This window comes from Typopeltis vanoorti, chromosome 24 (assembly GCF_054136105.1).
Source record: "Typopeltis vanoorti isolate ZY-2024b chromosome 24, IOZ_Tvanoo_1.0, whole genome shotgun sequence".
In the NCBI taxonomy this organism is placed as follows: domain Eukaryota; kingdom Metazoa; phylum Arthropoda; class Arachnida; order Uropygi; family Thelyphonidae; genus Typopeltis; species Typopeltis vanoorti.
Genome location: NC_143572.1, coordinates 24,518,566 through 24,662,744, shown reverse-complemented (window position 1 = coordinate 24,662,744; position 144,179 = coordinate 24,518,566). Strand labels below are relative to the sequence as shown.

The window sequence follows — 144,179 nt, the reverse complement described above, 5'->3', positions numbered from 1 at the left end:
AACGGTCCGCACCCCGTTAATCCCCCTCCCCTGCCCCAGTTTCCACATAAGTAAACCCTTCCCCTTCTCTCCTCCTCCTCCCCACAAAATGCACCCCTAAACACAATAATATATATATATATTTATACATATATTATTAATACATAACCCGGGTTTCCAAATTTATTTTCCCTGCATCAAAACATCCCCCATGCTCCCTTCCGTCCCCCCCCTCTTTATAAACAACCTTCAGCAGGATCATGAAATTGGAAGACATCCTGGAATCAAAACAAGGTATGTACGAAATTTTTCCACCTCTTTTATTCTGCTATAATTGCCTTCTATACTCACCCATAACGCCCTAATATAAATACCCCTTTTTTGAGTAATAATACCCAATGTATTTAAAATAAGGGACACTCCTAAACAAAAACAGACTATAATAGCCATAATTATAATAACAGTGTTTAAGAGGAGTAGCATGGGAATTTTCCCAGAAACTATACCTAACAGACTTTTTTTGGGTGGAGGGGGGCATTTATCCAGCAACATGTCTGTCGTATTAAACCTTAAAATAATTTACACTCCCTGCATTTGTAATGCACTCCTGCAATGCATTTCACTTGTCAACAGGTTTTAAGTCAAACACTAGGGAGAATTCCAGGGATAGTCTGTCGTTCTTACTGTCCACTCTTCTTATGAAATTCCTTCTGTATTAATCTGGTAAAATCCTTTAACCAACTTGGAGGTCTATCATACAATTTCTACATTCTACCAACTGCTTGTCATAACTAACTCCAAAGTCCTGATATCACTTTGGTCATTCATCTTTGGATTCTCCCTAGTGTTTCTAAATCACAATGAAAACTAGGTGACCAATGCCTTATACTATCAGCTCCTTATCTCCCACATGTCAGTATAATTATAGCAGCAATACAATGGGCAGTCTTCACAACACTTGTAGTGTGCCTTTTGAACTTTAGTCCATTGTCACTATCACCTCAAGATCTCTGATCTCATCCACTTCTTGAAACCCAGTAGCTTCACCAATATGGTACATAGTGTTATACCTCTGCATCCCAAAAGTGTAGCACTGTGCATTTATTAATATTAAAACTATTATTTTAATATTATACCAGCTCCACTCATCTGTCAAAGATAAAAGTCTATTCAAATCTTTCTGTAGAGAATTAACATCAGCAATACCTGATAATGCTACCTAACTTTGCATCACCAGCAGACATTTGAAGATGCTCAGTCAATAACATTAACAAATAAGTTAAACAGTAAGGCCCAAAAACAGAACCCTGAGGCATGGTTACTGGTCACTTTCCTTTTCTGAGATACTGCTTCTTTATACACAACTTGCTGGTATTGTTCGGAAAGCCAGTCTTCAGTTTCATCCCTTGCAGCTTATACACCAATCTGCCATGTAGTACTCTATCAAATGCCTTTGCAAAGTACAAGAATATCACTGTGTATAAATCTCAACCAATACATTTCTCACCTTATCATAAAATGTAAGCAGATTGCTAAAACAAGACCTGCCCTTCACAAACCAATGCTGATCATCATAGAGAATCCTGTGCCTGTCAACCTAATCCTTGTCCTGTTCCTAACCAGTTTTTCCAAAACTTTGACCACAACTGCAGGTTATAGAGGCTGATCTATAATTGGAAACATCTGTCTTAGAATAAGATATTAGTTTGCCTTCTTTCCACTTCCTATAAACTTTTCCCACTGCAAGACTTTCATTAAATAACCAGGTCACGGGCATAGCTAACTCTTTTGTACCTTCCTTAAAAATATATGGTAATATGGTAAAATACATTTCATTGTGTCATGGCCTGAGAGTGTGGTATCTGCATGGAGTCTGAATGTGTTCAAGGTATGGTATGATGAGCTGTGTGTGTGTGTGTGTGTGTGTGTGTGTGATAAAAGGACTTCCCAGATGAGTATTTGACTCCATGAGGTCTTGGGATAATAATAATGATAATAAATCTTTGGTGCCTTTACTATCCTGGCACCTGTGTGCATTGCACACATGGCCAGCGCACCCCTGCTGACTCCCCCAAATGCCATCTTTGCTTATTCTGTTATCAATTTCCATCTTTGGGATTGTTTAAGAATCAAAACTAGATATGCCTAATAAGAGACCTCCATGTAGCCTTTTAAGGAATATGGAGAATCAGGGCAATGCCAAATCCTCACCTTCTCATTATTATCATTCCGGGCAACTCCAAGGAGTCTACAGACTCATTGAGGAAGGCCCTAACATCATGTCAAGAACAACTATTCGACATTTACACAGTATCTATCATACCTCGCCTTGAACTCATTTACGGTCGTAGCACCCACAACAGACTCTGGCAGCTTATTCCACTCATTCACCACTCTCCAAGTAAAAAACCTAGCTCTAACACCCCTGCTAACCACATTCTTGCCCAGCTTCCATGTATGGCCCCTAGTCCTCCCACCACCAGTCCTATTCTCAAAAATATCTTCTGGATTAATCTTATAGAAACCCTTCAGTAATTTGAATGTCTCAATCATATCATCCGTTTTCCACCTATCAACCAATTTTTGCAACCTACAAATCTTCAACCTGTTCTCATAAGGTTCATTCCACAGACCTGCTATCATCTTGGTCACTCGTCTCTGGATCCTCTCCACCTCCTCCCCATCAAAACCCTGGCACCCATATCTGGGCGCAGTAGTCTAGATGGGGTCTTATCAAGGCTCGATACAGAGGAACAATAACTTGTTTGTCTCTGCTTGTTAAAGTATTTTTCAGAAGCCAAGTGATTTGATGAGCTGATTTAGCCACTTTTGCAATGTGCCCCCTAAACTTCAATTCCCTATCCACCAACACTCCCAAATCCCTGGCCTCATCATTCTCCTGGAGTACGGTTCCACCAATGTGATACACTGCTGCTATTCTTTTCACCCCAAAATGCATAACCTTACACTTTGCCACATTAAATTGACATCCATTTTCCCTAGCCCAGTCCTACAAACTATTCAAATCATCCTGTAAAATTTTGACATCCTGAGCATTCACTATTGCTCTACCTAACTTTGCATCATCAGCAAACAAGTGAACACTTCCTCTCAGATCCATTCCTATATCATTGATGAACAAATTGAAAAGTAGTGGTCCAAGAACAGAGCCCTGCAGCACACCACTAGTCACAAGCCATCTTTTGGACTCAACTCCTGAATAAACCATTCTCTGGTATCTCTCCATCAACCACCTCCTATCCATCTCACCAACCCTATATCCATACCCATCTGTTCCAGTTTACTGATTAGAGTTCCATGTGGTATCCTGTCAAAGGCCTTTGCAAGGTCCAGTAGAATCACTGTAAACCCATTACCCTTATCCAGTTCAGCCATCACTGTGTTATAAAACGTGAGCAAGTTACTGAGGCATGATCTACCCTTCACAAAACCATGTTGTCCACCATATACAATATCCCATTTTCATCTATCCAATCCTGTATTCTTTTCTTGACTAATTTCTCCAAGACCTTGACAATGATTCCTGATATGCTAATCAGTCGGTAATTTACAACAGCAGTCTTGGAACCTCCTTTATGCAGTGGAACTATTTTCCCCTCTTTCCACCCCCTTGGGACTAACTCAGACCCGAGACTCAAATTAAACAAAATGGTCAAGGGTACTGACAATTCTTTAGCCACTTCACGTACGACACAAGCTGGTATACCATCCAATCCCACAGATGTATTGACATTGAAGTTATGCAACAGACTACTCACCTCCATTTCATTCACCACAATTCCCATATAATCTATTGGTTCATTCACTTCTGCAATGTCACCACCTGGATGATATATTCTTGCAAAGTGCTCACTCAGTAACTCAACTATATCAACTGATTCAGTTACCACCCTGCCATCGGTATTCTTTAAAATCATTCTGCCATATACATTTTTTCTTTTACTTGCAACATATCGAAAAAACTGTTTAGGATTCTCTTTAGCCTGCATGGCCAATGTTCTTTCGTAATCCTTTTTTGCTTTCCTTACCACTCGTTACCCTTCTGGCCTGCGCTTTATACTGTTCATGTGTCTGCCGGTCACCTTTCTCCTTAAATTCTCCCCTGTTGTTGTTTTTTCTTTTGCAGCTAAAGCTTAATGGTGTTATTCATCCATTTAACCCCTACTTGATTTATTATTCGGACTCTAGGTATACAGTCAGCCATTGCTTCATGCAAACACTTCTTAACTGCCTCCCATGCACTATCAACTTCTAGCCCTTGCATGTACAACTGTACATGCCATGGCACTGAACTAACCAAACTCCTAAGCTTGTCATACTTAACAGCCCGATAACTCCACATGTACCCTGTCTTAATTGTAAATTCCACACCTTTAGCCACCTCCAAAGTCAAGACCCTTTGATCACTCTCGCCAATTGGTGGCAATGTGGTCATATTTGTTACAGCCAAATCCTCAGATGCAATTACTAGGTCAAGCACTCTCTGACCCCTAGTATTTTCCATTACATGCTGTCGCAGATAGTTATCCCTTAATAACCGCATAAAATCCAATTCCTTCCTCCCGTGTTTCCTCTCCTCACTCAACTTTATGTTGCAGAATGGGCCAACAATTTGGGATTTAGCTGATCAAATTTTATTTTAGTGGCTTAAATGAAAAGACAATGATGGTACAGTAGGATGAAATGTTATGTGCCAGGGCATTGCCTAGTTAAAGAAAGCCCAGCTATTTTGTCAGGGAATCAGAGCAAACATTGAAAAGTCAGCTACTGGAATAAACTACAACACAGCATCAGCAGAATTTGAGGTAGGTATCATCAATGAAAAAAAAAAGACACTGGCAGAAAAATTACAGAAGTACCACATCAAAGAGAAAAAGAATATTTTATATTCAGGAAATAATGATCAGGGAAAGAAAGGAAGAAGAAACTATAGTATTCAACATTAAACATGAGAATACTCTTCTTGAATGACAGGCAATATCAAATAGAGTGATGTAAACAAATAAGGATCTGGATTTGACAGAGACTTCTTTGTGCCTGTGGTTCCATATAAGTCTCTACAAAGGAAGAAGTGCAGAAATTTTTTTTTGTGATTAGAGAAAACAGCTGATATAAAGAAAAAGCCTGTCTTTGTTAGAGATCTAAAGAGCAGAGCAGGAATTGGGAAAATCTGAAGAAAACATCAAAACTAATAATGATGGTAATATTTGCTGGATATGAGTTCAGGATATGGAGTAGTCATTACTAATACCGTGTTCGAACATAAAGTTTGCACAAATTTACATGCAGAGAAAATGAAAGAAAAGTACTATATTATTCTTGATAGAAATATCTCATGATAGTTCAAGAACACAAGGTTATACAGAGAATTTGAAATAGGAAGTGATCACCATTTAGTTTTTAGTAGGATATAATTGAATACCATATTGAAAAGAAAAGTGCATAAGAAAGCTTTAAAGAGAATCAAAGTCAAGCAGTTTTCAGAAATAAATTATATACTTAAATGTAGAAATATTATTCAAGGATAAAATAAATGGAGTTTAAAAACAAGAAACAAACTTTGGGGACTCACTGGCAGACTATGAAGTAAACACTGATTGATTCATCCAGAGACACACATGTAGTGGTGTCTGCAAGAACAGAAAAAATTCCAAGGTGAATTCAGGGAGTTAAAGAGGAAGTCAGAGAAGAGAAGAAAGCATACTGCAAAATGTAAGAAAGAAGCAGTGTGTAAAACTAACTAAACAAAGATCATGGGAAGATTCTGGTAAGAATATAGGGATAAATATAGAAAGTGATAAAATCTTCTGCATTAATGAGACTTTCATTTTCAACCTTTATTGAAAAGGTTGAAACCGGTCTGGGTAGTGACCTTCTCTCATAATGTAGAACAATAATACAGCTCCTAGGAGCTAAGTTCACATTATGGGAAAAATACCAAGAATAGTGATCGGAGCTTGCTCCATCTTTACTATGAGTTGCCTCAGTGCTGAACTACCAAATGGGTCAGTTGCACTATCCAGGTATTTGCTTATGCTTGGAATCGCCGAACTTTATATAGTTTCTATATTCGGCATGAAACTCTTTGAGTTTCTTATTCAGCTAAGAAACAATATGGGATGTAATATCCCTTAACTGAAATAAGTTCATGTCGCCGAATAGAAGACTTTGGCTCTTCATATAATTAGTAATTTATTAGGACACCTTCTTGGCAATTCTCATAGTAGGGTATGTAAGTTCTGTTTGCTACAAACTTGGTATTAACTAGGTCTACCTACTCACTGATGAGACCTCAATAAAGGTTGAAACCAGTCTGGGTAGTGACCTTCTCTCATAATGTAGAACAGTAATACAACTCCTAGGAGATAAGTTCACATTATGGGAAAAATACCACGAATAGTGATCGGAACTTGCTCCACCCTTACTATGAGTTGCCTCAGTGCTGCACTACCAAATGGATCAGTTGCACTATCCAGGTATTTGCTTACGCTCAGAATTGCCAAACTTTATATAGTTTCTATATTTAGCATGAAAGTTAAGTTACATCCCATATTGTTTCTGAGCCGAATAAGAAACTTATAAATATCCCTTAACTGAAATAAGTTCATGTCACCGAATTGAAGCCATTGGCTCTTTATATAATTAGTAATTATCATCATCAAATTCCTGCCATGTACCCTCAAGGGGTGTACAGGATATGATAGTACTACATGAAAAAATTACATCATTACTAACTTCCTATCTGCATTCCTCCAAATCAGTCTGTTACTTGTCAAGACTCCATTATCATTTCTATCTCGTATTTCTATCGACTAAGGCACTTTGTACCATATCAATCCACCTATATCTTGGTCTTCCTCTGGGTCGTTTTCCTGCCAACCTGGCAGAGAACACTTGTTTTGCTAATCATTTCTCTCCCATTCTATTTAAGTGACCATATCACCTGATATTAGCTCTGCTAACGCATTCCTGGATGCTGACAATGTTAAGTTCTTTCTTAATATCCTCGTTTTTAATATGATATTGCCATTGATGCCATCTGTTCACGCCTCTAATCTTTCTCAGGACTCTCATATCTGCGGTCTCTAGTCTTTGGTCAAGTGTTTTACTTCTGACCCAGCTCTCAGATCCATAAGTTAAAACTGGTTTGAACACTGTCTTGTATACAGCTAATTTAGTGTTCCGACTAATTTCTCTCTTATTCCATATGAATTTATTCAACTGACTTCCCACCATACCAGATTTGCTGATTCTGTTGTCTATTTCTATATTGAATTTACCATTCACTAAAAATCGTGCCTAAGTAGCTGAAATGTTTTACTTGTTCCACAGGTTCTCATTCACAACACAGTTGACATTTTCAATGATTCTGCCTATTTTCATTGTCTTTGTCTTTTTATTGCTGACCTTCATACCATATCTATTACAACAGTTATTCGATTTTAATTACTAAATTAGTAATTAAAATAAAGATATTCTGGAGATGCTAGGAGTAATTTGAATGACTTAAACTAGAAGTGAAAGAACAGTTGCAAAAAATATTCAAAAGGAATACATTCAGAATATCAACATGAGCTAGAAAAGCTATCAAAAATTAGAACATGGTAATTTGAAAATATGGGTAGATTTCCAACCAGAAATGCTCAAAAATGGAAGTAAAAAAAAAAAAAAAAAAGTTTTACTGTGGCTGCACTGCATAATTCAGAAGTTCAAATTCTGGATTATTGGAAGACAGCTCTCAAATTAACAGTCTGTAAGAAATAAAATAAAAAGAAAATAAAATTGAAAAATGCTAAATGTGAGAATTTCAACTGAGAAATGACTAAGAAATATTGTGGAAGAGAAACCTAGAGAAGAACAAGCTAAGTCAGATTAAATATAGATTGTTAAGATTAAATTTTCTCTTTAAAGCAGATAGTTGAAAAAAAGATGGGAATATAATGAGGATCTAGATCTGGAAAAGGTAAATGACCAGGTGCCAAGAGAAAAGATGTTCAAAATGCTATAATTATATGGTGCAATTGGAACAATTTATCAAGCAGTGCATAGTTCATATTTGAGTTGTAAGTCAACAATTAGAAATGAAGAAGGAACAGGAAGATGATTTGATGAAGATCAGGTAACACAAGGGTGCACACTACTTCCACTGTTATTCATTACATATATCATTCATTATGAAGGATAGTGTTGAAAGTTTATTTTTCACTTGGTTAAACTATAATAAATTTAGTTTAATCCTTTATCCAAGTGTGAGCAAACACAGTTTGCGCTGAAAATATCTTCAGGACTGGGGTAAAGTAGTACAACACCGGGCAACTCGTAGCTAAGGTGGACCAAGCTAACATCACTCCTATCTCAGTATCTCCCATAATGCAAAACACACCTCCTTGCGGATATGTATAATGTTATGCATTAAGGGAAGGGCCATACCCAGACTAGTTTCGACCCTTTATTGAGGTCTCTTCAGTGGGAGCCAGGTCCAGAAGTGGAGATACCAGGCAGAAGCAATGGCGAGGTCATCTTTACCTATAGGAGTTGCCAAAAGGTGTGCCACCTTTTTATTAAATTACTCTGGATTTAGAGAAAGATGTTGAAAGTTTATTTTTCACTTGGTTAGACTATAATAAAGTTAGTTTAATCCTTTATCCAAGTGTGAGCAAACAACGTTTGCGCCTGAAAATATCTTCAGGACTGGGGTAAAGTAGTACAACACCGGGCAACTTGTACCTCAATAAAGGTTGAAACTAGTCTGTGTAGTGGCCCTTCCCTTAATGCATAACATTATACATATCCACAAGATGTGTTTTGCATTATGGGAGATACTGAGATAGGAGTGATGTTAGCTTAGTCCACCTTTGCTACGAATTGACCAGTGTTGTACTACCTTACCCCAGTCCTGAAGATATTTTCAGGTGCAAACTTTGTTTGCTCACACTTGGATAAAGGATTAAACTAAATTTATTATAGTCTAACCAAGTGAAAAATAAACTTTCAACATCTTTCTCTAAATCCAGAGTAATTTAATAAAAAGGTGGCACACCTTTTGGCAACTCCTATAGGTAAAGATGACCTCGCCATTGCTTCTGCCTGGTATCTCCACTTCTGGGCCTGGCTCCCACTGATGAGACCAAAGGTCGAAACCGGTGCAGCTCTGCTTGGGGATAGGTTTTTGCCTGTCTCTGAGTGTGGCAACCGGTGCAGCTCTGCTTGGGGATAGGTTTTTGCCTGTCTCTGAGTGTGGCAACCGCTGAGATTATGGCTCTACTTGGTGGTGGGGGCGAGCCTGCCACGGGGTAGAGCCTATGCTGGGAAGTTCTTCTCAGTGATGGGGTGAGCTTGTCACTGAGTGGAACAATGCTGAGTTGGACGATCTTCCGGGATCGTCTTATTTTTAGAGCTCGCTTCACCTATATAAAAGTCGAAACAAGTCTAGGTAGTGGCCCTTCCCTTAATGCATAACATTATACATATCTGCAAGGAGATGTGTTTTGCATTATGGGAGATGCTGAGATAGGAGTGATGTTAGCTTGGTCCACCTTTGCTACGAGTTGCCTGGTGTTGTACTACCTTACCCCAGTCCTGAAAATATTTTCAGGTGCAAACTTTGTTTGCTCACACTTGGATAAAGGATTAAACTAAATTTATTATAATGAAGGATAGTGACATTAAACCCAATATAAAAATCAGTGATATCCAACTCAGTTCTTTATGTAGATGATGCACTCTTAAATAACTCCATTATAAGTTTTCAGCTTCCCAAATTAAATTTAATCGGCTGCTGCAACAAATGTTTTTACAAAAATCATCAATAAAAAAAATACTAAGAAAATAGGCAGGGATATTGAAAACATTAGTTATATTCTGAATGTGAATCTTACTGAACACATAAAACATTTCAGTTATTTATTTTAGTGATGGCAGCAAATTAATTATGGAAACAGCAACAGAATAAGCAAAGTTGGTATGGATGGGAGTCTTATTTATCCTGGTGTGTCAGGCTCATCAGCTTGCCATGGTCAAGTAACTTTGCTTGTTTGAAAATAATTAATACTGTGTTAGGGCAGTTAATCCTATCTGCATGATCGCTTTTGATGTTGCTGATTGGAACTGTTCTTCTGACCAGTTTGACTATTTTGTGGGATGAAAAAACCTGGGTTTCTGTGAGAGAAAAGCCATCCATCTTTATATATGAGAGTAACTTATTCTCAGTTGAAAAGTATTGATAAAGATTCATGTCTTAAATGGAATTTGAACCCACTTTCCAGCCAAATTTTGTCAAAACTGATTGAACTACAGAGGCTCAGTCCTTTTGCATGGGGTCGAATGAATCAATTTATAGAGATAAAAGAGAAGCATTAATCCAAAACACTACAGTAGCTGCTATATAAGACTAGAAGACAGTGTTCAAACCAATTTTAATTTAAGGATTTGAGAGATGGGCTGGAAATAAACCAACTGATCAAAGATTGGAGAATCCAAATATAAGAGTTCTGAGAAAAATTAGGAGATTAGACATATCATATTAATGGCAGAACATATTAAAAATGAATGTATTAGGAAGGAACTTGACATTGCTAGCATGCAGGAATGTGTGAGCAGAACTAATCTCAGGTAGTATGATCATGTAAATAAACAGGAATGGAAAGGGTAGCAAAATAGTTATGTTTAATGACACAAAGGCAGGGGTGAAAAAGGCCGAGAGACAGACCAAGATGTAGGGTGAATGATGCAGATATAAGTACCCTAAAAGATCAAAATATAAGATCTCACAATATTGGAGTCTTTATAAATAACAAATGATTTGGAGAAAAATTGTCAATAGGAAGTTAATAATAATGTAAACTTTTTACCTAACACTACTACTATCACAGTATCCTGTGATACAACCTTTGAGGCAACATATCAGGAACTGGATGATGACTTGTATGATAATCGTTGGTTTAGTTACACCAAAGCCATAAGTTATGGTTAATTATGCATGTCAATTTTGTATGTTCTTTGGCCAGTTTATCAAATTTTCAGGATTAAAAACCTGCCTGTCCAAGAGAAAAGAACCTGCCTCCTCTATATCAGACTGACAGTGCACCTTCAATTTAAAAGCTGTTCTTTTATGGGAGCTTTCCAGCTAAAAAGTAGCTGTTCCTCCATGTTCTCTGTCTCTGTGTTACGGAGGCATTATTGAATCAGATGGAGTGCAATAATATCACTGTTAACTGAAGCCCATGCAAAATGACTTGCACAAAAAAAAATACCTGCAATTATGAATTGGGATAATGCTGACTCATCTGTTATTTGCATTAACACATTGGTTAATCTCTGACATTTATTCAAATGATTCAATGTAGGTGCAACTATCTTTTCCAGCTCCCTAATATTAGATTGAACGCGAGGTTTTCATCATAATTTTGGAAAAGAAATGCAGAACTTTTCTAGGCCTTTTATGCAGCAGGTTCCTGAGTTAACAGATAAACATGTGAGAATAATAAAAGAAATGTATAACAAAACTAAATACTAAGGCAAGCGATGTGAAGTCATACCACCTTTACCATGAGTTGGCCCAGTCCTGAAAATACTTCAGGTGCAAACTTTGTTTGCTTACACTTAGCTAAAGAATTAAACCAAGTGTATATATATATATATATATATATATAATTTCTTAGTGTCTTTAATTTATAGTATAACCAAGTGAAAAAACTTCCAACAACATTTCTCTAATCGAGAGTAATTTAATAATAAGGTGTGCCACCATTTTGACATCTGGTATAGAAAAATATGACTTCTGCATTACTTCTGACTTCTTTCTTCGACCGTAGCCAATGAAGTTTAACTGAGGCTCGGCTATTGCTGTTACCCTCCTTCCATGATCAGAGCTTTAATAGGCCAATAACATCTTATCCCTACACTGTCCTCTACAGATAACAGGGAAGATGAAAAGCATTCTTGCTTCACTCCTTTAAGCCAGTCCTTATAAGGACTTCTTCATATTACTTCTGCAGAGCACAGCATACAATACCATTCTGATATTGTTTGCTGTGCTCTGCTTGACATATAAGCATTTGTGTAAGACTATAAAAAAAATTACCATGAATAAAATTACCAGTTTATCTAACTGGTAATTAATTACTGTTTGAATTATGAAAAATGTTACAAGTGTAAGGAGCAGAATAAAATGAAATCTCACATCTCTATTGGATATACATCTAGATCTTCTATTGGAAGATCTAGATGTATATCTAGTGAGGATGAAAGATGAACAGTCCTTCAAATTTGGATTTCAAGAAAGAGAGCTAAAGATCCAGAGATAGACAGATGAGATCATATGAATAGTTAAAAAAAAAACAGCTGACTGAGGATAGCCTGCAAAAGAAATTTTGCCTGGCAGCGAGATACTGGTCTGATATCACCATATCATAGTTTTCATATTATCAAAACGCTGATGCATAAGATAAGAAAAATTAGAGCCTTAACTGACAAGGCGGATTTCAAGTAAATATGAATAAAAGAAAAGAACAATAAACTGAAAACAAGCTAGAAAGAAATAAAAATTAACAAACATATAGTAGAATACCTGGGAATTAATGTTGAAGATGGCACTGACAAGGATAGACAAACGCAAATACTGCATTTGGTATTTGATGTTCAAAAATATATGGAAATCATCCAAATATTATAACAAAATGAAAATAAAGATCTTTAATAGCAGGGTGAAAAAAGGTACTGTCATTATATTAATAAGACATGGCAACTGACCAAGAAACAGAAAGACAAATTACTGTAAACAGTTTTCAAACAAATGTAAAATATTTTGGCAACAGCACATAACAAATGATGAATTATATAAACAGAAAGAGCAAAAAAATTATTGCTAACAAAATAAAGTTGCAGAGAGCGAAGCAAACTGGCCATGTACTGAGAATGGACAGAGGAGAAATTCCAAAAATAGTTTGATGTGGATCTCAAGAAAGGAGGACACAAACTATCTTGGCAAAGAATGTCAGAAAATGAAAGATGGCTGGTTGAGAGGAGCTGGAAAGAGGCAGAATTAAGTTGCAAAAGATAAGAGTAATAGGAGAATATCTCTCGAGTTGTGCAAAAGGGCACAAGGACTGGTGAGTAGGTAGGTGGTATGTTTTCTAGAAATTTCTAACCAACAGAATGCAGTCACATCTGTCATAAATGTCAAAAACTATACTTTTTTTCCAGAGGTGGTCAGATTATTATTATTATCATCATCATCATCCTAAGACTCCATGAAGTCAAAGACTCATCTAGGAGGTTCCTTTCAAACACATTCAAATTCTCTGCAGACACCACTCTCTCAGACAGTGCATTCCAATCAATCACAACTCTCCATGCAAAAAACCTGCTTCTCACACCCTCCTTATACAGCTTCCATGGATGACCTCTTGTTCTTCCCTGATCTACCACCATTTTATAAAAACCTCTTCTACATTAATCCTATCCTATAGCAATCCATTACCAACTTGTACATCTCTACCATATCACCCTTCTTCCTCCTATCCACTAGACTCTGCAAATTGCATCTTCTTAACCTTTCTGTATATTTTAGAGATCAGAAACTATTTTGGTCAATTGCATATCCTTTTCAACATCTTCCCTTTGAAAATCAGGTGACCAAATCTGTGTGCAGTAGTCGTATGTGGCCTAATCAAGGCCTTATACAATGGAACTAGAATCTCCTAACTTCTACAAGTCAGCGTCCCCTGCATCATTCCCAGAATTTGTTGTGTTATCTTCACAATTTTGTCAATATGTCCTCTAATTTCAGATCCTCTTCCACTATCGCCCCAAGATCTCTTATTTCCTCCACCTCTACATCTCATGTATGTTTCCAAATTTTAAAACCTTACATTTTACAACATTGAACTGATATCTCCACTCCGATGCCCATTCTCTTAATCTATTCAAGTCTTCTTTTAAGGCCAGAACATCTGCTCTACTCCTCACAGTTCATGCCAACTTTGCACTATCTGCAAACAACTGAATCCCTATCCAAATCTTCCCCAATATCATTAACATATAGGTTGAACAGCAATGGTCCTAAAACAAGACCCTGAGGCACACACTAGTGACCTCCCTCTTCTGGGATATTGCTCCCCCATACACAACTTGCTGATACTTATCAGATAGCCAACTTCAATCCAACGCACCAGTCTAATATTCAACCCCACCTGCTCTAGTTTGACTATCAACTTATCATGGGGAAATCTATCAAAAGCCTTTGCAGAATCTAAGTATACTATTGTGTATTCATCTCCTTTGTCCAATGAAGTGGTCACCTTATTGTAATAAGTAAGTAGATTACTAAAACATGACCTCCCTCTAGCAAATCCATCAAAGATAATACCACTGTTATCAATCCAATTCTGGATACTGGTTCTCATCAGCTTCTCTAACACTTGAACCATAACATCTGACATACAGATAGGCCTATAATTTGATGCTTTAGTTCTGTCACCTCCCTTATGGAGATACAATCTTATCTTCCTTCCACTCCTTTGGAACTTGACCCAATGTAAGACTCATATTAAAAAAAATGTCAAGGGAGATGCCAACTTTCTGGCACATTTCTTCAAAATATATGTGGTAATATGGTCAAGTCCCACAGCCTCGTTAACATCAAGCTTGCTCACTTCCCCATATACTTCTTGCTCACTTACAGTCAGTTTCTCCTCCTCATCATCAACTGCTCTCAAACACTCTGTGATGTCACATTAAGAATGAAAGAACTTTATGAACTGCTCATTAAATATGTCATCTGTATTCTTTGCAGCAGTTGTTGTTCTATCGTTTTCTTCAATCAATGTCATCCTTCCATAATAATTTTTTTCTGGCTGGCTACATATCAAAAGAACTCTCTAAGATTTTTTTTTTGTCTTCATTAGCTAACTGCAGCACATATTTCACTTTCACCACCCTTAACAACTGAGTCACCCTCCTTGCCTGTTCATTATAATCCTCATGGAATTATTACCACTCATCTTATGTTGCATCCATAATGTCTTTCCTCTATATCAGATGCTTAATCTCTTTATTCATCCATTTCACACCTACCTGACTTAACCTTCTGGCCCTTGAAATACATTCAGACATTGTTTTTGCTAGATGGATTAAAAAAAAGTGCAACACATACTCCCTGAAATATAAGTTTTCTAATGATACCAATTTTTTTTTTTTTATATAAAAAGGAAATATAGGAAAATATTTTTGAGAAATGATATGTAGTATGTGTCAGAGAAACCCACTGATGTTTCTCAATGATGCAACACACTTGGCCTTGAAGAGCAGGGAAGCATCAGTTCATAAGGTTCCAGAAATACTTCATAGACATCTTATCCTTAGCAGACATGGTCTTGGAGTTCATTCAGATTAATTTAAAGTGAGTTCCTGTCATTTTTTATGTAGTGGTGGTGCTGGTGTAGGGTCATGTTATGGAATTGGTCCAGTGGATTTTTAACAATCACATCATAAGAGGTACAATGCCACATTCTGGATAATACTGCTTCCTGCACTTTATATCCATTCTTGAGAGAGAGAGAGAGAAACAGTGGCTTAGTTTAAGGATAACAATATCCTTCTAATTCCAATGGACAAGTCAGTTCAGAGCCTCAACTGAACACTTGCAGGTATGAAGTAGAAAATATAAATAATCATTAATGGAGGTCATTGTCACTAGCAGAACTCAAGACAATTCTGAAGAATGAAAATTAATTTTCCATGAAACTTTTAGAATTAAAGGCCATGATGCAGACCAAAGATGAGCCTAACTTTATTTAAAAAAGAAAAAAAGAAAAAAAAGAAGATAAACATTTGGATATATTTGTATTTCTTTTGGGTATTACAACATTTTAGGTATCATAATGTAAAGAGTGAATGTTAATTCCAGTTTTGCTGTAAATGTACATTCTACAGTATTAAAACAAAAAAGGTATAAAAAATAATTTATTTTCTTACAATTGACAATGTCTGAATGGGCTGTTCCTAAAAATGAAGGCCAGAATAATTTTTAAAGCAGTCCAAAGTAATATAGCAGTTTAAATTCAGCAAAAATTGAGACTTTTTTCATATATGGATTAACGTCAGTTTTCAGCAGTGAGTTATAAACAAGTAAAAATTAATGGCATTTCTTGAAATTGTATAAAAAAGTGTAAACTGATATACTAGCATTATTGTACAGAAACTTTTTTGTCTCATAAGAATAGAATTATTGAATCTTAAACCTACATACAGTACTTTGGAAAAATTATTAATGCTCTTGTTTATAGGAAAATATACAAGTCAGGTTATCAGTTTTGTATTACTTACAATTTCTTGAGTATTAGTAAACAGCTTCTGTTTCAAATACTCTACTCGGCTTTCAGAATTACTAAGAGCCATTGAATTCAACTCATAGTAGGGGATCAGTATAACTCTATATCCTAAAATTTCTAAATGCTTTAACTTAGTTCTTATCATTCCATAAATATGATGTATGTTAGTACAGTAGTGATTAGGCAAAAGAATAATTACTGCAATCTTGAAAATGTCACTTGATAGCTTTTGGTTACTAAATTCAACTGGCTGTCCATCTCTGGTAACCATACATTCTAAATCTATTGTATAAAAATATGGTGTAAGAGTTTTTTCTTTTACAAATCGTGATCCTCCTAATATATTTTCCAAATCCTTTTTAACTATAGATGTTTCTAAATTTTCATTTAAAGCATTTTGATTATGTATCACTTTTTTATATATATTTTCATGGAACCAAGGAATACCTAACTCAGGGTACTCCAAAGTAACACAGCGGTTTAAATTAAGCAAAATTCGGAACACTCTTTTTTTCATATATGGATTAACTTCACAGTTTTCATCAATAAGTTCTAAGAAATCAACAGAAAGCACAGTATTTATAATATCTTTTGGATACATTCCTAATTCAACCATACTGTTTGTAAAGGATATTATTTCAGTAGTAAATGTAGGAGATTTAATATCATCAAATGTTAGTTTTCCAACTGTAACTTTACAAAGCTCTTCTAAACCCACAAAATTCTTAGGCACAAAATTTATAGCTGTGCATATTTCTAAGAGACAGGAAAGAGTTTTTAGATCAATTTTTTCTGATTCTGAAATGAAACGGTCTACAAATATTTGCAATACATTGGGTACAAAAAGTCTCAACTGATTCATGAAAATTAATGCTGTTCTGAAAGATTTACTGCAGAATGCTTCTCTTGTCACTGTTCTCTCATACACATTTGCTAGTTCAGTTAAGGTCTCATCTGGTTGTTCCATTCGCTGAATAAACAGTGATCTGACAAGAATATTTAAAGTTTTTAAATTAGGAATTTCTTTATACCTGAGAAACACTGCTGTTTTCAGTGCCATTATTAAATGACTAGTATGTTCTTGCCTATGTGTCTTTGAAACAGAGTGCAAATGAAGATAGTTAGCAATATCAGAAATAGTTCTGAAGGAAAATTGATGTACTAAACGTAAGATTGTATCCCTTATTAGGTACTGATAAGAATGTTTCAGACCAACTCTTGACAAAACATAGCAACAAATAAGGGCAACTTCTTGTGGTTTATATGTAACTTGAGTAACATTAATTTCTGACAGCAGAATTCTGATAAATTCAGCATGAAAAGCAAAATTTTGATAATTACAGTTCTTAAGCATCTTTAAAACACATTTCAAACAAGAAAGAGTAGCAATAACATCTAATATCCTTTCTAATATGTTATCACAAAATTTGCCTATTATGTCACTTTTACAGCTGTTCACAAATTGCGATGTGCAGCTATGCTTGAGTAACATAACATCAAACACTGGTACATGAATTTCTAGCAAGGCTTCAAATTCTTTTTTTAGCTTGTAATCCCATCCAGCTATATCAAAAATACATATTAAATTAACAACATCTGCTGTTCGAAGAACTTTTGTCTGAAAATGATGAACTGCTCTAGTTTTTATAACTTCTTTCATACAGTTGTGACTTGCAGAATCCATCTTTCTGGAATAATCAAGTAATCGTCTTAGGTCTGTAAGGCTGAATTCAGAGACTCGATCTGTAACGAACTGCATAAGCAATTCATTATTTACATCACATGAATTTAAATGCTGAGTGTTTAAAACATACAATACAACTGATAGGTCAAAATCATTATACTCTTTAATGGCATCAATTACTTTTATTCTAAACCTCTCATTAAAATTTTCTGAACAAAAATACTGTATATTAGCCAAAGTGTTAACAACATCTGTAAGATTTTCAGGTGACAGCTGAAGAGATGTGAATTTATCTTGGAATACTTCCACAATTTTTGATTTTACAGCAAAGCCATTTCTGTATAGTAAGCCACTTAGCTCTGCCAACTTAGATATATCAGACAGGCTCAAAAGTGTACACCTTTGCAATATTACTTCTAAAACTTTCATTACGACTTCTTGGTTTAGGGAGACGCCTAGTACTGTTGTACTGCAAAGAACTGATATAAGATGACTATCTGTCAGTTCAGGAATGTTTTCAACAATCGATCTGCACAAGTTTTTATATTCTGGTTGGTTTAGTAATGACGTAAAATACTTTTCAGCTTCCGAATTAACCTGAGACTGAACTATAAGATTCTTATCATCATCATGGTAGGCCCACGTATAAGCACATACATGATTTATGGCTTGTCTTGATATTGCATGTAAACAAACAGTCAGTTCATCACATGAAAGTTTTTGCTTACTATTAGAAAGAGTAGTAAATATTTCTTCTACAGACTCCAAATTCAAAATTTTCTGTGCAAACGTTGAATTACATGCTATATTCTCAGTTTTCACCAAACAGTGTGTCTGAATGCTCCGACAATAGGTAAAACACCTATTAACAGACGGAATTGTGAAACATAAATACTTGTGAAACTTACATTTATTACATATGAACAGCGTTCTGGCTATCATTCTCCAGTACAGTGAAGTACATTTCACTGTCTTCGTCCTAAATATGAACATCTTCACTTCAAATGAATTTGTATTACATCATTCACATAAACCTCAGAAATATACTAATCCAAAATATTAAGGCGAGTGGATTTTCAAAAACAACTGATACATTTTCCTTGATAAACAATTATCTCTATTTCTCCTGAAAGTGTCTCAACCCCCCCTCCACCCTTTATTTTTTATTTTGAAAATTTGAATACAGTAATACACAAAATAAATGCATATTTTTCAAAATCCCGAAACATGAAAATGACATAGCCGCCACCTACTGAAAGAATTTATGCACGTAAAAGAAAAGAAAAGGATGTAACGATTTTACGAATACACCTTCCTCGGACACTAGAAGGAATAAATTTTTAGCGATATAAAGCAGTTAAACGAAATTTTGAAGTTTTGATTAATACGCAAACAAAATAAAAGCATATTTTCGAAGGAAATGAGAAATCCTGAAACACAAAAACGACGTAGCGCCACCTACTGAAAGAAATTAATCACGTAAAAAATGTATGTAACGATTTTGAAGAAACATACCCTAGAACAGGGTTTCTCAAATTTCTAACGGAACACTTCACAAATCCTGAAATTTTCACGGAACACCCTGGTTATTTTGTAATGTATTAATTAATAACTAATTGATAATTTAGCTGATTTTTATTATTAATTAATATTTGATAATTAATAATTAATTAAACATCTATTAAAGTTTAATTTGATTGGTGTTTTAATTGATTCAATTAAAGCGTCAATAAACCATCATTAAATTAATTTATGCTGATTTTCATTGACATATTTACAGACAAAAATTACTAGTTGTGGTGGTGTTGGAAGTGGGCGGTAGATGGCGTTGATGGAGATGATTCGTAGTAGAGGTTAGGTGTAGAGAGAATTGTAGATGTCCTCCCACGATGAGTCTTCGGACTCCTTGGAGGTATCAGGAATAATAATAATAATAATAATAATATCCTATTCTGATCACCAAATATATTTATAATATTATTATAAGTACTTACGAGTGAATGCAGACTTTTTCTCCGGTGTGATGATATTGGATTAGTTTTCTCCTCCTTTTGTACATCCTGGAGATCGCTTTGTAGGCTGGAGGTGGATGACTCACTATCTGTTCCGTCACAAACACCTTCAATAAGAGATTTCTTAATACCAAAATTAAACAAAGTGCCTTGTCTCATATTCATATTAGAAATTAAATCTGTATTCCTATTACTTTAAAAAAAAAATCAGGGCACTCCGGTTTCAGAAAAGCACTTAGACACTGCAATAAGACTTGCGAAAAAAGTATTCGGTATTACTAGATCTGAGAACCAGATACAGACTAACTTGATCTTCAATTTCAGTGGAAAAATTTTCTTTATGCATCCTTACTGATTGGTCATTGACATTTGCAACGCAGATGTTATTTCGTTCAGTTTTGAGAACACGCCGCCCATTGTTGTAATCGGCATGCAGGCAATTTTTATGATGTCATAAACAGCGGTATTCTCTTTCCCGATTGTTGAAATATTTCGATGTGTGTAAATTAACGATACACAAATGTTATTAGGCGTTCTAGGTCTGAGCTTTTCGACATATTCACGAATATTATTCTCCTCAGAATATTTCTACTATAAAATATTTATAGTAGATTTTTTTCCCGCCCTTCTAAGCATGAAAAATGCCTAGAAAACTAAAACGACAAATTCCAGAAGTTCTCGCGGAACATCTGTTCACCTTCCTCGGACACTAGTCTTCCGCTGAACACAGTTTGAGAAACTCTGCCCTAGAAAGAATAAATTTTTGGCGATGTAAAGCAATTAAAAGAAAATATATTAAATATACATTATTCCTTCGTTGCGAAATATTGTGAAACATGTTTAAACCATATGAGGATATAATCTTTGACATCAGAGTTATCTTGGTATCGAAACAACTTGAAACGCTTGAACTTGAGCTCGAACTACTAAATGGTATAATTCCCATAGAACGAGAATCCACTTATGTAAAATACAACCTTCTGAAATGGATAACTATCGTATTGAAAATAAAGTTTTTCCCTTCTAAAGTTTCTGCATAGTCTCTAATGAGAGATAATTGCTTGAAAACTATCAAGCTAGTGAATCCTTAATCAAATACGGTTATATGCCTCCTGAGCAGAGTTCCTGTAAGAAATGAAATACCCAGCTACTTCGATGCCAAAAACATGTATTATCATAATTTCCTTATCAATGTCATAACTTCTCAACAAGCAAGCAAACGAAGAAAACGATAACGTCTTTTATTCCACAAAGGAAGCAAACGAGGCGTTTTGTTCCTTATTTATTTATTTTATTTTATTTTATTTTATTTTTTTTTTTGAGGCAGGGGTAGTCAATCTCCGTTCATAGTCAGTCACAAATAACTGGCACAAACAAGGAGTTTAAATGGTATTCGGTGAAGAGAGGATGGCAGACAACTGCCACCACCTCGTTGTACCTAACGCAATGTATTATTGTATGAGTGCGGATTCTCCGATAAATTTTCATGAGTTGCTGAATTAAAATTCAGTGTTTTCAGGAGAAAAAAAAGTGCGAGCTGTGCCAGAGATCAACTAATTCGAGCGACTAGAATCGAACTTAAAACGCCGGTGCAAATCCTAACCCGCTGTTTGGACTATGGTGCCTTTTAAATTTCAAAATATTTGGCATGATAGAGTAGGTAAGGAGATTCATTTTCTATTACAGTGTACTTGACATTGCATTTAATAAAACAGAATATTTATTAATACTTTTGATTAAGAGTTTGCTCTCGCAGAGACCAGTGAAATCCATTCAGTACTAACTAAAGACGTATTTTTTCATAAGTTGAAAAATAAAGTACCTGCAACTCATGTTGAAGATTATATATCGGTAAGCTTTGATAACCGTTGACGCATTTAAATTTCAATAATAAGCACTGCTTTGGCGCTTCGATATAAAATACATTTACACCATATTGACAAAAGTAACTGAACACCTAGTTGTGGTCAAAAAAAGTGTTTGAATTACATTTTTAGTGCCGAGTGGACCACTTTCTACCAGAATGACAGCAACTAACTTTCGGGAAATGCTTTCAACAAATTTCTAATATATCGCAACAAGAATATCCTTCCATTCCATGCTCAAAGAAGTACCATTGCTGATGCTGATGACGGCCACTTTGGTCTGGAGCGAATTCGGCATTCTAATTCGTCCCAAAGATGTTCGATAGGGTAAAGGTCTGGACCCTGAGTAGGCCAGTCCAACACCTCAACGTTGTTTTATAGAAACCAGTCTCGGATACGCAGTACATAATTGCATGGTGCATTGTCGTTTCATGGACCTGAAACATTCAAAGGTCACTGGCAAACTACTTCCACACCATCAAAGGAATGAAGTTATCTAGGATGTCCACGTAGCTATCAGAGGTCATGGTTTGGAGCATTTCCATCCCCATCAAACTGAAACACTCTCATACCATTACCAAGCCTCCATCAAACTTGACAGTTGGTCCTACCAGAACTGTACCCTGGGAAATGTCCAGATCCAAAAACGACCATCAGAGTGAAACAATTAAAAACGTGATTCGGCGCTCCACAGAAACCTTTTTCATCATCTGTGGTCCAGGAATGGAGGACTGCAGATGACCTCAGCCCAAATGTTGTTTGGCATTGAGGAAGTTGATGTGTGGCTTGATCGCAGTAGTTCTACCATGGTAATCTAAGACAGCTCTGGTGCTAACAGATGTTCCTGCAACATTTTCCAGGTTGAAATGTAAGATCTGCCTCTGATGATTTGCGAGATTCTCGAACATTCCGAGAGAGATCTTAGTCAGTGAGTATCGGTGGCCTTCCAGGGCATTTTCCTGCTGTAGTAGCAATGTCACAGGCAGAAAGACCACTGATGTAACACCCAACTACCACCCACATTGGAAGTCCGTCAATTCAGCTGAACCTGACATCTTGATATGACATACAGCACATCCATTTTCAATACCAGATATATGCAGATATTCCCTGAATATGTGCATATGGTAGGATCTGAAATTTGCATGGTACGTACGGTGTCCTAATACTTTTTTTTTCAACATAATGTATTTCAATAGATTCAGAAGACTTTACCTTGGTAATGTCAAGGTAAATACTTCTTCCTTCTTACATATATCATTTGATATGATATATGCATACTAACCGACGTATCCCTAATGAAAAATTCAAATCTAAAACATGACGTCCGGAGAGCCCGTGTAGCTCAGTGGAAGTGGTGTTTACACTCCTCAGCACTAAACAGCCCGAAGGAAGAGCATCATGAGTTCAATTCTAGTCGCCGACTAGAGGAACTTTTTCTAAGCTTTTTTCGATCGGTTCCCGAGTTAGTCGATATCTGGCACGGGCAAGCAGGTTTTTTCTAATTCGGGTTTTTCGTTCCTTAAACTCAAGAAAATCGACCGTGGAATCCACACTATTTTCAGAGATTAAAATTCAAATTTAGGGAGTATCTGTATAAATATGGTAGAGAAATGGATGTGCTGCATCATATAAATGTACGACGATATGGCGGCACTTGTTAGCCATCTCTTCACTGCCTACCGCTTATTTAGTAATAGCCTTGGGCCAGCTATCTCTGATTGACTGCCAGTGAAGATTGAACTGCCCACTAAGTCTCCAAAAGTTAGATAGGACTAGAACGGCCTCACCTACTCCATATACGGGAATAAAAGGAGTTAGCTGATTTTTATTTTTTTAGCATGAGATCCTTGTATGGAGCATCGAAAATGTGAGTTAATACAAAAGTTGAAGGTTTTAACTTACTTAGAGTCATAACTCACTGACCTAATAGCTGCTGAGCAGTAATTATAAACATTCACATCACTCTTTCATAGATGTCCTATGAAAGAGCCTAGTCAAAGGCATTGACAGTTTCCTTGCGTATTTTCGCACACCCTAGCTAACAACCCATTTAATCCCACAACTGCATTTACATTGCAATATCCAAATAACTTCCAATTCATCCACCTCTGTTCTCACATTGTTGTCTATTATCGCAATAACTTCGTTAAATAGGTTAAAGCAATAACTTCACTAGGATAACATACCCATGCAAAGTAGTGACTCAACTTTATTATCCACTTCTCTCTTCTGCTGGCCATATCACTCATTAAGGTTAATCTTCCATAGTAATTCTTCCTCTTACTTGCCACAAAACGAAAGAACTCTTTGGGATTTACTTTGGCCTGCTCGGCTCGATTCTTCTCTTAATCTGATTTTGGCTTTCTTGCCATGCTGGTTACTTTTCTTGCCTGAGCCTGGTACTGTTCATGAGTTCGTTGACCACCTTTCTCTTTATATATACCCTCCACAGCATTTTATTCTTCTGCAGCTCGTGCTTAATGATATTCCTCATTCATCTAACTCCTACCCGATTAAACTCCAATTAGCCTATGTATGCAATTTAATAGTGTTTCTTGTAGATGACGTTAACTACATTCCAGGCATTACTAATATTCTTACCCTGTGCTGTTTTCTGCCATGGTACAGATTTTAGCTTCTTCTTCCTAAGCATGTTTTCCTTCAGCATGTTTCCTTCAGCAACCATGCAGTGAAGACTGCATGGTTGCTGAAGGCGACCATGCAGTCTTCAGTTGATAGAATACTCCTCATGTTTTACAATTCTCAAGTGAAGACTGCATGGTCGCCTTCAGCAACTGGAGGCAATGTGGTCACCTTGGTTATGGGTAGCACTTCTGATCCTATGATTGGGTCCAATACCCTCCTACCCCTAGTCCCCCTCCATTTATGCTGCCTTGAGTAATTTTCTCTTAGCAGGTGTATATATTCTGTTCCTTCCTGCCATGTGATCTATCTTCCTTTCAGTCTATTTCTCCATAGCGGAATTCCCCCATAATAATCACTCGTCCTGTACGCATTATACTAATTTGAATACGCCTTCCAGATCACTTGTGTAGCTCCTAGGCCTATAGCAACAACTAACTAACGAGGAAGCATCACCAATGCATTTACTAAGTTGTATGAATATTTCTAAATGTGAACTTTATAACAACCCAGAAAAGGTGCTGTATAAAATACATGAATTTGACCTCTATGATTTGGTGTAATAAATAAATAAATAAATAAATATATATATATATATATATATATATATATATATATATTCTGGAGCCTGTGTAGCTCAGTGGATGTGGCGTTTGCACACCACCGCGCTAGGCCGCACGAAGGAAGTCTTGGTTTCGAGTCTAGTCGGCGACTAGAGGAAATTTTTCTAAGCCTTTTTTCGACCGGTTCCCGAGTTAGTCGATCTCTGGCACGGGCAAGCAGGTTTTTCCTCCCGGAAACTCGGGTTTTTCGTCCTGTAAATTCAAGAAAATCGACCGTAGAACCCACATTATTTCAGACATTAAATATATTGTGTTAGGGTTAGAGACCACGAGATGGCGGCACATTTGAGCCGCCTCTCTTCACTGCGTACCGCTTAATTAGTGATAGCCTTGGGCCATCTGTCTCTGATTGGGTACCAGTGGAGATTGAACTGCCCACTCAGTCTCCAAAAGTTAGATAGGGCTAAATGGCCTCGCCTACTCCCGTATATACGGGAATTAAAAAAAAAAAAAAAAAAAAAAAAAAAAAAAAAAAAAGGCGTTAGCTGATTAGCTGATATATATACATGTATATATATAAACACCACAATAACGGTGTTTCTTTCATTTCGTCAAACATAAACTGGCATTGTTAGTGGAGTGGAAACCGACCAACTGCCTGCAGATTTCGGACATTTCTATAACTTTTTAATGAATAGATTCCTAGAATACCCATCCAGTTATTATGAATATGCAGACCGACAATTCGGTTTAAGAAATTTTGCACACTTGAGTCACAAAATACGATTAACTCTGGAATTCTGTCACGCCTTTTTTTTCCCTATAATTTATTGCTAACCTGCAACTGTGATCTTATTATTATTATATTATTATTATTATTTTAGCGGTGTCTCCAAGGAGTCAAAAGACTCGTCGCGGGAGACCCGACATTGACACACTGACCATTATTCACACAATACCTGTCATACCTCTCCTTAAATTCATTCACAACCACCTCTGGCAAAGCATTCCACCCATTCACAACCCTCCAAGTAAAAAATCTTGTCCTAACTTGTTAACCACACTCTTACACAATCTCCAGGGATGGCCCCTCGTTCTCTCACATCCTGCACGGGTCTTAAGAATATCATCAGTATCAATCCTGTAAAATCCCTTTAACAATTTAAATACCTCTATCATATCTGCTCTCCTACGTCTATCAGGTAGTTTTTGGAGCCCACAGATCATCAATCTATCCTCATAGGGAACATCCCACAGACCTGCAACAATCTTTGTAACCCGCCTCTGAATCCTCTCCACCATTTCCGCATCACCAAGAAATCCTGGCGACCAGATCTGTGCATAATAGTCCAAATGCGGCCTTATTAATGCCTTATTATGAGCATGGTGTTTTTAGATTGCCTATCCCAGTGTTATAAAAATTAAAAATTCTCCCTTATTTATTACAGAAAATGAAAAAAAAATCAACAAAGAATAATTAAAACTAATAAAAAAAAATCTTTTCAATCTGTGGTACAGAAAAATTCTTTTAACTAAATTCCGTTCCACGTTTTCCGTTTTTGTTCACTACTGGGGCAAGATTTTCATTAAAGTATGTAATTGAAGTATTAATGGTTTCGTGTTGTGGTATTCTAAAATATAGAAGTATATTTTTGCACTGTAGCTGACTTCATATAGCCTCGGGGAAACAACTGTTATGGACTGTTTCGTTATTAATGGAAAAGTCAATTTGGGGTGTTTGCGGCATGCTTAATTTCCGTGTTTAAATTAAGCCTGGTCCATATACAGTCTGCTTATCATGCTTATGAAACATTTGTGATGTGAAGTAATTTTCTTATACGCACGAAAATAGTATGCTTATAGAAACATGTCAGCAGAAAGTATCGTGCGTTATTCTCTTGTAGTCATCAAAAATTGAATTTTCAGAAAGAGAGAGAAAGAAAGAACTGCAGTGATTTTGACATTACGTTTGCGTTTGTGATTAATGAGACTAAACATTGTATAGTTATGAAATTCAGTAAAAGGTTTAGTGAAGGACGATACACACGTATATTTGCTTAAGGCAAAAGCGTCTTTTTTTAATTATTATTTTTAAATTTTGAACTAAAATTTCACCATGGCCGCCACTTTTGATCCATATGATAGAAACAGGTTTGTATTTTGAAATATGACTTAATAAATCTTTGATACAAGTTGAACCAGTAAACTTCATGTCGATTTGCAAACTAAATAAAAATAAAAATTAAAACGATAATAAAACATTGGACTTTTTTTTTTTTTAACAAAAGCAGTGCGCATAATTTCAAGGATAAATTGGAAATTTTTGAAAGACCTGTACTAAAATAAATTTTATTATTAGTGTAATCCAATAAAATTTATTATTAGATGTCATACCGGCAGATCAGCTAATTAAATCGATATATGTATATTTAGCTTAAGTTTTCCTTTAGTTTTAATGGAGACTAGGATAATAGGAAGGTGAATTAAAAAAATCCATTGGGACATTTCATAATTACCTTTCATTCCATTTTTTGTTTCTGAATCCTAATATCATCAAATTCCTGATATGTATCCTTTGAGGGCGGGATTACAGGATCAGGATAATTATGATAGTGCTATATGAAAAAGTTACAAATTTCTAGTCAGCAATTTTCCTCCAGATTAATCTGTTATCTGTCGAGTTAGTTAGTTATTCAAATGTGATGTCATTTGGATGCCATATGGTCATTCCCATACCCAATTGATTTTGGGAGTCAAGCCTTCTGCTAGAAGTGGTAGGGTTGCAGAAGCCCTTTGCCCACTGAGTTATCACAAACATCCATGTGCCAGGTGGGATTTGAACCCACAGCTGTTTGGCTGGAGAGTGGATATGCTAACCACTCAGCCAACTAGGCTGACGTTATCTGTCAAGATTCCAATATTATCAGATCTTATGTTTCTGTCATTTAAGGCATTTTTTACTGTATCAATTCATTTTGTTTTAAAACTTTCTTACAAACTCTTATTTTCAGTATTATGAAATTGGTTTTATCCTGCTCAAAACTAAATAGCAATCATTTCCTATTTCAAGTCCTCTGTTTATTGTTGTGTCTTGAACCAGTAGGATATCAACTATAATATAGTCATTGTGACTTTTCTTATTTCTTGCATTTCTCTCCATGTGAATTTGTGCACATTTTTATATTAGAACATGGTGTTAGTAATAACTAATCCATGTCTTGAACAGAAATCCAGCAGGCATTTGCTAGTTTTATTAGCTTTGCACTTTACTCCAAATTTTCCCCAAATCATTTCTATATGTCTGGTAATCATTTTCTATGCTTCTGCATAAATCTCCAACAAGGAAAAACTTTTCCTTTTTCATTGTGCTAGCTGCCTTAAGAATACACTTTGGTCAATTATATCCCAAATTGCTAGCCATCCTCATTCATTCGGTATCCTGGTAGATACCTAAGAGGGTACACCACGAAAAGGTGAGTTATATTTAGATATTTTTGATTTTTTATGGCGCAAAGACATCAATGGTCATATTGTACCATGGCACAGGTTATTATAGCAGTACATATGGTAAATAGTTAGTAGGACAATCACAAACATCCATGTCCCTTGCGGGATATGAACCCTCTGTATGATAGGTTGGCTGAGTGGTAAGCGTATCTGCTCTCCAGCCAAGAGGCTGGAGAGCAGATACGCTTACCACTCAGCCAACCAGGCCAGCATAAGAAGGTGAGGATTGGGCATTAGGTCAGAAACCCCAGTAGATTTTCTGCATTCCTTAAGTCTACATGGAAGTCTCCTCCCAGTTATATTGCTTTGACCCTTATGCACTCCTAATATGCAACCATTAAATAATAATAATTATTATTATTAACATCTGGCCTCCATGGAGTCAGATACTCATCGTGGGAAGTGCACATTATCGCATACCAAGCTCATCCAACTGTGCTTTAAACTTCGGTGTGTCTGCATTCACAACATACTCCAGCAATGCATTCCAGTAACCAACCACTCTACATGTAAAGAGCCTGCTCCTCACTCCTCTACTCATGTCCTCCTAGAGTTTCTGGGGATGGCCTCTTGTTCTTCTCCCATTCTATGAAACATCTCTTCCATGTCAACTTGATAAAAATCCCTGACTAGCTTATATGTCTCAATCATATCCCCCCCCCCTCCCGTTCACGAGTCTTCGCAATTTACATTCTCTCAATCTGTCCTCGTACTCTACATTCCAAACCACTGACCACCTTTCTGAATCTTCTCTGGACCCTTTCTAACATAACATATCATGAAAACCAAGTGACCAAATCTGTGCACAATAATCCATATGAGACCTGATCAAGGCCTTGTGTGGCATCATGACCTTTTTATTTCTGCATGTCAGAGTCTTCCACATCATTGCCATTATCCATTGTGATGTCTTTACAACTTGTTCAATGTGGTCCCTGACTTTCAGGTCCTTATCCACCATTGCTCCCAGATCTCTCATCTTCTCTACCTCCTTTAAAGTTTCACCACCAAGGGAAACTTTAAAGGAAGTAGAGAAGCAACAATGGGATGTACTTTGCATCTCATTGTTGCTTACAAAATTTCAAAACGTTATACTTTGCAACATTGAATTGCCCATTCCTCTTACTTGCCCATTCATGCAATCTATTCAAGTCCTCCTGTAAGGCCCTGCATTGCTCTCCCCAGTTTTGCATCATCTGCAACAGCTGCATATCACCAGTTAAACCCATCTTCATATCAATCATTGATATACAAACTGAATAACAATAGTCCCAAAACTGATCCCTGCAGCACACTACTAATGATCTTCCTCTTTTGGGATACTGCTCCCACACACACACACACAACTTTCTGATACCTATCTGACAGCCAGTCACTGATCCAAACTCAGAAGTCTGTTATCTAGTGTGGCAGTCTATCAAAAGCTTTTGCAAAATCTGAATATACCATTGTATATGCATCTTCCCCATCTAGGTTATTTGTCGCCTTGTTATAGTACTTAAGTAAGTTAGTGAAACATGATCTCTCTTTAACAAACCAATGCTGATAACCACAGAGAATACTGTTGTTATCAACCCATTTCTGAATCCTACTTCTCACCAATCTCTCTAGTACCTTCACAACTCCAGATATACAGATTGGCCTGTAATTTGTAACCACGGTCTTATCACCACCTTTATGCAGTGGAACAATTTTACCTTCTTTCCATTCCCTTGGAACCTGTGCTGTTGTAAGCTCATTAAACAAGCAGGCCAGTGCTACTGCCAATTCCGTGGAACATTCCCTTAAGAGATGGTGAGTGATGTGTCATCAAATCTTATTGACATCAAGGTTATTTATTTCCTCAAATACCTTCTGCTGACTCACAATTATGCCATCTTCTCCTATGTCATCTACACTTAAGTTTCTCATGATTTCACTCGGAGGAGGATGAAACATCCATAAATTGATTACTGAATGCCACAACGACATGCAGCAGTTACCATTCTGCTGTAATCATTTTTCCTTCTACTTGCCACATATCTAAAAAAAACTCTAGGGTTTTTCTTTGTCTGATTTGCTAATTTCTGCTCTTTCTGCACTCTTGTTGTCTTTACTGAGTCACTCTCCTGGCTTGTTTTCTTTATACTCTTTATGTGACTGATTATTATGATTATTCATCTTGTACTGCCTCCATAGTGCCTTCTTCTTCCAGATTTCATATTTAATTCCTCCATTCATCCATTTTACACCTACCTTATTGAACCTTTTCTCTTTCACAATATTCACACATTCATGCCGTTATGTATTTCTTTGTCATTTCCAAACAGTATTTAATTCCTTACTGCTCAATTCCTCATTCCATGCTATTGCTCCAGGCTATCTCCTATGCTCTATCATAATCACCAGCCTTGTACTTCCACATATATCCTTTCCTCACAGAAATCTTTATATGGCTAGCCACAGCTAGAGGAAAGTGCAAACCCCACTCACAAAACCCCTCTGATGAAATGATCAGATTTAAAATTCGATGCTTGTGTGTCCTCCTTTACTTTCTGCCTGAGATAGTCATCTCACAAGAAATTCATTTTCCTTATTTTCAAGTGCTGTCTCTCTCTCTCACTCTTTCAATTCCAATCTATACTGCCATAATTAAAATCACCCATAATATTTACCCTTCCTTTGTTCACTAACCAAAGTGATTTATACATTTCTTCATCACTGTCCTCTGCATTCCCTGGCTTATAGCAACATTCAACTAAATATGTCTTTCTGTCAACCTCCATCTCATACCACACTTCCTCATAACCATTGCTGTCATCAGGAGTTCCCTCCCTCCTTTCTTGTCCTTTCTATGTAAAACACTGTACCCTTCCATTTTCATAAATAAAGAATAGAGTTCTTTTTTTTGTGGGAAATAATGCAGAGCTGTCTTTGGCCAGCACTGAAATTGATAATATTATCCAATCCTCATTGATGAATATTTTGTAGATTAGATTTATGCTTTCACAGTGTTTGTGAAACAAAAAGGAAGAGTGTAATGTGTGTAATTTGCAAAACTGTGTACTGGATTGGCAGTCAGCTGGAGTAGATCATTTATTCATAGGAAGGAAGCGGATGGGTGAAGTAACAGAACCTTATAGGAACCCAGCATTAGTTGTATAGATATAAGGATGCACATCACTCGAAGTGTGCATCCAGCCAGAAAACTGGATATCCAATTGCAGAAGTCAGGAGAGAGACTGAATGATGTGAGTTTATTAATAGATGTTTGTGCCAAACTCAGGCAAAAGCCTTGGTGATATCAAGAGCAACAACTTGAGATTCGGACAAACCTTTCCATGGTGTTTGTCCAGAAATGGGTGATGTAGGTTAGTAGAATCCCCCTGTTGATTGACAGTGATGGAATCCCTATTGTCAGTCAAGCCTTCAAGGTAGTGCAGAAGTTGGCTGTAGATGGTTCTTTCCACTACTTTAAAAAGAATTGAGGTGAGATAAATTGGATGGTAGTTTGAAAGTAAAGATTTGTCATTCTTAGGAATAGGTTGTATATGGAATAGTTTCCAGATTGCAGGATAGATACCAGTAATATCTATCGTGCAGTCTGGATAGATACCAGAATGCAGTGAATAGGCAACATGAAGTGGGAGTCACTTTTGGGGTGCAAACCTTTAGAATGATTGGAGGAATGTTGTCAGGACCAGGAAACCTTTTGATATCCAATTTGAACAGAATTCTTCTGATCTCTTTCTTATAAAAGGGCAAACAGGTGTTGAGTGTTTGGAATGGTTGGGTGACATTTACTGTGATCAGATAAGCAAGAATTAGAGGAGAAGTAGGAAGCCAGGAGGTTGGCTTTTTCTGTGGGTGATGATGATGCAGTAGTATCAACTTGGTGTAATAGTGGTGTGAGTAAGTTTGGACAGAAGTTACATTCAATAGTTTTGGCTAGAGCCCAGAAGGCATGCCTGCTGTTTAGGCAGAATGTAAGTTTAATGCTTTTAGCTTGCTCAAAATCAATTTTTTATATGGTAATAATTTCCTTCTGCCCCTTTTTGTTTTATGTGCTCCCACCCATGAAAGGTTTATTTGAGAACCTATAGTGCACATTGTATCATGGGTGGATTAAGGGTTTTTTTTATATATATTTTTATTGATTTTGTATATATATTTTTATTTTTAATTTATGTTTTTACGTCGTCTGGAAACGCCCTGCTCTAGCTATCAAACAGAATTTTTTCAAGCCACTTCAGACCTCTAGTAAGCAGGGGGCTGTGTTTTTACAATGGGCAGTGAAACTCATCTCTCACCTCAAGACAATCCAAACATCCATGCCCACTGCAATCCACAGCCTGTTGGTTGGAGAGGTGATATGCTGAACACTCGATCAGATTTCTCCTGCTTGTCACTTTCCTACCATCAGCACTGAGTTAAAGTTATCTTTCCATAATCGTTCTTTCTCTTACTTGCTGCATAGTGAAAAAAACTCTTTTGGATTTACTTTGGTCTGCTTAGCTAATTTTTCTCGAAATCTGATTTAGCCCTCCTTACCATACTGGTTACCCTTCTTGTTTGTGTTTCATACAGCTCATGAGCATGCTGAACACCTTGTTGTTTATATTCCTTCCACAATGCTTTCTTTTTTACAGCTCCTGCTTTATATTGCTATATCGGGTTATCCTCCTGATCCTGGGTATGCACTCTGATATTGCCTTGCTCAAACAATCCTCGACCACTTCCCATGAACTAATGACATTTGTTCCATGTAGTTTCTTATGCCATGGTTGCAAGTTGCCTCTTAAGTTTAATTGTCATAATTGCCAGCTTTGTAGTTCTGCATAAATCCTTTCTTGACTGACTGAAATTTCTACATTTTGAACAACCTCCCAGGACAATACTGCATGGTCACTTTCCCTGATCAGAGGTAGAGTTGCTACTGCAGTTACAGATAGCTCTTCTGATGCTATTACCAGATCCAGCCATCTTAAACCCCTGGTTTCTTCTATCATGTGGTGTTCCAGGTAATTATTCCTTAGTAACTGTATAAATTTCAATTCCATTTTGCCATGTGCCCTTTCCTCCTTCCAATCTCTATCACCATAGTTGAAGTCTCCCATGATAATTGCTCAGACTGCACTCATTGTACTACTAATCTGCTGATGCATGGCATCCACAACTTCTGGACCCCCCCCCCCCCAGGTCTACAGCAGCAACTAACAATATATTTTGCCCTATTGACCTTTATCTCACACCAGACGGCTTCAAATGAACCATTTCCATCAGATCTACAATCTTCCTTAACATCTATTTTTGTTGGTTGAAGCTCATCTGCTATCATTAATAACACCCCTCCTGCCCTATTTCTTCTATCTTCTCAGAAAATACGATATACATTATATTCTATCCCTGTAATTAATCATTCTCTAACAATCAGGTCTTGCTGATGTCTATAATTTTTGGCCAAGTTGAGGTGACCATTGCTACTCTCTTTTATTTCTGATACTTTGGGCATTCGTATGCATGCATTTTCACATCCCCTTGGGCTCACAGTTACCCTTACATAATGTCATTGCCTGCCTATTCAGATTTGATACCTGGGAAACTGCACTCGACTCTTCACAATCATTCATGCACTCATGCTTATCTATTCCAGGAGTGGCTATTTCTGCACAGTCATTCCTGCACTCACATTCATTTGTCCCAGGGGGTGGCTACATACATTCTTGATTGCTTCTCCTCTAATATCTCCAGTTTCCCTATTTTTGCACTTCCAGCCTCTCACTGAACAACATTTTCTCCAAGCACATAACTCCAAAACTATTTAAGTGCAGTCCATCAGGCATATAGAGGTCCTTACATCCATCAAATTCACTTCACACATCTATAACATGCACACCATTTCTCCTATACAGTCTTCTCATTTACTCATTGCAATCAGAATGCAGAACAAAATATACAACATTCAATGCTATAGACAGGGAACGAAAAAGATGATGGAAATAGTATGCATCTGCAAATACTCAATGAGTGGAGGGTAGATAATTATTATGGGTGATTTCAACTATGGGAATATAGATTGGAAAGAGGAAAGGGCACATGGGAGGAAGGAAGTGGATTTTATGCAGTTACTAAGGGATGATTACCTGAGACAGCATGTAATGGAATATTGTAGGGGTTCAAGAGTGCTAGATCTAGTAATTGCATCTGGGAGTGAGCATATGGGCTTGACCTTGGAGATTACTAAATGTGTGGAATTTTCAGCTAAGACAGAGGGTATATGTGGAATTACAGGGCTGGTAAGTATGACAAACTTAGGAGATTGCTTGGATCAATGCCATGGCATGTAAAACTGCAAGGGCTGGCTGTTGATAGTGCATGGGAAGTGATAAAAGAGCATTTGAGGGAGATAATGGCTGACTGATAGTCAGGAGAATAAATCATGTGGGAGTTAATTGGATAAATAACACCATTAAGCTGGAGCTGCAAAAAAAGAACAATTGTGGAGGGAATTTAAGGAGAAAAGGTGACCTGCAGGCATATGAACAGTACGAGGTACAGGCCAGAAGTGTAACTAGTGTGATAAGAAAGTCAAAAGCAGATCATGAAAAGAAGTTAGCAATGTAGACTAAAGAGAATCCCAAACAGTTTTTTCGATATGCTGCAAGTAAAAGAAAGAATATATATGGCAGAATGATTTTAATGAATGCCAATGGTAAGGAGGTAACTGAATCAGTTGAAATAGTAGAATTACTTAGTGAACACTTTGAAAGAGTATATCATCCAGGTGGTTGATATAAGTGTGTGATCTCTTTCCACACTGGCATCTCATCTCATTATTCAATGAAAAATTACTTTCAACCAGTTCCTTCAAACTCTCATTCTTATTTCATGCACTACCATTCACTTCTCTGCTATATTCTCCACAACATTTTGACAATCCTGCCTTACATTGCACTTTTTTTTTTTTTACCTTATTTTTGCTTCTAACAACTCTTTCATATCTTCTCTTGCTTATTTCTTGTCTTTCAAATCATTTGTGCTTGCCAAAACAATTAACTCATTTGCTTCTTCTAACAACTCTTTCATATTTTCTCTTATTACATGTCAGTCATTGCATGGCAATATTGCATCAGTAATATCACTGACTTCATTCCTTTGCATCTGACATGACTTGTATTTTTTATACTTGTTTATGAAACATTTCTGACAAATATTCTCTCCATTCTTGCTCTCATACCATAAGCCATTTACTCTTGGTAGCAAATACATTAAACACATGCTACATCGCACTAAACCCTGCATGTTGATAACAGTCAACATCGATGTCTTGGTCCATTTTTCTTATTATGTTGGAGGTTTAATGGATTTTTTTACAACACTCAAAAAGAATTAAAATAGAATTTAATACTTCCTATATTTCGTCCTAGTCACTAGGACATCTACGGGGATTACAAAGACAATTAATGTAACATGCACACAAAAACTTACAATACTAAGCCCAACCACGTGGGTGACACTAAAGTCCTATCTAGGTGGAGCGCCCTCTAAGGGCAGTAGTAGGTGGCCTGGAATGTAAGGTGGGACCTCTGGTGATGACTGTTAAATTCTATTTTAATTCTTTTTGAGTGTTGTAAAAAATCCATTAAACCTCCAACATAATGTCCTCACAGCACTTAAGCCTCTACACAAGAAGCATTTTTCTTATACGCATTGGTTTTTGAAAGAATATTACATAATAATAGTTGACTAAACAATGCAGCCAAAAATAAACAAAATACCACCAGTTATATATAACAATATTGTTAATATCTACTAAAAAATATGAATTATCTGAGCAACACATGTATGGCAGTCACTAATAAGAACAATGCTAGCACCCTCCAATATGCCTGACTCTTCCTTTGTACATCCCTGGCGAGAAACTAGGCTTAAATAGGAGACAAGAATTTATGGTGGAGCAGAGAATAAATGTTTTCATGCCAATGAGAATTGTTTTGGTGATTCATTCTGCACAAAGGTTTATATGGTAATTCCATACAATGTGTGGATGTGAGTGGTTGTGTATATTTTGCTTCATGGGGGGGGATGAGATCTACATTACACCATGGTCTGAGCTGCCTAGAGGGCAGACAACATTCACAGCGTACTACCTGGATGGGTCACTGGTGAAGAAGAGATTTGGTGAGTGGTTGGGATTGTCTGGTATTCTGGTGGGCATGTGGATAATTTGTATGAGATCATTTGCGATTGCAAAAGCCTTAGTCTCTCTACCTGCTTGATGTGAGCAATTGGAAGTTGAGAGCCCCAGCTGATGTTGTTGACATTGAACTTTCCAAGGAAGATGATTTTGCTGCTTGGAGAGAGTCGGATTGAAGAAAATGCATTTAAGGACAGGTGATTGATGAGTTTAGAGTGGCTGTTGGCATTAGAAGAGTCGTAGAGACAGCATATGAATTTGGTAAAATGGGGTAGGATAAGAAGGTCCAGATTTGGAGATTCCAGGTTCGATATCTCTTGCATGGTATATTGGAGCAAATATATGCACAGATCCCACCTCAGAGGCAGAAGGAATCAAACAGTGTGTAGTTGGGAACAAAGAAATGAGTAGTATTTAATGAGGTTGAGATTTGAGTTTCTGTCAAGAAGAGTAGGTGAAGTTTTGCAGACTGGAGTTGGAAGTGAATATCATTAAGGTTAGCCACATGCTCTATAGTTGTGAAATGCATAAGGCTCTATGAAGTTTGCTGTTGGCCACATGGGCCCCCACATGTTTCCTGTGTAGTGTTTGGGATCAGATATCCACACACCAGTTATTTGCAGAGGTTGAATTTTTCATTAGTATCCCTTCTTTATAATTGATTGTCTGTGCTTTGTCTCTGCTTTGACATTTCACTTCCAGTTCTTTTCATAATTGCCGCCTTTTTTTGTGCTGTGCATAGGTCAAATCTGGCTGGACTCGTACACGTGAAGCGAGGCTTAAATAACCGTGCCAGCCTGATTGGCTGAGTGGTTTCTTTTCATAATTGCTGCCTTTTTTTGTGCTGTGCATAGGTCAGATCTGGCTGGACTCGTACACGTGAAGCAAGGCTTAAATAACCGAGCCAGCCTGATTGGCTGAGTGGTTAGTGTATCCGCTCTCCAGCCAAAAGGCTGCAGGTTTGAATCCTGCCATGGGCTTGGATGTTTGTGATTGTCTCTGAAAATACTAGTGGTGGTGGTGGGCAGTAAATGGCGTTGGTTTAGATGATGTTGTTCGCTGTGGTTGGTGGATTGAGTGGTAAAGACGGAGAGTTGTAGAGTAGGTGCCCTCCCTCGATGAGCCCTTGGAGGTCACATAATAATAATATGAAGGTGGTCAGGATAAAAGAGTATACAAGCAATTTGAAATTAGAAGTGATCATCATTAGTTTTAAGCAGGATAAAAATAAATAGCATATTAAAAAGAAAAATATGTAAGAAAGTTTTAAAAAGGATTAAAGTCAAGTAGCTTTTAAAGGTGAACTGTAGACTACTATACACTTATTATTCAATAAAAAATGAAAGAATTTGTAAACTAAACCCAAACTTTGGAGTCTCAGTGGCAGACTGAAGAAAACACTGATTGATTTAGCTAGGAAGGAATTTAGTGAAGTTATTTGCAAGGATAGAAATCAGAACACCATAGCATACTCTGGCAGTTAAATAGTCATGGAAAAGAAAAAGCCTGTCAAAAGTTACAAATAAGTCATCAGATGGTGCCCTGAGAGAGTACAGAGAAAAATGCAAGAGGACAAAGCAGGGTGTAAAAGTATCTAATTAAAAGTCATAAGGAAGACTTTGGTAAGAATATGAAAAACAAATATGAGGATAGCAAAATGTTCTGGAGGCTATTGAACATCTTCAATAGCCATCATCCAGAACATGGATGATGTTCAAACATGGATGAAAGAGTATAGCAAAAGGTATCACAGATGACAAAGTGATATAAAAATTGAAGAGAAGTACTTTGAAAGATTATTAAGTGAGATGAGCAGTGATAGAACTCTGGTAGGAAATACTCAAGAGGAATGCAGTCAGAAGTGCATATTAACCCCTGAGATAGAAAAAGTCATCAAAAATCTGAAATGTGGACACAACCGGAGCAGATGATATTTGACCAGAAATACTCAAATGTGGAGGTATAAAATTTTTACAGTAGCTTCTCTACATAATTCATAAGGCCTGGTCAGATGGGTGAATTCCAGATGATTGTAGTAGAGCCCTCATAATTCTGATCTATAAAATGGGAAATACAACTGAATGTGAGAATTTCAGAGGAATTTTCTTATTTAGTAGTCCCCACTAAGATATATACAAAACATACTTAAGAAGATGTTAAGAAAAAATGTACAAGTAAACTTGGAGAAGGATGACCTGAGTTTTCAGGCCAAATAGAGATTTTCAGTATCGTATTTTTACTTTAATAATTTAATAACAAGGTGCTAAGAGAAGATTTTTTTCAAAATGCTTCAATTATATGGGGTGAATGAAACATTTTACAAAGCAGTGCATGCATAGTCTGTATTTCAGTAGTAAATGAGTAGTTAGAATTGAGGGAAGCACAGGAAGATGGTTTAATGTGTAATCAAGTATATACTATTATTTATCATCTATATGAAAGGTTAGCAAAACAGATATTTGATACTGAGATGGCAGGAAAAAGACCCAGGGAAGATATGGATAGCTTTATGCATCTATATATTTTGACTGTGGATTATATCATGAAAGAAAGTGGCATTAATCGTGGTATCAGAACTGGAAGTATCCAACTTAGCTCCTTGCTTTATGCAAATGATGCGGTTCACATTTGACATGAAAATTACCAATAAAAAGATCAAAACTACGAAGATAGGTAGAACATTAAAAACTTCAGTTGTATTTTTAATGGAGAACCAATAGAATATGTAAAATGTTTTAGCTACTTAGGCACAATTTCTAGTGAAGATAAATTAAATATGGAAATAGACTATATGCAAAGCTGGTATGGTGTAGGTAGAGTCAGTTGAATAGATTTATATGGAATAACAGAGAAATTAGCCAAACCACTAAACTAGTAACATATAATAAGATGGTGTTAAACCAGTTTTAACTTATGGATTTGAGACTTTGGTTAGAAATAAAATACTTGATCAGTCTGGGAGATCACAGATATGAGAGACCTGAGAAAAATTAGAGGAGTGAACAGGTGGCATCAATGTCAGAATCATTAAAAATGAAGATATTAGGAAGGAATTCGACATTCAGGAATGTGCAGCTAATCTAAGATGATATAGTCACTTAAACAGAATGAGAGAGAGAGAGAAAAGGTTAGCAAAACAGATGTTTGATGTCAAAATGGCAGAAAAAAAGACCTAGGGGAAGACTAAGATGTGGATAGATCTGTGGTCAGAAGTGCTCTAGAACAGCGTTTCCCAAACTGTGGGCTGCAGTCCTCTTAGGGGGGGCATGAAATAATGAAAACAAATTTAAAATACTTTAAGATTAAGTGTGCCATGTCAAATGTGTATGTAAGATGCTAAAAATATAATATTTGCATTTGATTTTTGCAATATTCGCTGTGTATGTTTTGTATTGAATATAAATACAAAAAATATTATAATAATATATGTCTGTATTACGATTTTTTTTTTTTTTCGATGGGGGCGTGAAATATTTTAATTTTTCCAAGGGGGCCTTTAAATCCATAAGTTTGGGAAGCACTGCCCTAGAAGATAGAAATCCAGGAATACCTTGATTATCGCAGTTATTGTTGCCATGAAAAATACCGCAATAATCGAATCTGCGATAAACGGGATAAATGATGCGTGTAAAATGGGTGATCAATGCCAAGGATTTTTCAAATCTATTAATTAAATTTTATATATCAAGTAAAAAAGAAATGTATTCAACGTGTTAAGTAAAAAATGAAGGTTCATTAAGAAAAACAAGATTATTCTTTAATCTTTATTTATATACAAGAAGTACATACAATTATTCTTTCTTGGATAAAAATTGGTGTAGAGTTGTCTGGTGGAATTTTTTCTTTCTTTTTTCTTCGTATAAAACTCGGTAGCAACGGATGGAATTTTCAATTTTCTAACGAACTTTCAGTGATTGCTCGAGATTAGGATCGCCGTTCAAGATTTTTTCTTTAAAATTTTCAGCAATTCTAAACATTTCGTCCATTTCTTTGAGGGTAAATTCCTTCGGTGCCAAGTCAATTTGTTCGTCATTATCATCGATTTGAGCATCGTAAGCACGTTCTCTCTCGAGGTTAATTAGGTCTTCATCATCCAGCTCCTTATCATGTGACTAAAGCAGGCCCTAAACATCACCTTTTTCAATTTCTTTTAGTCCTAGATCGAAGTCAAGCTCAGTTATATCATTGATAACACGGGTTACTTCATTTTCAAATCCTTTAAAATCATTTGCACAATGAGGAATAATCTTTTGCCACGCTGCTCTCAGGTTGCTAGACATTACTTCACTCCATGCTTCCTTGACATTCTCAATGCAATTTTTGATATTGAATGCCTTCCAGAATTCTGTCAAAGTCATAGCTTCATCTCCTGTAGTCTTTTCTATTGCTTGTGAAAAAAGTTCTTCGTAAGTAATATGCCTTAAAGGATGCGATTACCCCTTGATCCATTGGCTGGATGATGGAAGTGGTATTAGGTTAAATAACTTTTACATTTTCGCACAAATCATTCAGTGCTGTTGGATGACTAGGTGCATTATCTAATATCAACAAGATTTTAAAATCAAGATTTAATGACTTGCAGTACCTTTCAGCTTCAGGACAAAAACAGTTTTTAAACTGTTTTTGTCCAATCCTCAAAAATAGTTTTTGTCATCCAAACTTTTCTATTGGATCTCCAATGAACAGGGAGAAAATTTTTATCTAAACTTCTAAGCAGGTGAATGATTTTGTGAATTTTGTGAATGATAAATAAAGAGAGGCTTCATCTTGTAATCTCCAGAAGCATTGCCACATAGTAAAAGTGTTACACGCTCCTTCGAAACCTTGTAGCTCAGGCTGTGATTTTTCATTTTTTGCTAAAAATGTTTTAGTGGGCATTTTTTTCCATAATAAGCCTGTTTCGTCAGCATTAAATATCTGATCATCAGTATAATTTCCTTCTTCAATGATCTGTTGCAATTCACCAGGAAAACTAGCTGCTGCTTTTTCATCGGCACTTGCAATTTCACCTTGTACACGAACACTATGAATGCTTGATCGCTTTTTGAACCGATCAAACCACCCTGAACTTGCAGAGAAATTTTTTTCCACTACTGACGCCGAATCATTTTTGCTTTCTAATTGTTTTCTTTTTAAAGTTTCAAACAAATTCATTGCTTTTGTTTTTATAGTCATTTGACTAAGAGGAATTCTCTTTTGGTTACAATCTTCTATCCACGGTGACAATAGCGTTTCCATTTCAATCATAAGATGGCTTCTGTTTCTCGTAGTTTGGGACACAGACGAGGTCGATGCACTTTGTCCTAGTTGCTTATAGTTTGCAGCGTGGTCTAAAATATGGCGAACAGTTGATTCATTTAGACCATACTCTCTTGCAGTTTCGGCTTTGGTTATGCCTGCTTCATACTTATTTATCATATGCAACTTATCTCCTATGCTAGTGGTGACGAACCTTTTTATGTGCACGTGCCAAAAGTTTACAAATTGAGTTGCTGGCGTGCCAAATTATACAAATCAAGTTGATGACATGCTGGGCAGTTTTTAGTCAGGGAAAAATTAATAGATAATCTATTTTTTAATTTATAATCATATATAATATTTTATAAATAATATTTATTTTATTTATAATATTTATTTATATATAAATTTATAATATTATTCAGTGTAAAATTGATTATTGTATTATTAAATTGATTTTAATGTTGGTTTGGGAAAAAAAAAAACAGTAGTGAGAAAAATATTTATACATTTTAACTCACCATAGAAGTCAGCTGAGCAGGGTAAGCAGTAGAAGGATGTCAACTTGTTGGCGAAATGCTTATCGTATTTACTCGAATATATTTTGCCCTCCCATATAGCTTGCACCCCTGATTTTACTTGACGAAAAACTGAATTTTCATTAGCGACTTACTATCGAGGCGATAGTAAGTCGTTCCTCCCCCCTCAGTTAAAAACATGCCTTCCCCAAAGATATTATACTGTAGATGCAAGAAAAACAAGTGTAGTTTTATTGTATCCCTGAATAAGGTACAGAGGCTTTTGGTCTGTGTAATATATTTCTCAACAAATTGTGCGATTCATTAGCGCCGTTTTTATTTCAGTTGTCTCTAATTGCACTATTATTGTCCCCTCCCACAGAAACTATGCTGTACAGACTCAAGTCAACAACTGTGTATCAGTGCAACCATATGCTGCACTGAAACACAGTATCTAACTAAAAACTATTGTCTAATTTTTCAATTACATGAAATAAGTGTTTGTTTTATTGCATTCAAAATTCTCGATGTCATTATGACTGATCACAAGCCTAACTTCAAATAAAATTCTACTATGAATTGAAACATGCCATATAATTACGGTGACCATACGCCTTTATTTAAGAGGACAGTCCTTTATTTCACTGCTCTGTCCTTTAGATTTTTTTTTCTAAAATGGCCAGTTTGTCCTTTATTTTGTGAATTGAAATAGCAAACTGAATATTAAGGCCAACATATTTAAAGATGCAATTAATAAATTTTACCAAACCTGCATTGATAAATTTAAATAGCTGGGACAGCTGTTTCATGGAAATGGAAGTATTTGAATGAGTCCTACTACGAGAAATCCCTCTGCGAGTGAAGATTGAGGAAAGTGTTTTGTTCATTTCCAGTCATGGAAACGTAAATAAAAATGACAACGAACTATTTGATGAAGTTTCGTGTATTAAAAGTTAAGTCACCAGTGAAAAGATCAAAGAATGGCGACAAAATGACGTAGTAGGGTTGAATATTTTAAATATTTCATGTATCTTTTAAAAACATTTTAAAAATTGCTGAATTTTGCTTAAGTCTCCCTGGATCTAATGCCCCCACTAAACAAGTATTTTCATTAGTGAAAAATATGTGGACCAGTGAAAAAAAAAAACAATTAAAAATCGAAACATTGAAAGCATGCATTTATACCAAATGGAACTTTGACATAAATTGAATACAGTTTTATGAATTTTTAAAACACAAACCTGATTTATTAAAAAAAGTTCATTTTTGGAAATACTTTTATTGGGATTATATTAATCAAGTGCATATAATAACAACTAAGTTATACCAACTAGTTTTACCAACTAAGTCTGTTGGCATCTTCAGGGTACATAACTGATGTACGGCACTAAAAAGTAGAAAACTGTTACAAACTATAATCAACCGATTCCAATTATATTAAACAAAGAACAGAGCGCGTACAACACATTCATAGAGCGTGGATGATATCACTTGTTGTTATTTAGGAACGTTCTATAGTTGGCACTATAATTCAGTTCTGGCGAGTTGAAGGATCTGATCCAGATCACGGGCAAGATTAGTCCTTAGTTCCTGTTAAGGTTTTGTATACAGCGGGCAACTGTTGTGGCCTCCTTAAAAATTCGGGAGCGGAAGTCCTCCTCCATGTAAGGAATTGTGCTTCTATCCCACTCTGTGGTATGGTTCGTTCTTGAGAAATGAAAAGCTAACCCCGATTTTTCTTCTCTGTTATTATTGACGTCACTTATGTGTTCTTTTTGCCTAATTTCAAGGCTCCTTGAAGTTTGGCCGATGTAATTCAAGCTGCATGAGCATGGTATGTTATAAACTCCAGCATATTTGGAGAAAGGATGGCTCTCTTTTGGAGATCTTAAGAATTGTCTAATCGTTTCTGTGGGTTTAAAGGCCACTCTTATTTTATGTAGTCTAAGGAGTCTAGCAATCTTATTGGAAACTGTCCCTAAGTATGGAATGACGATGGTAGAAATATAACGTACATCTTGTTGTCTTTGTCGGGGTTCAGAGAAAAGTATCTTGTGGACGAGTCTTCGAGGAAATCCATTCATGGTAAGGTTGGTGGATATCAGGGATAGTTCTTCCTGGAGGTCTTGTTGATCTGTTGTAAGGAGAGAGGCACGGTTCTTCAACATGTGTACAGTACTAGTTTCTGAGAAATGTGGTGTGAGGAAGTGAAATGTAAATAACGTCCTGTATTGGTAGGTTTGTGGTAAACTGAGAGGTTGATACCACCATTCGGAAGCTTCTTAATTAAAGTGTCCAGAAATGATAATTGGTTATCTTCTTCAAGTTCTAGAGTGAATTTGATTGTGTGGTGTAGAGAGTTGATTTTGTTAAGAAAGTTGAACAGGTCCTTTTTTGTGTGGTTCCAAACGATAAAGATATCGTCCACGTATCTCCACCATACTGTGGGTTTAGGGTCTGTTTGAGTTAAGATTTTACTTTCAAAATCCTCCATAAAGAGATCAGCACAAGATGGAGAGCGGGGGCTACCCATTGCAAGGCCAGTCAATTGTTGATATATGGTTTTATTCCATAAGAAAAAGTTTGATATTAAACAATGACAGAACAGAGAAGTAATGTCTTGTGGGAGCAAACTTCCTAAAATGTTGATGACTTCCTCCATAGGGATGTTAGTGAATAGAGATGTAACATCCAGGCTGGCGAGTAAATCTGTATTGGAGATAGAGATGTTGTTCAGTTTCTCAACGAAATGTTGCGAATTTCGTATATAAGTGTCCGAATTATTGATGTGAGGTTTGAGGAGGCCTGCCAGGTGTTTAGATAACAGATAAGTTGGCGAATTGATTCCATTCACAATCGGGCGTAGTGGTGTTCCATTTTTGTGTACCTTAGGAGCGCCATATGTTAGTGGATGCATGGATTTCAATCTTCGTTTTAAGTCTATAGACCAGTTCTCCTGACGTATTAAATCATTGGTATCATTGTGGTTCTTTAGTGTTGGGTCTGTGACTAGGACACGGTAGGTTGATGTATCCGACAATAAGCTGTTAATCTTATTTTCGTAATCACTGGTGTTTAAAATTCACTGTTGAATTTCCCTTATCTGCCTTCAATATGATAATGTCTTTCTTTTTCTTCAAACTATACAAAGTTCTTTTTTCCAGAGTAGTGATGTTTTTGTTAGGAGTTCTGGAAGATGAGAGGATGATACTACTTTTTAATCTAATATCATTAGCTATGGGTTTCGGTAACGATGAGACTGCTTTTTCTATATTACAAATGATATCCACTTTAGGGACATTATGAGGTGTTATCGCAAAATTGAACCCTTTTTTAAGTATATTGATCTCTGGTTTTGTTAATACATGATCCGATAAATTAAAAATAACTTTGCTGTCTGGTAGAGAAAGTTTTGACTTAAAACGTTTTGTATAAAAGTATTTCCAGAGCTTTTTGGTCAAGAAAATTAAACTTTTTTTTTAACATGAAAGTTCATTCTTGTGAAAAGTATCAAAATTAAATTTTTTACGTAATAATATAATTGTTTAAAATGCTGCGTATATGCTTATATTTTACAATAAACATTATAAAGCTTTTTAGTTTTAGTGAAACAAATAAACGCAGCCTGTTATTTTTTATTTATTTATTATGAAACAATTTCTGATTTGTCCTTTATTTTCTCCAAAAATAAATGGTCACTATACATCTAATGCGTGTATGAATTTGCATCCCAGCTCAACCCAAACAAGCAGGAATAAAATTCAAACAAGGGTTGAAACTTTGTGTGAGGTGAGCCCACTAGTAATGAGAAGTTCCGTCGGAACGATAAACAACATCCCGTCGTGAATGTGTTAAACTAGGAAATATATAGTGAATGTTGTTATGACAGTTTCAGATGTTATGGAATTCGGTTGAAGAGAATTAGCATTTCAACTTACGGTTATATTTGTCTTTGGGTCACGTGATCTTTTGTTAATACCGCACCAATCATATGCACGTCTTCATAGCTGCTCTCTCGGATAAAACAAAATTTAACTTGTACGTATTGTAATAATTAAAAAAAAAGTTGAATACTTTATAAGCATATAAAAGGATATTACCTGTAAATCGTTGACGCGCCAACAAAATTCTAGGATGTGCCGCCTCTGGCACGTGTGCCATAGGTTCGCCATCTATGTCCTAAGCTGATCACTCTACGTTTCTTCTTGATAACTGCAGACTTGAAATCATCCTTGTTTCTTTTAGCATTCATTGTAGGGGTAAATAACAAGAGAAATAAATATCCACATGTACTTCAGGCAAGGGCGGATAGTTACTGGTAAGTGGTGAGAAGGCGCTGTCGGATAAAAACGAAGCACTACAAGAGAGCGATACCTGGAGAGTGGCGACTCGAACTGGTTGCATATGTAGTGGGCTTCATCTCACGGCTGTGGTAATTCGAATTTGGAGCACAATAATTGGAATTTTGGTATCAAATTATAAACCACGATAAATCGAGAATCACGATAATCAAGGTATTCCTGTACAACATAGATACATTGTTGGAATGCTGACAAGTGATAGACTGATTTAGAGGAAAATTATTGATAGAAAGTAATAATGTAAACTTAATAATCTAGTACTGTTATAGTGTCTATATATTCCTTGAGGATACATACAAGGAAATTGATGATGGAATTATTTAAATAGTTTTATAGGCTTTATATAGAAGAAATTTTTGGTACATGACTAGGATGAGAAGAACTAGAGATCGTGTCAAGTAAGAATTTAGTTACTCCAACCAGGGGTTCTGCTTAGCCTTTGATGAGAATCAGTAGCTTGAAGCAGCTATCAGTCTAGTGAAACTTTAATCAAAATACTAATTAAAGGCAAATGTACTCCTTCCTGGGAAGAGTTTGTGTTCTTTTAACTAGGGAGTCCAAGACTCATTGAGGCAGGACATCCACTCTACAGCTATCTGTCTCCATCATTCAACCTCATCCACCCGTCATCCACCAAGTGCATTATCTACCCCAATGCCATCTACTGTCCACCACCAGCACTAGTATTTTATTAATTTTAAAAACTTTAATAACTACCTATATTTCGGCAATGCTGCATTGCCATCTTCAGGGATCACAAAACAATATAATCCCTGTTTACATTATTTTGCTTAGTGTGAGTGCCTGCATTCAGGCACTCACGCTAAGCAAATGAGGCTGACGAAAGGCAACTGAAGTCGGTCCTAGAGTCCTTAAAGGGGCCCTCTAGTGGGCTAAATTAGGTTGTCTTGGCTGCAGGGCTGATGATCTTAGAATGTATGCTTCCCAAATTTGGGGCAGTCTTATGCACCCAAATTTGTTTGAGGTGTGAAAGTTTTTCAGAGCTGATTCAAGGAATAATCTAAGGAATAATCTTTTGTACTTGCTTTTGTGAAATAAAGTGGCCTTCTTCCAGCGTAGTCTGTGGTGGGTGTCCAATGCATGGTCAGCAAGTTCTGAGTGGCTGTATTGATGGAATGGGATGTAGTCCTTGTGTTCGGATATCCTGATATTGGCTGTTTTGCCATAGAAGTCAGTTTGTAACTGCAAAGGACCTGGTATACTCCAGGTAGGTCTAGGGGAAGTGGCTGGTCTTTAGTGGAGCAGATAAGAGATGCTAATTTTTTATATGGTTTAAACTAGTTGTGAGGTTGTATTTTCTTAGTATTTTTTGTTAGTTTTTCAGATGTACCCCAGATATATGGAATGGTGATAAATTTAGAGTAATCTCTGCTACGAAGGGGGATTGTGGTTAACTGGTTTTAATATTTTTTGGATTTTTTGAGGGTTGTGGCCATTAGCTAAGAAGGTTAAAGATGTGGTTAAGTTCAGTGGTTAGGGCATTGTTATCTGAACTGATTAATTTTGCCCTGTTATATAGGATTTTTATAAGCCCATATTGTTGGGAGGGGGAGACTGCTAGTGAATGTATCTACCTGTGTTGGTTTTCTGTAAACAGAGAAAGCCAGGGATCCATCAGGCTGGCGTATCATCAGAGTGTCTAGGAAAGGGAGATTGTTGTTGTTTTCCTTTTCCAAGGTAAACTGGATCCTGAAGTGTTGATTGTTTAAGTGTGTTGAGAAATTGTGGAATGTATCCAGGCCAAATGGCATAACCAAACATTGGTTTTATGTGAGGTAGAGTTTAAGGCTTTTTCTTCAAAGGTCCCCTCTGTCTGTCTGTAGAATTTTCCTTGCCAAACGAAATAGCCTGAGTTTATGGCAAACTGAGATATCGGGAGGAAATTTGGCTTGGATTAGGTCTAAGGTAACTTTGAATGGGACATTGGTGAATAAGGAGACATCAAAATTGACCATTATGTCAGTGTGTTGGAGTGAGAAGTTTTCTATATTGGCTTTACAGTGGGTGTTTTTTATGTGTGAAGGCCAGTATATTGTGTGAGCACTTTGGCTAAATGTTTGGCTAATTTATATGTGAAGAAGTTAATGCCATCCACAATGGGACGTAATGGTACATTTTGCTTATGGATTTTTGGTAGTCCATATATCTTGGGTGGGGGGAAGAATCTACAGTTAAAAGGTTTTAGTCTGTTAGTCACTTCCACAGGCCAAGAGGTAACCTTCTTAAGGAGCTTATGGAGTGTTCTGATTTGTGTGTTGGTGGGATCATATTCTATAGGGAGGTAGGTAGAACGATCTAAAAGAGGCAAGCTTATCTGTGTAATCTGATTGGTTTAGAACCACAGTGGCATTTCTCTTATCTGCTTTCATAATTACTACTTTTTTTTTGTTGTTGCTTTTCATTTCTTGCAAAGCTTTGAATTCTTCTTTTGATAGGTTGCCTTTTGGTGGTTTGACTTGAGTAAGAACACTGGCTACATCCAGTCTGATATTGTTTGGCCCAATCATATTGCCAGCAATATCAGACTGGATGTTGACTGCATGAAAATATCATTGTTTTGTGATCCCTGGAGATGGCAATGTAACATTGCCAAAATATAGGTAGTTATTAGTTAAAGTTTTTATAATTAATCATTTAGTTTATGTTGCCATTTCCTAAAATGGCAACATAAACTGAATGAAATAAGCTATGATTGTAATATTAATAACAATTGTCCAGGTAGCAATGAATGTGAAGCTATCTGATGTGAAGCAGAGTCTAATAAGATCAAATGCATCACAGATGTTGTTACAGACCTAGTGGATCATTTGCCTGTAACATTGAAATGCATTGCCAAATCAACTAGATGCTCAATGAGTAATCATCATGGGTGACTTGAATTATCTGAACATTGATTGGATATCATTGAAATCTTATGAGAAAAATGAAGCTGAATTTATTGCTCTTTTGGGAGCTAACAATCTCAAGTAGCATGTGACAGAAGGAACTCAAAGTCAAAGAGTGTTGGACCTAATTATATATAAGGAGTGAAAAAATGCATGATAATTCTATTGCACAAGCGTGGTGTAAAGACTGATGTATCTAACTGTATACCTATCAGTATCTCTGAAGGAGTAGCGAAGATTTTGGAAAAGTTGGTATGAACTTGTATGAAGTAATGGGTTGACAGAATCTGTACTAAGCAGTAAAACAGCATGGGCTCACATAGAACTCACATTTTATAATAAAGTTATCAATGAATTAGATAAAAGGAATGAAGATATAAACCATGATGCTTTTGGCTAAAGCTTTTGACAGAATACAGCATGGAAAGATGTTAAATAAGTTAGAGGATATAAATTATATATTTAGTTTAATCCTTTATTATTATTACATGACACCTCCAGGGAGTCCAAAGACTCATTAAGGGAGGGCACCTACTCTACAACTCTCCATCTCTACCACTCAATCTACCAGCTACAGCAAACCGCAACTACACCAACGGCATCTACTGCCCATCACTACAACCACTAGCATTTCCACGGACAATCACAAACATCCATGCCCACAGCAGGATTCGAACCCACAGCCTTTTGGCTGGAGAGTGGATATGCTAACCACTTGGCCAGCAGGCCGAGTGGTTAGCGTATTTATCCAAGTGTAAGCAAACAAAGTTTACACCTGAAGTATCTTCTGGACTGGGGAAACTCATGGCAAAGGTGGACTAAGTTCACATCACTTTCCTTAGTATCCCATAATTCAAAGCACATCTTGCAGACATGTATAATGCTATGCATTATGGGAAGGGTCACCACCCAGACTGGTTTCGACCTTTATTCGGGTCTCTTCAGTGGGAGCCAGAAGCTTCAACAGCATTCTTCTTCCACATTGCTTCAACCTTGATACCAAGGTTGAAGCAATGCGGAACTCATATTTCCATATGCCAGTTGCCAAAAGGTGTCACACCTTATTGTTAAATTACTCAGGATTAGAGAAAGATGTTGGAAGTTTTTTCTACATAAATTATATAAATTATGTAGAAAGACTATAAATTATATACAGTCGATTCTGCTTAAATGGGACCCGTTGGGATTAATCCATTTTGGCCCAATTAAGCGACTGCCTCAATTAAACAAACTAATAATAAATTCTAAAATAAAATATGTAATATGCATGTAAATGAATAAGTAGGTAAAAAAATAATAATTAGGTACCTATTTTAATGGTTTATTAAACTAAAATACAGAAAATATTTGTACTATAAATTGTGCAGAACAAATAATGCATACATGATAACTTTTACTATTTCAAATTTTAATTCTGCAAAAATGCATCAAGTGTAGTCTGTCTTTTGCTTTGGAAATTTTGCAGTTCTACAAAATCAGCACAGATATTCAGTGCGGATGTAGGGCTTCCTGCATAAAATAACGCTGTAACCCGACTATAAATTTTTTGGCCTCACGATTAGTTACAAGCACAGGTGGGTCATCATTCTCATCATCGCATTTTTCGTCAAATTTTTGACGTTTGAATTTAACGACCTCAACAATTGCATCTTCAAAGTTTTCATTTTCATCGTAACATGGTAAATTGTCATCTATTGTTGAAAATTCTTCATTATTCATGATAGGAGCTTGTAGTATGTCTTCATTTTCATCACTACTCAAAATTTCAAGAACCTCCAAATGTTTTAAACCGCAAACAGCAAAGCAGTTTTGTATTGTGCTGCTTTTTATAGCTCGCCAACTGTCAGAGACAAACTGTATTGCTTGCAAAATGGAAATTTTTGCACTGATCTCTCTGGCTGTTGATGAACTTGTTAATAGGTTTTCATCAATGGATTCCAGTATGTAATTAACTAATTTTCCTCGATACAACATCTTTAAATTTTTTATTATCCCCATGTCCATTGGTTGCACTAAGGATATTGTATTAGGAGGCAGAAATTCCAGCCTTATATTTTTTAGATTATCTAAATGATGGTGTGCAGCACAATTATCGAGAAGCAACAAACTTTTCCTCTGCTTACGTTGTAATTCTACGTCCCAACTCGTAAGCCAATTCCGAAAAATTTCAGAAGTCATCCACGCATTATTATTGGCATGGTACTCTACTGGTAAACTCTCTATTCTTAACCCCTTAAGGCATCGAGGCTTAGCATTTTTTCCTATGATTAGTAGCTTTTGTTTGTCCTCTATTATCGTGCTGACGTAGCACGATAATAGAGGCCGGTTTCATCAGTTTTGTAAATATCATCTGAACAGAAATTCTCTAAAAAAGTAAGGATTTTAGTATTTTGCCATTGTCCAGCGCTTACATTGTCGCACTGCCCTTTTCGCCGTGCGCTTTTTTAAATTTGATATTGTGTCTCATTTTTTTTCTATCGAGACAACTAACCAGCAGTTGCTTTAAAATCGTTGTGGTCCAGATTTTTAGCGATCTCCTCTGACTTCGCCTTCAACACTGGGCCGCTGATATTTACGCACCTGCTAACTATAGAAAACCATTGATCTAATGCTTCTTCAACTTCTGGATCCTTTCCATCACGCTTTCTTTTGGATGTTCCTGGAATTTCTTTCTGTAATGTACACTCCTCACGCATTTGATTTTCTTGTTGTAGGAGACGCGCTATGGTAGACTTTGGTACACCAGTTATATCAGCAAGTCTACGATGGCTTGTATTTAATGGCTGGCTTTTAATTTTATCCAGCAAAGCAATTTTACTTGAAAGTGTAAAATCATTTCTTGGCATCTTGGCAAAGATTTAAAAATTTTAAATAAAACTGACACAATAAATCGATATTGCTAGGTACAGTATATAGTAAGGGTCGATTCTTAAGCAGACGCACGACGAAAGATAACTGATTCGCATCACGCTAGTGTTGCCAAATATTAGTGTACATAGTGTTGCCATATTTTTGAAAAATCCATAAAATATATCAAAAATTGCTAAATTTCTTTTCAGCTACTGTCTCCCAATTAAGCATTTAAATTATGTATTAATATGTTTCCATTCTTTGAGATTTGGCCCAAAAAAGTGGCTGCCTCAATTAAATGAATCGACTGTATTTAGTTTAATCCTTTATCCAAGTGTAAGCAAACAAAGTTTGCACCTGAAGTATCTTCAGGACTGGGGCAACTTGTGGCAAAGGTGGACTAAGTTCACATCACTTACTTAGTTTACTTTAAGGGTTTAAAAGTAGTAATTATTATTTCCTCGGATATATTTTAGGTACAATTATTTTATTGAATTGCATTCATACTATCTGTAATTTATCAAAATAACATTAAGTGATTTATTGCAGTTGGTATTTTGGCCCCATGTCTAGACAAGAGGCAACAGATCTCTTAATGGCTGAGAATGATGCAGGTGTATTTTTAGTTAGGAACAGCACTACCATACAGGGTGATCTGGTATTATGTGTTAGGTAAGAAGGTATAATTTACAGAAATAAAGTATATCAAAATTCTTAATATTGCATAATTGCATATTTTTAACTCAGAAATATGTTTTTCAAAATTAAAAAAATAAAATCATTTCACAATAAAAATCTGACTGAGTTACAAGAAGCATAATTTCATAAATCCCTATTTGTAAAAATTTGCTCTCTGTAACTCATTAATACTGGATTTTTAATGTCTGTGATTTTATCAGATGTATCAAATTTATAAATCTGACCTGGAACAGAATAAGGAAAACAAAACTAATAGAGGAAATATTAAGAATTTGCACCTGGAATATACGATCTCTGACAGGAAAAGAAAAATTGATTGAAGAACTTTAAAATCATAGCATTAAAATTTGTGCCTTGGAGCAGAGCTACTGCAACTAAGTGGGTCCCCAGGTGGCAGATAGGGGAATGGCCATCAGAAATGGTAGTTGGCTGTGAATACCCAATAAGCAGTTCCAGGCCAAAGCGGGCATGTCTGCAGACCCTAAGATGACAGCCCTATCACCAGACTAGGCTGCGGATGGTTGGTAACCAGCCCAGCTGACAAATTCTTATACTTGGAAATTTCAAGGGAACAAAAACTGGGCCGCCCAAATGGATGATGAAACAGAAGTGGAAAAAAGGACTATGAACTGGATATGGATCGGAACAGTAAAGGTAAGAGACATCAATCACAAGATCAAAGAAATACAAAAAGCTCTAACAGAAATGAAAATATAAATAGCAGTAATTTCAGAAACAAAGAAAAAATTAAAAAGCTCTTCAGGACTACAGTTTAATATAAAGTGGAGTACCCAATGAAAAATAAGCAGCTGCAGGTATAGCCATCATGATCAGTAATAAATGGAAAGACAAAATTGAATCATATAACTGGATCTCTGAAAGAATAATAACGGCTAGACTTAAATAAGAAATTTATTACAATCATAAGAATATATACACCCAAAGAAGGAAAAAAATCTGAAACAGAAGAACTCTATAAAAACCTCCAAAATGTAATTCAGAACACAAATAAACAAAATCATTTAATCATTACAGGCAATTTCAATGCTAGAATTGGATCAAATACATTTAAAGATTTAATAGGTAATCAAGGAGAAAATACCATAAATAATAATGGAAGAGAACTCAGGGAATTTGTGGCCTATAATAGTTTGAAAATCACCAACAGCTTCTTTAAACATGAAGGTATACATGAATATGCATGGGAAGTCAGAGGATATAAAAGCATCATTGACTATATAATAATGGGCAAAAAAACTGAAGAAGTTGGTAAGAAATTGCAGAGTATACAGAGGATGCAATATTGACTCAGACCATTATTTATTAATCAATACTATTAAGATCCCAAACCAGAGAAATAGAAGCAATACAAGAACACAAAAACAAAAGCAAGAACAATTTAAGATAGAACTGTTACAACAAGATAGTATCAGAGAACTATATCAAAGAAGACTTACAAATCGTACAAAGAAAATAAATGAAGATAGAGATATAGAAAATGAATGGCAAAACATTAAACAAATAGTAAAACAAGCAGCATATGAAGCCACAGGAACAAAACTGCAAAGAAAAAGGAAAGGACTCAGAACCTGGAACCCAGAAATAGAATCTTTAATAAGAAAGAAAAAAGAAATGTACCTTAAATGGTTAAACCACAGAATCATAGGAAATGAAATAGAATATAAAAGAATTAGAGTAACAAGAAGAGAAACCAAATGGAAAATCAAAAGACAAGACTGGGAAAAATTTGTATCCAAGACTAAAGCCGCAGTGAAACATGGACTTGGGGAGAACGAGATAAAAGACAAATGGAAGTTACAAAAATGAAGTTCTTAAGACCACTCGCAAGCTATAAAAGAATAGACAAGAAATGAAGAAATAAGAAAACATCTTCTGTTATGTTAATTAATCCATAATTAACATAACAGAAGACATCACAAACTATAGAAAGAACTGGAAACATCACGTAGAAAGAATGAATGAGGACAGATGGCCAAACATTGCTTGGAAATATAAACTAAAGGGACACTGATCAAGAGGAAGACCCAGGAGGAGATGGGCAGAAGACTTTTTAAACCCTTGAAAACGTTGCAGGCAAACAATTGCTTAATACGGCAAGCCAAGAAGAAGAAAATTCGTGCACTATCAGAGACAAAGAAAAAAAAAGGCAAGGTATCAAAGAAATTGGAAACTATATATTAATATATCTTCTTTTGCTTGGTCTCCTCATTGTCTGAGGACTTGTGACCCTAGCCACAATGTCTCTCTATTTCTTTCTGGCTTTTGTTGCAGCAATGGCCAACTCCAGAGTAAACCTGGTGATCTTTTTAATCTGGTCCAAGCATCTTGGTCTTGGGCATCCTTTTTTTTTTCTTTGTCTTTTCACTATTGGACAATAAGTTTTTCCAGGTTGTCATTTTTGCGTCTTAAAATATGATTGAAATATTTGAGAATTCTTTCATTTACAATGTTACATATCTGCCTCTTAATTTAGTTGATGTATTATACTTTCATTAGACCTTTTGTCCATCCAGGAGACTCAACATCCTTCTTCAGCACAACATGTTGAAGAAGGATGTTTTCAATTTCCATAAATGAAAATTGAAAACACCAAGCTATTGGCCAATCTTGATTTAGTGATAATAGAAATATTCATGTCTTTCCATATTTTCTGCTGCCTTGCCACGATAATTCTTTTAATTTCTGGTTGACATCTATTCTTGGTGCTTATTAGAGCTCCAAGGTAAATGAATTCATCTACCTTCTCGAAGTCAGTGTTGTGGGCAAAATTGTCATTTTCATCTATGACCATGTATTTTGTTTTATCATTATTAATTCCTTAACCATTTTTCAAGCTTTCCCATTTAACTCTTTTAATTATGAGGGATTCCAGTTCTTCTTTGCTGCTGGCAACATGAACAGTATCATCCACACACCTAAAGTTATTTATCTTTTTGCCGCCAACTGAGAAACCACTATTATATCTGTTAAGTATCTTTCTCATAATGTATTCTCTGTGAAGATTGTATAGATCTGGAGAGAGTATGCATGGTTGTCCTCGCACCTTTCTCGTTATTGAACCACCAAAATGTTTTTCCACCCATCTTCTCCATAGCTTGATTCCTCTGGTAGAGTTGTTTTAAAAGGTGTGTCAAATGTTCTGGGATGCCCATTTTACTTAGTATTTTCCACAGGTTTTCCCACTTGATTTGATGCAGTCAAATGCTTTGGCATAATCAATGAAGCACATCTACAAGGGAATAGTAAATTCTTCAGCCTTTTCAAGTAAGTACCTTAGATTAGAAATTTGATCTCTGGTTCCACATTCTTTTCTAAAACCTGCCTGTTCTGCAGGAAGTTGTTGCTTGACATATTGTTTAAGTCTTTCTTTAATAATATACAGCAGAATTTTGCTTGCATGCGAAATCAGGGGCTATAGTTCTATAATTATTGCTTCGTTCACATTTCCTTTTTTGTGTATTGGTATAAAAATGGATTTTACTCAGTCATCAAGCCAATATTCTGTCTCCCAGATTTTATTACAAATTTTTCTGATGATTTGATTCCTATGGGTCTTAGACATATGACAGGTTTTCTTGGTATTTGGTCATGGCCTGGGGTTTCCTTTTTCTGATTTTTTTTAGAGCTTCTTCAACCTCGTCTTTTAAAATGTAAAGTTCCTTATGGAAGCCTGGTGTTTTCTTTATTGAATGAGGCCGAATTATCTTTGTATAGATTTGAGCAATAGTCTTTCTGTCTATTAAAGATGTCCATTGGATCAGATAGAATATGATTGTTGACATTAGCTATTCTTAAATACTTTGGTTTAAATTTTCTATTCAACAACCTTGTTTTGCTAAATAGGTCTTTGGTTTGAGTGATTTTCTATTTCTCTGCATATGTTTGTTATAAAGTTTTTATCTTTAATGCAAAGTTTTTTGATGAGCTTAGATAACTCACTATAGGTCTGTTTATCATCTTTCATTGAAAGTCCTTTTGACTTTATTTCTAGTCTTTTCTTGACTTGTGTCAGAGTTTCATTTGATATCCAGGGTGTGTTTATTCTGGTTTTTTGGACAGTGTTGACTTTGTAGTTTCCAGTAATATTATTTTGGTTTTATCGAAAAGTTCTTCTGGATCATTTCATCAGTGTAATTCTCTAGTTCTAGAAATTTATTTTCCACTTTAATACTATATGTTTCAGTAATTCCTGTGATGTCTAATCTGGATGGATATGTTATGTTATTTGTTTTCAAACATATTTTCATATCAGAAAAACATGAAAAACATCGAATAAGGCATCTAATAAAAAGATATTAGAGAACAACTACAAGATATTAATTATGCATCAATCAAGCACAATACTACATATTTTTTTTTACTCTTCAGAGACACTTGTGACATTAAATTAGGAATTATAGACACGTTAACACAAGAATATTTTAACGCTTGCCAAATATTTCAGTTCTGAAACTAACAGACTATCCTCAGTGGCTACATAGGAACAGTTTTTTACAAGATGGAATGCCAACAATTGATCATTCAAAAGTAGAACAAGCCGCGTGATGTTACATTGCTAAGCATTAAAGAGAGGTAAATTTCATCAGAGTGATGAATAAACTATAGGTATTAATTCACAATTTCATATAACAATCTTAATTTATAAATTCAATTAAAGATAATATTAGACTAATGTAAGAATTAAAGGTATCAATTAAAAAAAAATTAATGTGTTATCCAGATTAAACTTTCCTATATTTTTGACAAGGATATACAGTCATTTTGATTCAAGTTAGGGCGTTGAAGTAAGGCCTCAGCACTCTCTTTGAATAGGCATTTGAATTTATAGCGACATCTGTGTAGAAGGCGAGTCTTGGATCAGAGGATGTTGTGGTTTGTCTCTATCCCGTGCTGTGCCAATCCAGACTTATCGGATTTGTTATGAAGAATATATGATTGATGTTCTTGTATTCTTTTTTCTATAGAGCGTCCTGTTTGTCCAAAGTACAACAGCAATTACAAGGAACTTGATATACACCAGGCAGAGACATAGTTGAACATTTATCTTTAGAAGAGGGAAATTAGGTGGATAATTTGTTAATAGGAATATAAGTGGCTGTTAAATCATATTTCTTCAGAATTCTTGAAATCGGTTCTGAAATCCTGGAAATATATGGAATTGGAACTCGACATATTGATTCTTTGTTGTTCTGGATTAGATTGTAGGAATCGAACAGATGTTGTGTAGTTTTTTCGGAGAAGCCATTTAATTTCATTTGATGTTGATAGTTGAAAGTTCTTTCTATAATTCATGGGGAGTTGAGCAATTAGTTCTAGCTCATTGAATTAAACATTTTATGATTCCTGTTTTTTGATAAGGATGATGGGCAGATTGTTTGAGAATGTAATGTCCAGTAAAAGTGGGTTTTCTGTAAACTATTGTTGTCAGAATACCTGAAGGTGAATGGATGAGGAGGATGTCTAAAAAGGATAACTTGTTGTCCTTTTCAATCTCCATGGTAAACTTAATACGAGGATATAAGGAATTGATTTTGGCTAAAAAGGAAGGTAAGGAATTTCTGTTGAGGCCACACTGAAAAGATGTCATCTATATATCTCACTCGAAAGGATGGTTGAGGGAATATAGATGAAAACAGGACATCTAGATGGTCCAAATAAAAGTAGACTAAAGCAGATGAAAGTGGACTTCCCATGGCCACTTGGTTGTAGAATTTAGCGAGATTATTGAAATCACATATTGGCAAGTCATATTCTTTTTTGAAAAACTCTTCGGATTTCTTAAATAAATTAAAAAATATCTCATTACAACCTACTGATCTTATGGTGAGCTTTGATGTAGAATCTTTATATACTAATACCTCTCAAAGAGACTTTACAATTACTTGCTGACATCTTCTCACAAGATATAAAATTATTCGATTTCGTGATGCGCTCTGGATATTTCTTATGTCAAAACATATTCTACAACCAAATGGAAGGAATGGCCATGGGAAGTCATAGAATTTCTAGAATAGGAAATTCTAGAAATTCTATGCTTATTACTGCTAACATGGTTCATACTCTAATAAACTGCAGTGTATGAAGTAGTTTGCACCATAAAGAACAGGATATCTCAGGACTACGAGCTACAGTTTCATTGAGATTTGGACAGAGTATACACAGTATACTATGTCCAAAATGATCACCCCACTCTCAAGCTGTCAGCTCTTGATGGTCACACTAACGATTCCAGTTTTCAAGTAATTCTTGAGTTTGATTTTTCAGTTGCTTATTAAACGAAAACCTCCTTCATAATCCGATATTGAGGTTAAAAATGTTCCTTCAATTAAGTTAGCAAGTATTACTAACTCTTGAAAATGGTCATTCTCAAGTGTAAATGTCACTATATCTGGATAGTCTGAAATCAACTTGCATTTAATCTTCTCCAGCACGACAAACTTGAAATCATGTTCACTGAGAAAGTTTGTGTATCATGAACACAAGTAGATGGTCACCTGTGCTCATGATACAGTGGAGATTGTAGATGACCATCTACAATCTCCACTCCAATTTTCAAAGATTGTAATTAACAAAAGTACAGCAAATGCAGATAACACCTATATATGATCATTTCATTAAATTTTTAATTTTAAAAAAGAGTTGTGGTCAGATGCATTCTAATTCAAGGGTGCTCCATAAAATAGAAGCTTTGCTTATCTCTTTATATCAAAGATTACAAAAGGGCAACATGAACCAATGTTACTATCAGTTCATGTTGTCTATAGTCAATCAGTGTTCTCTTGAAAGTTTGCTAAAGGTTTGGGCTCTTGTATTTGAACTCTTTCATTTTTCCTTGAATAATTATATTTAAATATTTATATATTTAAGTTTGCATTTTACATCTAAAAGCTTCTCAACTTTAATTCTTTTTGAAACTTTTTTATATATTTTTCTTTTCATTATGAAGTTCAATTTTTATCCTACTCAAAACTAAATGGCAATCATTTCCTATTTCAAATCTTCTGTACACTCTTATATCCTGAATTGGCTTGAGAATGTTGATGTAAACAAGAACACAGTCAATAAGGTTTTATTTTGTTTGCGTTCTCTCCATGTGCAGTTGTGAGTATCTTTATTTTGGAACGTTAGTAATAACTAGTCCATATCCTGAACAAAGAAGGTGCTCACCATTATTTGCTTTAATCTTTTCTCTCAAAAATTTTCTCAAAACATCTATATACAGTTGACCCTTGAACAACATGGGTTTGAACTGCGTGGTCCACTTATACGCTGATTTTTTCAATAAATATATTGGAAAATATTTTAGAGATTTGCGACAATTTGGAAAAATTTGCAGACAAACTGCAAAGTCTAGAAATATTGAAAAAAATTAAGGTAAAGTTAGGTATGTCATGAATGCAAAACATATATGTAGATACTAGCCTATTTTATCATTTGCTACCATAAAATATGCACATATCTATTACAAAAAAGTTAAAATTTATCAAAACTTACACACACACACACACACACACACACACACACACACACACACACACACACACACACACACACACACACACACACACACACACACACCGTACATTCACAGTTGAGAGAAATGTAAAGATGCAATATTAAATCATAACTGTATAAAATTAACTGTTATTAATTAATTATTGGCATAAAAATAAAAATTTTGTAACGATTCATTCATTAATGTATAGGCCAGGCTACTGTGAAGCAGTCATATCGATTACAGTAGGCTACCATAAAACAAATCACATTATTATTATTATACGATGCCTCCAGGGAAGGCACCTACTCCACATTTCTCCGTCTCTACCACTCAATCCACCAACTACGACGAACTGCAACTACTTTCATCATCTACACCAAGCACCACCACTAATATTTTTGTAAGACAATCACAAACATCTATGCCCACAGCGGGATTCAAACCCCTGCAGCCTTTTGGCTGGACAGCAGATACGCTAGCCACTCAGCCAACCAGGCCAGCTGGTTGGCCCAGTATAATGATTCAATGCATGAATCGTTATACCTATAAATAAATATGAATTTCTTTTGCATATTAATTTTTCATTTTTGATGTTTAGTGTTAGTAATATGTATAATATCTACAATGCTTTTTATCATATGAAACAATATTGATGTAGGTACTGACAGACTGATGATTAATATTGTAAACAGACAACGTAAATAAACTTACAATATCGATAAATACAGTATAGTACTGTAAATGTATTTTCTCTTCTTTATGATTTTCTTAATAACATTTTCTTTTCTCTAGCTTACTTTATTGTAAGAATACAGTATATGATACATATAACATATAAAATATGTATTAATTGACCGTTTATGTTATCGGTATCGCTTTCAGTCAACAGTAGGCTATTAATAGTTAAGTTTTTGGGGGAGTCAAAAGTTATACACAGATTTTAGACTGCGTGGGGGGGGTCTCCGCCCTTAACCCTTGTGTTGTTCAAGGGTCAGCTGTATTTCTCTTGTATTCATTTCCTACTCTACTGTTAGAATCTCTAACAAGGACTGACTAAAATTTTTTTTTGTCAGCTGCCTTCTCTAATTACTCAAGTAATTCTACCACTTCTTCCTTAGCTATGTTGCATGGTATAATTTCACATATTTGGATGTTTATCTTCAAGTTTAGTGTTGAATGTTATAGGTACTTGTTATCTCTGATTATCATTGCCAATATAATATCTCGTATTTGTTATTCAGAAGTATCTCGCTTGTTTCCATCATCTCTGTTTTAGTAATAATACCAGTTATATTATTATTATAATTATTATCTGAGACCTCCAGGAAGTCAAGGGCTCATCGAGGCAGGCTGTAAATTACCCACCCCAGCTATCATACCTTCCCTTAAATTCATTTACACTAGATGCACTCACTACCCCTAAGGGCAAATTATTCCACTCACTCACTGCTCTCTGGGAGAAAAACCTAGCTCTTACCCCTTTCTTGACAGAAAACAATTTTAACTTCCACGGATGCCCCCGTGTTCTCTCCCTGCCTTCCATATAACAAAAAATTTCATCATTTGAAGTGCTATAACACCCATTCAAAAGTTTATAGACCTCTATCATATCACCCCTCTTTCTCCTGTTAACCAGAGTCTGCAATCCATATACCCAGAATCTGTCCTCATAATCTAAATCCCATAATCTGGATATAATCTTTGTAACTCTTCTTTGCACCCTTTCCACAGCTTCTTTATCACTTGGAACCCGGGAGACCAAATATGTGCACGGTAATCCAGATGTGGTCTTATCAAAGCCTTATAAAGAGGCAAACTACCACACCAGAGATACTAATAGGTTGGTAGTTAGTCACATCAGTTTTTGCACCATCCTTGTACAATGGAGCTACCATACATTCCTTCCGTTCCTGTGGTATCATTCCTGAGCTGAGACTCAAGTTATACAAATGTGTGAAAAGCCTAGCCAATTCAGCTGAACATTCCTTTAGCAAACGGGCTGATATTCCATCTGTCCCTATTGACAAATTCTTATCCAGGTTATGCAGGAGCTCTTCAACCTCATTTTCATGAACTTCTAACTCTTCATCCAATGTAGCAGTAGCACTGTGCACCATGCTACATACGCCTGGTTGATATATCTTAGCAAAGCGAGCGCTCATTAACTGAACAATCTCCTTAGCTTCCAACACTCATGTGCATCTGCATTCAATAAAGTTATTCCACATTCATTCTTTCTTTTGCTTGCGGCATAGCGATAAAATTCTTTTGGATTGTCTTTGGCCTGCATGGCCAATTTCTTTTCATACTCCATTTTAGCTTTTCTCACAATACTCTTTACTTTTCTGGCCCATGCTTTATATATTTCATAACTCCTCTCACTCTTATTCTCACAATATTCTTTCCACGTCTTCTTCTTCTTGTGTATCTCTTGCTTAATAAGGCTGCACATCCATTTCACTCCCAACCTATTTATTCTTCTTCAAACACTAGGGATACATTGAGATACTACCTCATTCAAGCATTTTTTCCATTCAGTAACTGCTACTTAGGTATACATACTTGGTCATCTCATTGATCCAAAAGTGAACTCCAAAAGGAAATTAATAGAAGAGTTCAACTTGCCTGGAGTGCATTCAGAAAATTGAAAAGCATTTTTCAAAACAATGATGTCCCATTCTGTTTAAAAAGGAAGACATTTAACCAGTGTATACCTTCAGTCATCTCATACGGTTGTGAAACTTGGTCGCTAACAAAAGCACTGGTAAATAAATTAACAACTCAAAGAAAAATGGAAAAATGGTTGATGCTAGGCATCACATTAAAAGATAAGAAGCGAAACCTGGATGAGAAGCCAGGCTCGCATCACTGACATTTTTCTTCACCACAAACGACTAAAATGGAAATTGGTCGGACATCTATTCAGAAGAGATGAGCGATGGACCACCATAGTAACGAACTGGATTCCAAAAGAAGGGAAATGAGGCAGAGGACGTCCTGAAAGAAGGTGGAGTGATGAATTGTCAAATTTTGTTGGGGAAAATTGGTCAACCATTGCTAAGAACAAAGAAAGGTGGAAAGAACTGGAGGAGGCCTTCGTCCAGCAGTGGACAGAAAATGGCTGAAAAGAAGAACTGATACCATGGGACCAAAGATAGTAAGTTGATCATAATTTCCACTTCACACCAGATACTCAAACTCATTGCTACATGGGATATTGTTTTCTTGTATTTCTACCCTAATTGGACTTAAGTCATCTGATATCATTAGTATCAAATTCTTTTGTATATTTAATTTTTATAAAAATTAAATATACAGAATTACAATATATAATTTTATCAATATTTAGTGGCATGCAATAAAAAAAATTAGTAAATTAATTCTCAATAAAGTATATGTAAAAAAATTAGAGATCAAAAAGTTTTTATTTTTCATCTTTTATTATTTAAAAAAAACAACAAAAAAACTCATAAACCTGGTAACTACAAAGTGGGAACTTGCACTATTTGTTGAGAAATATATTACACAGACTGCAAATGTCTCTGTACCTCATTCAGTGATACAATAAAACGACCTGTTTTTACTTCTGTCTGCAGTCACTATTGGCTACTGGGGAGGGTGTGTGGTTTACCATGGGAAGCGAGTTACTATCGCCCTGAAACGTGTTTAAACTTTTTTTTTTTGTTTCCTGTTTGAGGTATGCTCGAAACTTTTCAATTTCTTTTTTTGTAAAGTAAAATCAGGGGTGCGAGTCATATGCGAGGGCGAGTTCTATTCGAGTAAATAGGTAAGGTATTTTTAAAGCTATGTGAAATGTATTATCAATATTCAGGATTATGAAGTGTTATCTGCATGTGATTAGATTGCATGCATATCCTTCTCTTTCATTTGCATGTGTGTAGATCGGCTTATAATTGTACTAATTTTTGGTTTGCTTAAACTTGGTGGTATATGCAGAGACTGATTATGATGAGATTTTCCCAAGTTCAAATTATAATTTTTGTCAGTGTCTATATGTCTCTGTCCACATTTTTACACCTCATAATCCAATTTTCATTAAAGTTAAAAGCTGTATGAAGAAAGCAATTATTTAATTGCTTTCTTATATATATATTTATTTATTTGCTTCCTGCTCTTTACAAATTGAGCAGAATGTCACAAAGAAACATAGACATTCAAATGAAAAGGATATTAGACAATTTAAAGAATACTGGAGTGAAAAATTTGGAATGATTAAGAAAGATAAAGCATTATGTATTTTATGTTCCGAATTAGTTCTTTGTATGACTTCTTCTGTAATGAGACATTTTGAAACTGTTCATAAGAAATTAAGTAATAAAAGTGAGCAGGAACAGAGAGAATTAATTTCTCGTCAACTGAGCAAGACAAAAAAACAGTCTGATATGTTGATGAAATTCCAACTTAGTTGCTGCTAGTTTTGAGGTTTCAAAAGTTATTGCCCAACATGGAAAACCACTCGGTCATAGGGAGTACATTAAAGAAGTATGGCTAGAATGTGCTCCTTTCCTTTTTGACAATCTTTCAGAAAAGGTAAAAATTATTCAGCGCATTAAAGAATTGTCTGTGAGTAGAAAAACAACTAAGGATAGGATATTTAAGTTGGAAAGGAATACAGCAGAACAATTAACAAAAGATTTGGCTTCATGTAAGTTCTTTTCTATTTGTGTTGATGAGCACACAGACATTACATTATCAGCTAGGCTGGCAATATTTGCTCGATTTTGTAGGAATGACGAAGTATGCAAAGAGAGGATTAACCTTGTAACACTTTATGACAAATAGGTTTTTCTTATTCAAAAAAAAAAAATAAGAGTTTCAGAACAGGGAGCAAACCTTGGAGTGGCAAGTGGCAATCCCTGAAGAAAACACTGATTGATTCAGCCAGAGAGGCATGTGGTGAGGTTGTCTGCAAGGATAGAAAAATCAGAACTCCATGGTGGACACAGGAAGTTAAATGGGCAGTGAAGGAAAAGAAGAAAGCATAACAAACATTCCTAGCAAATAAGTCAGCTTGTGCTCTTAGAGAATGCAGAAACAAATGTAAGAAAGCTAAACACTGTGTAAAACCAGCTAAACAAAAGTCATGGGAAGACTTTGGTAAGCACATAGAAAATGCATATCAAGAAGGTGTCAAGATATTCTTGAGGTTGTTGGAAAAGCTCAGAAATGGAGGAAAGAGTGCTGTAAAAGGAATTAGAGATGATAAAGGTGGCATGAAAACTGGAGAAAAAGATATCCTTGAAGTATGGAGTAATTACTTCGAAAAATTGCTAAATGAAACAGTGATAACACAATGGCAAAAAACACTCAACAGGCATACAATCAGGAATATATATAATCATACTTGAATTAGAAAACCATCAAAAACCTGAAATGTGGAAAAGCAGCAGGAGTAGATGATATTCAACCAGAAATGCTCAAGTATGGAGGTATAAAAGTCTTAGTGGCTGCACTGCATAGTTCAAAAGGCCTGGACAGAGGGACGAATTCCAGATGATTGGAGTAGAGTTCTCATACTACCCATATCACTGAATGTGAGAATTACAGAGGTATTTTCCTACTGAGTTTCCTGGTAAGATTCATGCAAGTATACTTGAGAAACGGTTGAGAAAGATTGTGGAAGGGAAGCTTGGTGAAGAACAAGCTAGATTCAGGCTAAATATAGGCTGTCAGGATCAGATTTTCACTATATGACAAATAGTTGAGAAATTGTGGGAATATAACAAAGATCTGTATTTAAGTATTGTAGATCTGGAAAAGGCATATGACAAGGTACCAAGAGAAAAGCTATTGAAAATGCTACAGTTATGTGGTGTCAATGGGACATTATATCAAGCAATGTTTAGTCTTTATTTGAGTTGTAAGTCAGCAGTTAGAATTGAAGGAAGTACAGAAGGATGGGTTAATGTTTAATCTGGTGTCAGACAAGGATGTACATTATTCCCTCTGTTATTCATTATCTATATGGATCACATGAAGCAAAGTGGTATTAAATCTAATATCAAAATTGGAGATGTTAATGTCAGCTCTTTGCTTTATTCGGACAATGTTATACTTCTAAATAAATCTGCTGCAAGTCTGCAAGATTCCCTGACTAAATTGAATAACTGTTGTAATAGATACGGTATGAAGGGCAGCAATAAAAAGACAATGAAAATAGGCAGAATATGAACTGCATTGTGAATGGAGAACCTATAGAACAAGTAGCTGAAGTAAAACATTTCAGCTACTTAGGCATGATTTTTAGTGAAGATGGTAAATTAAATATGGAAATAGACAACAGAATCAACAAAGCTGTATGGTAAGAAGTCAACTGAATAAATTTGTTTGGAATAAGAGAGAAAGTAATCAAAACACTAAATTAGCTGCATACAAGACAGTGTTCAAACCAGTTTTAACTTATGGATCTGAAAGCTGGGTCAGAAGTAAAACACTTGACGAAACACTAGAGACTGCAGTTATGAGAGTCCTGAGAAAGATTAGGGGGTATGAACAGATGGCATCAATGGCAACATCATATTAAAAACAAGGATATTAGGGAAAAACTTGACATTGTTAGCATCCAGGAATGCTTTAGCAGTGCTAATCTCAGATGGTCACTTAAATAGAATGGGAGAGGACATATTAGCAAAATAAGTGTTCTCTGCCAGGTTGGCAGGAAAAGAGGAAGACCAAGATATAGGTGGATTGATACGATAAAAAGAGCCTTAGAAGATAGAAATATAAGATCTGAAAATATTGGTGTCTTGACAGGTAACAGACTGATTTGGAGGAAGATTGTAGATAGGAAGTTAGTAATGATGTAAATTTCTCATGTAGTGCTATCATATCCTTTACACCCCTTGAGGGTACATGGCAAGAATTTGATGATGATAATTAAATGTAATTTTAATCATTCAATTCTAATTAACTTGTATTAATTAATCAAGAAATAACCAATTTTTATAATATATATTTATAATATATAGAAAATGTCATCATCCATCATGTTTATACCTTAAATTAAACTTGCGAAGAAATTATATTCTTATTATTTTCTAATCCTTTATCCAACAGTAAGCAAACAAATTTGCATGTGAAATATCTTCGCAACCGGATTTCTGCTCATGATATAGACTAATCATTACTAATACTATATTCCAACATAAAGATTTACACAAATTTATCTTGAGAGAAGACACAAGTAATAAAAAAACCTCATTGATGCTGGTTCAGATGTAAGACTATAGAAGATTTAGAAATTGGTATGATCATCACTTAATTTTAAGTAGAATAAAAATAAATATCACAATGAAGAGAACAATATGTAAGAAAGTGTAAATGATTAAAGTGTAAAAAATTAAAGAACCAAACCTTAAAGAATCAGTGACAAACTCAGAAGAAAACATTGACTAATTCAGATAGGGGAGGCATGTTGTGTGCAAGATTAGAAAAATATGACCATCATTGGTAGACACAAGAAGTTAAAGAAGCAGTCCTGGGAAAGAAGAATGCATACTAAAAGTTCATAGAAAATAAGTTGGCAGATGCCTTAAAAGAATATATATATAAAAAAAAAAAATAAGCTGAGCTCTGTGTAAAAGTAGTGAACAAAAAGAGTAATGGAAAAACTTTGGTAAGAATATAGAAGATAAATATCAAGAAGGTGGCGAAATGATCTGGAGACTTGAAAAAGCTTAGAAGTGGAAGAAAGAGAACATTAAAATGATTCAAAGATGATAATGGTGACATGAAAACTGAAGATGAAGATATTCTAGATGTCTGAAGTAATTACTTTGAAAGACTGCTAAATAAAACAAGAAGTGACAGAATAGTGGTAGAAAAGATATCAAAAATTTGAAATGTAGAAAGGGCTTGCATAGATGATATTCAACTAGAAATGCTCAATTATGGAGGTATAAAAGTTTTACCATGACTTCAATGCATAATTCAGAAGACCTGGTTCAGAGGTTAAATTCCAGATGATTAGAGTTCCCATCTATAATAAAAAAGGGGAATAAAACTGAATGGGAGAATTATAGAGGAATTTCTCTCCTAAGATGCTTAATAAGATTTATGTGAGCATACTTCAGAGGCTAAGAAACAGTGTAGAAGAGAAATGTCAATGAGACATTTTAAGTATTGCTTGATATAATGTCTTATTGACACCATATAACTGTAGCATTTTGAACAACTTATCTCTTGGCACCTTGTCATATGCCTTTTGCAGATCTACAAAACTTAAATACAGATTTTTGTTATATTCCCATGATTTCTCAATTATTTGTCATAAAGTGAAAATCTGATTGTGACATCCTATACCCGGCCTGAATCCAACTTGTTCTTCACCAAGCTTCCCTTCCACAATCCTCAACCATTTCTCAAGTATACTTGTATAAATCTTACCAGAAACACTCAGTAGAGAAATGCCTCTGTAATTCTCACATTCAGTTTTATTTCCCTTTTTATATATGGGTACTATGAGGACTCTACTCCAATCATCCGGAATTTGTCCCTCTGTCCAGGCCTTCTGAACTATGCAGTGCAGCCCCTGCAAGACTTTTATACCTCCATACTTGAGCATTTCTGGTCAAATATTTGAATTGAGTAATTGGGTTGATGGACATAGCATTCTTTATGATGGTCAGCATGGATTTGTAAACGGTAGGTCCTGCATTAGTAATTTACTTGCATTTTATGATAAGGTAATGTGTTAGATAAGGGAGAATCACATACAGTGATATTCTTGGACTTTACAAAGCATCTGATAGATTACCATATGATAAGTTGGTGTACAAGCTGCAGAAGATGAGAATAGATAGTAGTATATTGATTATATGGTTGAGTATGTTGATTATATGGTTGACATATATGGTTGAGTTCGAGGTTATATCGTAGTGTGTAGTGTTCGTGCAAGCTCCTGATAAGATAAGTATTATTTTCAGTTATCGTTGATAAAATTAGCTAATATTGTGTAGTTTTGTTTGCCTTGCGTATTTTAGTGCGTCTGTTTGTGTGTTTTTGGTGTGTATAACTTATTATTTGATAAAACACGTTGCAATAATTATGGCACCTGTACGAAGGAAAATGGTGGCCAGTAATGATGGTTCGCCATCGTTATCAAAGAACAGTAGCATAAAAGAAATGAGTCAGTATACTAGCTGTGAAATGTACGCTTTACGGAGTGCAGTCGCGGTGTGCATAGATGATAATAAAGGATTGAATGTGTGTAGAAAATGTAGGGAGAATAAGGAATTGAACTGTATTTCGGATCGTGAGTGTGATATTTTTGTCAACCTTCAGAATGAAGAAAATAGCGATATGACAAGAAATGGCAAGGTTGTACATGAGAATTATGAGAGTGTGAATGTAGAAAGTGTGAATGATAGTATTAATGGTTTCTCAGAGAATAAAAAAGATGAGATAGATGCATTGAATGAGATCGCGTTGTTGAATGGTGCGATAGACAGGGCAAAACAGCAGCTAGAGTGCATGAACAAAAGTCGACTGAATGAACCAACCAATAATAAAAGGTATGACAGGAAAAATAGGCGTATGAATGTGAACATGAACAAAATGAAGGATAGAGTGCTGTATGGAGACGCGTTAGTACGAGGTGTGTTAGTAGAGGATTTGACAAAATCGTACCAACCTGGTGCGACCATAAAGGATGTAACTGAGTCTATTAGAGAGTAAAAGGAAAGGGTGAAAGAAATGATTGTTGTGGCAGGTACGAATGATTTGAAAGGAGATAAAATAGAAATGATAGAAGACCTGAATGAATTGTTTGAGGTAGCAAAAGAAAAGAGTGAGAGAGTTAGAATGATTAGTCTTTTGCCACGGTATGACAGTGAAATGTTTAAAAGGAGGGCCATAATTGCGAATGACTTTATGCGTGGGTTATGTATGACGAGTGGTGTGGAATTTGTGGACGTGTGGAGTGAGTTTGATGGGCGAAAGGATCTATATAAGATGTATGGCTTGCATTTGAATGGTTATGGTGTAAGAAGACTTGAGAAAGTGTTGCTGAATGTAGTGGATGTGCAAATTCAGGGAAACTAGATTCGTTAAGGGGGGGGGTAGATATACAGTCCTTAGGGAGGCAGTTGAATGTAAGAATGAATATAATATGCTAGAGCAAATAAGGACAACAAACCAGAGTGGGATAGTTAATATAAGGCATCAAGGTAGGGTTGGGGCTAATGGGGGTCTTAAATTCATGTACACTAATACTAAGAGTATTAGGAACAAGAAGGAAGAGTTTTTGGCCATGGTTGGCACTTCCAGACCACAGGTTATTGGTATTAGTGAAACATGGCTGACTGTAAATGATATAGCTAGTGGGATTGAATGTGATGGATATAGTGTGTTCAGGAATGACAGAGAGAATAAAATGGGGGGGAGGAGTATTGTTGATGATAGCTGATGAGCTACAGCCAAGGAGAATAGAACTTGAATTGCAGGATAGAGAAAAGAGCACATTTGAGGCCATTTGGTGTGAGATTGTGGCTAGCAGAACTAAATATACAATTGGGTGCTGCTATAGACCAGGTGATGGAAAAGATGGTGCTGACAGTATGCACAAGCAAATCGAAGAAATGAGTGGAAGGAGGGTGATTATTATGGGAGATTTCAACTATGGTCGCATTGATTGGAGTGAGGAGAGGACACACGGGAGGAAGGAATTGGATTTTATGCAGTTATTAAGGGATAACTATCTGCGACAGCATGTAATGGAAAATACTAGGGGTCAGAGAGTGCTTGACCTAGTAATTACATCTGAGGATTTGGCTGTAACAAATATGACCACATTGCCACCAATCGGTGAGAGTGATCATAGGGTCTTGACTTGGGAGGTGGCTAAAGGTGTAGAATTTTCAATTAAGACAGGGTACATGTGGAATTATCGGGCTGGAAAGTATGACAAGCTTAGGAGTTTGATTGGCTCAGTGCCATGGCATATACAACTGCAAGGACTAGAAGTTGATAGTGCATGGGAGGTGGTTAAGAAGTGCTTGCCTGAAGCAATGGCTGACTGTATACCTAGAGTCCGAATAATAAATCAAGTAGGGGTTAAATGGATGAATAACACCATTAAGCTTGAGCTGCAAAAAAAGAAACAACTATGGAGGGAATTTAAGGAGAAAGGTGACCGGCAGGCACATGAACGGTATATAGCACAGGCCAGAAGGGTGACGAGTGTGGTAAGAAAAGCAAAAAAGGATTACGAAAGAACATTGGCCATGCGGGCTAAAGAGAATCCTAAACAGTTTTTTAGATATGTAGCAAGTAAAAGGAAAAATGTACATGGCAGAATGATTTTAAAGAATGCTGATGGTAGGGAGGTAACTGAATCAGTTGAGATAGCTGAGTTACTGAGTGAGCACTTTGCAAGAATATATCATCCAGGTGGTGACATTGCAGAAACGAATAAACCAGTAGATTATACGGGAATTGTGGTGAATGAAATGGAGGTGAGTAGTCTATTGCATAATCTCAATGTCAGTACATCTGTGGGGTTGGATGGTATACCAGCTCGTGTAGTACGAGAAGCAGCTAATGAATTGTCAGTACCCTTGACTATTTTGTTTAATTTGAGTCTTGGGTCTGGGTTAGTCCCGAGCAGGTGGAAGGAGGGGAAAATAGTTCCACTGCATAAAGGTGGTTCCAAGACCGCTGTTGTAAATTACTGACCGATTAGCATATCAGGAATCATTGTCATGGTCTTAGAGAAATTAGTCAAGAAAAGAATACAGGATTGGATGGATGAAAATGGGATATTGTATGGGGGACAACATGGTTTTGTGAAGGGTAGATCATGCCTCAGTAACTTGCTCACGTTTTATAACACAGTGACAGCTGAACTGGATAGGGGTAATGGGTTTACAGTGATACTACTGGACCTTGCCAAGGCCTTTGACAGGATACCACATGGAACCCTAATCAGTAAACTGGAGCAGATGGGGATAGATATAGGGTTGGTAAGATGGATAGGAGGGTGGTTGAAGGAGAGATACCAGAGAGTGGTTTATTCAGGAGTGGAGTCAAAAAGACGTCTTGTGACTAGTGGAGTGCCTCAGGGCTCTGTTCTTGGACCACTGCTTTTCAATTTGTTCATCAATGATATTGGAAAGGATTTGAGAGGAAGTGTTCACTTGTTTGCTGATGATGCAAAGTTGGGTAGAGCAATTGTGAGTGCACAGGATGTCAAAATTTTACAGGATGATTTGGATAGTTTGGAGGACTGGGCTAGGAAAAATGGATGTCAGTTTAATGTGGCAAAGTGTAAGGTTATGCACTTTGGGGTGAAAAGAATAGCAGCAGTATATCGCATAGGTGGAACCGTACTCCAGGAGATTGATGAGGCCAGGGATTTGGGAGTGCTGGTGGATAGAGAGTTGAAGTTTAGAGGGCACATTGCAAAAGTAACTAAAACAGCTCACCAAATCACTTGGCTTATGAAAAATACTTTAACATGCAGAGAGAAGCAAGTTGTTGTTCCTCTGTATCGAGCCTTGATAAGACCCCATCTGGACTTCTGTGCCCAGTTATGGGCACCAGGGTTTCTTCGTGATGGGGAGGAAGTGGAGAGGATCCAGAGACGAGTGACCAAGATGATAGCAGGTCTGTGGAATGAACCTTATGAGAATAGGTTGAGAATTTGTGGGTTGCAGAAATTGGACGATAGGCGAAGGAGGGGTGATATGATTGAGACATTCAAATTACTGAAGGGTTTTTATAAGATTGATCCAGAAGATATTTTTGAAAATATGACTGGTGGTGGGAGGACTAGGGGCCATGCATGGAAGCTGGGCAAGAGCGTGGTTGACAAGGGTGTTAGAGCTAGGTTTTTTACTTGGAGAGTGGTGAATGAGTGGAATAAGCTTCCAGAGTCTGTTGTGGGTGCTACGACCGTGAATGAGTTCAAGGCAAGATATGTTAGATACTGTGTGAATGTTGAATAGTTGTTCCAGACATGATGTTAGGGCCTCCCTCGATGAGTCTGTCGACTCCTTGGAGTTTCCCGGAACAATAATAATAATAATAATAATTAGGTGGATATATTTCTGCACTCCAAAATGCAAGGTGTTGCATTTTGGAGTGCAGAAATATAAGGCTGTGTGCTATATCAATGGTGTCTTACTGGGAGGTGGATGAGATTAAAGATTTTGAAGTGATGGTTAACAGTCGACTGAAGTTTAGAGGCCATGTTGCAAAGGCTGCACATCATAATGCTGCTATGATAAGAAGTACTCTAACTTGTAGGGATAAGGAAGTGGTTGTGCCACTGGTCAGACCACACTTGGACTGTTGTACTCAAATCTGGTCACGTGGTTTTCAGTGTGATGTGGAGACATTGGAGAGGGTCCAGAGATGAGTGACACCCAAATATTTCAGTCTGAAACCAACAAACTATCCTCAGTGGCTTGATAGGAACAGTTATTACAAGGCGGAATGCAAACAATTGATCATTCAAAAGTAGAATGAGCTGCATGATGTTACATTGCTAAGCATTAAAGAGAGGTAAATTTAATCGGAGTGATGTATAAATTATAGGTATTAATTCACAATTTCATATGACAATCTTAATTTATAAATTCAATTGAAGATAACATTAGACTTTCAAACAACATATTAAATGACTTCTCCGAAAAACATTACACAATATCTGTTCGATTCCTACAATCCAATCCAGAACAACAAAGAATCAATACATAAAGTTCCAATTCCATATATTTCCAGGCTTTCAGAACTAATTTCAAGAATTCTGAAGAAATATGATTTAACAGCCACTTATATCCCTATTAATAAAATATCCACCTATTTTCCCTCTTCTAAAGATAAACGTTCAACTATGTCTCTGCCTGGTGTATATATCAAGTTCCTTGTAACTGCAATCTTTCGTACTTTGGACAAACAGAACGCTCTATAGAAAAAAAAGAATACAAGAACATCAATCTTACATTCTTCACAACAAATCTGATAAGTCTGGATCAGTGCAGCAAGAGATAGAGACAAGCCATAACATTCTCTGGTCCAAGACTCGCCTTACACAGATGTTGCTATAAATTCAAACGCCTATTCAAAGAGAGTGATCAGGCCTTACTTCAATGCTCTAACTTTAATCGAAATGATTGTATCTCCTTGTCAAAAATATGGGAAAGTTTAATCCGGATAACACACTAAAAAAAAAATTTTTTTTTTTAATTGAGACCTTTAATTTTTACATTAGTCTAATATTATCTTTAATTGAATTTATAAATTAAGATTATTATATGAAATTGTGAATTAATACCTATAATTTATTCATCATGCTGATGAAATTTACCTCTCTTTAATGCTTAGCAATATAACATCAAGCAGCTCGTTCTACTTTTGAATGATCAGTTGTTCCTATTCCACCTTGTAAAAATTGTTCCTATCAAGCCACTCAGGATAGTCTGTTAGTTTCAGACTGAAATATTTGGCAACCATTAAAATATTCTTGTGTTAACATGTTTATAATTCTTAGCTTTCTTACATTTCTCTCCGTATTCTCTAAGTGCATAAGCTGCATTATTTGCAAAAACTTTCAATATGCTTTCTTATTTTCTTTTACTGCCTCTTTAACTTCCTGTGTCCACCACGGAGTTCTGATTATTCTATCCTTGCAGACAACCTTACCACATGCCTCTCTGGCAGAATCAATCAATGGTTTCTTCAGGGGTTGCCACTGAATCTCCAAGGTTTGGTTCCTGTTCTCAAACTCTTTCATTTTTTTTTCAATAATATTTGTGTATTTTAGTCTACAGTTCACATCTGAGAGCTGCTCAACTTTTATTTGCTTTAAAACTTTCTTACATGTTATTCTTTTCAATAGGAAAATCAATTTTATCCTTCCCAATGCTAAATGGTGATCACTTCCAATTTCAATTCCTCTGTAAACTCTAGGGTCCTGTACCAGTGAGAAAACATCACTATCAACAATAATATAGTCAGTGAGAGTTTTCTTATTCCTTTCCTCTTCTCTCCATATGAATTTCTGCACATTTTTATGTTGGAACATTGTGTTAGTATTAACCAGTCTATGCCCTGAGCAGAAATCCAAACAGGTACACACGTGGACAAAAAAATTAGCGCACCAAGAAGGAAGCATAGGATTCAACTGAAATTTTATTGGTGTTATGATACAGGTGAGTGATGCATACGATGGCAAAAACAGAGCTGAAGGACAATTACAAAGGGATCTGTGGTACGCAATCTGGTCATCATCAATAGAGTGTTGCACTGCCTCGTAGCGTTACATGCTGCAATACGGTCCAGCACGGTGACGAACAGATGCCTGATGTTGTCCTGCGGCAGACTGGCCTACACGTGTTGGACGCTGTGCTCCAAATCCTGGATATTGCGGCATGATGGGAACTGGCATTTTAGTTCCCAAACATGCTCGATAGGGGACAAGTCCGGGGAGCAAGCAGGCCATGGAAGTGTCTGTACACGACGTAGGCAGGCCTGGACAACCCGAGCCGTTTGCAGACGGGCATTATCCTGCTGGTATAGCACTCCTGGTTTCCTGGCCAGGAATGGGAGAATGTGGGGCTGTAGGATGTTGTCCACATACCACTGCCCCGTCACTGTGCCATGTACCACTACGAGGGGTGATTGGCTGTCATAGGCTATGGCTCCCCAGACCATAATGTCTGCAGTGTGGCAGGTGTGGTGGTCGATAGTGAGGTTGAGATTGTGTTCTTGACCAGGGGTCCTCCACACTCAGACACGATGATCATCTGTCCCCAAGACGAAGCGACAGTCATCTCTGAAGACCACACGTTGCCAGTCTGTGGCGTTCCACGTCGCTCTCGCCTGGCACCACTGCAAACGGATTTGACGATGTTGCGGTGTTAATGGTAGCACACGTAAGGGACGCTGGGATCGTAGATTCGCCTCCGCAAGGCATCGGGAAATGGTTCGTGGGCACACAGGATCCTCTACATCTGCCTTTATAGTGGACTGGATCACCGTGGGATCCCTCCGTTCCTGCTGCACGATCCATCGATCCTCTCTAGGGTTGGTCCTCCTGATCCGGTCGGTGCCGCTCTGCCGTGTGGCAGTGCCAGAACGTGTCCACAGCACCCAACATTGTCGGATGGTATGGTCAGAACGGTTCATGTGCACACCTATACAGCGTGCCGACCACCCTCCGGTTTTCAGGCCGATGATCATGACTCTGTCAAAGTCCGTAAGTTGCTTAAATCAATGTCTCTGGCGTCTACCCGGCATTATTGTCACTCTGTACTCTAGCTTGCATCGGATGGTGCTTTTCGCTTTAATCGGCTATCAACTACACGCCGGCTTTATAAGGCTGCTGGTTCGTGCTTGCAGTGCCATCGCAGGGTGTGTGGGCAATCGCACCAAACTTGGATCATTTGCATACCACCCCACACTCTAGCTATTTGCTTAGTTTTGCCGTTGTACCATGTTTTCTTTGAGGTGCGCTAATTTCTTTGTCCGTGTGTGTATTTGTCATTATTATTAGCTTTGCTCTTTTCTCCAAATTTTCCAAAAATTTTTACAAATATTTTGTATGTCTGACAATCATTTCCTACTCTGCTATTTAGATCCCCAACATGGACCAACTTTTTCTTTTTCATTGTGTCAGTTGTTTTTTCTAAAGCCTCAAAAAATTCCTCCACTTTTACCTTAGTAGAACCTTTTGTGGGACCATAGGCACAAATAAGTATCATTGTCCAGTTCCCCCATTGTGATATTTGCCACATCACTCTACTTGATATTGTCTGTTATTCAAGAAGATTAGCCTTGTATTTAGTGTTGAATACTATATCTTCTACTCCTTTTTCCTGATTGTTATTGCCTGAATATAACATATTGTATTTATTGCTTAGAAAGATCTCACCAGTTTTGTCTTTGTTTTCCACTCACCCCTATTATGTTGATCTAGTACTTATGTTATTCTTCTGCTAGTTCCATTTCTTTGTCATTCAGGCTTCTTATGCTGATAGTACCGATCTTGAACTCTGGTGATGTTGAGTTGGGATGTGTTTCGGGATTTGTTTCAGTAGCTGACTTTTTGCTGTTTGCCCTGGTTCCCTGGCAAATATAATAGAATTCTTGTTTAACCAGGCGACACCCCAACCGGCATGAAATTCTGTCATGTTGTACCATCATTTTACATTGTTTTTTAAGCCAGTAAGAACACAATTTGTTTGACTATATCCCAAATTGCCAGCCCATCCTTGTTCGTTCAGTATCCAGGTAGATACCTAACAGGGTGTACTATGAGAAGGTGAAGATTGTACAGTTTCATTTGCTTTTCCACATTCCTTAACACGTTCATTGCCAAGCTGAAAATTGGAATTTCGTGTGGTGGCCAAATTATCACGCGATATCACGTGATATGTAATTCGGTCAAATAAGTTATATATTTTACAAATAAAAAACATTTAAATATAATAATTATATCTTTAATTATCAGTCTTTTATAATCACATAGAATTTTTAAAAATAACGTACAAACAGAAAAAAATAATTATCAAAAATCAACATTTATAGGGAACTTACTAAAAAAAAAACAAAAACAATACTCAAAATAAATAAAAACCAAACTTCAAGCACGCTAAATCAACGAATAACTAAACAAAATCGTCTCGTCGTCGCCTTGTCCGAACGCTGCCACTGTGCGCACTGGCTAACATAAACAATAGACAATGGCTGGCGGCCATCCCCACTCCACAAAAGTCGATCCCTTCCCTAGTGGCCAATATAAATATTATGTGCCGTTTTGCTGTGGCCGCTATACTATCCCGCTTAGAAACTCGATAGCGACGTCCACGCGATAACACGTGATCGACCGACAGGTGAGAACTCGCATCACGCGATATTGCGTGGTTGGCAATGCCCATGTTAAAAGGCTATGTGGAGGTCTCCTCCTCTCAGTTATACAACTTTGACTCTTATGCACCCTTATGAAATTTGGATCTTACTACTCTATTCATGTATGGCTGACACACTCCCACTGCTGAGTAATGTTTAATTTTGAATTCATATAGAGGACAATACCCTTGATACTCAAGTGAAAATTTTATGCAATTAAAATTCTAACGTAAGTGTTTCATTATGTTAATTTTAATTTACATATATCTTCTACAATCTGCAAACTCTGCAGAGGCATAGTTTCTTAATCTATCCTGTACTCAATGTCAGAGTCCTGAGTGTCCCATGTCTATGCATTTTCTCTTATTTCCTTATCACACAACTATCAAGGTGGCCAGGATTTGTGCACAGATGTAGTGTGAATTAATACTGTATACATTAGAACTATTACTTATCTTGATGTATCAGTGTCCTTCTCATTATGGTGGTAGTTTTTTTAGTAACCTTTGCTATATGTCCCTTGAAGTTCAGCTTCCTAACAACTAACACTCTGAGGTCATATACCAATCTTAGAGGTACAGTCATTCAGTCTCATTCAGTCTTCTATCACCAAAGTGCATGATTTTATGATTGGCAACAATGAACTGAAATCCCATTATCTTCCCAAAGTACCAACCTAATCAAATCCTCTTGTAACACCACCATATAAGAGCTTCCTGGATATTGTGCTTCCCAACTTAGCATCATTGCAAACACTCCTCTCAATCCTTGAAGAGTCATCGATACTTGGATTAAACAATGGAAGTCCAAAAACAAAACCATGTTTTACACCACTTGATGCATTCTCTGTTTAAGACAATGCACACACCCCACCAATAATTAATTAGCTTTTACTGACTAACCAATCCAAATAAGTGCATTGGACAGGAAAGCTATCAATTCCAGCCTGCTCAAATTTTAACAGTGTTGTGCAGCAATCTTTGCAAAATTGAAAAAAATTACCATAGAATTATCTCCCTGTCCAGTGTACTTGTTTTACTATTGTGAAAAAGTGGCCAGGTTACAGAAACAACACCTTCCCTTAACAAACCATGATGATCTCTCTAGAAAAATGTTCTTTCGTATCATTCCAAGTTTGTATTCCATCTTTTTTTTAAATAGAAACAAGTGGACATAATACACAGAATAAAAGATGGATAACTTACATATCAGAATTTTTTTTATGTACCACATGTATCAACAGTAGAAAAAAAAAAAAAGGAACAACATATCATACGATTTAAGATCAAAAATTTAATAGAGCACTGCGACAACAAGCAGTCAAGTTTTTAGATGGAAAAAAACAACAACAACTTAGGAAAGAATAATTGACCAAAGAAGTACCATTTCCCATGGGTGAGATAAACACAGGCATCAGATCAGACCTGTTAAAGTTAGAAAAATGTAATAATGCTGCATAGTTTCTGTTCCATAAAGAATCTACTCTTATGCAGAATTTTTTTGTTTTTCCAGAGAAAGCCACGTGTTTAACACAGATGGCATAGTCTGCAAAATCAAATTGTTCAGGTTCATGATACTTGATGTACATTTTACGTTCCTCATGACAACAGAGGCAGATCTTCCAGGTTGTCCAAAATAAGGTAGGTCACAGTAGCAAGGAATCTGGTAGATGCCTGGAAAGTTTAATGGGAGAAATCATGTCTTTAAACGAAGAAAGAAAAATAGAGCTTTTCTGGAGAGGACAAAATGTTATTTGAATGTTGAGGAGATTGAGAAGTCTATAAACATATTCTGCTTTGACATATGGAAGATATGAGTAATTTCTTCTTGAGCTGAAGAAACAGGAATCCCATAACTATTGAATACTTCATTTAATTTATACTATTAAGACTATGTTTCTAAACATAAAACATTTATTAAAATAAACTACATAGCTTGACAAGTTTTCATAAGTCATCAGACTTACATCATTAGGGATACAAGACTTGTACAAAAAGACTAAAAAAATAAATTACACTCAGTAGATACTATTAGAGCTTCAAAACAATTAGTACGCATAAACAAAGCGACCAAAAAAGCCCATTGTATTAATTAATATGTATTAGAATAATGCTAGTTGTTGTGGTCATGTTCTGTCGCATAAGACGTTGTATCCGCTGCTTTTGTTGTTAGATTTTTGATGAATGCAGACCAGACTTGGCATAGAATTAAACCTTGGTTTTATTATATTGTGTGTGAGGATATAGACATTTCTAAGCCTTCTTTAAATTTAAAAAAGTTAAAGTTAGAAAAATGTAATTTAAATTTTCTTATAAAACAGGCATCAATATGGCATTTCTGTTTCTTGCAAAACTACTTGGTGGCCTGTATTTGTTGTATGGAAGGCTAATCTTGATCTGTGCTTTTTTTTATTCTCAATATCTTTTACATGTTCAGACATGCATATTTCTCCAGATCTTATCATCCCATCTGCCTACATAGCAAATACCACAACAGCAATGAATTTTGTATACTCCTGGATTTTTATGGGAGGATGTGGAGATTTTGATGGATGTAAGAACTTCAAAATCTTATACATTGCCAAAAAACCATATTAATGTTGTAATCATGAAGCAACGTTGCAACTTTTTCCATAACATTCTTGATGTAAGGTAATGTAACTGCATTTTTGAAATCCTGTTTATTTGAAGGAACTGTCAGAAGGGCTATCAATAATTTTGTTAACTATCTTTGGTTCATACTTTTATTCTATTCTTTGACCTTTCAATTCTACCAGTATTTCTTAAGGATTATAACAGTTATTCAAATGAAAAGTCAGTTGCTTTCTTCTTGTCCTAGACTTGAGGAGGAATGAAGAGTTATTGATAGAGAACGTTGCCAAAGATGCCATACGAAAAGTTAATTTCTCCTTGCACATTCTTACTCAAACCAAATACAGAATCCTTTCCAAAGGTTTCAAGTTTGCATTAGGTTCTGAAAACATCCCTAAAAGCAGACATTATAGAGGAAGAGTTTGAAGAGACTACTCAGTGATTCAGCAGATTCTGTGTGCATTCAGACACTGCCTCCCAGTAGTATTACGAAGGCTTTAGCACTTAGGAATACTAACAGTAACGAGGACATGGTAAAGGAAACTATACAGATGTTTTAGATATAAATACCCAGTTTTTTTTTTTTTTTTTTTGTATTAAAAAAAAAAGGTGCCAGTATACTCATTTTTTTCTAGCAGGAAAAATTGAAAATTAAAGGGATATGAAAAGAAAACTAAAAAAAAAAAAAGACTGATATTGCTATTTCATAGTGCGATGATGTTTTTGGAATAAGAACAACACATTAAGTATGTAACACAGTTATAAAACTTAAATTTATTGTATAGGTATATAAGAAAATAAGTAAAATATATGTAGTAATTTTTTATAAATTTTTTCTTGATATTTTATATCAAGATCTCATACAGTATTCTAGAATGGCAATAAATGCTCTGAACAGAAAGAATATCCATATTTATATGTAATCCTTCTAAAGATAGGCCTTAGACAGTTATCATATTAAAAAACAAACAAACAAAAAAAAAACAGAAATATGGCTCAATGTGTGGATAACATTTTCTTCATTTAAACAGGCCCTAAAGAATAGCTGATTGAATTCACCTCTCACTTCAGTTGTTTGGATTGTTGAATAGGTTTTGCACTTAAGTGGATAGGAGATATCCACTTAATTTGAATAATTTTGCATTGGCGAAGTGAAGCCTTTTGACTCTCTTTTTCAGTAATTTTTGGTGCCTTTTCTAATGTGACACCTTTTTTAGCAACTCGTATCGTAAAGTACAAGTTCTGCATCACTTCATCCTGAGTATTCTTGGTCTAGCTCCCACTGACGAGATCTCAAAAAAAGGTCGAAACCTGTCTGGGTAGTGACCTCCCCCCATAATGTATAACATCATACATCTCCTAGGAGATGTGTTTTACATTATGGGAAAATACTAAGGACAGTGATCGGAGCTTGTTCCAGCTTTACTACGAGTTGCCCTGTCATGAAAGGCTGGCATACACTTGTATCTGCCAAAACTTTTATAGTCTCTATATTCGGCATGAAACTCTTGTAGTTTCTATATTCGGCTATGAAACTCTTGTAGTTTCTATATTCGGCTATGAAATAATGTTGGATTCAATATCCACTTAATTTGAAAAAAAAAATCATACAAATCAGGTCTGGCTTTTCACAGTGGGTGAATGAATGATATTATTTGGCAACAAAACAAAATGTCATGCATCGCATATAACAGTAACATTTTTTAATTTAAGGAAGAAATGATTCATTTACCAAGACAATCCAACTAAAAAAAATTTTCTTATGCTTACTTGCAGTCCTCTTTTATAAGATGACATTACAGAGTTAAAATGTGATAAACACACATCAACCAGCTTAATGATGAATCTTTGCATGTGATGCGATATGTGAAGTCTGTTGTGTTATTTTACCATTAGTTTTACTTTTGATGTTTTTTTACAGTTTTTGTATGATATAGTTTTGTTCCATTATTTAACATCCTTTAAGTGTTTTTTTTTTTTTTTTTTTGTATTCCCATTTCCGATGAAGCACACCATAGAGCATAATGAAACTAGTAGAGTTAATAAAATGTACTGCATAGCTAAAGAAAGCATATTTCTTTAATTATGAATTTTATAACCACAGAAGCCTTACACTTTTCTAACTAGTATTCATTCTGAGAAAAGTAGTATCTTTTTTGTTGTAAACAAAATATTCTACTTGAACTCGTTTTTCAACTAGGAGTACACTGTAGTTTTTCAGAAAAAAAAAATCTCAAGTATATTTAAATTTTCCAGGGAAGATAACAAAGTGAGTCATTATATCGTCAACAGAATACAGCAAGGTGACCAGACAAGGTTCAGGATTGGTGATCAGATGTTTCCTGACATACCATCCCTTCTCAACTTTTATAAATTACATTATCTTGATACGACACCATTAATCAAGCCAGTAAGTATCTCAGGTCTATTTTTGTTACATTTGAATTTCAGTAAATGAAATTTACTGTTCTAGTTAGAATTTTTTTTTTTTTTTAAATTTCCCACGTGTTTGTTGATTTATCTCAGGTTTATATTAAAAAAAAAAAAGAGTTCAGCATGAAGTTTTTTACTGTTTTACATATAATTTTATATGTACAATAAAAATCAAGAAAGAAATGCTACATTTATAAGCCAAAATCTGATTATTAAACAAATCTTTAGGAAAATTTAATTCTAGAGCAGAATATTTATGCTATACATAAACATTCTGTTCTTTAAATCTGGAAACCATGAACACCAATATTGACAATGCAAATAAAGATAATTTGACATTTGAAATTTCCAGATTAAAACAAATTATTAGATAATTGACTGGAAGTTAGAAAAATTTGAGAAATATTTAAAAAATTCAGACAGGATTTAAAAAAAAAAGCAGAACAATTAAAGATAGCAAAGTGCAGAAGTTAATAACAGGTCAGTGAATAATAATAAGGTAAGTTATTTGGAATGTAAGAATAAAGACATAACATGGCATAGTAATTCATTCATTAACATTGGCGAATGCACTTGATGATGGAGTTATTACTTTGAGAATTTTGGGAGTGAAAATTAGGGATGTGATGAATACAATTAAGAAACAGAAAAAAAAAAAAGAAAGAAAAAGATATGGTATAGATAATGGAACAAATGATTTAAAAGAGGATAGATATGAAGGAATTATTGAAAGAAGTAAGAAAAATGAACAAGTGAGTGAAAATTGTTAGACCCTTACTGAGACATTTGATAGTACTGAGTTAAGAATTAGGGCTATGATAGCAAATGATTTGTTGGATAGGCTGTTTAGAAGAAATTAAAAGGGTATTAATTTTTTTTGCATGTGTGGAGTGACTCTGATGTTAGAAAAGACTTATATAGAGGAACATGGAGAAATTATTTATGAGGGTGGTCTGAAAAGTTCTCGGCTCAGCCATAGATGGCAATATTATCGGCAAGATTTTTTTTTTTTAAATTGGTATATCTGTCATAAGCATTCATGTGAAATTGCAAATCATTCTATCAAGTAGTTTGTGTTTGTTTCATACAGCTGTCTGAAGCAAAAGTGTTTTTATATCCCTTGAAATGGATAAAATTGAGTATCGTGTGGTTATAAAAAATCATTGTAAAAGAAGGTTTAACAGCAAAAGAAATTCATTCGAAGTTCATAAAAGTTTATGGGCACTCTTCTCCTTCGTTTTTGACAATTAAGAAATGGACTGCCGAGTTTAAACGTGGCTCTACCAGCCTTAAAGATGATCTACGTGAAGGATGTCCAAAAAAAAGTGTAACAACACCAGAAATCATTGATCAAGTGCACGATATGGTATTGGATGACCAGCGAGTCAAAGTGCATGAAATTGCTGAGACTATAGGCATTTCAAACGAATGTATAGGATATATTTTGCATGAAAAATTGCAAATGAAAAAGCTTTGTGCAAGATGGGTGCCATGCTTGCTCACAGCAGATTAAAAAATGCACTTGCATGAAAATCTCTGAACAGTGCTTGGTGCATTTTAACAAGAATAAAACTGATTTTGAGTATAGATTTATTACTATGGACGAGACTTGAATTTTCACCATTACACACCAGAATCCAAATAGCAGTCAAAACAGTGGACAGAAGCTGGTTGTTCAGTGCCAAAGAAGACAAAGTCAGTTCCATTAGCAGGAAAGGTCATGGCATCGGTGTTTTGGGATGCTAAAGGCATTTTGTTTATTAATTATCTTGAAAAGGGTAAAACAATAACCGGGGAATATTATTCTGATCTTTTAACCAGACTAGACGAAAAAATTCATGAGAAAAGACCTGGTTTGTAGAAGAAAAAAATAATTTTTCGTCAGGACAATGCACCTGCCCACAAAGATGTTTTGACAATGGGAAAATTAAGGGATCTGCACTATGAATTGTTGGAACATTCACCCTATTCCCCATATTTGGCTCCATCTGACTTCTATGTCTTTCCAAAACTAAAACTCTTCCTCACTGATCAGCATTTTACTTCGAATCAAGAGGTGATTTCAACTTTAGAGGGATATTTTGCAAATCTTACTGAGAACCACTACAGGTGGTTCTCAGTAAGATAATGGGTCTGGAGCATCACTGGAATAAATGTATTAGTCTTAAGGGAGATTATGTTGAAAAATAAAAATAATTTTGAAATTATAAATTTTTCATTGTTAGGCCGAGAACTTTGCAGACAACCCTCGTATTGGGGCAAGACTTAATTCAGAGAGTAAAGAAATCTAAATCATCATGGGAGGAATGGTGAGACTGTGTAAGTTGAGGTAACATATGCAGATGTGATAATGATATGAATGTCATTGAGCATGATTATGAATCTGCTGAAGGAGTGGATGAGTTTGTACATTTTGAGTGTGATGGAAAAAGAGAAAGTTGTCAAATTAGGCCAAGAAGACTGCAGATATAAGCATATGAAAAAGCCAGGAGCATCAAGAACAAAGGGGGCTGAGTTTTTTTGTTTGGTGAATATGTTGTGGCCTGAGGTTGTTGGCTTCAGTGAAACCTGGCTCTCAGAGTTCAGATGTAGTAACTGAAATCAAGTGTAAATAGTATAACATACTACTAATGATATCAGATAATTTGCATCTACTCAGGGTAGAAACTCTTGAAAGCAATAACAGTAAAAATGTTCCATGTAGAAGCAAGTCTGAGGTCATTTGTTGAGAAGTGAAGCTAACAGGATGAGATATATGATAGGGTGTTGCTACAGACCTGGCTGTACATTTACTGGGGACTATGAATTTATCACCAATTACCATGATTGATACTAAATGAGGAATCCTTATTGGTGACTTAAATTATTTGAACATTGATTGTGTAGTGGAGAAAACTCATAAGAATGAAAGAATTTACTGAACTGTTGTGAGACAACTTTCTTAAGCACAGTTGGTGACAGTTATTATTCCATATTGACCTGGGAAGTAGCTAAGTATAAGGATTACAACAAGCTCAAAAGAATACCATGTTTGGCCCTGTGGTATCAGTTACTGAATGGGAGGGATATCAGCGGTGCTTGTGAATCTTTGAAAAGATATGTAATGAGAATGTAGAATCCAAATGTGTCCCTAGAGTTCACAGAATAATTAGGGTGGGAATGAAATCGACATGAAAAGTTATGTAACAGTATTAATCAAGGGATCCATAAGAAGAAGAATAAGATGATGTGGAAGGAATATTGTGAAAATTAGGAGGAGAGGAGTTATGAAATATATAGAACTCTGGCCCGAAAAGCTAAGCGTGTTGAATGGAAATTCTCATAGACAGACTTATACGTTGGTTATGCATTACTAAATCACTTAAGGAATTGAACAACGTAGATACGAATATAAATTAAGTTACACTTTAATAAATATTTCCGATATTTCGGCAACGTCACGTTGCCAAATTTTGGAAATATTACCTGGTGTATACCCCTTGCAGCTGTAAACTGTCTTACTTTGACCAAACAGGCAGGACAGCAAATATCAGAATTTCTGAACACAAGGACTGCATCCGTTTTTCACAAGTACCGCCATTCTGGTCTTGCAGACCATGCTCTGGATACATGCCACAGAATACGGTGGAAGAAAGCTACAGTAATACATCGTAGCAAATACAAATTCAAAAGACTATTTATGGAATCAGCCTCAGCCCTAAGAAACTCTCCAAACCTCAACAAATTTGGTTGTATGCAACTGCCCCAAATTTGGGAGGCTTACATCAGCAGACCTTCAGCCCAATGGCCAAGAACACCTACTTAGCCCGCTAGAGGGCACCATCAGGACTTTTAGGAGAACAATAGCTTCATCTCTTCATTCTCAGTTACTGTGTTGTATTGCCTACGTGCACATGCCTTTTTTTTGTAAGTTCCTTTTGAAGATGGCAACGTGACACTGAAATATCGGAAATATTTATTAAAGTGTAATTTAATTTATATTCATATTAGTAATGTTGTATGGAAAGCTAAGTTGGAGTATGAAAAGAAATTAGCTATGCAGGCTAAAGGTAATCCAAAAGAATATTATTGTTATGCTGCAAGTAAAAGAATGAAAGAATGCATGCCTAATCTTTAAAGGTACCTGTGGCATAACTATAAACAACAAATCACACAATAACCACAGTAATTAACTTTAATGAAAGTATTTCATACTGAAAATAACTACGAAATAGCTGTACTGAAATATCTGTATATGAAAGTACAGATATTTTGTAGTTATTTTCAGTATGAAATACTTCCATTAAAATTAATTACTGTGGTTATTGTGTAATTTGTTGTTTAAAGAATTCATGTGGAAGAATAACCTTATTGAATGCAGAAGGTATCCTTGTGTAAGCAACAAATATGATTACCCATTGGATAAAAAGATTAACATGCATGAAAAGGAGGAGCACAGAGCTGTTGCATTACATCAATAAGAATTTTGTATTGATAGGTGGGATATCAGCACAGCATATGTGCTAAAAGAATGTTCTTCTGAACTGGTTAGGCTCTTGACATGTTTAGATAAAATTTCAGCTCAGGAAAGAACCCACAGAAATGGAAAAGAATGTATGATAGTTCCATTGTATAAGGACGTTACAAAAATTGTTTGTAAAACATTCCCCACCACTCCAGAGACTTGTCAGTATCTCTGGAGTGGTGGGGAATGTTTTAGCGAACTCACATACAGAAATGGGTTGTCAGACAAGCTATACTTGGCAGTAAACAGCATGGGTTTACTAAAGGGAGATCATGTCTGAGCAATTTGCTCATATTTTATAATTAGAAAATAGATAAAACAGTTGGATATTTATTTAACTAAGACTGGTTAAATTACAGATATTTTAGTACGCATATCATGAACCATCTTCAGGGTATTACAGCAGTGAAGGTACATGGAGAATAGAATCTTTCCTTTTAACCTAGCTGTCTCATGACAGCTAGGTTAAAAAAATGATACTATTAGGATCAAATGAATGTGGGTGTGTGAGTGATGAAAATTATTTGAGAATGATAAATAAGAAATATATACATGTATATCCTTATAAAGATAAGTTGAAGGTGTATGAGTTGCCAAGTTTGGTGGATTGGCAGAAAAGAGAGAACATGATAGAAGCTTTTATGATATTAAAGGAGTTTTATAAAATTGATGAAAGAAATTTTTTCAATATATGATAAATAGTCAGAGAACTAGGGATCATCCATGGAAGTTACGTAACAGTGTGGTTAGTAAGGGTGTGCAGACTAGATTTTTTGCATGGAGAGTGGTGAACAAGTGGAATGAATTGCCAGAATTAGTTGTAAGTGCCCTGACTGAATGAGTTTAAGGAGAATTATGATAGGTTTTGTGTGTATAAGTGTTAGTGTGGGGGGATCTGCCATGATGAGTCTTGGGACTGCATGAAGATATTATAAAATAATAATAATATATAATATTTAAGCCATATAGTTCTTGGTAACAATTTCACAGATTTTTGTCATGGGAAGTTAAGGTTGGTATTAGGTTGATGTAAAAGGATCTTGGCACTTTTTTTAAAGAGATGCTTGTATTTATGGGAACATTTATGCTAATTTTGTTACCATTCCAAAGCATCCTGTGGCTCATATGAGTAATCCCATGTTCTGTCACACTAAATTTCTCGTGTTTCTTGGAGACAGTGTAGGATTGATGTTCATAAATGCATATAGAAACATATTAACCCATTTGTCCAGAATAGAATAGCTGGCAGTTGCAAGGGACTGAATACACTCTAGTAGTAGTAAGGATGGACTTTTATTCACTTGGATATGGTATCATACAGCTGATTGAATTAAGGCTTCAGTGTGGTTGAGATATTGATTTATTGAATCATATCATCATCATCATCTTCTCCCTCATTGGCATAAGGGGGATTTAAGCTACCATGAACAATACCTTTTCAATCAATCTATTGGCAGCCAAGTTATTTAAATTTCTGTAAGAGTTCAGACCACTTATATGCTTTATGTTTTTTATTCATTTCTTTCTAGGTTTTCTTGGTAGTTTCTTTCATTTTACTCTTCCATTTTTGGGGAATTTGAGGAAACCTGTTAGTATGCATTTCGTGCCCATGTCCAGGGCTCCAGAAATTCAGGCTCAAATCTACTAGCCAAAAAAAAAAAAAAAAAACTTGCCCGAGGTATCGGTTTGCATTATTAAGGGTCAAAGCTGTATAATTGAGAGGGCACCTCCACATAATTCTTTAAAGGAATAAGGAGATCCGATCAGGGCTTTTGATCTAATGTCAGTATTTTAATTTCAGCTACTTCAAGTTTAATGTCAATAAATGACATTGTCAGTTAAACTAAGTACTAAGATTTTAACCATGCATCTAATAAATTTCTAAAAGCTAGGTGTAGTATACTGGTAACATTCCTTCCAGAACTTATTAGTTGCAAGTATTTATTTCTAGTATGTTAATAAATACAAGGGAATTTAATATTCTGGTTTACATAATTAAAAAAAAAATTTTTTTTAAGATAATCTTGTTTTAAAAGGAATAACATGAGGACTAAATATGAATAAATGAAATACTAGGAATACACCTATTTATATAGATAGTATCAGACACAAAGACAGCAAAAGTGGTAGATTTGACCTCTTTGTTCTTATTAAGGATTATATCTTTAATAAGATGAAGAGATCATAATCAAGTTCATAATGAAGATGTCACATCTGCCTGTTTTGCCACTCAGTGTATGATGGCATCTTTAGACAACTTTTGATAGAGAGAAAAAAAAAAAGAAAGCAACAGAGAGAGAGAGACAGAGTGAAAGTGCTGAGACTCAAAAACAGTTATTTTTGAAAACAATCTGATATATCCTCACTAATATAGGCCTGTTCGTTCGAGTGTTCACACTTATTTTGTTTGGAATACAAATACCTGAATTTACTAACACACTTTTATAAATTTCTTTCTTTTGTTGATTATCAAGATAAATACTATTCAATTTAATTAAAATTGTTGAGATATAAATGGTGTTTATTATTATTATGCAGCAACATTTCCATGTAGTCAAAATTCTTTTGATAGAAGACCTACATTTATATGGTACCTACAGGTAATGAACAAAAAAAATGGAAGCAGTAATGCCTTTCGATTAATATGATGTTGGTTTGCCGTGGGTGTCTAGTACAGCTTGTATTCTTTGAGGGGGAGAGACTCTATCAGTGCTAGGAACTCAACAGGAGGAATTTTACACTATTTGTCTGACAGAAACTGGATCAATTTGCCTTTGTTCTTTGGAGGTGGGAAACATTGCCTGAGAGTTCACTCCAAAATTTCCAATAAATGTTCTATAGGATTTAAGTCTGGCGATTGGGATGGCAATGGCAGACAGGACACCTCACCATCATGTTCTGCAAATCACTGGGTGATTACATTTGCTCGAAGAATAGGAGCATTATTCATGGCTAGCTGTGTAGGAGAAAAGTGTGTCAGATGAAGATGATCACTTATTATGATTGAAAGATAACATGCAGCATCCACTTTGCCTTCCAATACAGCATGTGGACCCAAATCATGCAATGAGAATGCACCCCAGACCATTACAGATCCACTAAAACTTTTCACATTCGGGAACAATCACTCTGGCTGGTAAGCTTCCTTTGGCTGATCCCACACATGTATTCATCTGTTTGCAGCAAAAAGTGTGAATGTGGATTCATCAGGCCATATCACATCCCTCTGCTTTTGTGTAGTCCACTGCCTTTGAATTTTTGGACGCAATGACGTACATTGACAAGAGTGATCAAAGGTTTGTGTAACCTGACTGTGATATTCAACTCTGTGTAGTTCCCGGCACAGAGTTTTTGTTGAAATGGGTTTCTCACAACACAGCGTTGAATTTTTCACACAATTACTCAGCAGTAGCTCCCTATTTTTTGTGGTACAGCACACTAATGTCCAAATGTTCCTCTCTTGCAGTAAAAGCTTTCATCTACTATTGCATTTTGCTGGTGATGTTTGTCCTGTCGACTGCCATGCCGATATAACCTTAGAGACTGTTCTGCATCTAATATGTGCAATTTCAGCTGTTCTGGTCAGTGATGCATCTGCCAGCCTGGCTCCAACAATCATATACCTCCTTTCAAAGTCACTGAGGTCCTCTCTCTGGATTCCATTCTAACATGCAGTGAATGGCAGCAAGTCTCCATTTGCCTTTATACACACCTACCTAGGAATGTTGAGACTGTATTTAGATATCAATTGCATCTGTGTTTGGTACATTGTAGATGCTGCATTGCATCTACTGATAATGCAATCTGATAGCTCAGTGTTTCCATTTTTTTGTCTTACCTATATATCTTGTACTCATTCACTGACAATGCACTCATGATTATCCATTCCAACATTCATCACTCTCTCCAAGTAGAGAAGTTCTGAGGTGATCCCTTGTTCTCTCTCTCTCCTCTCATCATGTTAAAAAATTTGCATCAGTCCTATACAATTCCTTTAGTAATATATGTTGTTGTTGTCGTCAAGTTCATTGAAGAGCCTCTAGATATGACTGTGAAACTTAGAACTACTTTGGCAATCTGTTGAACTTTGATGGAGTAGAGTGTTTTTCTCTAGAGTTATTGTCAAGCAGCAGCAATTGCTGGACAAGAATAGATATGGGCAGGTGATAGTTCAACTCCTGGACAGTTCTTGCATGCTTCATAGCTCCTACTACCGTCTGGCTGAATTTTCATGCCTTTAAAATGTTCCATCCTTAGTCTGGGGATGATTGTGGTTTTTTCTCTATTTTCATTAATTTCACTGATTTCATTCTTCTTGAGTGTTTGTTTTACCAATCTTATTTTGGTGACAGAGTTAGCATCAGTTAGTGATAGTGGGTGTAATTTTTGAGGTAAATGACTTGCTTCTTTGGTTAGACAGTCTGCTCTTTCATTGTCTTCAACATTTACATGGGCTGGTATCCATTGCAGTATACAGTTCTTATTTTTCAAATTTAATGTTAGTTGTTCATTAATTTCCTGTGCGAGTTTAGTTTTTCCATTTTTTAATACTTCAAGTGCAGATTTAGAGTCGCTGTAGATGGTTATTCCTTCTGTAATGTTTATTACTGGATTAGAGAGAGAACTTGAGAGCTGTTTGTAAGCCATTTAATTCACAAGTTAGTAACATTTGTTTCTATCATATCCCCTGTTTTCTGCCTATCACCTAAATTTTGCATCCCACAATCCTTTAGCCTGTCTTCACAAGGACCATTTTGTAGACCAATCACCATTTTGATTACTCAGCTCTTCAAGAAACCCAGGCAACCAGATCTGTTCACAGTAGTCCAGATGTGGCTATGACCATATCAAAGCTTTGTAGAGAAGAATAATAATTAGCTCTACTTGATAAGTTTTTATTATAGCAAAATTTTTCTGACTGTTTTTGAACTCCTTATAATAGACCCTTTAAAGGCCTTTTATGAGTAGAAGTCTTTATAGCATCTTAAATTTCCCCCCTAACAACGCATCAGAATGAAAAGGATTTTAAAATAGGGTCAAATATTAGTTCATCCCCACTTTCAAATCTCTTTATCAGCATTAACCTAGGTAAGCATTCAGGAGATGATTAACATATGCTATATTTAATGTACATTTTTTTTTGTCAAAAAATCAGAAATGGGGCTTTTTTTTTATTTTTATATTTTTTATGTTGTTCCCACCCAAAGGTTATTTGCAAACCTATAGTACATTTTGTACTGTGGGTGGGCTAAGGATTTTTTTTTTTTCTGTTTTTATCACTTTTATATATTTTTTGTATTTTTAACTTTTTAGTCTGGAACCCTTGCTCTAGAGACTAAACATGGAACGTTTTCAAGACACTTCAGGCCTTCAATAAGTGGGGCAGTGGTCTCACTAGGCTATGGAATGTGCTTGTTGATTAGAGAACAGGTACGCTAACCACTTGGTCAACCAGGCTATCAAATATTTACTTCTTTATTAATTATAGAATTTCCATGTAAATTATTTAAAAATGTTATAAATTGATTTGTCAATATTAATGTTAATGTTTTATTTTTTTATTTCTGACAAGGCTCCAAAGAAGGTGGAAAAAGTGAGAGCAAAATATGACTTTGAAGGCAGTGTAAGTATATTCCATTTTTTATCATCATCATCATTATAATTTCCTGGATTGTACATTCCACAAATCTGTGTAATAAGATAGGGATCCATATGTTATATTTTAAAATCGATTGTGCCAGTTATACTGTCAGTTGACTGTACCATTTATGTAATTTCACACCTTATCTATATAATTAACCTTTTAGTTATAGTCAGTTGTGGAGATAAAGATAACAATATTATAATTTTATTTTAATAACTATTGCACTAATGAGTCATCTTGGCAAAGTGCTGATGTGAAAATACTTAGAGAACTCCTGAAGGGTCATTTTCCTGATGAGCAAGTCGGATTTCGAAAAGATTGAAGTACAGTGCAACAAATACTCGCACTAAGACTAATAGCAGAGAAAGCTCGAAGAAAGAACAAAAAGATGTTTACTGTTTTGTGGACTTCCAAAAAGCCTTTGATAATAATGACCAAAATATACCATGGGCAGTCTTGGAATCCTATGGTGTGGACAATAAATTGATCCACCTGTTGTGAAAGATATAAACAGCCAAGCATAAGCAACAGTCAGGATAGCAGGTGTGACTGGAGATTGGTTTGCCACAAGACAATGGGACCTAATATCACCGGTCATCTTCATCACATACCTGGAAAGAACACTAGATAAGATTAAAGAAGAAGGCAGAGGCATTTCAATAAATGACATTAGAATAAACTATCTCTGCTTTGCAGATGACATCACCCTGATCAAAGAAGATGCAGCAGGGCTGGAATGGACACTGCAAACACTATATACAGAAGGAAAAAGATATGAGCTATCAATTTTGAAAAAACTAAAGCAATGATATGCAGACTGGAGTTACTGAACAAAGTTGCTATAGAAGGATTTCAACTGGAAAATGTGGAACACTTCACATATCTTGGATGACACATGACTTGGATCCAAAAAAAAAGAGGTAAAAATTTGAATAGCCAGAGCAACAGCTATCTTAAAAGCCATGGACAAAATATAGAAGAGCTGAGCTATAAAGATACACACTAAACTGCATATTATGGAAATCTGTATCTTCATCAGTATGCTCTCTGGATGTGAGGATCTGGGTACTCCTGAGAGAATCTGAAAGAAGGATAATAGCATTCGAGAGGAAGTGCTGTAGAAAGAACTTGAGAATAAGCTAGATCCAGAAAGTGATCTAGCTTATCAATGAGGAAATATATAGACAAATACAACCAAAAGAAAACCTGACCCAGAAAATAATCAAAAGGAAACTATGTTTATTTGGCCATATATGTAGAATGAATGATGAGAGGAAATTAAAAACGCTGCTGTTTGGGATGATTGAAGGAAAAGAACGAAAGAGGAAGACCAAAAAAGAGAATGGGGACATCGTCAAATGGCACAGAAACTCTGTACATAAACTGAGTCATCTTGCACAAAATAGAATGCAATGGAAGAATCATATCAAGATGGCATTAGACACCTACAGAAATTGAACCCATGGTTGTTGATTGTTGAATTTATTTTAGTTGGTTAGAATGTTTCAGATTCATATTTGTGATGGTACATGACTTCAAAATCTGCATGTTGTGCTTTCTAAGGAATGAAGCTCAAGTTTATAAAAAATTAATTACTGTAAACATATAAATATATGCAATAGATACAAATTCTATATGTTAAGTAATCCTCTTTCTCTCTATGGAGATTTGACTTAAGTAATATTCTTTACAGAATTTCAATTAGAAAAAATTAAATTTCAACTAACCTATATATCTAACTGTTAAATTCTTCACTTGTTTTTTTTTTATTACAAGGCTTGATGCATTATACTGTCCTCAATTATTAACTTAATAGTTCCTCATTGGAGAGTAGCTAAAATTGCACCTTTCTGGCTTTCTTTCCTAGCTAACATTTGAGTTACCCCTCAACTACTGTTCTAAAAACTCACTACTAAAGCACATGTCTATTACCAAGATTCAAACTGAAACTCAAGGGACAACATTGTTAATACAGCAACTGCATGCTACAAGTATTTGGCATAGTAATGCTACTGCAAACAGCATAAATTAATATATAATATACACAACATTCTCTATGTTATTTCCTAAGGATTACATCATTACAGTAAGGAGGTTAACTATTTACATATAAGTTTCCTTTCATTATGCTATCGGCTAACTATAGAGCAGTTGTGATAATACTGATGAGTACAATTGTATTACTAATTATGAATAAATATATGTGTATATATATATATATTTAGATTATCGTATCTATCACAAAATGTAAATGTTATTTATGAAAATTTTCGCTCAGTATATATATATATATATATATATAATACTATAAAAAACAAACATAAGTAAATTATGATCATGTGAGATTGTTACATGTTACTTACACATGCAAGTAACAAGAATTCGTAATTCGTTTTGTATTTGGTTTTCTTCTATATTGTTATATTATTTGCTAGGTTTCTATTTTTTTTTTTATCTCCTTTTTTACATTTTCTTTTGGTCATATCTAACCATGTATCAAGGAGGCCTTCAAAACTATCCTTAGGCATTTATGTTGGTAGCAAATGAAAAAAATCATGTTTTAAATTATTAAAATTCATTTAAATTTCAGTGCTGACATATACTTTGAAATCAGGATTTGATAAGGAATTGCTTATAGCTACATTATACCCAGTAGTATATATCTTTTATTAATTTTAATATTTTTTGTAACTGTGTGTATGTGTGTGTGTGGTAGGGAAAGAGTAATTTACTCTTAGATGTTAACTTATTTATACTATTTTAATATCAAACAACAACAATGGGGGGGGGGGATAAGGTTTATAAACATGAGATGATATTTCACTTGACTCATCCCAGTATTTTCAGAGTGTGATGAATGTATACAGACACCATAACTAGGTTTATAATGGCAAAATTAAAATTTAATGGAATTGTGAACTAAATTTCTAGCTTGTGATATCTGGGATTGGAGATTCAAGTTGTCAGAGCTGTTGCGGCAAAGGTCTTCATATTTTTATTGTCGTTGCATCTTGAACAGAAAAGAATGCCTAGTTTTGTAGAGACTGAGAAAGCTATTGATGCAATGCGTTTGTGTCAGGACGTAAATGTCAGCTGTTTATTCTGAGGTAAATGTCATTTCAAGGAGTGAGCTCTGATCCTGTTTGGTGATTTGTATGTTACTGAAGGTAGGTAAGCTGAGATCCCTTTGAGAGATAAAAAAGGAAATGCTGCATTTTAGTAGCTAACTAGAAAGGTAACCAGGTTATCCTTCCCCATTGAAGGAGGGTATCGAGATCAGTGTTTAAGACTGTTTTAGATGATCTTAAAACTTTGGATATCTGAGCACTACATGGTTTGTTGAATTGAGTAGGACAAACGAGATCTGCTGTCATCAGCAAAGCTGTGGATGGGATTAGTGGTAATTGGGAATAGGCCATTTATATTTAGGAGAAAGAGATAGGTTATAGAACAGAGTCTTGAGGCACTCCTCAAGATTCAAACTACACTGTTGGAGAAATTTGAAGAGGGGGGGAGGGCATCTACCATAACATGCACTGAATGACCTAAGAGAAATCTTTCTACCCAATTGCAGGTAGACCAAAGAGTGGCAATTTACTAAGCAGGCTTTGATGCCAGACAGGATTAAATGCTCTGGAAATGTCAAGAGCAACAGCATTTTGCTCCCAACCTTTCCATGGCATTTGTCCAGTGATGTAGGCTAGGAGCTTCTGGAGTACAAGATTCCATACTTGTGGTCACTGATTAACTGGTAGGCTTCTAGATGGTGGGGAATGGTTGGTAAATAGGTGGCAGATTTTCATCTTACTTGTTTTCATGCATTGAGATAATTGCCAACTATGCATAAATGATTGTAGATACAGTATAGGATAGTATTTGTTCTGGAGCATGCTTGAGTATTATTGGAGAGATGGAAGGACTGGAAGGATTTTTAGCATCTAAGTTATTAAGTGTTCTTATGTGTCTTTATCAAAAAACTACAAGATGTTTATGGTGCATTGTTTCTGATACAGTAGGCGATGATTTGCTTTATTTATCTATGTTGGTGTTGGAGAAGAGTGATGCTAGGAGGTCAGCTTTAGGTGCTGTAACAGTGTTGACATCTGATTGAGTGAGAGAAGTTGAAGTGTAGGTGAGCAGAAATTCATTCCAGTGACCTTTGCAAGAGACTAAATGGCACAACTTCCATTTGGACAGAAGAAAGATAAGTTTCTTCTGTCCAAATGGAAGTTGTGCCATTTGGACAGAATTGTGTACAGATTTTGATTTGCTGACTGTTTTGCATTTATTGTGTGGTTTGCATATGTGGTAGGTTGAATTTTTTTTTCTTAGGAGGGTAGAGAAAGTAAGTGGGGAACTTTGAATTGGATGGGGAATGAAGGCCTTCGTGTCAGTGAGGATGCTGTCTGTGACTCACTCAGAGCAAGTGTTTGGATCAGAATAGTGGATGAGGTGGAAAGGAAGAGTCAAAGTTCTGGAGTTGTTCCACTTGGTACCACCTTTATTGCACCAAAGGACACAAGGTTGAAATTAGCTGGAGTGGGGGGGAAGCATTTTATGAGAAAGGAAACTTGCACAGGATTGCAATCCAAGTTACTGAGAGGTGAAATGACTTGAAGGGTACTGGGAGAGCAGAGAGGGTTATCAGGTATTTTGGTTGGTAGATATATCATTTGTATTAGGTCATTGCTTATTGCAGATACTGCTGCATCTCGTTCAGCTTAGTCATTGGTGCTGGAAAAGGGAAGCCAGTTGTAGATATAAAGGCTACATAAGAAATTGACTTCACTATTTAGATAACTGATTACAGAAAGTTGCACTTCAGGGATAAAGGTCAGAGAGGTTTCTGGAATTTGGCAGAAAATAAATATATTCATCTGCTATAAATATAGCAGATGAATGTAACTGAATGGGGCAAAGAAACTTGAGATCAAAAGCAGTGAATCCTAAGTTTGGCATTCTCTGACAAGCAGTGTCTAGTTTCACAAAGACACGTGCCACCTTATAGCAAAAGGAATCGTGTGCCGTGTAATTTGGACATACTTATGGTGTTTGTAGCTACAATTTGAGTTTCTGTTGAGAATGTGAGATCTGGTCTATTCGTCTGTAAGTGATGGTGTATGTCATTGGTGTTCAACCTTTTTTACTACGCGAGCTACTTTTCTATAAAAAGTTATTCGGTGATCTACTCTCTTATATAGATCATGTTCCCCCAACCTGATATCTGATTACGCACAAATAAACAACTAAAAAAAATTACACAACTAAAAACTTTATTTGTGTATTTAAAAATTTATTTATCACTTAATTATTTTAATCATCGTCGTCCTGTAGCATCCTCTAGCAAGAGGGTTGCAGCAGATGAGCAGCTCTTCTCCATTTCTCTCTGTCTGTCGCTTCCATCATTCTTAAACCAGTCCATTCCACGATGTCATTAAACCACTCTCTAGTTGGTCTTCCACGTCTTCTCTTCCCCTCAACTTTCCCTTGTAATATAGTTCTTGTCAGGTGTCCCAAAGAACCTCTCAGAAGATGTCCTGCAAATCTAGTCTTTCTTTGACTTTCTTACTGCTCATCCAAACTAGGGAAAAAGTAGAAGCATAGTGGTTTCCTGTTGCCTTCTATGCATGAAGAGATGAAAAAAGTAGAAACATTGAAAGAATCACCCCTAGCCCTCGATTACTCTAATAGCATTGGGGGGGAAGGAACAAGAAAGAAGAAAAGGATAGAAAGAAATAAGAGTAGGGACCATCCTATAGATAATATAACAGATGTATATTACATGAAATAAGGTATGGTCCAGCATCAGGTACCTCGGGTTCGCCACTCGCGTACTCACTAAAGTGAGCCCTTTTGTTGTATTTTAATACAACAAAAAAAAAACAAATATATTGGAATAAAATATTTATTTCTCTATTTTGGAAAACCAAAGTTAGAAAAAACAACAGATTGATTACAAACTCATAAGTTACAGCAAATGCTGGTTGATTAAAAAAAAAAAAAAAAAAAAAGTTAATGTGAAATTAGGCATTGTTTGGATCTCGCAACATTTTCATAGTCAAGTTGATATGAAGAAGTGGCCAATCGCAGACAATCATCCAAATGATTATTTGTAATTTGGTTGCTTAATTGATTTTTTATGACTATCATATTTGAAAAAGCAGATTCTGACAAGTATGTCGATCTGAAACACAGCAGAATTTTTTGCACAATATCAGTTAATATTGGAAATTTTTCGTGTGCATACTTCCAAATGACTTCATTGTTTATTGATTTTAAATGTAAACTATTCTGAATGTTTATTATCTCAAATTCTACTTCAGCTTGGTTTATTCTATTTGAAATTTCTGTGATGTTCAAGTTTTCTTGAAATGATACTATTATGCATTGATAAAAGATACAATCATTTCACTTTTATTAAAATCTTAAAATCTTGAATTTATTTCTTCCTCAACTAATTCTATTTCACGAATAAATTCTTTTAAATCATAGCGAAGCATTTCTTGATTTTGTTCAAAAAATTTTAATAAATATGGGAGATGTCTAAATTTGCGATCATTTATATTTTTCTTTAATAAAAGTAAGTATTGTTGGAAAATTTTTATTGAACTTAACATGTCAATTAATTTTATCTCTACCTTGTAACTCTAAATTTAAATTGCTTAATTTCGTACAGAAATCTACTAAAAATGATAAGTGTAACAACCATCTTTTATCACTCAATTGTGGATAAATATCTCCTTTTTCATCAAGAAAATTTTTTATATCGTTAATTAATACAAGAAATCTTTCTAAAAATTGACTTCTGCTGAGCCAGCGAACATTATAGTAAACAGAAGTTCCCTATCATCATCTGCCTGTAATTTAAATAATTGCCATTGCAGGGCTTTTTCCTTGAACAGAATTTACAATTTTAAATGTAATATCCAAAACATCTTTTGTGTTTAATCTTTTACTACACAGTACTTTTGGTGAATAATGCAGTGGTACGTTAAAAAATCTGGATATTTTTCATCGTTTTTACATAATGAAATGAAACCTGATTTATTACCTATCATTGCAGGAGCACCATCAGTAGTAATAGACACAAGTTTAAAAAGCAGAAGTTTGTGTTGTTTCACAAATTCATCAAATGCTGAAAAAATGTCTTCTCCCCTAGTCCTTCCCAATAATAGTATAATTTTCAAAAGTTCTTTACTTGAATAATCTTGAAATACCATTAACTGAGCAATATCAGTGAAGTCGTTTGATTCATCAAATTGTAATGAAAATGCAACACATTGGTGAATGTCTGACATTAACCTGGCCTGGAAACTTTTCTCCGGCAATTGGAACTCTTCCTTTCAGCAATTTGAAACCTTGTCTCAGGCCTAGAAGTAGTCTCTCTCTAGCGACTTCTCGAACCGAGAAGCTCCTTTCTGGAAGTGGGAAATTCCTCTCTCAAGCAACGTGGATCCGTGCAGTCTCTCTCTGACGGCGACTCTGAACCTGGCAGCCTCCTCGCTGACAGCAATTCTGGAACCTGGACCCCTTCTGCTTGCTTTAGTCCCTTTTTATTAGGCCTCCTCTGAGACCTCGCATGAAGTTTGGCAACCCCCCAGAGAATCGGTATGAGTCTTTCATATTATGTTTCGAGTTTGACACGCCTTTTGTTCTCCTCTGCTTTCTTTTGATTGTAAGTTGCTGGCCATCAGAAAGTTGTTTGAACTCTTTCTGACTGACTTCGGAGATGTTTACACTTAGAGCCTGCAAGCCGAGAAAATACATACGAGTTTCAAGAACAATTTTTCTAATACCGTCATGTTATTAGAAACGGCAAAAATATTCACCGACAAAAACATTGCCTTTGTTTTTAACACTCTAACATATTCTTATTAAAGCAGTATATACAGTTAGCTTCAAAAGAGTTATTTACAAAAACATCTAATACAAACTATACCGAGACAAACAAAGTTTATTTTTTTACAATATTCACATGAAACTTAACCTAAGTAAAAAATCGATGTAATGTGCTTTGGAATATTTAATATTTAAGCTACAATCAAGTTTTTACACTTTGCTTATAATCGTATTCACTTGGCTCGCTGTTTGACTTCCACTGATCCAAATTAATTCATTTACCCGGACTTATAAGAAAATTAAATTTTAATTAAATTTGTAAGTAAGGAGGAATACACGAGATCGACCAAAAATCACTCCACGATCGACGGGTTGAACACCCCTTGTGTATGTCATTTATGTTGGTAAAATGGAATGCAAACATCTGTTTTACTGATCTTTTCTGTCCTAGTCTATTTAAATGACCATGTCACATGAGATTAGCTATGTTCATGGATTTCTGAATGCTAACAATGTCATATTCTTTCCTGATATTTTCATTTTTAATGTGATTCATAATTAATGGCATCAGTTTACTCCTAATTTTTCTCCAAGCTTTCATAACTGAGGTAAGTCTTTGATCATCTATTTTATTTCTAAATTCTCATATTGATAAGTAAAATTAGTTTGATTACTATCTTGTATTTAGCTAGTTTAGTATTTTGACTAATTTCTCTCTTATTTCTTATTATGTTACTCATTTGACTATGCACATTTCCCAATTTGCTTATTCTTTTTCTCTTGTCTATTTCTAGTTTTTGCTGTCTTTACTAAAATTGTGCATAAATAGCAGAAACATTTTATTTGTTCTCTAGGTTCCACATTCAGGCAGCTAATGTTTTCATTGGTCTTGCCTATTTTCATAGTCTGTTTTTATATCTGATTTTCATACCAAATTTGTTGCAGTAATTTAGCAAAGGAATCCTGATGGCCTCCACTGGATTTATTTAAGAGTATGAGATCATCTGCATACAGTAAAGAGCTGAGATTAACATTTCCAATTTTGATGTCAGGTTTGATGCCACTTTTCTTTATGATGAGATCCATACAGATGATTAAGAATGGTGGAGATTTTGTGAGTGTGTGTCTCCTTGTCTTATACCTGATTTTATGTCAAACCATATTCCTGTACTGTCCCATTTACATAATATAGCTTTTTAAATTGTTTTCCTGTTGGCATACTGTTGTATGCCTTTTCCAGATCCAAAAAAACTTAAATACAGATCTTTGTTATATTACCATGATTTCTCAACTGTTCATCTTAAAGTGAAAATCTAATTCTTACTTTTATTTGATTTAAACCAGTTTGCTCTTCTTGAAGTTTCTCCTCTACAGTTTTTCTTTAGCCTCGTCTTAAGTATGTTTGCATAAATCCTACCTGGATTTATGCAAACATAGTGAGATGTTTTCATAAATCATAGTGAGATGCAAGCTATTAGCATAATGCGGCACTGTCCGTCGTGCAGTTCCACTGTTGTTTATGTGCAGTTTGCACCAGTAGTAGAGTGTTCGTAGTGCTTATTGTGTTTACTCCGTCTCTGTAAATATTGGGAAATTTCACTGTAATTCTCACATTCAGTTTTATATCCCGTTTTTATATGTGGGCTATGAGAGCTCTACCTCAATCATTCAATTCTCTGACCAGGTCTTTTAAATTATGCAGTGCAGCCATGGTAAAACTTTTATACCTCCCTAATTTAGCATTTCTGGTTGAATATTATCTACTCCAGCTGCCTTTCTACATTTCAGATTTTTGATGGCTTTTTCTACCCTACATTTCAGATTTTTGATGGCTTTTTCTACCTTAAGTACTGATGGTATGCATTCTGTATTGATATAATCTAGAATGCATACCTCTTGAACATTTTCTATCACTGTTCTCTCACTTTATCAATTGGAATCCATGTGAGGCACCTGTTTGTGGTAAAGGGGAACCATCCAATGATGATAATGACTCTTTTTCTTATTCTTAACCTTATTCTTTTTCTTCTAGACCACTGTCATTGGGATCCAGTACCTTGTCATTGTGTTTGCCATGCAACGTGACCTGTGAACATTTGGAAAGGGGGATCCTGGCAGTCTCACACTACTGTAGCCTTTGTTTCAGCAAGATGAACAATCCTGGTTAGCCTAGTTAAGATCATTTTGGCTAGTGGGTGAATTCCTTACAAGGGTCAAAGGTGTTGCAGTAAGGTTACTTCCCCATGGTCTGGGAACAGGGTCCAAGGCTTGCTGTGGTGCATGTATAGTGTCCATTCCACTTCTGAGTGCAGTCACTGCTTGTCAGAGAGTTAGCATCCATGTATGGCTCCATGGTGGGTGCAAAGCTCTGGCACTGAATCAAATTCCTCTTGAGAATGAATACTTTTTCACCTTCTTGTTTATCAGGGGCTCTCAGCAAGCCCCATCCAGATTCAGAAACCATAGAATCATCAACAGAAAACCAAAGTAAGAACACAAAAAACATGAGAAACTGCAACAAATACATACTGTTCTTAATCTTATACTCAACATTATCTCTCATAAAACTTTAAACTTTTCTAGAGTCGTAATATTAAAATAAAATTAAAGCACATGGAACAAATTGTTTCACTTTACCTCCTCTGCACGCACACACACATAGTCAGAATCACTGCACTCTGTACAATTTCATTCACTGCATACTATCATCTCCATCAACACGTTCATTTGGAAGTGTTTCACATGTTTATCGAAACGGTGGGACTTCTCATTACCATTTGTGTGCCACTTCCGCATTGTGCAGGTGGGCTAAACTGATGCAAAGTTTATGCAGCATGTTAGTTTCAACTCCTTCGGTAGAATTTTATTTGATGTTAGCATTTGTGATCTCTCTCTCTCTTAATGATATTGTAATTTTCAAATGCAATGGAACAAACACTTATTTCATATAATTGAAAATTTGGACAAATGTTAAGACAATTGCTTTTAGTTAAATGCTGTGTTTGGCAGTACAACAAATGGTTTTGCTCGAGTCTGTGCTGCATAGTTTTTGTGGTAGGGGACGTGTTTCGTTAAGTAGTGCCGTTTTTCAGTTGTCTCTAATTGCACTATTTGTTGACAAATTACACAGACTGCAAATGTCTCTGTGCCTTATTCAGTGATACAATAAAACTACTTGTTTTTCTTGTGTCTACAGTATGGTGGTTGTTAGTAATTTATATTTCGCAAACAAATCCCTTTCCATCTATTCATAAGTGTTTTTTTTTTTTAATTATGCCCATCATAAATGCAAATATGAGTCTAGAGTTTATACAATCACGTATTCTTCACTCCGCCCCTAGATAACATAAACGCACACATAATATCACAGATATAAATTATTCATAATCCATTTTACAGCACTGAAAGTATGTTTTATTCATGCCTATTCTTTAACTTCCTTATATTTACTATTCTTTACATTTCTTAGAAATCAAATATATCATTCTCTTTAATTGTTTTATAATATATTCTGAAAAGAACACTCCCAGTTACATACAATCACCTGCAATCACTCCACCCTCCCAACAGTATAGGATTATAAAAACCCACCTACCTCCTCTCCTCAATGTGGGATTAGTTACAATTGAAGAAACTGTTACGAAAAGCAGCACATCCGACACATGGGAAAAAAATTGCCTGTGATTTTGCTCGCTTTGCCAGATAGGACTGTGGTGAACGAGCTGCTACTGTCCTGACGTGAATGTGTTAATATTATCTTTTCACTGCACTCATTCACTAGACTGCCACACTTTGATGCAAAACTTCAGATCAGTGTCAGTCTAATGAGTGCAGTGCAGTTTACACTGCTATATAGGTTTGTTTCCTTAAAAAGATCTAATATACTACTTTTCTAGCATCTACAGTACTTTAATATAACAAATGTGGTCAAAATTTGTTACAACTAAAAGAAAGCTGTTAGAAATGTTTAATATTTAAATTTTATGCAGTGAATACTGTCTGTGGTTTGCGGGGGCGGCTCATGCATAGGCACTGCGGAACTGCAGCACCCCCAATTTTTCTCGATATATAAATATATTTATTAATTTATTTATATATGCTTGTAATATTTAATTTTATCTCAACAATCCTATACAATTCACTTATTTTGTATAAAAAATAATAAAAATCCATCTTGTAGCACTTAGAAGGGCGAAGGATGCTAGCAGCAGTGTTTACCACAATGTCATATTGCTATGCGTGCAGGCATATGCACATCATAGTGAGATGCGAGCTATTAGAATAATGCCTGGCACTATCCGTTGCACAGTTCCACTGTTGTTTATATGCCATTTGCAACAGTAGTAGAGTGTTCGTAGTGCTTATCATGTTTACTCCGTCTCTTTAAATATTTGGACATTACAATTAAAGACATAACATTTGTTATAGGTTTTATTTTAGAACATTATTGGGGTTATTGAAAATTATGACATCAGAAATGCAACCTCAAGAAATTAGTTGTGTGACAGTAGTGACTGTAAGTGAACTACAAATTCTTCAACAGTCACCCAAACATCAAGAAAAAAGTTGTTGACCTTTTTGCTCGAAACAAAACAAGAAGAATGGATTTTATTTCAAGTAATTTTGAATTATACTAAACTGTATAATTTTATTGATAATAAACAATATTTTTTCATGAAACAAAACAAGAAGAATATATTTTATTTTTAAGTAATTTTGAATTATACCAAACTGTGTAAGTTTATCGATAATAAATAATATTTTTACATGTTTAATTTTTTTAAAATTTTTACCATAATTTTGATATTTTATCCAAACACATATACACCGTACTTACAGTGTGTATGTATATTTCGAAAGTTGTAGCATCCGATTTCAAGCCACGAGCCGCTCACTGGTGGTTTGTATTTTCTGAACTTTTTTTTTTAATTATACACTACGGTAATGCAGTTCTTGACAAAATATAGTTTATAATGTTCAGAAGCAGTGTAATGACTAAATAAAATGTTTGTTGCTGATACCCAGAATTTTTTTTAAAAAGTATTCTTCTCTGTTACACTGATTCATTATATACATTTTTTTTTATTTTGCCACACTTGGATTTCCTAGTGTCATTAAACAAAATGTGCTGCCAAATGTATGTAAATAGTTCTAACACTAATCTCTAATTAGCATCATAATATTTAAGATGAATGTATGGACCAGTTACTGAAAACACTAGTGCCTCTGATGATAATAAAGTATGATTTAAATGTGGTAGCCTACTTGAATACAGAGATTGATATTATTAATTTCATTATGTAATGCAGTAATTTTATTCTTTTTAAAAAAATATTATAGGGTGATCCTGATGATCTACCATTCAGAAAAGGTGAAATTCTCACAATAATTGACAAAGAAGAAGAACAGTGGTGGACTGCAAGAAATAGTTTAGGTCAAACAGGATCTATACCTGTACCTTATGTAGAGAAGGTTTGTCATTTATATTTTATATTTTAGTTCTCATTCTGTGATTTCATATTCTACATTCTTTATTACAATGTATATTCAATTCTCCTTATAGGCAATTCCACAGCAAACTATTCTAGGTACTACTAGTCTAACAGATAAGCTTAGACATTGATGGTTATTCATGACTTATTTTTCACGGTATTAACAACACCACAAACACTTTTATCAACAAGGATGTTTTATTAACTAATATTTCGCTGATTTTCAACTCAGCATCATCAGAGCACAACACACATGTAAACGCGACAGTGAGTGAGTGAGTGAAACAATATAATTGCAAAAGACAAAAGATCTAAAGTCTTATTTTTGGCGCCCTCTAATGGGGGAAAAAAAAAAAGCAGCAGTTATCCAGGAGTTTTTCTTAGGATAACCGTCTCCCAAATTTTTGGCAAATTAATGCAACCATATTTGTTAAGGTTGGGAGAATTCTTCAAAGCCATTGCTGACTCAAAAAATAACCTTTCAGATCTATAACGACTCCTAAAGAGCACATTCGTTTTCCTCCATCTAATCCTGTGTGAAGGAGTGTCCAAAGCGTGGTCTGCCAGTCCCGACTTGCCATAGTAACAGTAGCGAACTGGCAGACCATGCTTTGGACACTCCTTCACACAGGATTAGATGGAGGAAAACGAATGTGCTATTTAGGAGTCGTTATAGATCTGAAAGATTATTTTATATTGTTTCACTCACTCACTGTCGCGTTTACATGTGTGTTGTGCTCTGATGATGCCGAGTTGAAAATCAGCGAAATATTAGCGTTAATAAAACATCCTTGTTGATAAAAGTGTTTGTGGTGGTGTTAATACCGTGAAAAATAAGTTATGAGTAGGTACTACTAGGATAGTTTGCTGTGGTGGATCTCCTTTACCATATCATTGTGTCTATGAAGCTTTGGTCAGAACTACTTTTTTGATAGTTTGTTATAATGGTGTTTGCTAAGTGAGAGTCAATTGTGTATGTGTGTAAAGCAAAGGCAGTCAGTGCCTTGTCTTTTTCTCAGGATGCACTCTCATCATCTAGTTTTCTTATATGTCCTATCCAATCAGGGTTCTCCAACTAATGTCTGCAGAACAAAGAGAGGGAGTGAAGAACGTAATGCTCTCTCCCATTCCTAGATGTCAAACTCACTCGTGTATTTGGAAAATAGAAAAATCTCGATTTACCATGCACATTCCCATCACTATCCACCTCAAAAACTTGGCATTATCCCTACACTAGGTAAATGTGCTCGCTTCCTCCTCTCTGAAAGAAGAGGATATCAACAAAGAACTTCAGTTTCTTCTTGCAACATTCGGCAAAACGGTTATTCAAAACAATCAGCAGAAAACCTCTATTTAATCCACCTCCTCACCATATTGAAGATAGAAATAATCAAAAAGGCTACATATCTTTACCACATATCAGTTCTGTTTGGCTAAGTTAGCTAAAGTTCTCAAAAAATTTAACATCCAGACTTCTTTCACTCCTCTACCTGAGCTCAATTCCTTACTCAGTATGCCCAAACAAAAACATAACAACTTAAAATATCCTGGCATTTACTGTGTTGGGGGCAACTGTAACATGCCTTATTTTTGCCATACTGAAAAATCCATGACGTTACTTCTAGAAGAACATAAAAGAGACATCACATATGACAGAACTAGAGCCAACACTCTGTCAGATCAAGTACTCAATTCTGCTGATACTAATGATGAAAACTCTGTCACCAACCCAGTCATATGGAACAAATCAGAAAACATCTTTAAATGCTATGACGAACTGGAAAGAAAAATTGTAGAATCTAAAGAAATCATTCTCACTCCAGTGCATCTCAACACTAACCCCAGTTATAACCTTTCGGATTGTCATTACCAAATTCCTATTAATAAATTCTCAAAGTATTTCCCCTCTTCTAAAGATGAAGGATCTCCCATGATTCTTCAAGGTGTTTACCAAGTTCCACGTGACTGCTGTCTTTCCTACTTCGGATAAACTGAATGCTCAATAGACAAAAGAACATCAATCACATATTTTCCACAAATAATCAACATCGCTTTGTGAAGGATCGGTCATGCCTTAGTAATTTACTATCATTTTATAATAGAGTAACAGAAGAATTGGATAAAGGAAATGGCTCATGATGATTCTGCTGGATTTTGTAAAGGCATTTGTCAGAATACTACATCGAACTCTGTTACAAATTAGAACGAATGGGGACGGATATGAGACTAGTTAAGTGGATAAGAGAATAGCTGCTGGACAGATATCAAAGAGTGGTATGTGAAGGGACAGGATCTAGGCAAAAACAAGTGGCTAGTGGTGTGCTGCAAGGTTTAGTGCTGAGACCATTGCTATTTAATTTGTACATAAATGATATAAAAAATAACCTGAAAGGTAATATTCAGTTGTTTGCTGATGATGCAAAATTAATTAGAGCAATAGTTAATTAAGGCAATGTGGAGAGCTCGCAGAATGATTTAAATAGGTTGTCAGTGGGGGGAAAAGATAATGGGTTTAATCTGATGTGGAGAAATGTAAAGTTATGCATTTTGAGATAAATAAATTACAAGCCGTGTATCACTTTGATGGCACTGTGCTCCAGGAAATACAGGAAGCTAGAGATTCACGGGGGGGGGGGGGGGATATTGATGGACAGTGTTAAAGTTTGGATGACATATGCTCAGGTAGCCCATAAGACTACTTGGCTATTGAAGAACTCATTAACAAGTAGAGATAAGGAAGTTGTTATTACTCGTTGTAAGGCCTTATTATGCCCACGTCTGGATATTACTGTGCTCAAGTCTGATCCCCTTGGTTTTCTGGGGGGGGGGTGGATGAGGAAGCAGTGGAGAGGACTCAGAGGTAAGTGACCAAGATAGTGAGTGGCCTTGGAATGTTCCCTATGAGGATAGATTAAGGGTATGTGGATTGCAGAAGTTGGTTGATAGGACAAAAAAAAGAGGGGGATATGATAAAAACATTTAAGTTGCTTAAAGGGTTTAATAGGATAGATGCAGAGGAAATGCTTCAGCACATAACTAGAGGGACCAGAACAAGTGATCATCCCTGGAAGTTGAATAAAGGTGTGGTGGTTAACAGGGTGGTGAGGACTAGATTTTTTGCTTGGAGAGTTGTGAATGAGTGGAATGGGTTGCCAGAATCAGTTGTGAGTGCTTTGTCTTCAGACTCCATGGAGGTGCCCATATAATAATAATGTCAACTTCTGCAAGTTCAGTTTTCTTTCATTAATACTCCTTATATTGATGGTTCCTATCTTCAGTTCTTCTGAGGTTGGGTTTATTCTTCTTCTAGATGTTGAGTTGGAGCCTGTTTCAGTAGCTGACTTTTCATCTTCCACCCTGGTTCCTTGACGAAAACAGCAGGGGCCTTGTTTAACTGGGAGACACCCCAGCTGGGATGTCACCCGAAATCTCATCATGTTGTACCATCATTTGCATTTGTGTCTTAAACCAATGAAAAGTACAATTTGGATCAGCTGAGTCCCAAATTGCCATCCCATCCTCGTTCATGTACCAGTAGATACCTACTTACTGGGTGCACCACATGAAAGTGAGGATTGCACATTGCAGAATCCCCAGTCATTTCTCAGGAATTGGCTCTGACCCTTAAGTGACCCAATTTACATATTCCTTTATCTTCAAAGTTAGTTATTGAAACCATTTTTATAATACCAATAGCCTTACTTTGAATATTAATCATTGCTTTTATATGTACTTAATTCAGACCATTGACAGAAATTTATATTTTGAATATATTTTAGGTTGACGAAGCAATGTTAGCAGATGGCCAACCATGGCAAGGTATCCAATCTCCAACTCAGTCGACTCCTAGTCAAGGCTCACAGAATACTAGAACAGCACCTGATCCAATTAAGTATAACACTCCTTCAAATATTCAGGTATTTTATTTATTTATTTGTTATTATTCTTATTTTGTCTTAATTTGATAATATTTTGCATTACAATTAATTGAAAAAATGAAGGGGACCTAATTTCTATTTTGATTTTATGTATACAAGGTGCTACCCAAAAGTTACAGTTTAGCTGGGAGTTGGGGGGGGGGGTGAGATTGTATGGCTAACAGTATAATTTGGCACGTCATGAAAGGCAATTCAGAGGTCTTGTTATCTTTGTTGTGGGTTAGTCTGTTGAGTGGTTTCGTTTAAATATGGTTAAATGTTTAGTTATCTATTCTGTTCTGTAATTTTTGAAAATAAATACTGATGCAGAAGAACAGAGTTTGCATCAAGTATTGTTTTAAACTAAAACTGTTTGAAACTTTTTTTTTGAAATGTTGAAACCTCATTTGACTGGAAGTGGCAGAGTGTTTTTTTTTCCTTAAATTCAAAGGAAAATGAATATCATATGAGGAGTATGAAGGTATTGTGTATTTGCATTTCATCCTGCAGATCAGACTGAAAATAGTCAGGAAATTGGTACAAGCAGAACTTATTGCTCTACCACAACATCTCATACATTGAATTATCTCTTTTGCAATTTTTGGTCGAGGTTGTTGTCCTGCACCCTTCTGTAACTAGGTTCCTATGATTTTTATATTCTCAAGATTTGCACTCAAAACTTGGAGATTTAAGGATGCTTCAAAGATACAGGTCCAGTTGAAGGCATTGATAGAATGCAATAATCTTGAAGAAAGGTCACCACCAGTGTTTCCAATATTGCACAAGTGCTAAATTTGGTATATGTATGTCATTCATAAAGCTCCCATTCGATCAAAATATGTACAAAGCTATAAAACCTTTCAAATATATACTGACTATATACTGGGCTTACTATTGTTTGTTATTTGTGTTTATGTTACATTAGTTTTTTTGTAATCCCTGAAGATGCCTCATCGACTGAGACAAAATATAGGAAGAATTAAATTCTTAAGGGTCAAAGCTGTATAACTGAGAGGAGACCTCCACATAGCCTTTAAAGGAATGCGGAGAACCGACCAGGGCTTCTGACCTAATGTCCAATCCTCACCTTCTCGTGGTGCACCCTGTTGGGTATCTACTTTGATACTGAACGAACGAGGATGGGCTGGCAATTTGGGATTTAGCCGACCAAATTGTATTCTTATTGGTTAAACAAAAATAAAAAATGATGGTACAACATGACAAAATTTCATGCCGGCTGGGGCGTCGCCCGGTTAAACAAGGCCCCCGTTGTTTTCGCCAGGGAACCAGGGCGAACAGCGAAAAGTCAGCTACTGGAACAAATCTGAAAACAAACCCCAACTCAACATCACCAGAGTTAAAGATCGGTACTATCAACGTAAGAAGCCTGAATGGCAAAGAAATGGAGCTAGCTGAGGAATTAGATAAGTACCAGATCGACATAATAGGGGTGACTGAAACAAAAAAGACCAAAACTGGTGAGATCTTTCTGAGCAATAAATACAAAATGTTATATTCAGGCAATAACAATCAAGGAAAAGAAGGAGTAGCCATAGTATTCAACACAAAATACGAGGCTAATCTTCTAGAATGGCAGTCAGTCTCAAGTAGAGTAATGTGGGCAAATATGAGAATGGGGAACTGGACAATGAGACTTATTTGTGCCTATGGTCCCACAGAAGGTTCTACTAAGGTAGAAGTGGAGGAATTTTTTGAGGCTTTAGAAAAAGCAACTGACACAATGAAAAAGGAAAAGTTGGTCCTTGTTGGGGATCTAAATCGTAGAGTAGGAAATGATGTGAGACATACAAAAATATTTTGGGAAAATTTGGAGAAAAGAGCAAAGCTAATAATAATGGCAAATATCTGTTGGATTTCTGCTCAGGACATGGACTGGTTATTACTAACACCATGTTCCAACATAAAAATGTGCACAAATTCACATGGAGAGAAGAGGCTAGGAATAAGAAAAGTCTCATTGACTATGTTATTGTTGATAGTGATGTTTTCTCCCTGGTGCAGGACACCAGAGTGTACAGAGGATTTGAAATTGGAAGTGATCACTATTTAGTCTTGAGCAGGATAAAATTGAATTTCATATTGAAAAGAATAACATGTAAGAAAGTTTTAAAGCGAATAAAAGTTGAGCAGCTCTCAGATGTAAACTGTAGACTAAAATACAGAAATATTATTGAAAAGAAAATGAAAGAGTTTGAGAACAGGAATCAAACCTTGGAGATTCAGTGGCAAACTCTGAAGGAAACATTGATTGATTCTGCCAGAGAGGCATGTGGTGAGGTTGTGTGCAAAGATAAAAAAATCAGAACTCCCTGGTGGACACAGGAAGTTAAAGAGGCAGTGAAGGAAAAGAAGAAAGCATATCAAAAGTTCCTGGCAAATAAGTCAGCTTTTACTCTTACAGAATACAGAGACAAATGTAAGAAAGCTAAACAGTGTGTAAAACTAGCTAAACAAAAGTCATGGGAGGACTTTGGCAAGAATATAGAAAATAAATATCAAGAAGGTGGCAAAATATTCTGGAGGTTGTTGAAGAAGCTTAGGAATGGAGGAAAGAGTGCTGTAAAAGGAATTAGAGATGATAAAGGTGAAATGAAAACAGAAGAAAAAGATATCCTTGAAGTATGGAGTAATTAGTTTGAAAAACTGCTAAATGAAACAAGCAGTGATGACAGCACAGTGATAAAAAACACTGACCAGGCATGCAGTCAGGAATACATATCCATACTTGAAGTAGAAAAAGCCATCAAAGGCTTGAAATGTGGAAAGGCAGCAGGAGTAGATGATATTCGACCAGAAATGCTGAAGTATGGTGGTATAAGAGTCTTACAGTGGCTGCACTGCATAGTTCAGAAAGCCTGGACAGAGGGACGAATTCCCGATGATTGGAGTAGAGCTCTCATAGTACCCATATATAAAAAGGGAAATAAAACTGAATGTGAGAATTACAGAGGTATTTCCCTACTGAGTGTTCCTGGCAAGATCTATGCAAGTATACTTGAGAAACGGTTGAGAAGAACTGTGGAAGAAAAGCTTGGTGAAGAACAAGCTGGATTCAGGCCAAATAGAGGCTGTCAGGATCAGATCTTCACTTTACGACATATAGTCGAGAAAGCATGGGAATATAACAAAGATCTGTATTTAAGTTTTGTCGATTTGGAAAAGGCATATGACAAGGTGCCAAGAGAGAAGCTATTCGATACGCTGCAGTTATATGGTGTCAATGGGGCATTATATCAAGCAATACTTAGTCTTTATTTGAGTTGTGAGTCAGCAGTTAGAATTGAAGGAAGTACAGGAAGATGGTTTAATGTTAAATCTGGTGTGAGACAAGGATGTACATTATCCCCTCTGTTATTCATTATCTATATGGATCACATTATGAAGGAATGTGGTATTAAACCTGATATCAAAATTGGAGATGTTAATGTCAGCTCTTTGCTTTATGCGGATGATGTTATACTTCTAAATAAATCCGCTACAAGTCTGCAAGATTCTCTGACTAAATTGAATAGCTGTTGTAATAGATATGGTATGAAGGTCAGCAATAAAAAGACAAAGACAATGAAAATAGGCAGAATCATTGAAAATGTCAACTGTGTTGTGAATGATGAACCTGTGGAACAAGTAAAACATTTCAGCTACTTAGGCACAATTTTTACTGAAGATGGTAAACTAAATATAGAAATAGACAACAGAATCAGCAAAGCTGGTATCGTGGGAAGTCAATTGAATAAATTCATATGGAATAAGAAAGAAATTAGTCGGAACACTAAATTAGCTGTATACAAGACTGTGTTCAAACCAATTTTAACTTATGGATCTGAGAGCTGGGTCAGAAGTAAAACACTTGACCAAAGACTAGAGACCGCAGATATGAGAGTCCTGAGAAAGATTAGAGGCGTGAACAGATGGCATCAATGGCAATATCATGTTAAAAATGAGGATATTAGGAAAGAACTTGACATTGTTAGCATCCAGGAATGTGTTAGCAGAGCTAATCTCAGATGGTATGGTCACTTAAATAGAATGGGAGAGGAAAGATTAGCAAAACAAGTGTTCTCTGCCAGGTTGGCAGGAAAACGACCCAGAGGAAGACCAAGATATAGGTGGATTGATACGGTACAAAGTGCCTTAGACGATAGAAATATAAGATCTGATAATGTTGGAGTCTTGACAAGTAACAGACTGATTTGGAGGAAAATTGTAGATAGGAAGTTAGTAATGATGTAATTTTTTCATGTAGTACTGTCATATCCTGTACACCCCTTGAGGGTACATGACAGAAATTTGATGATGATGATGATGATTAAATTCTGTTTTTAAATAGATAGCAAACATCAGACTTGACGTTGCCAACATCCTCTCCCATTCTTCGCCTCCAAAAAGTAATTTATCATCCTCTCAACACACTGCTCTCTCATGAAATTACGAAAACAAAAAAGGTATCGTTATCACCAGAGCTGATAAGGGTAATGCCACAGTCATTCTTAATGCCACGGAATACAATCGAAAAAATGGAGATTATCCTCTGAGATTGCTTTACCTACACCCCGCTAGAACATGAACCCACAAAAAACACAAGTTAAAAAACTAAAAAACTTATTTAAAAAAGTGTCTTCCTGGCCCTCGGAAATCACGAAAAAACTCAGACCATTCTGCCCCCTGAATATACAGTTTACGGTTAAATCCACAAACCCAATTCCCCACTAAGACCTATAGTAGATGCCACTAACTCACCTTCCTACAAACTGTCAAAGCAGCTGGCCAGTTCTCTGACCCCCTCACTGGACTTTCCACATCCTATATAAAAGACTACCCATTTCAAAACCCTCATAGAAAATTTAACTTTAAATAACACAGACATATTGGTAAGCTTTGACATCTCCTCATTGTTTACCAATATTCCCTTAATTGATACCTTAACACTCTTAAAAAATGTTTTTCCTTCTGACATTTTAGATCTCTTTTCCTTTGCCATCTATTCTGGTTATTTTTCTTGAAAGAACAAAAATCTGTAAGCAGATAGAAGGAATCGCCATGGGGTTCCCCCCTCTCATCCCCTCTTGCCAATTTTTATATGAAAGATTTTGAAAAACAAGCCATAGACTCAGCCCCTCTCAAACCTTCCATCTGGCTAAGATATGTAGATGATGTGTTCTCTATTTGGCCTCATGGCCCAGACACATTAGATGCCTTCCTCAGTCACCTCAACAGCCTACATCCAAGAATCCAGTTCACGATGGAAAAGGAAAAGAACAATTGCTTACCCTTCCTAGACACCTTAGTTACACGCCTTCCCAGCAGTACACGTTCCTTCACGATATATAGAAAACCTACGCACACAGGCAGATACATCCACAAACTCTCCCACCACCACTCTGCTCAACAATCTGGCTCAACAATATTAAAACTCTTACCAAGAGAGCCCACAATCTTTGTTCCAGTGGAACCACCCTTACAACTGAGCTTGACTACATACACAACACTTTCCTCTCCAATGGCTACAGTGATCATGGCATTAAAAAAATAATCAGGTCCTCCCCCATTCCCTGGTCTTCTCTTCAAAAAGAGTTTAGAAATGTCGTCACCATACCCTACATCCGTGGCACATCTGAAAAAAATAGCCAAGATTTTAAAAAAGTACAACCTACACACAGCATTTAAGCCCCACCGCAAACTTGCTATCTCCTTATCCGCTCTACAAAAGATCAGCTCCCTCCTCTCTCAGCGCCTGGAGTCTATAAAGTACCCCATTCCTGTAAACTGGCATACTTTGGACAGACAGGCAGATCAGCTACTATCTGCCTGGAGGAACATAAGTCATACATCTGCAAGCACAACTATGGTCAGTCAGACCTGGCTGACCATGTCTTGGATACAACCCACAGGATCTCATGGGAAAAAACCACCATGTTCCACCACAGCAAATTCAAAAGAGAAAGACTATTCTTAGAATCAGCAGCAGCTCTCAGGAATCAACCAAATCTTAACAAATATGGTTGCATTAAGCTTCCTAAGATTTGGGAAACACTTATCACCAGAGGTCCACTCCTCCTAGTGCTCCTCCTAGATAGGACTTTGTCACCCACGTGGTTGGGCTTAGTATTGTTTGTTATTTGTTTTTATGTTACATTAGTTTTTTTGTAATCCCTGAAGATGTCTCATTGACTGAGACGAAATATAGGAAGAATTAAATTCTGTTTTTAATCCTTTCTGAGTGCTGTATACAATCCATTAAGCCTCCAACATGATATACTGACTATGTGATAGTTTACTTTGATTACCTTGATGGACCTGTGATTTCAGTCAGGATTTCTCCATGACTGCAGGTTTTAAAGGGTCCAGCTATTTCTGTCTTGGGCCTTTCTTCTCCATTTTCTTCTGACTTTCTTAATCATTGGGTCTTCCCACCTTAAGGCTGGTCTTCCAGGTTTCCTTTTGGTATCTCTCGGATACCAGTTTGTTACTCTGACTGTCCATCTATTGTCTCTCATTCTGGCAAAATATCCTGCCCATCTTCTTTTGATGTTGTAGATTGCTTTTATTACATCTTTGAGTCCAAACTTCTTTCTGATTTTTGTGTGTCTTACGTGATCTGTTTTATTTACATTGCACATTTTTCTTTCTATTGAACGTTGAATTGTTATTAAGCTTTGTTCTTCTTTTAAAGTTGTGTTCCATGTTTCACTGCCATAAGTTAATGCTGGTAAGATGTGACTTTTGAAAAGATGGGCTCTTATTTCTATATCTATGCTCATCATCATCAACGTCAAATTCCTGTCATGTACCCTCAAGGAGTTTACAGAATATGATAGTACTACATGAAAAATTTACATCATTACTAACTTCCTATCTACAATTTTCCTCCAAATCAGTCTGATACTTGTTAAGACTCCAACATTATCAGGTCTTATATTTCTATTGTCTAAGGCACTTTGTACTGTATCAATCTACCTATATCTTGGTCTTCCTCTGGGTCGTTTTCCTGCCAACCTGGCAGAGAACACTTGTTTTGCTAATCTTTCCTTGCCCATTCTGTTTAAGTGACTGTACCACCTGAGATTAGCTCTGCTAACGCATTCCTGGATGCCGACAATGTCAAGTTCTTTCCTAATATCCTCGTTTTTAATATAATATTGCCATTGATGCAATCTGTTCACACCTCTAATCTTTCTCAGGACTCTCATATCTGCGGTCACTAGTCTTTGGTCAAGTGTTTTACTTCTGACCCAGCTCCCAGATGAAAAAGTTAAAACTCGTTTGAACGCTGTCTTGTGTACAGCTAATTTTATGTTCAGACTAATTTCTCTCTTATTCCATATGAATTTATTCAATTGACTTCCTACCATACCATTATTGATTCTGTTGTCTATTTCTATATTTAATTTACCATCTTCTCAAAAAATTTTGCCAAGTAGCTGAAATGTTTTAGTTGTTCCACAGGTTCTCTGTTCACAACACAGTTGACATTTTTAACGATTCTGCCTATTTTCATTGTCTTTGTCTTTTTATTGCTGACCTTCATACCATATCTATTACAACAGTTATTCAATTTAGTCAGGGAATAATGCAGACTTGTAGCGGATTTATTTAGAAGGATAACATCATCCGCATAAAGCAAAGAGCTGACATTAACATCTCCAATTTTGATATCAGGTTTAATACCACTTTCCTTCATAATGTGATCCATATAGATAATGAATATCAGAGGGGATAATGTACATCCTTGTCTCACACCAGATTTAACATTAAACCATCTTCCTGTACTTCTTTCAATTATAACTGCTGACTTGCAACTCAAATAAAGACTAAGTATTGCTTGATATAATGCCCCATTGACACCATATAACTGTAGCATATTGAATAGCTTCTCTCTTGGCACCTTGTCATATGCCTTTTCCAGATCAACAAAACTTAAATACAGATCTCTGTTATATTCCCATGCTTTCTCGACTATTTGTCGTAAAGTGAAGATCTGATCCTGACAGCCTCTATTTGGCCTGAATCCAGCTTGTTCTTCACCAAGCTTTTCTTCCACAATTCTTCTCAACCATTTCTCATCTATACTGGCATAAATCTTGCCAGTAACACTCAGTAGGGAAATGCCTCTGTCATTCTCACATTCAGTTTTGTTTCGCTTTTTATATATGGGTACTATGAGAGCTCTACTCCAATCATCAGGAATTCGTCCCTCTCTCCACGCCTTCTGAACTATGCAGTGCAGACACTGTAAGACATTTATACCTCCATATTTCACCATTTCTGGTCGAATATCATCCACTTCTGCTGCCTTTCCACATTTCAAGCCTTTGATGGCTTTTTTTACTTAAAGTAAAGATATGTATTCCTGACTGTATGCCTTTTGAGTGTTTTTTACCACTGTGCTATCACTGCTTGTTTCATTTAGCAATTTTTCAAAGTAATTACTCCATACTTCAAGGATATCTTTTTCTCCAGTTTTCATGTCACCTTTATCATCTCTAACTCCTTTTACAGCACTCTTTCCTCCATTCATAAGCTTTTCCAACAACCTCCAAAATATCTTACCACCTTCTTGATATTTATTTTCTATGTTCTTGCCAAAGTCCTCCCATGACTTTCGTTTAGCTAGTTTTACACAGTATTTAGCTTTCTTACATTTATGTCTGCATTCTCTAAGAGCACAAGCTGACTTATTTGCCAGGAACTTTTGATATGCTTTCTTCTTTTCCTTCATTGTCTCTTTAACTTGTGTACACCATGGAGTTCTGATTTTTCTATCCTTGCAGACAACCTCACCACATGCCTCTCTGGCTGAATCAATCAGGGCTTTCTTCAAGGCTTGCCACTGAATCTCCATGGTTTGGTTCCTGTTCTCAAACTCTTTCAATTTTTCTTCAATAATCTTTGTGTATTTTAGCCTACAGTTCACATCTTAGAGCTGCTCAACTTTTATTCGCTTTAAAACTTTCTTACATTTTATTCTTTTCAATATGAAATTCAGTTTTATCCTGTTCAAGACTAAATAGTGATCACTTCCAATTTCAAATCCTCTGTATACACTCTGGTGTCCTGCACCAGGGAGAAAACATCACTATCAACAATAACATAGTCAATGAGACTTTTCTTATTCCTTGCCCCTTCTTTCCATGTGAATTTGTGCACATTTTTATGTTGGAACATGGTGTTAGTAATAACTAGTCCATGTCTTCAACAGGTATTTGCCATTATTATTAGCTTTGCTGTTTTCTCCAAATTTTCCCAAAATATTTTTGTATGTCTGACAATAATTTCCTACTCTGCTATTTAGATCCCCAACAAGGACCAACTTTTCCCTTTTTATTGTGTCAGTTGCTTTCTCTAAAGCGTCAAAAAATTCCTCCACTTCTACCTTAGCAGAACCTTCTGTGGGACTATAGGCACAAATAAGTCTCATTGTCCAATTTCCCATTCTGATATTTGCCCACATCACTCTACTTGAGACTGACTGCCATTCAAGAAGATGAGCTTCGTATTTTGTGTTGAATACTATGGCTACTCCTTCTTTTCCTTGATTGTCATTGCCTGAATATAACATTTTGTATTTATTGCTCAGAAAGATCTCACCAGTTTTTGTCTTTTTTGTTTCAGTCACCCCTATTATGTCAATCTGGTACTTATCTAATTCCTCAGCTAGCTCCATTTTTTGCCATTCAGGCTTCTTATGTTGATAGTACCGATCTTCAACTCTGGTGATGTTGAGTTGGGTGCGTTTTAGGATTTGTTCCAGTAGCTGACTTTTCGCTGTTCACCCTGGTTCCCTGGCGAAAACAACAGGGACCTTGTTTAACCAGGCGACGCCCCAGCAGGCATGAAATTTTGTCATGTTGTACCATAATTTTGTATATTGGTTTAAGCCAATAAGTATACAATTTGGTCGGCTAAATCCCAAATTGCCAGCCCATCTTCGTTCGTTCAGTATCCAGGTAGATATCCAACAGGGTGCACCACGAGAGAGTGAGGATTGGACATTAGGTCAGAAGCCCTTCTTGGTTCTCTGCATTCCTTTAAATGTGGAGGTCTCCTCTCAGTTATACAGCTTTGACCCTTAAGCACCCCATATCTATGTTCATCATCATCATCAAATTCCTGCCATGTACCCTCAAGGGGTGTACAGGATATGACAGTACTACATGAAAAAATTACATCATTACTAACTTCCTGTCTACAATCTTCCTCCAAATCAGTCTGTTACTTGTCAAGACTCCAACATTATCAGATCTTATATTTCTATCGTCTAAGGCACTTTGTACCGTATCAATCTACCTATATCTTGGTCTTCCTCTGGGTCGTTTTCCTGCCAACCTGGCAGAGAACACTTGTTTTGCTAATCTTTCCTTGCCCATTCTGTTTAAGTGACTGTACCACCTGAGATTAGCTCTGCTAACGCATTCCTGGATGCCGACAATGTCAAGTTCTTTCCTAATATCCTCGTTTTTAATATAATATTGCCATTGATGCAATCTCTTCACACCTCTAATCTTTCTCAGGACTCTCATATCTGCGGTCACTAGTCTTTGGTCAAGTGTTTTACTTCTGACCCAGCTCTCAGATCCATAACAGTTAAAACTGGTTTGAACACTGTCTTGTATACAGCTAATTTAGTGTTCCGACTAATTTCTTTCTTATTCCATATGAATTATTCAATTGACTTCCCACCATACCAGCTTTGTTGATTCTGTTGTCTATTTCTATATTTAATTTACCATCTTCAGTAAAAATCATGCCTAAGTAGCTGAAATGTTTTACTTGTTCCACAGGTTCTCCATTCACAACACAGTTGACATTTTCAATGATTCTGCCTATTTTCATTGTCTTTGTCTTTTTATTGCTATTACACCATATCTATTACAACAGCTATTCAATTTAGTCAGAGAATCCTGCAGACTTGTAGCGGATTTATTTAGAAGTATAACATCATCCGCATAAAGCAAAGAGCAGACATTAATATCTCCAATTTTGATATCAGGTTTAATACCACATTCCTTCATAATGTGATCCATATAGATAATGAATATCAGATGGGATAATGTACATCCTTGTCTCACACCAGATTTAACAATAAACCATCTTCCTGTACTTCCTTCAATTCTAACTGCTGACTTACAACTTAAATAAAGTCTAAGTATTGCTTGATATAATGCCCCATTGACACCATATAACTGCAGTGTATTGAATAGCTTCTCTCTTGGCACCCTGTCATATGCCTTTTCCAAATCAACAAAACTTAAATACAGATCTTTGTTATATTCCTATGCTTTCTCGACTATTTGTCGTAAAGTGAAGATCTGATCCTGACAGCCTCTATTTGGCCTGAATCCAGCTTGTTCTTCACCAAGCTTATCTTCCACAATTCTTCTCAACCGTTTCTCAAGTATACTTGCATAGATCTTGCCAGGAACACTGAGTAGGGAAATACCTCTGTAATTCTCACATTCAGTTTTATTTCCCTTTTTATATATGGGTACTATGAGAGCTCTACTCCAATCATCGGGGATTCGTCCCTCTGTCCAGGCTTTCTGAACTATGCAGTGCAGCCACTGTAAGACTTTTATACCACCATACTTCAGCATTTCTGGTCGAATATCATCTACTCCTGCTGCCTTTCCACATTTCAATCCTTTGTTGGCTTTTTCTACTTCAAGTATGGATGTGTATTCCTGACTGCATGCCTGTCAGTGTTTTTTACCACTGTGCTGTCATCACTGCTTGTTTCATTTAGCAGTTTTTCAAAGTAATTACTCCATACTTCAAGGTATCTATGTTTGGGTTGGTAATTGTTGATTTTATTTTGTTGAAGGCTATCCAAGCAGCTCTTTTTCTCCTTACTATTTTATTTGATATGTCATTTTTATGGACTGGCCGAGGTAGATGTAATCTTTACAGTATTTGTTTTTTTCCTCCATCTTGTTTTGTCCAGATGTATTTCAAATCCAATTTTTTGGCAGTTTGACTTATGTTATTCAGCATTGATTCTAAGAGTTTGGGCAAATGAGATATTAATACCACATCATAAATGAATAATAGGATATTTAATATTTCACCATCAGTGTTTATTTCATTTTTCATATCAGTTTTTCGAATGATGCTGTCCAGAGTAGATGTGAAGAGATTAGATGATAAGACATCGCCCTGACTTACTCCTCTACTTAAGGTAACTTTAATCAGGATTGAAAAGGGTGATATTTGTTGTGCCTTTTTTTAGATTTTTAGATATCTTTTATGAGTTGGATGTATGCTTTTTCTACGCCTTGTTCTGTTAAAGCTTGGAATACTGCGTTATGTTCCACAGTGTCAAGTGCTTTTTTAAAATCTATAAAAAGAAGACAAAGTGGAATCTGGTATTCTCTGCTTCTTTCTGTTAGCTGAGTAATAGTTTGAATATGATCTATTGTCGAAAAGCCTTTTTTGAAATCGGCCTGTTCTTTGCAGCTATTTTCGTTGATGGAGGTTTGTATTCTGTTTTGGATGACTCTGGCTAATATTTTATGTGTGTGTGCTAATAGACAGATGGGTCTGTAGTTACTGATGTCTTCTTTGTTACCTTTTTTATGGGTCACTACTGGTCTGGATAGCGACTCTTCCCTTAATGCATAGCATTATACATGTCTGCAAGATGTGCTTTACATTATGGGATACTAAGGCAAGTGATGTGAAGTCAGTCCACCTTTGCCATGAGTTGCTCCAGTCCTGATGATACTTTAGGCTCAAACTTTGTTTGCTTACACTTGGATAAAGGATTAAACTAAATATATAATGAAAAGCAATTTTAATACAATTGAATTTACTGTTTGTTATTAGTACATATGTATGATTGATATTCTCTCTTAAATAATTTTTTTATACAGCTGAAGAATAACTTCCAAAAAAAATGTCCTCGATGTTATTAAAGGACATAATAAAAGCTCTTAATCTGACAGAAATCATGTTTTCTTATTCCTTATTCTTACTGAATTCAAAATCCATTTGTTCAGATAGGAACAGTGCATTGAAATTGCTTCTTAAAGAAGAAGACATTCTAACAGAGCTATGTTGATATTCTCCTGAAAACACTTAATAACTTCATAGACTTATTGTTATACATAAGATCTGAATATTCTGAAAATAATACTTTAAAATAGAGCACTGGAAATCTAATAGTATTTCCTGTGCTATATTTATGGAAGTGTTATTTTCTGACATTTATCAGTATGCAGTAGCAGACTAAATGGGAACTAAACACGAGGCTTTAACTTCATTTCTTTGACCAAATAATATATCAGGTCTTTTCCCATTGAAACTTTATCATTTCTTTCAGTTTTCATAAGTTTCATTTGCATGGATAGGAATGGTAGTTTTTATTTTATTTTTTTAAACTTATTTTCTTATTGAAGATCCTTGAAAGTAGTTTTATATAAAGGAAGAATCCATAAGTCACAGTGGTTTGGGAAAAGCTTATTACATCAGATTACTAATACTAGATCAATTTGGAAGGAAATTCTTGATAGAAATTAACAGTCACATACCTTTTATCATGTTGGATTAATATGCACACTTCATGAGGAAACATTTGAAAATGGATATGAGTATAGTGGAGCCTGTTTTTATAATGAGAAGCAGATTAAACAAAGAGTGAAAATGGTTCTAGGTAAATACTCTAGTACACTTTACTCTCTATAGCAGCCTCGACAGCAGTATAGGAATCTACTGTGACTGAAGCAACCAACCATTTGCTTGATATTTATTGTCATACCGTTCTTTATAGGAGTGTTCATTTCGTGGTTGGTGTATCACAAACACCATTTTGTGATATACATCTACAATGTTATTCCAGTTAACAGCACTAAGTGCATTCACTTGGGTGTTAGCATTAAACTACATCAAAATCCATACTACAGATTCCCCATGCTATAAATTAGCAAAAGAGTTAGCAAGCTCTTATACCCCTCTCACTTATTTTACTACTTCCTATATACAAACTCTGCCCATTTTATAACTTCTATTAAGAATTTAATGTTAAATAATACAAATATTTTAGTTAATTTTCATATCACCTCATTGTTCACCACTGTTCCCTTAACATTTCAGTATATTAACTGACTCTTGATATTTAGTAAAACCTAAACAAAATAATATTCTTAAGTTGTGGAATTGAAGTATTAAATAACTGCTGACTATTAAATATGAATTGTGAAATTTTTCAAATGGAATATAACAGCTTGACATCCTCATGTTAGAGGCTTAATGGAGTGAAACAGCACAGCACCAAGTAAGGATTAAAAATATTATTTATTTCTTCCAATATTTCATCTCAGTCACTGAGACATCAATAGGGAGTACAATATCAGACTTGTAATGCACACAAGCATTCTTTCTTGATCTTTGCTTCCTAAAAGAAATCTATCATCTTGCCAACTCAGTGCCCTCAAGAAACTATGCAAAGATAGTAGTATAGCCATCACCAGAGTTGATAAAGGGAGTGCTACTGTTATTCTTACCAGTTAATACAATAGAAAAATGGACATTATTTTCAGAGACTGCTCAACCTACAGATCTTTAGATTATGATCCCACCAAATCTCAGATCAGAAAAAATTGAAACGTCTGCCTCAAAATGATTTCTTCCTGGTCTCCTAAATCACAAAATAGCTCAAACTCTTCAGTTCTTGCCCCCCCAAATATATATGGATTACCAAAAATACACCCCCCCCCACACACACCCAAGACCTGTATGTAGTAGATACTACAGATTCCCCATGTTATAAATTAGCAAAAGAGTTAGCAAGCTCTTATACCCCCCTCTCACTGGTTATACTACTTCCTATATACAAACTCTGCTCATTTTAAAACTTATATTAAGAATTTAATGTTAAATAATACAAATATTTTAGTTAATTTTCATATCACCTCATTGTTCACCACTGTTCCCTTAAATTAACACCTTATCACTTATGAAGAAAGTTTTTCCTCCTGATATTACTGATCTGTTTTCCTTTACCATACATTCTGGATATTTCTCTTGGAAGCATAAAATTTATAAATGGATAGAGGGTGGCTTTATGTGTTTTCCTCTCTTGTCCCCCTTACCAATTTTTTATGGAATATTTTAAAAAACGAGCTTTTGACCCCCTCTCAAACCTATCTGGTTAAGATATGTGGGTGATGTCTATTTTGCCTTTAGCGCAGACACATTAGATTCTTTCCTTTCTCACATGAATAGTATAAATTAAATATGCCATGAAATTATATTCTTGGTTTAATCCTTTATCCAAGTGTAAGCAAACAAAAAATTTGCATGTGAAGTAACTTCATGATTGGGCCACTCTTATATAGAGGCTGATGACTTCACATCAGTTGCCTTAGTATCCTATAATGTGATGCATATATCCTTACAATCATGTATAATGCTATGCTTAGATAAAGGATTAAACCAAGAATATAATTTCTTGGCATCTTTAATTTATAGCATTACCAAGTTAAAAAATTGTCATACATTTATATCTAATCCAGAGTGTTTTAGTAATAAGGTGTGACACCTTTGACTACTTGTATATGGAAATATGACTTCTTCATTACCTCAACCTTGGTATCACTTCTGGATATAGCTCCCACTGATTAGAACTCAATAAAGGCTGAAACTGCTCTGGGTAGTGACCCTTACCATAATGCATAGCATTTTATATGTCCGCAAGGATATGTGCATTGCATTATGGGATACTAAGACAATTGATGTGAAATCATTAGACTCTATATACAAGTAGCCCAGTTGTGAAGTCATTTCAACTGCAAATTTTTGTTTGCTTATTCTTGGATAAAGGATTAAACCAAGATTATAATTTCTTAGCATCTTTAATTTATAGTATAACCAAGTGAAAAAACTTTCAATACCTTGACATCCCAGCAACCAGGTTTGTGTATGGTAGTCAAAATGCATTCTGATCAGGATCCTGTATGATGGAACACCCTTAGCTCTTCTGGTCATCACTCTCACTACTGCCAGCAATCCTCTGGATTATCTTCACTATGTGTCCATTGAAGGTTACCTCCCCATTTGAGATTATCCCATAGTCCCTTGATTCTTAAACTTCCTCCAAAATACTTGAAAATAAATACTTTAGCCAGTCTGGTCAGTTAAGTAGATAGTATCTCTGTTTTTAACCAACAGGTTAAAAGCAGGGGGTTTAAATCTGACTATGAATGGATGCTTGTGAGTCTTTAGGTGGTAGACAATTTTAGTTGCCTGGTGTGAGATCATTACTCTACTTATTGGAGGTCTGAATGCTTGAAAAAAAATGAAAGTGTCAAGGATTAGATAATCCAGTTCTCCTGTTCTATACAACAGGGGAAACTGGATTATCTAACACCTTGACACTATCCAATTTGTTGTCTATCACACATACAGTATTAAATGTACAACAGATGTAACCTTTTATGGTAGTTAGATTCACATTAACAAAAAAATTAGGATATACAACCTTCTATCTATGAATCCAAAAATTTAGAACCATGCACCTAATTGTTAAATTATTTATCATATTGTGATACTTCTTATCAGTAACTGAGCAGGTTATAGGCATTTGCCACTTTATGCTCCCAATAAGCAGGATGGTGGGATTTTGCTGGCCGATGAAGGTCTAGTTGGCATTTCCTCCAACTAGGAAAATATCCTTTTGCAGCGGGAATGCTCGTTGAAAATGCCAGAGCCCTTTTAGACCACACATCACTGGAAAGCAGGATTGACTTGACTATTTATGGAATCTGCAGCTGCTCTGAGAAATCAGCCTAATTTAAATAAATATGGTTGCATAAACTTCCCAAAATGTGGAAAACACTAATACTTTGAGATCCCAGTTTACATCCTAGGCTGCCAACAAGTGCTCGGAGATTATGCCTCACCTAGCTAAGACTCTAGTCTTTTGTCTGCATGTTTCACTTAGTTTTGTGTTGCCTTTGTATGTTACAAGTCTGTTATTGTACTCCCTGATGATGTCACAATGACTGAAATGAAATTCTGGAAGAATTAAAAAAAGTTTTTAATTCTTTCTCAGTCCTGTTTCACTCCATTAAGCCTTAACACACTGTTCATGAATAAGTTCTGGCATGTTTGGCCAAGTGAGTAGTATACCCACTTTCCAACCAATAAGCTGTGGATTTGAATTAAACTGTGGGCATTATGTACGAATGTCTTTAGATTAGAGATGAATTTCATTGACCTTGAGATCAAGTCCCACTCATTAGAAGCCTGTGGTAGCTTAAAAAAGATTCAAGTTTGGTCTCTAGAATAGGGTTAACAGATTATGTTAAAATATTTAATTTAATAAAATAAAACAATTTAAAAAAATAAAAACTCCATGGCCCACTCACAGTACTAATGTACTATAAGTTTACAACTCCTCTTGTGGATGGGAGAGATATAAAAAACATGTCTTCCATTTTGTATATTTTAAAGTTTATATTAGATATTTTTCCTGTATGGCTTTGTCTTGTTATTTGTTTCAATATCTGATTATTTTAAATTTTGTGTGCTGCATAATTGAAATATACCTAGTGTAGCCATAAGTACTGTTACAACTTGAATTATCAGTATGTATGTGCTGATAATCAGCAGCACTCAACTCAATGTTCAAAATGATCCCCTTTTGCTTTCATTCACACCCAAAGTCTGTGAAGCCACATATTGATGGTGGCATGCACAACATCCAAAATAAGGCTGCCACTTTATCACCATCTGATTGTCTGTCTGAAAGTCCAACAGATTCAGATCAGAACTTCAGTCCTGTTGGAAGAGCCATTATCTACCATGAAACAAGGTGTTATTCAGGGACTATATTACTTGTTCTAGCAATGTGTTTTGATACACTTTGGCATTTCATTTCTGTGAGAAAGGGGTCAAAACTTTTGACCCCATCACTTTCAGTATTCTCATAGGATTACAGCAGAGTAATCCTATGAGAAAAAAAAAATCCTACCATGCCTTCAGAACCCTCACAAATTGCTGCATCCTAATGCAGCATGGTTGACCTGTTCTTTGGTGGTCAGATACTTCTTCTGTATCCTTATAATGGTTTAATAGTTTGATACACAAACATCCTACTGTCCCAAGTGTTTTTAGTGTGTTGAAAATAACAGGTGGCTGCATTCTAACCTTGTGAATTGCTATTACAGCTGTATGGTTTTCATCATCTCCCCATTGCATGTTCCATACAGCTAGACTCTCTTTCTACTGATAAACATATGAATGTTGGCTACGTACAGTGCCATTAACGGAACTGAATTCATGCAATTCAGTGGGCAGCGCAGGCCTATGTGGAAATTGTAACAGTATTTATGGCAAAATTGTATATATTAGAACATTTTGAGTTTTTTCCAAAATCCTTTTATTCCATTTTTCAGAGGAAGTTACCAGCTCTAGCAAGAGTTAAACAAGCAAGGGTGCCTAATGCTTATGATAAAACAGCTCTAAAATTGGAAGTAAGTTAGTTATAAAATTTATGCATCCTGAAACTCCTATCTCATGGGAACGGAACTTATTTTTATTGCATGCTATTGTATTTTATCAAATACCCTGTGCACTATAACTGGAACAGCCTTTCTCTTGAAGTGTTACAAGTGTTTGTCAAGTACAATAATCTCCAGCCATTTAGAATATATTTTAATTCAACTAACATTTAGTGCATGTGGGGGCATAGTTTTGACTTTCACTTTTTGTGTGCTCATGCTATCTTCACAATTTTCTTTTGTGTATATTCACACATTACTTCAGTGTAGAAGTGAATATTATTCTGTGGGTTTTACATTTATGATATGCTCACCATGTTTACTTTGAAAGGCATTTATCATTGTTAAGAATGGTAAATGAAACTATTAATGAAACATTAAAGATAATTAAAGAAGAGATGAGTTTGGAAATCACACTGTCAGTAATTGTTTCTGCAAAACAATGGTAGCAGAGAGTCTTTTTGAGTATGTTTATGAGAATTACCTATCATTCAGGTCGGTTGTCAAATATGCTACCTAGCTATCTTTTTATTTGCCAGTTCCTTTATTGTGATCCCTTTATTTAGGTTTCAGATTTTTCTTACTTCTAGTTTGTGTTTCTGTTATTAGCTCCTAATTACCAGTCCTATTTAAGCATTCTCCTGAGGTCCATATATCGTTTTCCAATCTTTAGATTATTTTTAACCAACACATTACATTCAGGACACTTAATGTAGGTCTGTTATATGCCAGATGACTGATTTCAATGTATGATCTCAGGCTGCTTTGCATTCAAGCCACTTAAATGTAGGTCTGTTATATGCACAGTGTTGACTGGTTTCACTGCATGATCTCAGGTTGGTTTGCCTGTTTATAGAATGAAAAAAATCCCAGTTCACTTGGGAGGGGAAATCCCTTTCACCTCAATATGAGAAAATCTAACTCACTTTCATTTGACAAAAGCTTGTTTATTACAGAGAAGTGTTTCTCACATCAGAAATGAGAATTGAGTCCAGGTCTTTACCTACCAGTCGATGTATGGCATCGTCTATTTGACTCTGCAACAATAGATGCTGTTCATGTGTGTGATTCCAACCAAAATGTGCTTATTAAAGATATATATATATATATATATATATATATATATATATATATATACAGGTAACCCTCGTATAATGCGGTCTACAAATTGTAGTAACCCTTGTTCAATGCGATTCTTATACAACGCGTTTTCGATAAAAACATGGTCTACAAATTGTAGTAACCCTTGTTCAATGTGATTCTTATACAACGCATTTTCGATAAAAACATGGTCTACAAATTGTAGTAACCCTTGTTCAATGCGATTCTTATACAACGCATTTTCGATAAAAACATGGTCTACAAATTGTAGTAACCCTTTATCTTTTCATATATTTTTAACTGCATGACTTAAAAATCAAATTTTATCTTTTCATCGTGCATATATAAGTAATGAATTTATATTAGGGGAAATACCCTTTAGCACACGTTTGTCAATTGGTTACCATATAAAGTCTTTATTGTTGAAAGTTGTTTTCGTTTTCTGCCAGGAAAGCACAATAAAAATCATAAGTGTGTTAATCTCAAGCTGAGCACTTTATTTTCTGGGGAGTTACATACAATATATAATGCTTTTTTATGTAAAAATTTTATTTTTATAGTAATGACCACATAGAGGGCTTTTGTGATAATCTTCGAAAACGAACTTAGTGAATTAATTGATGGGGAAATAGATTTAAATTAGGAGGAACTGGTACAATTAATAGATGATGTCGAACCAAATGGTAGGGAAAGTTCTGCTGAAGATTCTGATTGTGATGAATCTGTTAAAGAATTCAGTTTAAAGAAATTAGCAGAAGGATTGGACTTGACAAGAAAGTTATTTTACAGATAATGATCCCTCAATGGAGCACTCCGGAAAATTCATTAGACAATTGGATATTTCTTTAGCTCTATATTATGAACTTAATAAAAAATTGCAGCATAGTGGTAAGCAAGGTCTTATTACCGACTTCTTGATAATTAACCAGCCAAAGTATGCAATGAGAATTATACAAATGATGTCCAAGAGATTTCAAGTAATGATAATGTCCAGCCACTCGTAAATAAAGAACATCTACAAAATGTTCGTTTTGAAACAGTGATGACGATTAAATTATGCACTTTATTTTATTTTGCCTACTACATTTATACATTATGGGCAATGAAGTTTACATACAATTTGTATTTTTATAAGTTTATACTATGTATTTTGTTTCATAGTTTATATATTTTCTTAACTTACATGAATTACCTGAATTAAATAGAAATTTTTTTTTTGTTAGATATGTCATTGTTTATATAATTAAAAAAAAAAACTTTTTCAGAACATAACCCTACTTTTTTTGATGTGATCTGAGTCTCACATAACGCGATTTATATAATGCAGCATTTCTGTGGAACCTAACGTCCGCGTTATATGAGGGTTACCTGTGTGTGTGTGTGTGTGTGTGTGTGTGTATTTTTTTTTTTTTAATACAAAAACCCCTCTGTACCAAGAGTATATTTTCTCATACATGGATACTTTTATACTTGAAGTGAAATCACATGAAAGTTTTATTATTATGTGCAGGGGAGTTTCAGATATTGTACAAAAAGCTAAGTCTGTATGTGGAAAGAAACGGACTCTGCAAGCCAAAGATAATCTAAAGAATCTGTCATTAGTCTGCAAATCAAAGAAGGAATGAATCTGAAAGAATGGTTTGGATGAATGTGGACATTTTACAGGTGGCAGATCCAGAAGAGATTGTTCAACTAAGAAGTGCATATTTTGCTAAGCTCTTATCAACTTGGTGTATGCAACATGGATCTCAACGCTATTTCTGCACTGAATTAAAACACCTCATATATGAGGAAGAGGCACAAGAACTATTGAATAAATTGAGTGGAATTTGGCAATAGGAGATCATGGGATATCAGCACAGATGCTAAAAGAGTGTTCAGCTGAGCTGGCTGTGCTTTTAACTTAGCTATATAATTTGGGTCTCAGTAAAGGGAAGATTCCACAGGAGTGGAAAGAATATATGATAACCCCATTGCATAATTACAGGTGATGCAAAGACTGATGTATCTAACTATTGACCTATCAGTATTTCTAGATTGGTAGTGAAGATATTGGAAAAGTTAGTGAGAGTTTACATATAGAAATGGGTTGAAAAGAATCTATACTTTGCAGTGAACAGCACACAGGTTTACTAAGGGAAGGTTATGTTTTAGTAACTTGCTCATATTTTATATTAATGTTATAGTTGAGTAAAAAAAAAGGCTAAAAGAGGAAAATATATATATATATATATATATATATATATATATATATATATATATATATTAAAAAAATCTAAAAGAAAAATAGAAATTCCAGTCAAACTCCACTGAACAGAAGAATGCTATAATTAAAGCTAAAATTTATAAAATGTGTTTGACTCACTTCAGCAAAAAAAAAAAAAAAATTGTTATAATGAACTTGCTTGTTGTAAGACTCCAGAAAGTCTACTCATTAATCACTTATTGTAAAGGAAGTTTACATGCAAATGATTTTCTACTGTAACAAATCATTCCTTTGGTTTCTACGAGGTAGTGATAGGTGACTGTGTAATTTACCATTAGTAAAATAGGTATTTTATTTGGATTGTATTAATTTTCTCATCTAATTATATCTTTCTACTTAAATTAATTAAATATAGCATAATAAACTAAACTGTGGCAAAAATTCACAGTACATTACCAAAGAAAAGAATGCTATTTGTTCTAGTGTACAATAATTATTTAATTGATGATTCTGTGTGATTGCTCAGTAATCTTAATTTAGATCAGTTGTGATCTGAGGTTGCTAAGTTTTATTCTGTTGTTTGTGAATGCAGTTAAGTGAAATTCTTCAGTCTGCAAACATATTATTATATCATCAATCATTATCTATTTCCTGATATGTACCCTTGAGTATTCAGATATTATTATATTGTATCCTCAATTGATCATTCTACTGAAATAAATGGTTTGCTTTCCTTTATTTAATTTTAGGTAGGAGACATTATTAAAGTTACAAAGATGAACATAAATGGCCAGTGGGAAGGAGAGTTAAAAGGAAAAGTTGGACATTTCCCCTTCACTCATGTTGAATTCATTGACTCAGACAACCCTGATGATGATGAATCCTAACATTGTGTTCCAGACATTTCAGATACTGTGATCAAAGTGCCAGCATCTGCTCAGCAATGCAGTTTATTTCCTGTAACTTTTACGTCATAATTAGTTCTAGATATATATAGCTGCAGATGTTCATGACTTATGGGTAATGCAGTAGTCCTCTAAATTTATCATGCCAAAGATTGGAGAGAAAAAAAAAAGTGAATGTATATACAGAGACCTTACATTTGTGATTAACATACCACATTCTATTTTTCTGATGAAATTATTTACATTTTAGGGTGGTATAAATTTAAAAAAAGAAACTTTTGTCTGACTATTATAAATCAGGTGTGTGTGTGTGTGTGGAATGGAATCGTGTTGTTTGTAGGTTTTGATTGATTATGTGGATAGCATACATCAGTAAGTAAAAATGGTTATTATACTATTTGCTTAACCGAAAATAGGAAACTGTAAGAAATTAAATTTTTCTTGAACATTTTTTACCAGTATTGATAAATAATTTGGATTTTTTTAGAATTTTAATTATAAAGCTTTAGGTCTCAGCATGATATTAGCTTTAACAGTTTGGAAGCTAAACTGATCCTTATTTTAAAAAAAAAAAAATACCATGGGAGAAAGGAACAGTGCTGAAAAACTCATATTCATAATGCCATTTAGTAAGTTCAGAAGATGAAAATCTGTTACTAAAGAACTAAGGTAGACATACTGTAAATATCTAGTTCCCAAGCTAAAGTTTTTATGCACTGTAATATAGTATTAACCCAAAAAAACTTTGAGTTAACTTTTTCCTTTATTTCTCAATTAATGCGTTAACGGAGTCAACATCATCATTTCGTGATATGTACCTTCAAGTGGGAGGATGTATACAGGATATACTCTGAAAGTCCTACACAATAAAGTTTGTATTATTTATTATCACAGTTTCCTTTCACCAGTTTTCTTCCAAATTAATCTGTTTTGTCTGGTCACTAATATTGTCATATTTTATATTCTCAAATTCTAAGGTACTACTAGCTGTATCATTCTATCTAGATTGTGGTCTTTCTCTCAGCTTTTTTCCTTGCCATCCTGGTATCAAGCACTTGTTTTGCAATTTTCATGAATGATGCTACACTGAACTGATGCCCACCATTCCTCCACTTTCTTCTAAATACGCCCAATTCTCCATTTACATGTTAGATTGGTTCCAGAAAAATTCGTGTAAATGAAAACTGTAAAAAAGAATACAGCGCATATGAAAAAAAAAATATAATAGTTCCAGATGTGAAAACCCAATACGAAGAATAAGTTATTTTCAAACAAAAAAAAAAAAAAAAAAATATATATATATATATATACACACACACATCTCTTAAAGAAAATAGTGTGTCACTAATAAAACAGAAATTCGAAAAGGTCCAAATACACCTGTGCTTAGGTTTATTAGTTAAATTTTATCCGCCATCACTTTCTCACAGTAGCCCCATTCTTTTGTGTGAGACTGGAATTAAATCACTTTCATCACCTGAAACACTTTGACCATCCTGTTCATACTGCAATGGCGAAACGTTTTCTTTAGTAAAAGGAACTAAATTAGTACTAATTCTCATAGACAAGCTTATACGTTGGTTATGCATTACTAAATCACTTAAGGAATTGACAACGTATATAAGAATATAAATTAAATTACACTTTAATAAATATTTCTGATATTTCGGCAATGTCACGTTGCCATCTTCAAAAAGAATTTACAAAAAAGGTACTTGCACATAGGCACTACAACACAGTAACTGAGAATGAAGTGAGGAAGCTATTGTTCTCCTAAAAGTTCTGATGGTGCCCCCTAGCGGGCTATGTAGGTGTTCTTGGCCGTTGGGCTGAAGGTAATGGTTCTGCTGATGTAAGCCTCCCAAATTTGGTGCAGTCTCATGCAACCAAATTTGTTGAAGTTTGGAGAGTTTCTTAGGGCCGAGGCTGATTCCATGAATAGTGTTTCGAATTTGAACTTGCTACGGTGTATTATTGTAGCTTTCTTCCACCGTATTCTGTGGCCTGTATCCAGATTGTGGTCTGCCAGACCCGAGTGGCTCTACTTGTGAAACCGGATGTAGTCCTTGTGTTCTGAAATTCTGATATTCGCTGTCCTGCCTGTTTGGCCTAAGTAAGACAGTTTACAGCTGCAAGAGACCTGGTATACACCAGGTAGGTCTAGGGGAAGTGGTTGGTCTTTAGTGGAGCGGATAAGGGATGCCAATTTTCTGTATGGTCTGTAACAGGAGGTCAAGTCATGTTTTTTTAAGATTTTGGTAATTTTTTCCGAGGTGCCTCGGATGTAGGGAATGGTGATGGATTTAGAGTAATCCTTGTTGTGAAAGGGGGGGGGTTGTGGTTTGTTGGTTTCAATATTTTTTGGATTTTTCTCAGCCAATGGCAACCCCCCCCCCCCCCCCCCAAGGGAGGGGGGTAGCCATTGGCTGAGAAAGTGTTGAGGATGTGATTTAGTTCAGTGTTTAGGGTCCTGTCATTTGAACATATTAATTTTATCCCTGTTGTATAGCATTTTCACCACTCCATATTGTTGTGTGTGTGGGGGGGGTGAGATTGTTGATGAATGTACCTGCCTGTATGAGTGGGTTTTCTATAAACTAAGAAAACCAAGGTTCCATCTGGCTGGCGGGTGACTTGTGTCTAGGAAAGGAAGTCTGTTGTTTTCCTCTTTTTCCAGAGTGAACTTGATTCTGGGATGGTGGTTGTTTAAGTGTGTTAAGAAGGAGAGGAGTGTATCAGAGCCATGTGGCCAAATAGCGAACACATCATCAACATAGCGAAGCCATATGGTTGGTTTTTGTGGAGCAGAGGCTAAGGCTTTTTCTTCAAAGGTGTCCATAAAGAAATTGGCCAAAGGTGGGGAGAGTGGTGAACCCATGACTGTCTCCTCTATTTGTTTGTAGAATTTTCCTTGCCAAACGAAATAACCTGAGTTCATTGTAAACTGAAATAGGGCTGAGATATCGGGAGGAAATTTTGCTTGAATTAGCTCTAAAGTTTCCTTGAGTGGGACATTTGTGAATAAGGAGGAGACATCAAAGCTGACAATTATGTCAGTATGCTGGAGTGTAAGATTTTCTATGCTGGCTTTGAAGTGGGCTGAGTTTTTTATGCGTGATGGTGTGTTGCCAGTTTAGTGTGTGAGCACTTTGGCCAAATGTTTAGCTAATTTGTATGTGGGGGAAATCAATGCCATCCACTATGGGAAGTAATGGCACATTTTCTTGATGTATTTTTGGGAGTCCATAAATATGGGAGGGGGGGGGGGAGTATAGAGTTAAACAGCTTTAATCTGTTGGTAACTTCTACAGGCCAAGAAGTGACTTTCTTAAGGAGCCTGTGAAGTTTTCTGATTTGTGAGTTGGGGATTGTATTCGATAGGGAGGTAAGTAGCCCGATCTAATAGAAGAGCTTTAAGCTTACCTGTGTAGTCCGTTTGGTTAAGTACTACAGTTGCATTTCCCATATCTGCTTTGGTGATAACTATTTCTTTATTATTCCTCATTTCCTGCAGAGCTTTATACTCCTTATTGGATATGTTGGTTTTTGGTGGTCTTGCTTTGGAAATGACACAAGCTACATCCAGTCTTACACTGTTGGCGATTTGATTCAGAAGGTGGCAGATTCCGCGTTTGATCTGGATCATAATATCCTCACTAGGTATTTTTCTGGGAGCAATGGCGAAGTTGTGGCACGTGAAAGCACGTCGAGTGCTTCAGGCTTCAGGGTGACTGAAGAAAGGTTGACTACGGTGTTGGTAGGAAGTTTTGGATTGACGGTAGAGTTTGTTTTTAATTTTTCGAATTTTTTGATATGTCGACCCCACATTTTCTCAAATTCTTTGTCTGCTGCGGTACACGAGACGTCATGTAAAATTGACCAAAGCTCTTGATTTAAAGTACATGAAAGCTCTTCAAGTGCACAAATAGCTTTGTTAATGTCAGCTAAGAGAAACCGCGTGATTGTAATTTATTCCCAAACTTACAAAAAAGACACGTAAGTTCTTTTTGAAGATGGCAACGTGACATTGCCGAAATATCAGAAATATTTATTAAAGTGTAATTTAATTTATACTCTTATATACGTTGTCAATTCCTTAAGTGATTCAGTAATGCATAACCAACATATAAGCTTGTCTCTGAGAATTACCGTCATCCACGGAGATTCCATTGCACAGAAGCCCCGCCAATATGGTAAAATGAAGTTATCAAGACAACTAAATCGTCTGACTTTCCTAAAATGCTGCCGGGATAATCAGGTAATTCCAAATTGTGCCTGTCCATTTACCGTATGAAAATGAACAGTCACATTTTCTATAATCCATAAAACTTTAAAGATATTTTTTCATCAAATAGCATTTAACTTCTGGAACAAAACATTGAGGAACCATTCATTAAAAATTTCTTTTGTAATCCAACCTTTTTTATTTACCTTTCAGTGCACTGGTAACATGTTACAATCCTCACCTTTCGTTGCCCACGGTCTCTTAGGGATTGATTAATGTGCAGTGGTTTTAATATATGATCTCCTGAAGCATTGCTGCAAAATAATAAAGCCACATGATCCTTAGCTGCTTTAAAGCCACCAGCACTTTTTTGTGATTTCGCTATATAAGTTCTGCTTGGCATTTGTCTACATTCTGTAGCGTAGAGTAATTCCTGATATTTAAAACATTGAGAGAGATCCCCAAAATTCAAGTTTAAGTGCATATGTACCATACTAGGAAATGATAATTATAATGGAAATACCCTTTTTAACAGAATGAATTCAAACAGAAATTTTAAAAATAAGTACCATTTGAACAAGGCCAAATCAAAATATACAGCGTAAAAATAGAATTACTTTTTGTTTTCTAAACCGTGTTATTTTGAAATCATGTAAAAAAAGCTGTGTAAAAAGAGAATTAGCTGTATATAAAAAAATACAAGTAGCTGCCATTCAACACCATAAACGATTTGGCTTCATGCATATTGAATGAACTTCTCAATCATTCTCTTTCATTTTTGCATATCTCTATTCTTTGGAACATTCCTTCCCATTTTTCTAAGGACTATGACCTCCAGCTCTAGTTCTTCAAGAAACACATCAACAAATTCCCTATTTCCCCTTAATCACTACTACCTATAGTACTGTTGTGTTGTTGTTGGCTTTGTGATATCACATGTATGGGATTGATATTTAAAAAAATAAAAAAAAAAACGGAAATTGTCCTTTAAAAAATTGTAATGATCCTTATTGGCCTGAATCCAGATGGTTTTTACTCATATTTCTCTTCCACAATTTTTTTTAGGTTCTTCTCAGATATGTGAACAAGTCTTGACTGGTGTGCACATGCGCAGCTCAGAGGATACATAGATACACTGAGCTCTACTCCAGTTATTGGAATTGTATTGTATAGCCACTGTAATTCCATATTTGAGTATTTCTCATCAAATATCACCTAGCAGCTTTTCCACATGTTAAATTTCTTATAACCTTTTGTATTTCAAGTAATGATATATATATATATATATATATATTCCTGACTCCATTTCTTTTGAATATTTTTGATTGCTATTCTGTCACTATTTATCTCTTTTTTTTACAGTTTTTCAAATGCTACAGACATAAAGAATACTCTTATCTTCAGTTTTTACATCACTTTTATCATCATTGATTCCGTTACAGTACTCCATTTTTACGTGTCAAACATTTTCTCACCTTTGTGATGTCTGTTTCTGATCACAATCTTTCCCCAACTTGTTTAGCTACTTGCACACACAACTTAGTTTCTTACATTTTTCTGTGTATCCACTAAAGATGCCTGCCTTTAGTGAACTTAGTTGCTAGCAGCTCTTAATATGATTTCTTTTTTCCCTAGTACCACCACCTCTTTCATTTCTTGAGTTATGCATGAAATTCTGATTTTTCAGTCTTTGCAGATGTCACCACATGCTTTCCTGACCGAATCAGTCAGTATTTTCTTCAGATTTCTAAACAAAGTTTAGCAATCTGAAGGAAATCTGAAAAAAAAAAGTGCTTGTTTTCAAGCACTTGCATTTTTAAGTTTGCCTTTAAAAGCTGCTCAACTGTTTCTTTTTTAAAATTTTTGTAGACATTTTTCTTTGATAGGTTTTTTTTTATCCTGCTTTAAATAAAGGGAAATCATTTCTATTTCAAATTCTTACATACTCTTGTAACCTAAAGATACCAGTATCTACAATACTGCAATCAATAAGACTTTGTATTTCTTATGCACATTTTTATGTTGGAAGATTTTTAATGACTAGTCCATGTTGTGAACAGAAATCCATCAGGTACTTACCATTATTATGAGATTTGTTCTTTTATTCAAATGTTCCCAAAACATCTCTGTACATGTGGCATTTCTTCCTGTGCTGTTTAGTTGATAACAGTTGAGAACCTTTCATGGAACCAGAGACACAAATAAGTTGCATTATCTAATTTCCCATTTCAGATTTTGCTTACATTATACTACTTAAAATTGCTTGCCATCCAAGAAATTTATCTTTGTTTATTCTTGAAGATAATAAGTACTCACAACTGACTGTGGCAACCCATTCCGCTTGTTCACCACTCTCCAAGCAAAAAATCTAGTCCTCACACTCCTACTGATCACACCTTTATTCAACTTCCAGGAATGACCCTTTGTTCTAGTTCCTCTCGCCAAATGCCGAAATATTTCCCCTACATCTATCCTATAAACCCTTTAAGCAACTTAAATGTTTCTATCATATCCTCTCTTTTTTTCTCTATCAACCAACTTCTGCAATCCACATAGCTTCAGTCTATCCTCATAGGGCACATTTCACAGGCCACTCACCATCTTGGTCACTTGCCTCTGAATCCTCTCCACCGCTTCCTCATCCCCAAAGAAACCTACAGGACCAGACTCGAGCACAGTAATCCAGATGTGGGTGTATGAAGGCCTTATAAACAAGAATTACAACTTCCTTATCTCTATTTGTTAATGTGTTCTTCACTATCCAAGTAATCTTATGTGCTACCTTAGCAATATGTCCTCTAAACTTTAGCTTTCTGTCTACCACCCCCCCTAAATCGCTAGCTTCATCCATCCTGGAGTACAGTGCCATCAATGTGATAAACGTCTTGTAATCTATTTATTCCAAAGTGCATAACTTTACATTTCTTGACATTAAACTTACACCAATTAACTTTTGCCCATACTGACAGCCTATTTAAATCGTACTGTAAGCTCTCCACATCGCCTTGATTAACTATTACTCTACCTAATTTTGCATCATCAGCAAACAACTGTGAATATTTCCTTTCAGGTTATTTCCTATATTATTTATGTACAAATTAAACAGCAATGGTCCCAGCACCCTCTTATCCATTTAACCAGTGTCATATCTAATCTATTTGTTCTAATTTGTGTAACAGACTTCCACGTGGCATTCTGTTAAATGTCTTTGCAAAATCTATTATAAAAAGTTAGTAAATTACTAAGGCATGACAGATTCTTCACAAAACCATGCTGACCCTCATACAGTATCATATTTTTATATACCTATTCTTTAATTCTCTTTTTTACCATTAATTCTCATTTTTTTTACCTTTTTTTTAATATGTATTATGAGAGTTAGATTCTCAGTTTTCTGAGAATCTAAAAAAATCTGAGATATCTCAATTGTTATGTTGAAATTAATTTTGACTTTCCTGTCCACTGAAAAAACTAGGTGGCCTAGCGTCTGAAGCCTCCTACCTTGAAAATGAAACATTTTCACCTATACAGCAATCCCTCGATTAGTGCGCCCAATGCATTCTTTAAAACAGGCGCATTAATCGAAAATGCACTAATCGAATATAATAACCTATGGGAATAAGTATAATTCATTCCTCAAATTTCTTTTTTGAAGCTTAATTTTTTTTATAAAAGAATTAAGGTATGTCTCAGGGCCTAGTTAAAAGAAAACCATGAAGCTGAAAGACAATAAAACATATTCAGAATATAAATTTTATTATTCTATTTCTTAACAAAGAATTGAGCTAACGTAGTTTGGCGGGCATTTTGTTAGTTTTTTTTCATACAGCCAACAGTATGGCCCTATTGCCTCTTCTGCAAATTTTACTGCTTCTCTCTTCATCAGGGTCAGCCTCTAAGCATTGCTGCTTAAAAACTTCGATTGTACAAAAAATATTTTCAAATTGTTTCTGTGAAATCTCTTTTAGCTGACTATCAGTGGTTAAATTTTCTTCATATTCTTCGGGATCTTCCCGCTGTGCATCTAAATTTAGCAGGTCAGAATCACTCAATTCTTCAGAAATGAGATTTAATTAACTCTTGGACGTTATTGAAGGAGAAAAAGAAATGAATGACGTGCGAATTGGTCGCCAGCATGCGAAATCACATGCTTTATAGATAAATTTTCCCAACTGTTATACAAGCAAAATAGTTACCACTTTACAATCTACAGTGATCATAAAAGAGAAGTTAATCTTCCGACATGTAATAATAAACAACTCATCCCAGAAGACGGATTGATTATCCTATTATCGGAATGGATGCTCCTTTTTTGTGACATGAGCAGAAGTGTCGAAGGGTCTCGAATCTGTAGGCATACTATAGCAGACGACATAAATTTTGGCGGTAAAAATTTGGTACATAGCGTACATGGAAGTAGTGTAGTATGCCATTAAAAATAACTTTGTAAAATGTTTTAAATCAGTAACTAAATTATTTCATTCTGGTGAGTGATTTTTTAAAATAGTCATAAAAATGTATAGATAGAAAATTTTTAAAATCTGTAACATTTATTTTTAAGATGTATATAGGCACACTAATCGAATTTGGGTATCAAAAAAAAAATGATGTACTAATCGAAAACACACTAATCAGGGGCGCATTAATCGAGGGATTACTGTACTTCGTTTTGTTGCATAATGCAACTAGTAAATAATAAGTGCAAATAAGTGCAAAAGATGGGTAACCTATATTGCATTTAGTGTGTTGACTGTGGGTTAAATAGCAGATTTGGAAACCCTGCTATCTAAGGACCAAACATGCATTTGACAGATTAATTTAGGCCTCTAAGCAGACATACTCACAATGAGTAATAAAATTTATCTACCTCATCTAGGGACATTGATAAATATTTGTGCTGCAGTGGGATTTGAATCTTGTTGGTTGAAGTGGATAGTGGAGACACTATTCACTCGACCAATCAAAACATCCATTACAATGCCATAGTTATTGTAATGGTACTACTAAAACTTCGCTATATTGCTGACCTAGTTCACTGAGTGGTTAGCATATTCATTCTTCAACTAACAGAGTGCAGATTTGAATCCTGTCATGGGTATGGTGGTTTCTGACATTGATTGGTGTGAGACCACTGCCCCTGCTTAGAGGCCTAAGGTGGCTTGAAAAGTTCCATGTTTGATCTCTTGAGTAGGATTTCTGGACTATGTTAAAAATATAAAATTAGTAAAAATTAGGAAAAAAATCTTTAGCCCACTCATGGTATAAATGTATTATAGGCACAAAAAACATTTCATGGTGGGAGTTACATAAAAATAATATATATATATATATATATATATATATACACACACACACACACACTATTGCAAAACTTTGCTATAAAATAAAATTTAGGAACTGGTAAGCTAAATGCTTTGTTTCTGTCCAGAAGCAATAATAATGCTGTGCCGGTGTCAAGTTACCTGCTTTATGTGGGTCATTAATTATCACACATCTAAACTTCTAGATCACCATTTGCACTATCACCTTTTATTTTATTATTATTTTTTTCATATTATGAAGAAATTAGAAGTATTCCATGATCACTACTTGAAATTCTTCTTATTCAGTATGTTTATCTTCATATAATTGGTTTCTTTCCCTTTCCAGTTAGCTTCTTTTATTTCTGGTTAGCTGATATAGTATGAATTTCCATATTGAATGGAAATTAATTTAATATTATTAAATCATATCACTTCTCACTTGTGTGCTTGTTTGTATTGCCATTCCTCCACCCACATCCTAACTTCTATTACATCAGTGTTGTTCTAAAGGAAATTATGAAACTGTTTCTTTGAGTTTATAGTACTGATAATCGATTGTACTATGTGCTTCAAATACAACATATCATGTTGACATAACATGATATGAGTTCCACGAATGACAAATAACAATATATTTGAGTTCTACTTCTTTCTTCTGAGTTAATCTTATAAACTCAAGATTTTAGTAGCTGACTTGCCATTGTACCTCAACAATACAGGACTTGGAATAGGTGATGTCCCACTAAGTATCATCATCT

General features: G+C 35.6%; 2 protein-coding genes across 2 annotated transcripts; one reads left to right on the top strand and one right to left on the bottom strand.

The window, feature by feature from the left end:
• Positions 1–15,946: 15,946 nt before the first annotated feature.
• LOC150093027 (uncharacterized) lies at positions 15,947–19,242 on the bottom strand. Its single transcript, XM_090413707.1, has one exon. It carries the CDS (start codon positions 19,006–19,008, stop codon positions 16,300–16,302), a length of 2,709 nt encoding a protein of 902 aa, XP_090269833.1. The 5' UTR covers positions 19,009–19,242; the 3' UTR covers positions 15,947–16,299.
• A 7,498-nt stretch (positions 19,243–26,740) lies between these two features.
• Positions 26,741–134,339, top strand: LOC150093026 (adapter molecule Crk-like). The gene is made up of 8 exons (XM_090413820.1): positions 26,741–27,252; positions 53,207–53,329; positions 83,594–83,747; positions 93,847–93,897; positions 107,098–107,229; positions 111,029–111,166; positions 129,577–129,654; positions 133,738–134,339. The coding sequence occupies exons 1-8, from the start codon at positions 27,218–27,220 to the stop codon at positions 133,873–133,875; spliced, it is 849 nt and encodes a 282-aa protein (XP_090269946.1). The 5' UTR covers positions 26,741–27,217; the 3' UTR covers positions 133,876–134,339.
• The last annotated feature ends 9,840 nt before the right edge of the window (positions 134,340–144,179 follow it).

Coding starts and splice junctions, on each gene's coding strand:
- LOC150093027 (XM_090413707.1), bottom strand. CDS start 19,008: ATGTTCATATTTAGGACGAAGACAGTGAAATGTACTTCACTGTACTGG.
- LOC150093026 (XM_090413820.1), top strand. CDS start 27,218: ATGGCCGCCACTTTTGATCCATATGATAGAAACAG. Junction 27,253..53,206: donor GATCCATATGATAGAAACAG/GTTTGTATTTTG, acceptor GATTTATTGCAG/TTGGTATTTTGGCCCCATGT. Junction 53,330..83,593: donor GATCTGGTATTATGTGTTAG/GTAAGAAGGTAT, acceptor TAAATTTTCCAG/GGAAGATAACAAAGTGAGTC.